The following is a 144,179-nucleotide window of genomic DNA, read 5'->3' on the forward strand; positions in this document are numbered from 1 at the left end:
AAACATGGGGTTAAGAAACCCAGTCTCATAATTAATAATGGAGAAAAGAGATACAGAGTTTAGAGGAGACATTTAATAAATATATTTAACACATTTAATAAATAAAAATTGTAATCTGGGAAGATGAGAAAAATTCCTTATTTAAAACAGGATAGGCTAAAGTCTGGGTTCTTCTAGGAAGGAGATGTAGATTTAGGAAGATGGGATGTGTCCTCTTTATCTTTTTAGCTCTTGCACCTCCTTTATGCTGACTGTAGAGTATATGCTCAATTGACACTTGCTGAATGAAAGGAGGAGAGAAAGTGATGGAGATATTTTAAAGTTGTGCAGAGGAGGTATGGTCAGAGGGCAAGTTGAAGGCAGGGAGTCAAGAGGAACAGGCGTGTCTCTAAAATCTGCCAGGCTGGGGCTATGAGCAAATCTGAGTCTCTAACGCCTCATGGTATTGTACTTTACCTACCTGAAGGGAAGCTGTAGGCCAGGGGACTTGAGGTACTCCATTTCTGAGCATCTGTGATCTCGATTCCTTCTCTGTAGAATGAGAGCATTGAAGGACATAACCTTTAATGGATCTACTCATTCTTAGTATGCTGTGAGTCACTTCTCTAGGCTTTTCAGAGAGGGCGTCGTGGGGAGGCAGGAGGACTGGGCAGTGGGAAAAGCCTAGGTCAGTCTCAGTGGTGAATGTTGGAATAAGCAACCAAAGTAAGGGTTCTGAGTAGCAATTAGGACCCAGCTAGGGTTGTATGAGCACAGCCAGGCCCGGCAACCTGAGACTGTGAATGGAAAAGTCAAGGGCTGGAGAGATCCAGAGAAGGCTGTTGATGCTGGGAGGCCTACAGAGTCGGACCCTGGGGTCCAGCCTCTGCACGGGACGAAGTGAATCCAGAAGGAGGTCAGTGTTCCTAAAAAATGGAAGGGGAGGGGTATTGCCATGTGGGAATCTGGTTCAAGGTTAGCTTGAAGAAGCAGAATTCCAACAGTCAATTCAAAGGAGGAGACTCGAAGTTTAAGGTCTTGGACTTGAAAAGTTGCAGACTGGGAAAATTGCACTCGGAAGGAAGTAAAAAAAATCTGAGCTCCAGACACAGTCAGTTAATAAGCTATGCAACCGTAGAAAAAGGATTTCACCCCTTGGAGTCCTGTCCGTGGAACAAAGTGCAATTTTAAGGTTCTCTTTGTGTTTCATCTTCCATGGTAATGGGACAGAGGTGGTACAGCTCGTGGTACTGTTGTGCCGGGGAAATTCTATATAGGAATAAAGAGGCAGCTGTCCACAGAAAATCTTGATTTTACCCTGCTAGAGGGGACATCAGATGCATTATGTGCTCCTGACGGTCCCTCCAGCAGAAGCAGGAGACAGATGGTGGGGATAGAGAGGAAGTGAGAGACTTCGCAGAACACTGACCTGCAAGAGACCATCCTTTCCACATCCTTACTTCATGAGCTCACGGGGTGTGGCTTCCAGGGCTCTACCAGTGTCCTAAAGTCACGTCTGTCCTCCTTTTCCTGCCCCACCCCTGCATGCCCTGGCAACAGAGTGAAAGATGAACGGCCCATCGCCCAACTGCCCAACTGGACTGCCCTGAGCCACTGCAACAGGCCTCCACCAATGGCATCAGTAGGAGGGGGACCAGCTACTCCCTTCATGATGAGGGACCTGGAAGAAAGGCTTGGAAGTGGCCAGGAACACCAACCCTGTGGGCATCTGGGCCCTTCCTGCAGTATGGCAAGGGGGACCAGGCCCTTCATCCACATGCCTCTGAACCACAGATTTTTATATTTTGAATATTCCTTTCTCTGGACTCTCTGCATTTGAATATTTGGAAGCCTGTTGCATCTCAAGTTTTTAGCTTTTTTTTTTTAACCAAAAAGGATGAAAGACTTAAGATAGTCTAAGGAGGAAGATTGTCTTGCTGGTGTTGCATCAGATTCTTTTCTCTGGGGGAGGCCTGCTGTTGAGGCAGCCTGGGGTGGGTTGAAAAGATTGTAACATGTTCTGGCTTGGGGCCCAACATTGTTGAAAAATGCTCAGAGGAGACTCAGAGCACTTAGATTTTTGGCTTTAAAACTGCCTTTGTTTAGATGTTCAAATTTGTTTAAATATTTTCTCAAACAGAGACAACAAAAGAACTTGAATAGAAATTTTTTTCCATAAAACAAAGCCTTTCCTAACCTAGGCTGACAGACTCTTTACAACAATAATAACAACCACTCTTATCTATTTTTTGATGTATATTGTTTGCTAGGTCTTAGGTCCTGTTCTAAGTGCTTCACATACTTTATCTCATTTAATTTTTTCAACAGGCTCCAAACTTAGTACTATTATGCCCATCTCAAAGGTGAGGAAGCAGAGATTCAGATGGCTTGAGTCTACTATATACCAGGGTGAACTAGTAAACTTCAGAGTTTAGGTTTGGCTACAAAGTCAATTTCTTTGACTTAAAAGCCTGGTCTCTATCTGTGGTATGCTGGCGAATGTCCAACAGCCGGCTCTCTGGGAGGGGAGGGGAGGTCTGCTTTATAGTGCTTGCCAGTTTCCTGGAGTGTAAATACCCCCAACCATGGCTGATTTCAAGCTACCTACTTGACCTCACCAAACATGGAGTTGGGAAGAAATACATAAAATTGACTCTTGCTCGTATCAGCTGCCTCCAGCACACCACAGCTTACTTTGTGTGTTATATTGTCATCAAACACGTTTTGGAGCCTGGAGCAAACTTGTATCACCCACGATTTAGTGACAAGGTCCCCAGTCTCTCTACTCTTCATACATTTATTCTTGGAGGGGGCCTTCTTGGGACATTGAGGCAGAGTACTTACCCTGGCCAGACACTGCCCTAAAGGCTTTTCTCACCTAATTTTTCCTACAGCTATTTTGAGGAGACTGCTGTTGTCTTCCTTATTTCACAAAATGAGGAAACAGACACTCAGAGTGCTCAAGGAATTTGGTGAAGGTCACAGCTCACAGGTGAGTGAGGGGTGGCTAGACTAAGGCTGGACCTGAGTCTATGAATCCTGATGAACTTTTAGGGAGGAAAGGGGAAATAAATAAGAGGCTGGAGAGAGTAATGTTTGCCAAGCAAGGTTGGACATAGATGAAGTTTTATATATATAATGGAAAAAAAAAAAGCTATCATTCACTGGTATCTGGGTGATAGCAAACATCAGAATGATTGGCTATATTTTCATTTTTATGATCTGGATAACCTGGGAAAGAGCAATTGTGGTACAGTAAACATATGGAGGAATTGAAGGGTCTTGATTGAGTCCACCTTCAGCCACATCAGCTACATGATCTTGGATGTGTCCCTCGACCCTTCTTAGCTTTAACTGTCTCATTTCTAAAACAGTTGAACGGGCATCAACGGAGACAATGTAAGTGAATGGCATTTATGATCCAAATGTTTACATAATATTAAGTTTGGGGGTTGAACAGACACAGCTGGACAGAAGGAACTTCCTTTTATTCACAGCCTTTGAGCTTTCAGGAAAAATGTTAAAAGTTGAGAATTAGCTCAATTATTGTATAATTTGGGGTTCAGTGATAAAAAGATGGTATATAATTTCTTTAATCTTTAAGGGCTTTAAAAAATAGGTCCAAGATAAGTGTATTTTTTCATGGAATTAAAAAAGTTGTGAACTTATGAATGAATATCCAAAACCAGTCTTCTCCAGGAGAACTGGGTCTAGTTGTGTTATTCTGTTTCTTAGACTGGTTCTTGCTGATTTTAAGTTTAGGTTAGAAAACCACCTGAATCCAAATGGACTAAACAGTTGTTCCTGGTCCCTTAGAGCTGTCACCCTAAATTCACATTGCATGGTAATGGTAGGTATATCTAGCCAAAGGCTTATGAGAATTTTCTCATACATTGATACGTGCAAGTCACAAGCAGTCTTAGGTTAAGACTGATGCTTAAGGAATTAAATCCTGTACATTCTCCTTTGACCAGAAGGAATGTTGAGAAAGAAAAGTATGGCTCTGTTTCCCCACGTATGCGATAAAGTCTGAGACTTGCAAAAGAGCTTAAGTAGTACAACTCGTGTAAGAAGAATTCTTTGGGTGTAGTTAGTATAAACAGAGGGTCCTTGGCATGAACAGAGCCTAGGCAGCTGCAAAAGATTTGCTTAGAAAACCAAAAGATTAAATACTCTTAGAAGAGAGAGAGAGGAAATACCCACTAAGGTCTCTGATATTTCCTTTTTCTTTCCTACTTCTCAATAGCCTTCTAAGATTAAATATGCCCATCTATGGCTATTAAAAAAAACAACAACCAAAAAACCAAAACAAAAAAACCACTTCTACTTAAGAATAATCATATTGTCAGCATTTCCCCCTAATTTCCTTAAATTTAAACAAGCATGGGGGTCTAAGTTTTAGTCACAAGAAATAAATCATTTACATTCCCTTGCCTTCATATCTATTCTTTATGAAATCATTCATAAAGGGACACTGAGAATAATTTAACCCCCATGAGAATATTATGAGTTAATAGGAGTGATTGATGCAGAAAGGAAGTGCCCTTAAGTGAAATAATTAAAAGTACATACCAAAATCAGTTTGTTTAATATGGAAAACTGTGGTGAGCAATAATACAATGTAATAAATTTCTTTGTAGTCTTGCTATTCCCTATGATAGAGCAGCTACCCATATGCCAAGTTTCTTAAGACACATACGTGCAATTAACTGGACCTTGTTTTATATTTCCACATAATTCAACTGGTTACATCTCCTAAAATAGTCCTTATTGCTGCAACAAAGTTCTCAGTTCAAAGCTGGGAAATGTGTAATGTATAATTTCATCAGGAAGTTGGTACAACTTTAAAATTTTACTAGAATATAGTAGAAATACTAATTGCTATTATGTTTAAAAATATGGGATTGTCAAAATGTGACTTTTTGGACTTAAAATCAGAAAAATTTCTATTTTATTAGAAAATATAACACAAGACAATTGAACACCACAATGTGGAAAGCTATCCAGGATTATTATTAAGTGATTAAAAGCAAGTTTTCAAAAAATACGTATAAAATGCCACCATTTTTGCACTTCTATAAATACTATATATGTTAGCATATACATGGAGGAATATACACTAAGGTGTTAACAGTAGCTATGACTAGAAAGTAAAATTATTAAAGGAAACTTTTGTATTCAATATAACATATTTCTGTAACATTTAAATTTTTTATAACAAGCATGTATCACATTTGAAACCAGGTAAAGACTATTTTTAAAATCTGTATATACAGATGGCAAATAAGCATATGAAAAGATGCTCAACATTGTTAATAATTAGAGAAATACAAATTAAAACCACAGTGAGCTACCACAGCACATCTATCACAATGGCTAAAGTAAACAATAGTGGCAACATCAAATGCTGGAAAGGATGAGGAAAACCCGTATCATTTAGACATTGCTGATGGGAATGTAAAATGGTACCACAACTCTGGAAAACAGTCTGACAGTTTGGTATAAAGTTAAACAGACACTTAGCATATGACCCAGAAATTGCACTCCTAGGACAAAAGAATGAAACTTATTTTCACACAAACACCTGTACATGAATGTTTATAGCTGCTTTATTCATAATCAGCGACATCTGGAAACAGCTCAAGGTCCTTCAGCTAGTGAGTGGATAAAGAAACTGCAGTACACCCATAAAATGGACTACTCAGCAGTAAAAAAGAATACTGTACAGGTACATGTACCAACATAAATGAATCTGAAATGCATTATGCTAAGTGAAAGAAGTCCAGCTCAAATAGCTCTGTGATTTCATTTATATGACATTTGGAGAACAGATTAGTGGTGACTAGGGCTGAGAGGTGGGGTGAGGGAGGTGGACGCACTGGGCAATGTTTGAGGGTGATGGAACTTTCTGTCTCTTGATTGTGGTAGTGACCATACAGCTCTAAGCTTTTGTCGAAACTCATAGAACTGTACACCAAAAAAGCAAAATTTACTGTACGTACGTTTTAAAATAACTTTTAAAACAGAAAAATGTTACTGAAAGAAAAAGATCTAATTAGTGTTTTATGAGAAAAATATATATTTCTTCACAAGTCTTTATTCATTCTGTAAATTTTCTGGGTAGAGTTAAGAGAGACTGCTTTTAAATTGGCAAAGGCAGTGGCCAAGTGTGAATGAACTGTGATTCTCTTGCTGCTTGAGGAGGGATTGGGAGTTCAGGGCCATCGCTTGCAAACTCTCTTTATAAACGAAAACTGTATGAAGTGTAGGTCAATGCTTAGTTCTTCCGGAGTGGATGATACAGATGTGGAAGATGTACGTCCATTAAGGCTTTAACCCCCTTCACGCCTGAGCGTTGCCTTTCCCCCACCCACCAATTAGATGCAAAAGGTTGTTTCATCCTACTTGTCTTAAATTCCTATGCTCCTTCTTCCTTTTATTAAAACCATGAGTATAGAAGGCCCTTGAGGGCCACAGTAAGCAAAGTTCTCTCTCCTCTGACAGTTTCATGGACCCTAACTGTGTATATCTGCCTGGGCTCCAAAATGTACAATGGAATGCTTTGGTAGGCGGCGTGAGAATAATCTCTTTAGCAGTTAGCATGGTATTTGCCAAATATAAAGCAATGTTTTCAATTACATTTTTCCTTTAAGTTTGTGTGTATTATGGAAGGGCAATTAAAAAAAAAAAAAAGGAAAAGAAGTAGGAGGAGGAGAAGGAGAAAACAACACAAGAAAATCTGCTGGCCTGAGGCCGGAAGGCTGAATTTTTCTTGGTTGCGTTCATTTCCCAGCTCAGCGTAGAGATGAGGCCTGTCCTATTCACATGGCTTATTAATGAGTCAGGCTTTGAGTTGTAAATAGAAGGGCCAAAACAGATCATTCCATGTAAGTAAGTCTTTAAAATGGCACCCTAAGTAATGGTTAGGATGCACCAGATGTTTTTAGTGAAGTCACCACTTCACAGAACAGCTTACCCAGGAGTCTCAACTAAAGGAAGCACCCTCCCCCAAATGCCTATCATTTCATTTCCCTTCTTGGAATAGAACACCTTTCCCATCCCATTGGAAAATAACATTGGGAAGCTACCATTCTGCTTATGTGATTCTGTTATTCTGTTCACTGTGGCTGCCAGATGCTTCAATTAAGGGCTAAAAGGTGGTCTTTTCAACCGAAACTACCAAGTGAATGCTTCCACGTTGAAGTCAAGGGAACAGGGGTCTATTAAGTCCTTCCCGTATACCTTGTCTTTGAAGAGATCATAGCCAGAGAGCTCAGCAGAGTACATCACCAGCGCTTTGAACTGATCTGAGAGAGGGTGCTTCTTCCCATCATCTCCGTTTATTGCCGGCATCGCGTGGGGCAGAAAGGGCTGGAGCTTTGGCTCCATGGTTGCTAGCCTGGGAACTTGAAACTTGATTCTCTTCCTGCTACGATGTGTGAACGAGAGACTGGAACTTCCTGAGTCAGAGTTTTGTCACACTAAAGCAAGGGGATGCGAGTACAGGATTTCTTGGGCCCCTTCTAGTTCCAAAAGGCTATGAGTCTATGAAATAAGAGGGGAAAAACATATGAAACCCAATGAGATCAAGTCAGTAATGGAGTTCAAGGATACATAATGCTCAGGACTGTTCCTGAATCATGAACTCACCTGTTTATCAGGATACTGCTCATTGAATATATAGAATAAAAATTAAAGAAGTGGCAAAGGACCCTATTAAAGGACAATTTAGAAGGATGGAGATGTTTAAAATTCTAGGACACGTGGTATAATGATGTTAAATACTCAAGCTTTTGAGGTAGCCTGCCCAGGTTTGAATTTTAGCCTCGGTACTTGGTAGCTGTGTATCCTTAGCTAAATCGCTTTTCTGGGCCTCAACAGAATGTAAAAAATTCATCAGATGTAAAAAGAAATAATAATATTTTCCTCAAAGAGTTGCCATGAGGATTAAATGAAGTAATGCATGCTCGCCTGGATCATGAAACATTTGAAGTAGATTGCCAGTACTACTGCTGCTACTACTACATAGAGTATATAGTGAATGATAATACTCCAGAACTACATAGAGCAGTGGATGGTGGTAGTGGGACGGCACTGGTGGAGTGACTAAGGTACCAGCCTTGGCATACAAAGTCTAGGGTTTTAGTTCAAGATAACACAGAAGCAAAGAACGTGCCCACAAACAAATTCCACAGTGTCAGTGCCATTGGGCATGTACTGCCATTTACTAGCTAGGCAAATTTTGGCCATGTCTCCCGACTTCTCCAAGCCTCGGTCTCCCCTGAAGATACTAATGCTTGCCTCTCAGGATGTTGGAAGGAACTGCATGAGACAATGCATGTGAAATCATGCACTGTAAACCACAAACTCCTCTGCTGCTGTAAGGATTGTTATGACCTAGTAAGATAATGAATGAAAACCTATGACAGAAGTCTTTCTAAAATGATACATCCATTTCTCTGACATGTCTTTGCTTTTTTTTTTTTTTTTTTTCATGACATCTACAGGAACATGTATTACTGATAGATAAAACATTAACTGTCTGTGGCGCTTTATCGTTTTTACCTGCTTTACATAACCTCCTTTCATTCCCACAACCTGAAAGGTGCGTAAGCTATCTGTCTTCATCCTGACCGTGTGCTTAGTTCTAATCAGCGTCTTCCTCCCCAGCTGCCGTGGTCTGGCCTCTGCTCCTTCTCCTTTTCACTCATACCATGTAGTTATTATTGCAAGCAGATGTAAGAATAATATCTAGGGCTTCCCTGGTGGCGCAGTGGTTGAGAATCTGCCTGCCAATGCAGGGGACACGGGTTCGAGCCCTGGTCTGGGAGGATCCCACATGCCGCGGAGCAGCTGGCCCCATGAGCCACAGTTGCTGAGCCTGCGCATCTGGAGCCTGTGCTCCGCAACAAGAGAGGCCACGATAGTGAGAGGCCCGCGCACCGCGATGAAGAGTGGCCCCCGCTTGCCGCAACTAGAGAAAGCCCTCGCACAGAAACGAAGACTCAACACAGCCATAAATAAATAAATAGAACTAAAAAAAAAAAAAAAAGAATAATATCCAACGCTCCTCTTGAATGGTAGGTCAAGGGAAGCCTTTGAACAAGGAAGGCGCATATTCAGGTATTTTAGGAAGCTTACTTAACAGCAGCTGAACTCTGATAGACTGGAACTTGTGGGCTAAGACTGGGTAGATTAGAGTGTTGTTTAACGACAAGGAGAGGTGGTAAGTGCCTGGACTTGAGTGACGGCAGGGAGGATTGGAAGGGGGCAAAAGACTGGAGACCAGGAGGCAGGAAGTAAATCTACAGAATTATATTCATTCACTAAATATTTATGAAACGTTTACCGTGTGTCAGGTACTATATTAGGGGCAGGGAACACACCAGTGAGCAAAAAAGACAAAATCTTGATCTCTGTGAATCTGTGGTCTGTGGCATTTGTCAAGTAATTGGATGTACATGAAAAGGGAAAGCGAGAAGTCAAATAGAGGTGGCTGAGGTTTCGGCTTGAGTGTCTGGGGACATGGTGTCACAGTTGACAGCAATGGGAGGCAGGAGAAGGACTGGGTTGGTGTGAAAGGTGACACATTCGTTTTCAGCACAACGAACTTGGAGAATTGCTATAGAATTAAAATGTTTTCCTGAAAGGAAATGAGCTCAGGATTAACTCTTGGGTTCTGTGACTGGCACCATGTGATCTGTGGGGAGGTGTACAGTTTAATCAATGTTTGATTCCCAGAGACACCCAGATTAGACTGGAGATACTTACTTATTCCTGGTCCTGAATTTTAAGAGGCATTTTTCTTGTAAACCTTATATGAGAAAATTCATTAAAATAGTATCATTAAATGTAGCTTTATAAAAAGATACTGAAATGTTTATCAAGTTGATTTTTCTCATAAAGACCTTCCATAAAAGTTGAAAGCATAAAATTAAATCTTAACTCAGTCAAGGTATTTTTTGGAAGCAGTAAGATAACATAACCCTACTGCATTGTCTTCTGATGACATAACTTAGTACAGGGAAGGAATATAGAGAATATATGTCCTGTAGGCTGTGTTTCAAATATCAGATGTATCTGGGAAACTACTGCTGAGGGTGGATTTTGGTTAATTTCGGATCAGATTCTCTGCCTGGAACCTGGCACAGCAATGTTCAGTGTGGCAAATCAAAAAAAGCTCTGGAGGCCACAGATATAAACTAACAGAGTTGGACTGCCTGGGTTTGAATTCTGGTTTCAACCCTTGCTGGCTAAGTTTTTGGTCAAGTTGCTTAATCCCTCTCGCCTCAGTTTCTTTATCTGCAAAATGGGCGTGTACAATGGATTAATGAACTCATTCTTATCCGGTCCTTAACTAGAACCTGGTACATTATAAAGGTTCAATTAAGGCTTGCCATGATTATCTTTGGCTTTATTAGCATTGTTCTGACTCATGCACTAACTTCTAGAGGAAGTGACAATGGCCCGCCGGTCACATGAGGCAGAAACAAGGTGATTCAATTCGGTAAGAAGCACAGGATGTCTAGGAAAGCAGCACAGATGAAGCCAAGGACAACAGCCTCTGGAAACACGGCCACAGCCACTACCCAATGAGACAGCGCACACTGAGATCACTCACGGGCAGTCACTCAACTCATTAGAAGTTGACCAGCCCTTATTTATTCAGCATTGTGTTAGACAGCTGTGGGAGTCTTAAAGGAAGTGAAAAACAGGACCTTTGAGGAACTTACCGTCTGGGTAGGGAGAGAAGTCTTTGTGAAGGAGCTGCATGCTGATGTTATAGTAATTAAATGCTAACTTGTACTTGGGGTAGTCACAGGAGGAAAGGGAGCAGTACTGGCCTTTCTGCACTATTCTTTCTATAGGCATCTGATGCCATCAACCGGAATACCTTCAAATATAATCAGCAGTGGGAATCTTGTCTACCAACATAAAAGCCACACCTTTTAATTTCTACTTTCCCCGCAACAATCCAGAATATAATTAATATGTGAAGAAGCAGGGAGTGGGTTGTTTGGGAAAAAGTACAGGAGTTAAGAAAGATTTCTTTACAACACTTTTTCCCCCTTCAAATCAACAGTGGTTTACTAAACAGCCCAGAGGGTTGTAGCAGGTACTGTGCTAGACCCATGAGATTTAGAATATGAGGAAGATCCCATCCTGCCCTCGAGCGCTGGTTCACATTCTAGTGGCCAGGTGGGACTGTCAAGGCCTATCTCTCTTTCCGTGCTCAGGCTTGTGGGAAAAACAGTCTGAAACAGACATTAGAGTGCATAAGAAAAAAGAACACAGAAGAGTGCCATTACAGGAAAACTACAACTGGGGCCCTTTCAACGGGATGAAGGGACAGACATAAAAATGCCATTTCAGTATTTTTGTTGAGGAGCTAAGACAGGAGTGTGCCCAGGTGTCACAGCCACGCAGAGGAGAGGTTCTCTGCCAGAATTTGGGGAGGCTGCCCATGTGATGTGATGTCTGCCCTGAATCCTGAAGGGAAGGAGAGACCATCAGGAGACGGGCAGGGTGTTCCAGTCCAAGAACAGCGTGACCAGAGGAACACCAGAAGCAAAATACTTGTGTGGACGGGGAACTAGAAACAGTTGGGTGTTGCTAAAGGTGTGAGCAGGAAGGTGCAGGAGATGACAGGTGAGGCCAAGCCATGAGGGCCCTTCCAGCTTAAGATTCACCCTAAAGGTGAGGGAGAGCCACCAGAGGGTCTTAGACAGGAATATGTGATGGTCAGATTTGTGTTTGAGATACACATAGAGGAAGGATTTAGCAAAGTATCTGTTAGGATTAGGTACTGCTGCGTGGAACAGTGCTTAAGCCAACAGGGTTTGTTTTCTAAGTCTGGAAGTAGGCAGTTCCTCACTGGCTAAGACACTCACGTCCTTGTTGTCTTTTTGCTTTGCTATCCTTTTGTCCTCACAGTGTCACCTCATGGTCAGAAGATGGCCCTCTGAGCTCAAAACAACACATTTGTGTTTAAGGAAGCAAGAATAGGGAAAGATGCTACTCTTCCCTTTAATCACCAGTGTAAAAGCCCTCCCAGGGACCACCATACTTTGAGGAAACTACTGGTGGTCAGGTCAGGACTATACTAGCTGGCCACCTCTAACTGTAAGAGAAGCTGGGAAATCAGTGACCTTCTTACTTACGTAGTAGATTTGGGCAAGGGAGGAGGTTGGGAATAAGTGGTAGTTTTCAGGTATGGTATGTAGCTAACCTGTAGTTTCTGCCACAGAAGCTAGCAGGTGGGAAATAGTGAGGACCCAAAACAGGGCAATGGTAATAGAGAGGGAGTGGATACTGCTGCCATTAACTGAAACTGAAAACTCAGAAATTCTGAGTAGTGGATCTCATTCTCTTAGATGTCGGTTTGAAGTATCATCCCAAGAGGATATTCAGCAGGGAGTTGGACATAAATGAAAAACTCAAGTGAAGACTTAGGGCTTGGGATATATTTGGAGGTCATTCAAATGTAGGGCATCCCACCTACATTGTAATGACCTTCAAATATATCCCAAGCACTAGGAATTTCTAAGTAGTGAATGGTTTTTCATAGGCCTAACATAATTTTCAATCAATCCTGAGTCTGTGGAGATGGGCAAATTTGCACAACTCTATTTTCTCTACCTGCTAGAACACCCAGCCTGGAATTTAATGGAGAGTAAAGTCATGTAGGGAATCACTGTGTGCAACAAGATCCAGAACATTTTCTGCCAAGGCCACCTCCAGTACAAACATGTACACACACCAGTCCGTGCTATACATAGAACTTGGCCTTGAATACTAAAATCTATTTGCCATACCATGGAGCAAATGTGTTTTCATTCTCTTGATTAAAATAACAGGAAATGTCATCATTCTTGAAGTCATTGTATTTATAACAGAAATATAACCACAAGTATATATATATATATAAAACTTTGGAGACTCTTGCCGAGGTCTATTGGCAAGGCATCTGGTACCATCTGTGGCTTGGGATAAAAACTCCTGCACTTGAGAATCTTACCTCTCAAGCAATTACTCTGAAGATCCAATCCAAGAGGACTAAAAATGTCTAGAGAAAAGTCCTCTATAACTTCCAGCCTGGAAGGGCCTCTGTCTCTTTAGCTAGTCTGGCAGGTCATGGAAATTCTACTCTGGAGCTGGGGATACAAGAGAAATACTTTTTCAGTATTTACTTTTACCAGTGAAATAGCTATGACAGATTTTTTTCTTTTCACCAAGACCCAAAGTGACATTTTAAAGGAGAAACCACTCTTTGGGTACCATAGAGTCTTTTAAAAACAATATTAGAATAAGAGCTCAAAGGAGTGTCTGCTCAAGCACAGCTGTCCAAAGTCTCATACTTCAAAAAGAATTCGGCCACTTTAATGCAGACAGGAGTCAGGACTGCTCATTTCAGCCTCTTCCCTGTTGGATCTACTTCTTCGTATTCAGATAACATCAGATTCGAACCTAGTGACAGCCTCTCAGTTCAAGGGCATTTTTTGCCCGTTTTGCTGTTAAATGCATGCTACATTGCGGCATTGCTCCTTTTTTTTTTTTTTTTCCATATTTATGCTTTGTTTTTGCAACTGCTTATGAGATCCGTAAGGTCAAGGGTCACATCTTGCGCTCTGTTATTTCTTGCAGAGTTGTGTTTGTCATGGTAAACTCCCAGGAAATAGTTGCTGAATGGATGAATGAATGAAAGAATGACAAAAACTGGAGAGCAGTGGTAGGTGAGTCGCTAGGCAGCCTGGTAAAGAGGATTACAAAACTCAGGTCAGATTAGCAGGAAAGGTGGTAGAGGGATGAGAATGTTTCATCTGAGCTGCAGACATGGATCCTAGGCCTAGGTTGCCTTGCTTGGGTTTACGCTTTCAACAAATATTTCTTTAAGGGTCTTCCAACGAGCCAGGCTGGAGTCGTAGCAGGCCCTGAATGAGACCAAGTCCCTCCCTCCAAGTGTTGTAGTGGTAGGGAGGGGGCTATGAGGAGACCAGGGATGGCAGGAGATATGATAATGACAAGCGCTGGGCACATGGAGCAGAGAAGGGGCTTCTATGTTAGACTGGTTTCCAGGAAAGCTTCCTGAAGAGAAGGGTTTTGATTCAAATCTTTAATAAGTTTTTGGCTAGATGAGATTGATTGGAAAAAACATTACAGGTAGAGGGACTAGCATGTGGGGATGTCCAAACCATATAATAGGAGGTTGCCTTTGAGAACTAAAGTCCCAGCTGAAAGGCCAGTGGTGGCCAGAGCTAAAGTTAGAGAGGTAGTCTTGAGCTGCCTTGCAGAGGGCCTTGTGGCAATGTGATTTAGAACTAAAGATCAGAGGTTTAGAAATCAGACACAACTGAGTTCAAGTCACAGCTCTTGTACTTACTAACCATGTAGCAGTAACTGTTCTTTTTTTTTTACCCAGAAATCAAGTCTTGATTTCTTTAGCACAGTGTCTGTCTAGCTCTATCACTTATCTATTGCTGCATAACAAATTATCCCAAACCATAACAGCTTAAAACAACACGGCTTTGGGCTTCCCTGGTGGCGCAGTGGTTGAGAATCTCCCTGCCAATGCAGGGGACACGGGTTCGAGCCCTGGTCTGGGAAGATCCCACATGCCACGGAGCGACTAGGCCTGTGAGCCATAATTGCTGAGCCTCCGCATCTGGAGCCTGTGCTCCACAACAAGAGAGGCCGTGATAGTGAGAGGCCCGCGCACCGCGATGAAGAGTGGCCCCCACTTGCCGCAACTTGAGAAAGCCCTCGCGCAGAAACGAAGACCCAACACAGCCATAAAATAAATTTAAAAAAAAAAACAAAAAAAAACAACATGGCTTTATTAAATTCTCAAGTATCTGTGGGTCTGGAATCTGAGCCCTGCTTAGTGAGGGTCCTCTGCTTCAGGGTCTCTCACTAGGCTGCAGTCAGAGTGTCAGCCAGAGCTAATGTGCCATCTCAAGACATGACTGGGGAAGGATCCACTTCCAAGCTCACTTACATGATTGTTGGCAGTGCCTTGCAGATGTTGGCCAGAGCCTGCCCTCAGTTCCTTGCTATGTGGGCCTTCCCAGCATAATGGCTTGCTTCATCAAAACCAGGGAGAGAGAGTCTGCTAGCAAGACAGATTTAGCCTAATCATTGAAATGATTTCTTATCCCTATTGCCACATTCTTTGGTTTAGAAGTTACTAGGCCAGCCTACTACTCCAGGGGAAGAAATTATGCAAGGGAGTGAACATCAGGAACTGGGGATCATTGGGGGCCATCTTAGGGTCTGCCTGACCCACTAACTTATGGCTTATCACCACTAAATAAATGTTAACTATTATTCTTCTCAGTTGAGAGATTTGCAAAAGCTACAGAAAGCCAGTGAAGGATTTCATATCAAGGAGTAACTTTAGGTGACCTTGGGCAAGTCAAGTCACCTCATGTCTTTGAGCTTCTAATTCCTCCTCAGTACAATGAAAATATCTGTCTCCAAAAGAAAGGAGAACATGTATGCAAACAAAAATACATTTTTGTAACACCAAATGTACAAAATCTCCACAGTCTAAGGAAGCAAACTGCTTTGGGGCAATTTTCCATTTTGTGTTGATTCTGTGAGTCTCACAGTCTGATCTTTCCAAAGTTTTCAGGGCTTGTCCCTGTGGGCCGGTAAGGATTTGTATAACTGGAATAAACACCCACAAAAAGAAATCTGTTTTTTGAGCATCCCTTAAGGCATTTCCAAAGGTTTGCTTTTCCCTTCTTTTTAAATACCTTTGCTTCCAAGGACCCCATGGGGGTCCCGAGAGAGAAGACAGTCTATCTGGGAAATATCAAGCTCTTGATAATAAAATTGGTAATAAAATCTCGTCCGGCTCCTGGAGCTTCGCAGCGGGGATGTGTATGGCAGATGGGGTTCCCGCACACCCTCGCAGCTGGTTTGGAGGTTGTGCGATTTCCAGTCCCGCGGAGAGCTCGGGTTACCACCTCCGTGGGCGGTGTCAAGGGCAGCTTCCATGCCCGCGGGTAGCGGGCGAGAGACCCGGGGTCCCTCCACCGTGGCTCCTGACTCATTTCTGCTTGGTGTCCAAACCGGATGCCTCATTCCATGCCCCAAACAGAGCCGATCACACACTGTCGCGTTTCATGGCCTTCCCGGGTGCGGTTTTCCCCGGGGAAGGTAAACAACGCTCTTGACCCGAACTGGCAGGCATTTCGGCCCGGTGGCCCTGTCCTCCCGGGCAGTACAGCTCTCCCGGGAGGCGGCCTTCGGGAGGGGGACGGAATTTAGGAGTCAGCCCCCCGGCTTCATACAAAGGCGCGCTTCTCCGCAGCGTCTCTGGGTGGAGCGAAGAGGCCGAGGAAGCTGTGGCTGCGACAGTGCCTTTTGCTTCTCGGCCCGAGAGCCTGACCTCGAGGGCGAGGGGCGCCCGGCACCACAGGGCAGGGCACCATCCTCGCCTTGCCAGCCTGGCGGGGCACTTCGCGCCAGCCAGCAGCTGCACAAGCCGCCGCGAGGTCCCCCTTGGCGCTGAGGTCATCTCCTGCAGCGCTGCTGCCTTCGGACCGTGCGGGCCATTTGGTCCCGGAGGCGGGAGTCGCCGGCACCCCTGGGCAGCCTCGAGAGGAGGGTGAGAGTGCCCCCGCGAGATCTCGGGGAGCGGAGGCAGAGGAGAAGTGGTTCCGACCACCCCTGGCCGGGATGTTTCACCCCGCCAGCCCCGCCGGTCCGGTGACCACTGCCTTAGAAAACTTAAACGAGAACCAGATGTGGTGGCCGCTGTCGAACTTTCTCAGAGCCGGCGATTGGTCCCGGGGCCAGGGCCGCAGCCAATCAGCGCTCTGGGAGGGCCCGGAGTCCCGCCCAGCCCGGGACCCCGCCGGGATCCAGGTTGGAGGCCAGCGCGGCGGGGCTAGTGGGCTGGTTGGCGCGGCCAGGACGCGCTCTGCCGTGGGGCAGCCCAGGGCCGAGAGAGCATGCGGGGGGACCGGGCGGACGAGCGGCCCGCGCTGCCGCCGCCGCCGCCGCCGCCGCTGTTGCTGCTGCTGCTGCTGCTGCTGTCCCGGGCCGCGGCGCTGCACCCGGGCGAGCTCTTCCCCTACGGGCAGTCGCGAGGGGACCAGCTCCTGCAGGAAGGCGACGACGAAAGCTCGGCTGCCGTGAAGCTGGCGCTTCCCCTGCGCTTCTATGAAGCCCAATTCAGCGAACTCTACGTAAGTTTAGCTTCTTCCTGGTGCGGGATTCTGCCGATTTCTTGCAGCTTCTGAACAGGCGTCAGTGTAGTGCGGCTCTCAGCGAGCCCCTGCCTTCCGAAGGGAGGAAATAGTCCGCACAGTCGGCTGTCCCCGAGCGCCCTCAGGGTGGGACCTGGCTTTGCAGCGATGCTGTTGCCGGACCCTCTGCTTTTTCCTGCTTCAGGGGGACGGGGGGAGGGGGGGAGGGGTTCAGAATTGTTCGCAGCCGCATAAGCGTCCCAGGCAGAAAAGAAGGTGGGATTGCCAAGCCGGCCAGTGGGGTTTCCAGTTAGGACAGCGAGGAGGCTGTGCACGTCTGCAGAGCTGGGTGTTCCCTCCTCGGACCCGTAGCTTTTTTCCAGGGTTGTGCGGGACGTGTGAAGATAACGTGAACGAGTTTTAGGGCTCCTGGACCTATTGCACCGCGCTTGTGGGCTAGGGGTGACGGGTGGGACGCCGGCTGAAGTTGCGCTGGTCGCCCTGAACCAGGAATCGGTCTCCCAGCCGATGGGGAAGGGGGAGCTTCATGCCCTGGGCGGTTCCCTTCCCTCTTTACGGAGCCAGGGTGGGCGCTCGCGTCCGGACCTGTGGTGGCCCTCCTTGGGCTTCCTGCAACGTACGCGACCGTCACACTTTTGTCCCCCTCGTCCCCCAGGTGGTCACCAACGGCATCATCTCCACCCAGGACTTCCCCAGGGAGACCCAGTATGTGGACGATGATTTCCCCACAGACTTCCCGGCCATCGCCCCTTTCTTGGCCGACATCGACACGAGTCACGGCAGGGGCCGGGTCCTTTACCGCGAGGACACCTCCCCGGCAGTGCTGGGCCTGGCCGCCCGCTACGTGCGCGCAGGCTTCCCGCGCTCCGGCGCGCACTTCGCCCCCACCCACGCCTTCCTGGCTACCTGGGAGCAGGTGGGCGCCTACGAGGAGGCCACGCGCTGGGCACCGCCCTCGGGAGAGGTAAGCGACCAGGGATGCTTGCTTGGCCTCTGTACCAACCGAGGGATGGGCTTGAATTCTGGGCTGGAACCCAGGGACTGGCTTGAAACTTTTCCTGAGTCTGCTCTCCCGCTAAATCTGATGTATAGTTTGATGGCACCAGGGCTGAAGTGGCTTGGAAGGGAAGAAGGCTGTTTTCTCCAAGCTTTCTCTGAGGGTCTGAGAGGTCAATCTTGCAAGGAGAACTGCTTAAGGGATGTGAGTGCCCCAGTGCAGATGCAGAAGGGGTTTATGGTTTGATTGTTTTTAGAATCACCTCATATATACAAGAATTATTTCTAATTATATGTTCATTGAAGGAAACACATCAGAAAATGCTGGCAATTTTAAAAAGAACAACCACTCATTTTCCTACCACTCAAAGATAACCACTGTTAAAACAGTTTCGTGTGCATCTGCCAGAGCTTTTTCCTATCCATATCTGTATCTATCACTGTCTATTAATGATGAGTTCACATTGCACATACGGTTTTGTAACTTTTTTTTCACGAATTAGTAAACTCTGAATATGTTTAGCTGTCAATAAATATACTTCTACAACATCATTGTTAATGTTTGCATATATTCCATCCAGTGGATTTCTCATTGTGCCCAGTGGTCAGCAAGGTTATTTCCAATTTTTCATCATATATTTGTGAAGCACTTTTTCTTTTTTAAGCTAAATCTTTGTACCATGTCACTAGTTGACATTCCAGGAAGCGGAATTGGTGGGCCAGAGTGATGCATTTTTTATAAGGTTTTAATAGCCTTTGCCAAATTGCCCTCCAGGTACCGGTTCACATGCTTCGTACTTTACAGGAGACTGCCCTTGATTCCTTGAATAGTCTCTACCTGAGAAAGTGAAACAACGTAAGCTCCCGGTCATTAGGCTTGGCAGCAACATTTGAGGTACTCCAAATGGACATCAGGTGGCGCCAGGGTGGCTTGGCAAAAGGTGAGCTGCCTCACTCCTGGGGTAGGTAAGGGCTTCCTCCTATGAAATTAGACCTGGATCTAAAATGTCAACTCTAAAGGCTGAAACTCTTTGAGTTTATCTCTATTTTAACTCATCAAAGTGATTCTTAGCTATAGAAAGATGACACATATCCTCCATAGGTTCAGAGAGATTAACTAGCTTGCCCACTCTCAGTGAGTGATTCAAGATGGTGGCCATTCTTATTCTGTGCTCCCTGAGTAAGAGGAATATTTCCTAAAGGCTTTACTAAGCAAAGAGGATCTAGAAATAAAAATCATTTGAATTGATTTTTGCAGTTCATTTTTTGGGGGGTCAGGCAACATCTAGTTTTGTTTACTGAATGATTTTTTAATGCATAGGTTTGACATTTCAGTTATTCAATTCAACAGAGTACATTCAATTCAAACAAATACACTGAGCACCTTCTTTTTTTAAAAAAAAATTTATTTTATATTGGAGTATAGCTGATTAACAATGTTGTGATAGTTTCAGGTGCACAGCAAAGCAACTCAGCCGTACATATACATGTGTCCATTCTCCCCCCAAACTCCCCTCCCATCCAGGCTGCCACATAACATTGAGCAGAGTTCCCTGTGCTGTACAGTAGGTCCTTGTTGGTTATCCATTTTAAATATAGCAGTGTGTACATGTCAGACTCAAACTCCCTAACTATCCCTTCCCCCCTGGTAACAATAAGTTTGTTCTCTAAGTCATTTATACAATGGAATATTACTCAGCCATTAAAAAGAATGAAATAATGCCATTTGCAGCAACATGGATTGTCATACTGAGTGAAGTAAGTCAGAAAGAGAAAGAGAAATATTGTATGCTATCGCTTATATGTGGAATCTAAAAAAAAAAATGATACAAATGAACTTATTTACAAAACAGGAACAGACTCATAGACTTTGAGCACCTTCTTTGTTCAGGGCATTGGTCTAGGTGGAGGGTTGGAGAAAGATGAATAAGGTATGTTGCATTCATTAATTCACTTTTGTCCATAAGTTTAAAAAACATTTAAAGTTTAACATACCTATAATACAAAGTTTAGAAAATAACGTTTATAATTATACTAACCAGAGGTCACCACTGCTAGTATTTTATTGTGTTTTCTTCCAGTCTTCTTTTCTAAACATATATCTTATATGTGACATATTCATATATGTATGTGTATGTAAGTAATTTATATTTAAACATAGTTGAGATTTATTCATCCAACAAACTTTTTTGCACTTACTGTATGTCAGGACATGTAGAGACCGTGAAAGGACACATTCTTTACTCCTAAGGATGTCATAGTTTAATAGGGATATTGATTATTATTCAGTATGATAAGTGAAGTAGCATCTTGACTTAAAGAGATTAACTCTACCCCTCCCTTGTTAGGGGAACTGATCTGGGAAAGTTTCGGTGAGCAATTGTCTTTGCGTCTGAGTTGAGTAGAGTAGAACATTCCCAATAGAAGAGGTAGCATATGACATATCACCCATGGACTATATTGTATAATGTGTTTGGGGCATTCCATGTGGTATCTTATTACTGAAGAGGAAGGGTGGTGGGACATGAGGCTGGGAAGGCCATGGAGCGGGGGCAGATCATGCTATGCTCGGAGTTTGGACTTGGTTCTTTGGCATTGGGCAGCTTTTGAAGGATTTTAAACAGAAGTTTTTTGTTGTTATTTTATTTTTTAAAGAGAGCTCTTTTTGACTGTATTGAGAAGGTAAGGGTTCAATGGAAAGACTGACTACTTAGACAATTATTATATATGTTGTTTATTCAGGATATCTTGTTAATTCTTATAACAACATTTTATCATGCTGTCTTCCCACAACAATGCTGCATGTTTAAGATAAGTACAGCAAGACTTATTGTTTGCCATACCTAGTAAGTTAAGGAAGTTGTCTAGAATTCTGTACATAGTGAGGCAAAGGCAGGTTTAGAATACAGATTTCTTTTTTTTTTATTTTACTTTATTTATGGCTGTGTTGGGTCCTCATTTCTGCGTGAGGGCTTTCTCTAGTTATGGCAAGTGGCGGCCACTCTTCATCGCGGTGCGCGGGCCTCTCACTATCGCGGCCTCTCTTGTTGCGGAGCACGGGCTCCAGACGCGCAGGCTCAGTAATTGTGGCTCACAGGCCCAGTTGCTCTGCGGCATGTGGGATCTTCCCAGACCAGGGCTCGAACCCGTGTCCCCTGCATTGGCAGGCAGACTCTCAACCACTGCGCCACCAGGGAAGCCCCTAGATTTCTTGATTCTTAGGTTTTTGTTGTTGTTGCTTTTACCCAGACTTTTCATGCAGGACCCATTTCCTTGGCACAAGTGATGTAGGTAGACACAACAATAGTTGTACCTTTTCCAAAGACTTCCAATAAATGAGGTTTTTTTTTTTATTGTCTCGATGTGATCTTTCTACCAGAAGAGTCCTTGGAACCATATTTCATTCAAAGGAAGAATGAATTTGGAATGAAATTTTCCAAGGACACTACCAACACCTTATTACTTCCAAATTAGTATTCCAATGCTCTTAAGTGAATTCAGCTGCATCTATCTAATTTTTTCAACAGAGAAAGACAACGTTGAGCTGAGTGAGAGAAATCGGAGAGTTGAGCAGTTGCACAGGATCTCTGGGGCGATGAAGTCACACTAGAGCTTTAGGATTCCAATTTTATCAGGGCTTATTTGAAACTGAAAATTATAATACAGACAAGGTGACTTTACTTTTCTCAGTTTCATCTGCAGCATGGGAATAATGCTTCTGATGTGAAGATAATGACAATAAAAAACATTTTGAAAGAAGTGGTTTATGAAAGGTTATCCAGTGACTTTGGAAGCAATGCTCCAGCCTCAGTCTTAATTTCCTAATCTGTAAAATGAAGTAGCAACGCCTACCTTACGGGACTGTTGTGAGAATTCACTAAGGTGACATTTTAAAGTAGCCATTATGGTCCCTTAGACTCAGCAAGTGCATATGCTCAGCCAATCTGTGTTCCCCTACATTGAGTTGATGGGACCAGATTCTGGTTCTTTTATTTCTCTATTTCTCTGTCTTGTAAGGATGCTGTGATGTAAGTCCTCTACTTAAGGACTCTTTAAATACAAGCTTTTCTAAATTCCAACTTCTGTCTAGGCCTTTTTATGGTGGGGGCAGAGTGGGAGAAGATTTGTAGAATCCATCTCTTTTCTAATTAAAATCAATCTTCAGATGTTGCCATATGCTGAGTTGGCTTCAGAATTTGTTTCATTTAGAAAGGAGATATTCTGTTTGGAGAGAGGATGTTTCTTTAATTACCCACATTGAAGTTTCTTCTGAATACTTTGAAGAGCTCTGTGACATGAGTTCTCGTTTTAATAGTTCTTTGGAGATAGATTTTGGCAAGCAATAATCTACTTTGCTTGAAGGACTGTGTGAATTCTACATGGCCTTCTTAAACCTTGGCATACTAACTTCATGTTGCAGAGTTACTGGAAACTTGAAGATATCAGAGGAATGGCATCTTTACCATTTAAAACTATTTCAGATGTTGCCCTTTCTCGACATGGATGTTCGTGGTGGGTGTGACAGGATGCGGTACCTGATACTGCAAGAATATCAAGGTGTTACTGCATCTAAAAACATATCACCAAATGGTGTTTATCAACTCACTCAATCTGAGACTCCTTGAACTGTCATAGGTACTTCACAGAGCAAAGTCACGGTATTGACCTTCAAAGAACTTATGGGCAGGAGACATACTGCCCATATGTTTACTTTAGCTGTGTTTTTTTTCCAGAGGTGGGGTAGGTGAGACTGTTGTTTTGTTGTTGGTTGAAGGATGAAGGGGGATAGGGAATTGGGCTACATAGATCTGTGTGGTACAGGGAATGCATTGTTGACCTGTATTAAGTTGGGCTGAAAGAATGGATATTGAGAATGGGGCAGCAGGACAGATTGTTCTGGCCTAGGGTGTGTCCTGGGGGAAGGCCAAGAGAGCTGAGGCTGGAGAAATGGATGAAGGCAGGTGTGGTGCAGTAACATAAGATAAGCAGAAGACTTCCCAATGGAGGCTTCACCATGGGGAGGGAGGCATGCTGACTTGTTTCAAGGAATGATAGTCATTGACAGAGAGGGTTGGATCCAGGGAGAAAATGAGAGGTAAAAGCAGGACACTGTTGTAGCTTTCTGAGCTCTGAAGCTGAGGTCCAGAAGAGGGGAGGTCTACAGTCTACCTGAAAGAGTTTAACCTCTGTCTGAGATATAGCTATGCAGACATAGAGAACAGAGACATATATGGAAATTGGTTAAAGAAATGCTGAAGTTTTGCTAAAGACTAAGTGTCAGGAAGGTTATAATATTAGTGATGTGATAGTACTGAGCATTTATTTTTGAATTTTTGGCAGGATCTGTAGGATTTAGGGAAGAAAGAAATGAACGCGGGAAAATCATGCATATGACAGTGACCTATAGGTAATGGGAGATGGAGAAATATACTAAGGAATGGAGATTACTGTTCACACCAAACACTGGAGGCCAGAAGTCAATGACGCTATGACTGTAGACAGCATGTGACCCTAGAGAAGACAGGGAAGAGAACTTTGTGACGTGTGTCGGAGACACCCTACTTCTTAATTTTCATTGTAGTTTTTGTAAACCACTCTAGGCAAACCCCTTTGGGACATGGATGTCACCGTTGTGATTTTTTGGCCAGATGGCTGAAATTAATTAAATCAGTTGCAAAAATCAGGAGCTCATTGAGGGGCATGTTTCCTATTTATCAGCCTGGCTCTGCCAAGCATCAAGTCAACACTGATTAGCAATGTCCCACACCTGGGAGGGAGAGCCCAGCGCTGCCTGATTTCTGCCGAGGGCTCTGGCTTTTCTCTCTTTCTGATAACAGGATGGCAGACCTTGAAGCTCCGAAGCACTGGCCCTGCTCCTCTTCCTCCCTGGGATCCTGAGGGAGTTGGGAACTGGTGACCCTTTTGTGGGGTTTGGCAGCCCATCTGAGGCTTTCCCTTCAGGGACAGAGCATGTGGGGTTCTTGCGAAGACTTTTCTCCAGGAATGTGAAGACCTTTCCGGTCTGGAAGCCTGTCAAGGAGTGCTCCTGGGGGAGGAGCCCTGCAGGACATCATGAAGAGGGCTCTTTAGCGATTAGATGTAGAATTTTGTGGAACGGAGAGAACTTTAAAAGTGATCATTTGGTATGAGGGTGGTTTTTAAACAGCCAAACTTTTTTGGCCGGTCTCTGGGATCCTATATTCTATTTAAAATTCTTCTATTTGCCTATTTCGGTGGAGACAAGTAGATTAAATAAATGCTTGCCACCTGTAGTAAGTGCTTGTCTCAGGATGGCATATAAAAGACATTGAATAAATTTTCATTGAAATGAACTTGTTGACTGGCTGAAAGAATGAATAAAATAAAGTGCTAAATACCCAGACCCCACAGTAAAAAGCCAGACTCTCCCCTTCACAGCTCTGTTTACTTTTTCCCTCCCCTCCCATCCCCTTCAATTCCTTCACAATCTATGGGACCTCCTTATCTTATAGAATTTCTCTAGACTTAGAACCAGGATTCCTACTATCTGACGTTTATTGTGGGCAATCAATGCCAGGAACTTTGAAAGCTTTGCTTTTTAAAACAGAATCTGTCTCCTTCCTTAATTACCTTTCTTTCTCTAGTTGAACTTTATTTGGACTAATGTAAAACTGAAGTTATTGAATCTCCATTAATCGATGATGTACTGAATAGCATATACTCTGTATAGACATGATACAGGACAGCCTTTGTTTACATTTGGCAGAAGTTATGGCTTCCGAGCTTTGAGAAATTCTAGAAAACATCCCTTGCCTTTTGTTTTTGGAAAAGTCAGGCTTTCCGGATGAAGCAATCAACAACGACAACAGTAACAAATATATGAGCACTGCCCCCTGCCCCCCATCATTAAGTTTCTGAACTTAAAGAAAGAAAGAAAGAAAAGCAAAACCCAAGCCAAGCAAGGTGACCTTTTCTGTGTTGGAGATCTAAAAGAAAGTTTGGATAGTATTTTGGTTTTTTTCTGGAAAAGCATTTTAACACCTGAATTTCTTTGTCTTGTAAGCAAACCCTCAAAACTGTACTTTGAAATTAAACATAAGAAAGAAGAATCAACACTAGGAAAGAGCTTGACCACCGTATGGGGAAGGACCCAGGACAGAACAAAATGCAGGCCCATGCCTCTTGTTTGCTGTTTCATTTAGTAAAATGTGATGTGCTTCTCTCTGCCTAATTTTGTCCGTCTAGCAAAATGGGGAAACCGTGCTACTTATCAGTAAATAACGTTTCTAGGAGCCACATTGTTTAGGAAGTGGTGGTATTTATAAATACCTCCCCTGCTGCCTGCTAAATTGTAAACGGAGTGGGATTTAGTGAGAGAGGTGTTCTCAGAGACCTTAATATAACATCTTTTTTAAGATACTCAAGCACCATTAACTGATTATTTGGGTGGGGGGAGGTAGCTGGATGTAGGTAAAGGCAAAAATGTGTCTTGTTGAAAATACGAGAGTAAGTTGAACTTTAAGGAGTGATTCTACAAGGACCTGGGTGCTGAGTCTGTGGCTAACTCAGGCTCCTGGCCTCTCTTTCTGGTCTGCTTTGGCTTCTGCAGTGTTTATTAATGTTCACAGGCAGCCTCTGCAACGCCTCCCCACCCCAGCCCTTAAGGTGTTGGGTCCACGCCCTCCTCTCTGGCCTCCACTACCTCCTCCAGCAATTCTCCTAGAATCCCAGCCATGGTTGCTTCCCTGTCCTAAGCTCTGAGACTGTCCTGGGCAGCGGCTGCGTCCTTTGTTCCTTGGCCTCTTTGTGCCAAGCATACTGTCGAGTGCTTAGTAGGTACCTGGCTGTTTGAAGTAATGTACAAATGAATTAATGAACTGAGTTTACAAATATGTAAGCAGCTAACTGGGCAAAACGAGGTGAGTGCTAATTTGAAACACTGAGATGCTGCAGAGGGTCAGAGAACAGCAATAAATCTACAGGGAATTGCAAAACCCCTCAGAGGGGCGGCATTAGAAGGTCAGGAGTGTTTCCAGGCACAGGAAAACGTGAGCAAATGTGCGGAAGCATCAAAGTACATGGGACAAATGGACAATATTAAATAATCTGGTGGAGATGCAGGGGATCTGAGCCTGAGAAGAGAGTTTGCAGCTTATAAATCACCTGAGATGGCCGGCCAAGGAGTGGTTGGGACAGCCTGGTGGTGTAGGGCAGGGACCCTGGCCGGCCTGCCACCGCATACTAGTAGCTGACCTTAGGCAGATCTCTTAGCCCCTATGTCTTTGTTTCCTCATCTGAGAAATGAGGGTAGGGTAACTCTGGTGCTGGTGTCAAAAGGTAGATGGGGGCTTCCCTGCTGGTGCAGAGGTTAAGAATCCGCCTACCAATGCAGGGGACATGGGTTTGAGCCCTGGTCCAGGAAGATCCCACATGCCACGGAGCAACTAAGCCCATGCGCCACAACTACTGAGCCCGCGTGCCACAACTACTGAAGCCCATGTGCCTAGAGCCTGTGCTCTGCATGCAACAAGAGAAGCCACTGCAGTGAGAAGCCCGCACAGCACAACAAAGAGTAGTCCCCGCTCGCTGCAACTAGAGAAAGCCTGTGCGCAGCAACGAAGACCCAACACAGCCAAAAATAAATAAATAAAATAAATTTATAAAAAAAAAAAAGTAGATGGAAGAGAATAGAGAGTAAGGCTTTGGGAACAGTAAGGAGGCCTTTTGATCAGCCAGTGCCTCATACCACCCCTGCCCATAATGGGCATTCAATAAATAAGTGAATGAGTGAATGAATGAATGAATGAATGATCCAGATGAGTGCCCAGGGCAGAAAACTAGGGCAGTGGCTGTGGGAATGTACAAGTTAATTTTGCTACTTGCTCTCAGCTCTGAAAGAAGTTTGGATGAAAGAAGTTTGAAACCTTAAAAAATAGCTTTATTTTTTTTAACCAGCGTTTTTTTTGTACCTATGCATATTTCAACTATTAATCTAAATTGACGAAAGATGATTATAACAATAATATAGCTTATGTAATTATGTTTATAACTTGGAGAGGAAATTTAAAAGAATATTATGTGTAAAAACAATTTAGAGAAATCCTGAGAAGGGGGACAACCCTTTGCATTTTATAATGCTTTGCTTGCATTTTGGGGGGGTTTTTTTTGATTTTTGTTTGTTTTATTTAGAGTATTTTCTTTTTTTTTTTCACAGCTGAATACTTTCCAAGCAGTTTTGGCATCTGATAAGTCTGACACCTACGCCCTCTTTCTTTATCCTGCCAATGGCCTTCAATTCTTTGGAACCCGCCCCAAAGAATCTTACAATGTCCAGCTCGAGCTTCCAGCCCGGGTGGGCTTCTGCAGAGGGGAGGTCGATGACCCGAAGAGAGAGGGACCATATTTCAGCTTGACTAGCACTGAACAGTCTGTGAAAAATCTCTACCAGTAAGTAACATAGGGCTTACGCCCTTTCCTGTTGGAATGTAAAGACCCTTAGGAGCTACCTAAACTTGAGTGGCCCTACCCATTAAATATCATCTCCGTGGTTTCTAAGCAAGGGGTCAGATCAAAACCAGGAACTAGGCTAGACCCTGGGAGGAGCACGTTGACCAAAATATAAACAGTCCTTTATTTTTCCTGCCCTATTGGCTATAGATACCGGAAACAGAACTCTGTGTGTGTGTGTGTGTGTGTGTGTGTGTGTGTGAGCACAGCCACTGAGGCTTGCTATGGAAAACATTGCCCTTGGAACCACATAAAAATACCCAGTAATACAACTGCCCAGGTTGAGGTTTTTCCAGGTTAATCGTTTCATAGCTGGAGACGTTGTGAGTTAGTCTTTTGGACGGAGAGGTGTTAAAAGTTAAGAGTAGTGTAATTTGGGAAAAAAAAAAGGAAAACCAAACAAACAGATTGGTAGATTTTTGGAAGTCTCAGGATTTCTCAGTGGCCTCATTATCTGAAATCGTCTGGAGGGTTTTCCATGCAATGTCTGGGACCAGGCACATTCCTTAGTCCCATCACATAGATCACTCTGCTCGTGCACATCGTGCCCAGTATCTGGGTTAGCACCTGTTGATATTTAATAATTTCCAGGCTCTAAAAAAATACCTCTGCGTTTATCCCTTCCCTGAATACTGGTCTAGAAGCCAGACGGAATATATTGGTTACCTGGCCTCCCTTGGCGCCTCTAAGTTTCGTTACATGATTCCTGGGTATTGGAACATCTTACACTTTTGCATGCCATCTGCTTTACTCAGAGACGAGAGAGCGGGCCCTACAACCAAATAGGGTTACTCAGAGCTGACATTTATTGAGAGCTTACTGTATGCCAACCTTGTGCTAAACACTTTCTAGAAGTTCTCTTAATTAAAACTCAACAAGAATCTCAGGGGGTAAGTTCTTCTCTTTTCTCAATGTGACACATGAGCTTAGGGAAGTTAAGTTCCCTATAATCTCAAAGTTATGAAGTGGCAAAGCCAATATTCAACCACAAGTCTGGAGCTCTGAACTACTTATTTTATGCTGAATCCTGGCCTGCTTTCCCCTTCTCATGACTCATGTCGGACATCTTTTGAGCTCCACCAAGGTTGCCTTTTAGTCTTGACTCTGGAGAAAACTTAGCTCCTTGTTTTCTGTCCCCTGGTTCCACCCTCCTCTTCTACTCTGGAGCCCATAGGTTCTCTGCCTCTCAGACATTATCGAGAGCTCACCATGGGCCAAGGGCTGGAAAGAGAAAGATGTCTAAGGCCCAGGCCCTGCACGCAAGCAACCTGCACTCTCCTAGAGCAAACGGACAAACTACAGTTCCAGAGAATGGGAGTAAGTGCTAACACCTCCTCAGGGTACAGGAGGCAGTGAGGGCCGAAAAGCCGGAGGGAAAAAGCAGGCGTGTTCCCCCCACCATAGCCGTAATGGCCTCTAAGAACTCACACAGACACATGCACGCACACACGTACACATATACACCACTTCCACTTACCTCCCTCCACGCCTACCTCATCTTTATCTCTCATGCTTCATAGAAACCTCTGAGTTGCTTGATTGAAAGTGGAAGATATGGGGCCAAAATGACCAGCAGAGGAATTTTTCTTTAGTAGAATCTGTACTTAGTATAAAAACTAAAATAAAGTACAAACAATGCTGAGAAATGTGAAATAAAAGTAAAAATTACCCATTCTCACTACTTCAAGTGATAACCATTATTAACAGTCATTCCAGAATTTTAGGTTTATGCAAAACCTTTTTCAAAACCAAAATGGTTCTTTTGTTATACATATGGCATCTTCCCATTTATCACTGTCTATGGGTGTCTTTCAGTAAGATATCTGTTACATTATTATTTGAACGCTATAAAACATGGCATCATATATAGCCTGTATTATTAAGACAATAACTTATTGATGAACATTTAACTTATTTCTGGTTTTTCCTTTTATAATTATTGTTTCAGTAAACAAAATAATACACATTGCTCAGATGCTCGTCTTAAAGATAAATTCTTGAAAGTAGAATTGCTGAGAAAGGATATATGCAGTATAACATTTTAATGAATGCTAACCAACTGCCCTTCAGAAACCCTGCACCAACTTACGTTCTCACCAGTAAGGAGGGCTGTGATCAACAGTGTCTGTTTCCTACAAGCTTCTAATCTTTCTAGTATTTGTGAATCTGATAGGTGTAAAATGTTCATATTTTCACTCTAATTTCTTTGATTACTAGTAAAACTGAACACCTTTTCATATGGTTAATAGCCATTTCTTTGCTATTTTCTATTGAGGTATTTACAAAGACCTTTAACAAATAAGAAAAAACCTAGTAAAGATATTTCCTCTCAAATGCTGTGAATATTTTTATCTAGTTGTTCATCTTTAAAGTTAGTTATGATCTAGAAGGTATAAGTTTAGGGTTGTCAAAGTTATTGGCCTTTTCCTTTATGATTTCAGGTCTTGGTATTACTCTTAGAAAGGCCTTCTGTACCTCCAAATTATAGAAATGTTCCTCAATTTAATCTTCTATTTTACATTTATTTATTTATTTATTTATCTGGGTGTGTGTGTGTGTGTGTGTGTGTGTGTGTGTGTGTTTTATTGAAGTATAGTTGATTTACAATGTTGTATTAGTTTCAGGTGTACAGCAAAGTGATTCAGATATATATATATATATTTTTCAAATTCTTTTCCATTATAGGGTATTACAAGATACTGAATATAGTTCCCTGTGCCATTCAGTAGGTCCTTATTGGTTATCGATTTTATATATAGTAGTGTGTATATGTTAATCTCAAACTCCTAATTTATCCCTCCCCGCCTTTCCCCTTTGGTAACCATAAGTTTGTTTTCTATGTCTGTGGGTCTGTTTCTGTTTTGTAAATAAGTTTAGTTGTATCTTTTTTCTTTTTAAGATTCCATATATAAGTGATATCATGTGATATTTGTCTTTCTCTGCCTGGCTTACTTCACTCTGTATGATAATCTCTAGGTCCATCCATGTTGCTGCAAATGGCATTATTTCATTCTTTTTTATGGCTGAGTAGTATTCCATTATATATATGTACCACATCTTCTTTATCCATTCATCTGTCAATGGACATTTATGTTGGTTCCATGTCTTGGCTATTGTCAATAGTGCTGCAATGAACATTGGGGTGCATGTATCTTTTTGAATTATAGTTTTCTCCAAATATATGCCCAGGAGTGAGTGGGATTGCAGGATCATATGGTAACTCTATTTTTAGTTTTTTAAGGAACCTCCATACTGTTTCCCATAGTGGCTGTTATCAATTTACATTCCCACCAACAGTATAGGAGGGTTCCTTTTTCTCCACACCCTCTCCAGCATTCATTAGTTAAAATTTCAAAAATATGCAGAAAAGTGGAGGGAGTCATCTAGATTTACAAGCTGTTGACATTTTGCCATCTTCATCATTTTTTTTCTTTTTTGCATAAGTGATTTAAAGTAAGTGACACACAGCATGCCATTCACTCCTCAATGCTTCAGTATGCATCTATAAAAAGTAAAGTTATTCTCCTAGTCAATGGAATTGTTGTCTTCCTCAAACTTGTCTCATAATTATAAGCTCAGAGGTCATAAATTATATAATTCATAGTGTGTTTGTCATAACTCTTCTTCTGCACATTTAAATATGAATGTACACATTTGTATTTTTTGAGATTACACTTTCCTACCTCCTGGAAGACAGTAGTTACTAAGTACTTATTACATGCAGGGCCCCATGCTGAACATTTTATGTGATTTTCTAACTTAATCCTCCTAACAACCCAGGGAGGCAGGCACTGTCATCTCATTTTGTAGCCTTGTTTTCCTTTCTAGGAAATAAATTAAGTTCTTTCTGTCGCTAAGCTTTCCAAATGACCTTGGATTTTAGGATAAACTCAAACTGGCTACTTTCTCATCATGCACAGTGACAAAAGCCAGGGTAGTGATTTATATTTAATTAGAAGATTATTTTATTTAGCTTTTATCTGTCATAATTTGTATTTTCCTACTCTTTTAAGCTTTTATAGTTTTCTGTTTCTGACTTCAAGAAGAAATTTCACAGCTGCAACACCTCTGATGTGATAATAAACTCAACATCCTCAGATCTTCAGAATTCTCTCTTATCGTCTTCAGCGTTCCTTGCTTGCTTGCCAAAAAGCACCGGCATTAATTCTTAGAACCGACCAAGTCTACATAGCATACTGCACAAAGGATCACAGTTTTGCTTTCTATGCTCCTGTTTCCCTGAAGTAATTCCAACAGCAGCAGTGGCAACAACAACAATATACAAGGGGGTGGGGATTGATTGATTGATTCTTGGAATTGTGTTAAAAATATTATTGCTATGGGAATCCACATGAATATGATGAATACCAACCTAAATGAGCAAAAGTCTCTTGTCCCTATATGACTGAATGAATTTCCTGTTGTCTTATTAGTCATTAACTGATTTCTCATGGACTGACTTTTGAGGAAATCCCACAGCATGAGAGACTTAGAGCCTGGTGTTTGGGCCATATGCCAGAGAGTACAGAAATGGGTGTATTCAAGCCAGCCAGACCCTTTGTTCCTTCAGGTTTTTTCTTATTTTTTTTGAAATTGTGTATGGAGTTATCCTCTTTGGAATGTATCACTGACTAAAATAATGGATTGCTGGGATATTTGGAAGGCTGAATGGAACCCATGTTCTTTTCTAGTGGGGGAAACGCGTGAGCTCCCTGGCTGCAGATGTTTCTGGATAACTCTCACCTGTGACCCGTGGCAGTTTGATTAACTTGCTTTCTTATTTTCCCCTTAACTTTGTTCTACATTTGCTCAACATTTTTGAGACTTAGGCATTTCTATTTGAATTTTTTGACATGGCTTCACCAGTCTCTGTGAATTAGTTGATTGATTAATCCACGTGACTAAACCCCAAAATGTCTCTAACATTCTGTAATGTAGAGTAAGATAATTAGGATGTGGATTGACTCTAGTGTATTAGCTTTCTGACGTAATGTGGATGTTCAGAACACGGGCTTTGGTGGTAGTGTTGAATTCAAGTCCAAGCTCTGTCAGTTATTAATTGTGCAACCTTAAGAAGATTAATCTCTCTAAACCTGTTTTCTCCTCTGAAAAATTGGGCATGATCACTTCCCCTACCTTGCAAGTTGTGTTGAAGAATGTTAAACACTTGGCATGTAACTAACTCTCAAATAAAAAATATTGTTTAAGAGTTTGGCAAAAATGTTTAAGCATATGTTTTCTTGAGTTTGTTAAAAGTAGAGGAAGGATAAAATATTCCCACATTCCCTGTTTGTTTTCAAATAGCCATTTAGATAAAACGTGTAGAGCAGAATTCTGATTTGAGGGTCTGGCAGTTCTGATTTGAGGGTCTGGCATAAAACATGTAGAGCAGAATTCTGATTTGAGGGTCTGGCATTGGGTAGACACATGGCCTTTGAAACCCATTGTTAAATAAGAGGTAGTTTACATCAAAATTCCAGTATAATCTTTAGTTACCGTGTAAGTCTGGTTTTATTTGGGTTTCCTGCCAGTGAAAACTCTGAATCTGATCTTAATAGTCTTTCAGTTTTAAAATAAATCGCTCGCCTTTGTGGGAAGGTGGTGGATGGACACTTTTGTGACAATGTCCTGTTTCCTTTTTATTTAGACACAGCAACCTGGGGATTCCTGGAGTGTGGGCCTTTCATATCGGCAGCACCTCCCCGTTGGACAATGTCAGGCCAGCGACAGTTGGAGGAGACCTTTCCAAAGCCCACCCTTCGGCTCCCCTGGGACATTCCTTCAGCCGTGCTGCGGCCCTCGAGGGTGACTACACTGAGGACAATTTGGATTATTATGATGAGAACGAGGAGGACGTCGAATACCCCCCCGGTGAGCCAGAGGAGGCATCGAATGGCCACAGCACAGTCGATGTTTCCTTCCACTCGGAAGCTGATTCGAGGCCGTTAGGAGGTGGGATCTCTCCCCCAGATTCTGAGCTGGCCTCCCCTTTGCCACGTCCAACATCTAGGGATGGGCCTGAAACAGACTCTGCCACCTTGAACCCTCCAACCAAAGAGGGGAGACCTCAGGGGGAGACAGATGCCCCGGATTTAAAAGGCCGAGTTGAGTCTTCTGAACAGCCAGCGACCACAGTCCCTGCTCCAGCAGAGACTGGAGATTCACTGGATCCTTCCCAGCAAGCCCCGCCTCCCTACCCAGATGGACGGGCACAGCCTGCAGACAGAGATGTTCCTCCAGCCCATCCAGGAGGAGAGGCGGTTCTTCCAAATTACCCCGGGCCGGATCACGCTCCACCCCTGGGTCGCAGGAGGCAAGTGGTCGGAGTGGAGGACGACATCAGTTCCAACACTGAGGGTAAGTGGGTTTGAACCCTGGGTACTAAGCATTCATTGAAACAATGCTGGTCTTCCAGAGAGTCGTGAATTTTCTCTCAAGCGAGTTGAGGGAAGAGTTTCGCAAAAAGAAGCTTGGGACTGATTTCTAAAACCCATTGTTTCAGGAGATAGAGTATCTTTCCTTTGCCAAAGAAATCTTGGCAGGCAAATTCTGTTTGGAATCTCTTGACCATTACTAATGTTTTATTTATTTATTTATTTATTTTTAAAATGGGCCTCATGAATCCCATGGGGGAAGAACTGGGGTTGCTCGTGCCAGCTGTGCTCTCACATGGAATGAAGTTATTTCAGTCTGAAAGTTCAGCAAAGGTAAAGCGTTTTGAGGCTTCGCACACATTACGGGAATGGAGGGCTTCAGGCTTTAGTTTCAAGCAGCGGGTTGTGCTGGCTCGGATGAACATTCCGGATTCTTCCTCTGTGATGGGATGACCCCGGTGCTCCCCTCGCTTAGAGACACGGCAGTGGGGTGTGGGAGAGGGGACCCCTGGGGAGAGAAAGCTGCGAACCACCTGTGTCTTGTCAATTCTGGTTCACGGCTGTGCAGCTGTGCTAGTCAGCTCCCCGGAGACTTGCCCTCATTTCATGACTCACTGACCAGAGCGAGGGGCCAGCAGAGAAATGCCCAGGGGAGGTGACGGTTCATTAATACAGACACGGAGCCCATGTCACCTTCTACTGAAGGCGAGACTTGTCATGTCAGCTCTTTCTTCCCCGTCAGGGATGTAAACACCTGAATGGGAAACTGGCCACGGATTCATCCCATTTGTTCCAGGGACTGCTCATCTGACCTCTGACGGGAGGAGAGAGGTCAGAGGTGAAAGCGTTCTTTAGGACCTTTGTTTTTTTCCTTCACCTTTTCTGTTTCCCATACTTTTTATGGTAAAACAGGTTGACCTAGCAGAGGGTCTTCCAGGTGGTTCTGCTGTGGTCCTGATCTGCAAGAATTTGCTTGAAGAAGCCCTTCTTTCAGGAGAGGTGAAACTGTTTTGTGACTGAGGCAGCATTGTGTAATGATTACAGGGAGAACGTTGGTGTAGGTTTGAATCCTGGCTGTCACGCTGGCTGGTTGACACTTTATGTAGTCTCCAAACCTCCAGTTTCTCCTAAATTTGTCGAGAGGATTAAAAGAGATAACGAAGTTCTTAAGCTAGCGTCTGTACTAGTTGGATCTTAATAAATGGTGACTGCTGTTACTAATTATAGAGGATTTAAAGCAGTGGGAATGGGGGTGGGGCGGTAGAGAATGAAGAGCGGGCTTGTTAAATACTTGTGCCTTAATTTGTGCCTAAGGACCACATTTCTCTCAAGTTGAAGATGTGAAGTTTATTGGAAGGCTTCAGAACCTTCACACCCTTCTGATAGTCTCCTGAGTTTTCAGCCTAAGTGCCGTATATCTAAACAAAACGTAAAGCCAAGTATCAAAGACACTTTGATCAAAGAGATTTTGAGGTAAAGATGTGCTCCTATGTGGTCTTTTCATTTGTGGGTTGTGATTTCCTGCCCTGGGAAGAGCTTGGAATATTAGTTGCAGTGAGTTGTTAAAGGGTTAAGAAGAAGGGGCTGCACATCCTGCTTTGAACTGTGAAGGGCTGCAAAAGCTGGAATAGCTGTAGGGGTCTAGGGAACTGGCCGTAGAGAAAAACAGGCAGCAGCCAGAACCCTCGCGGGGCATGAACTATGTATGATATTTATCAGCTTCTGGATGACGTCTACCACTGACATCTTAGAAATGGCAAAATGCCTTCGAAACAGCTGGTTAATACAATGAAACATTTAGGGAAAAAAATCTAACTAGAAGTTTTTGAAACGCGAAGAAAAAAGAAATCAACCACCATATTAGCAGAGAGGGAAAGCTTTAAAACTTGAAAGCAGAAAGGGAAAAATAGGTGAACCTCTGGTTTCACCTCAGGCTTTAGGAAGACTCGGTATCCATGGGGAATTTGTTCCAGGATCCCCCCGCAGATACCAAAATCTTTGGATGCTCAAGCCCCTTAGTCAGCCCTCCGTATCCATGGTTCTGCATCCTCAGGCCCCCCAAAATGCGGGTTCCCCTAACCGCAGATCCTTAACATTGCACAGGATCCGCCGTTCCTTGAATCCGCGGAGATAGCGGGGAGCTGACTGTATAGAACCATGCAATTGTTAATTACTTGGTTTTTCTTGGCAGTGAACTTTGTTTTTTCAAACAAAACGTTGGCATCCCAGAGGTCCATCAGGCAAAAGTGGACTCCCTCTGGGAAAGCCGGTGGGCGGGGTGGCAGAGACTCCCACCAGAGAGCGCCTGCTAACTGTCCAGCCTCAAGCCATCTTGCCCAGCTTTTCCTACTGATGCAGTGGAGGAGTGTGGATTTTGGTGTTTGATGGACTTGAGCTTGACCCCCAGCTCTGCTATGTGGTTTGGAATAAGACATTTTCTCTGTTTGACTCTCATTTTCTTCAGCTATAAAATGGAGATAATGTAGACCTCATCAAAGAGTGGCGAGAATTAAAATTGGGCATGGAAGCACCGTGCCCAATAAATTTTAGTTTCCCCTTGAATCTTCATAGCAGTCAGCTTGGTAAACCAAGAAATTAAAATTTAAAGCCCTCCCCCCAAATATCTCTCCCTTCTCTTTTAAATTTTTTTTTCCCCCTTAGGGACTCTTTTTATAGACTTTTTGTTGAGAAATCTAGATTCTTTTTAGATCATGTCCACACCAGGCAAGAATGTCCCAATTTCACTCTAGTTCTAGCCTCGATCGTATTATTTGCTTTGTTCTGTTTTCATAGACCACAGAACCGGCAGTAAATTGGATGCACAAGCTTTCTCTGTCTCAGGGGTCTTACTTCTCCAAGCAGCTCTGGAAGCTTGTTGTCAAACCAAAAGTTACCTGAGCATCTGCCATGTGCCCTTCTCTGACCGGGGCACTAGTGGAAGTTTTCACTGGTATTTATCAAATGTCCACTCAGACTCTGAGAGGAAACTTTGCTTGGATTGCACTAGCACAGTTAATCCTCAGAATTGCCCTGTGGGGTAGATACTATTATCCTTCTCACAGTACAAAGAAGGAAATTGAAGGCTGAAAATATTGAGTGATTTGTCTGCATAAGAGGCAGACCAGTACTGCAGCGAAGCCGTGAAGATTAGAGCAAGCTGTCAGGTAGCACAGCGCAGGGCAGATTCACCTGTGGTGCCATCAGGGAAGTCTTCGTGGAGGAGGGGGGCTTGAGCCAGGCCATGGGGTCGGAGTCTCGGTTCTGAGAGGGAGAAAGTGGGGCATATTCTGGACAGAGGAGTGATAAGAGTGGAGGTGGTGAGGTGGAAATGGAGAGGGAGGGAGTGAGGGAGTGAGTGAGTTGCGGGCAGGGGATGTGAGAGGCAGCTGCCATCGAGGCTCCAGATGCCTAGGACCAGAGCCTGCCGGTGTTGTGGGCAGCAGGACAAGCTTGATTCACAGGGGTCATAGAGATTTTTAAACCTGCCCAGGTGGTGCAATGGGGAGCTGAATTTGACCTCAGTCTGCATGATGAATTAGAAAGGGGGTGGGACACCTGGCTTTCAGAGACCTCAGGTGTTCTCACTCCACCATGGGATCCTGTTGATTCTACTTAGACGGCATTCACGCAGGGCAGGCCCAGGGTGTGAACAGGGATTTCCCTGTGGCTTTTGGTCCAACTCTACTTCTGGCCTTGGGAGAGGCTTCAGGAATGTGTTGCTCAAGCAGCTTCTACCCTGGGATGAATTCGAACAGGCTCTGCTGCCCAGCCCAGCCTTCCAGGCACAAAAGCCCCTCTCCCGGGTGCACCCCCAGGTTCCTGAGGGACTGTGAACAAGAGGCCCCCCATACCTGTGAAGACACCTGCACGGGAGAACCTGCTAGTCTCACGATGGTGGATGTAACCCTCCCCCCACGGAAAAACAGGGTCCTAATAACTGTTTGCCCAACGAGCTTCACGATGTACCACACACATACCCCCAAAACAGACGAAAACTGGAGGGAAAAGCATACCACTGTTTTTCATTATAAAGTTGGATGTGGTTTTTCTTGTTCATCTATCATTCTGTGAGGTGGGAAACGTAAGAAAAATCTGTCCTGCAGTGAAAATGTAGGTCCTTTTTCTTGAGGTAGCAGGAAGTTAAAAGTAAAAGACAGCTTGGCTGCCAGGGGCAGCCCTGCGCAGGAAGCCCACCGTCCCCGTTGGCATGATGAGCCCGGTCTGCTCCGTGGGGCCTGCTGGCCTTCCACGTGGCCGGGCCAGGGCGGAAGACGAGCGCTTAAGTGTTTCTGGAGAAATGAAGACTGAAGGATGGGTCAGAACAAGTGCAGAGGAGGAGTTTTCCATTTGTGTGAAAAACTCCCAATTAGGACAAGTCTCAAGTACCCTGGCAGCACTTTTGCTTCTTTTCCCTTACATAGCCCCCCTAACCCTACCCCAGTTTTCTTTCTGTTAAGGATAGAAGAGTGAAAAGCATTAACTGGAAAAAAGAAATGAGATTTTAAAAATCCTCACGTGAAGTTTCCTTTAGCAACGGTCTAACCTCAGTTAACAAAGCTGCTGCAAACTGAGCTCATTCAAACCTGGCTGGCCTCTGCCCTCCTGCTGGGCCCGAGCTGCCAGCAGACTTGTCCCTATCGTTTCTGACTCTCTGTGACAGGAGCTGCCAGGCAGAGCGTGGGTCCCCGGAGGGTCTGGAAGACAGCCTGCCCCAGTGGGTAAAATTCAGGAGAGAGGAATCTGTGGAATGAAAACTATATTTCTCAAAGTTCGGCTCTAGTCCACTTGTGGCTCTTTCTCCCGTGGCCCTGGTTTAAAATGCTGATTCCACACCCTTCCTCCACTTTCTGACCCAGAATCTGCCTTTTAATTTATTTTTTTAACATTTATTCATTTAGGCTGTGCCAGGTCTTAGCTGGGGCACACGGGATCTTCAGTTGTGATATGCGGGATCTTTCAGTTGCAGCATGTAAACTCTTAGCTGCAGCACACGTGCGGGATCTAGTTCCCTGAGTGGGGATCGAGCCCAAGCTCCCTGCATTGGGAGGGTGGAGTCTTACCCACTGGGCCACCAGGGAAGTCCCCAGAATCTGCCTTTTTAAACCAGGTCCCCTGGTGATTCTGAAGCCCATCACACTTGAGTACTGCTGGTATAATGGAAGGAGCATGGGATTTAGAGCCAGAAGATCATATAATCTTTGTGGGCCTCAGTGGTGTCATCTGTAAAGAGGGGATACCACCTCCTCACCAGAATAGGAAGAAGTGTGTGAAAACACATTCAAAACTGTGAGGTACAGAGGCATAGAAACGACCACAGAAAAAGAAAAAGTGCCACTTTGTTTTTGCATCTGCTCACTGCACATCTCATCCAGCTGGGATTTCGACACTGATTCCCCACCTTCACGAAATTCAGCATCTTTGAATCTACCTGCAGTTATCATAGAAATTTGAGAAGTCACGTTGGCCAGAAGTCTGGCTTTTCTTCCCTGGATAGAGAGCCACAGGTGGGGTCACATTTCTAGGTCCTGTTCTCCCCCTTCATCAGGGAAGGGAAATGGCTCCCGGGCTCCCGGTTCCCTCCACTAAGGATCTTCACGTGCCCCGCTTGGGGATTTGGCCTAAGTGGGCCATAAGCACAGCATTCCGCTTCTCAGCCAGGCCAGGAATGAATGCTAGAGCATTCCCTGAAATCCCAGCCACCGCAGGAGCTAATTGGTCAGATGAAATTCATTCACTACATTAATCAGCATTCTCTGGCTCAGAAATGGAAAGTTTGCAAATATCCTGAACATTGTAATCACTGGACGTAATAGTCACCCCAGGAGTGGCTAAGGTACAGACTCGTGGGATCTGCCCATCGAGAATCTGAATTGATAGGTCTAAGGTGTGCCCTAGGAATTTGCATTTTTAACTGGCATCCCAGGTGATTCTGATGCAGTGGTTCCCAGAATCCCTAGGGAGGAACGCAGCTGTCCCTCTGAATGGTTGAGTAGTGCCGTGCTGAGGGTATAAGTCCCTGTCAGATCCGGGGTGGGACTTCCCAGATGCCTCAGAGGTGTTGCGAGAACTGATCTGCCACAAACCTGCTCCAGTAAATGGCAGCTCCAGCCTTCCAGTTCCCACGCCAGGAAATGAACATCCCTGTGGACCCCTCTCTTTCTCCTCTTGTCCTCCCCACCCTCCTCTCCTTCCCTCTCTCTGCCCTCCCCCAACTCCTTCTCCTCTTCTCTCCCTCCATCCAATTCATCAGCAAACCCTGGCAGCTCCACCTTCAAAGTACTCCAGATTCGGTCCCTTCTCATCCTCTCCACAAGGACCTCCTACTATCAAGGCACTGGCTCATTCCTGAGGTTCCTGTAAGTCAGACCGTGTCACTCTTCTCCCCAGCAGCGACCCCCCTCACTCAAACTAAAGCCCAAATCCTTCTCTTGACCTGTGAGGCCCGATGGGTGAGAACTGGCCAGGATTACCTCTCCCGCCTTCTCCTGTCTCCCTGCCCCATTCCTCCCACGCGGCCCGCCAGCCTGACGAGAGCTCCTGCCTCCACTCACCCTCTCCTCCTCCAGGCCTCTGCCCAAAGCTCGTCCTCTCCCCAGGCCCTCCGTGGCTGTGTCATTTAAAAGAAGCAAAGCCACCTTCCGTCTCCAGCCCTCTTGTTCCTCTCCGATTTAAGCTTCTGCACGGTTCTTGACACCATCCGCTGTACTGAATAATTGACCTGTCTGTTGACTGCTGCCTAAAGGGGAGAATGTAAGCTCCAGGACAGGAATTTTTGTCTCTTTTGTTCCCAGCTGTATCCCTAATTCCTAGTCCAGTGCAGGGCCCATAGGGAGTGCTCGATAAGTATTTGTCTGAATTACTGAAAGAATGAAAGAAAATTGCAACAGGTGTTTACCTTTCATCTAAGCTGACGTTGTCAGTGTTACACGTGCACGTCTGCATGTGAAGGCAGGCACGGAAAAGGGATCCCGGTGTTCCTCTGACTAGGAGCGCAGCCATCTTTCCCCCGTGTGACTGGCGTGGGCTGGAAGGCTGAGCTTGTGTTCTTCGCTTAGTGACTCCCATCCTGAGCAAGCAGCTTTACACACCCACCCACACCCCACACACACACACACACACTTGAAAAAGATCCCCAAGCCAGCTTACCAATAGTTAATTTAACCCATCGTAATTATAGTTTCAGTTTCGTAAGAGCCTTTCATGGGGCTCTAACCGTTATTTTTTGTTAGGAACTTGTGGTCTGCGTGTCCATGAACTTATAAACTTTGTCACAGTTGGATCTGTAAGTTGCTGGGTGCACTGCTGAGCCTCTCCTTTTACCCATAGAAAAGCCATGCCTCCTCCTAGTGTTTCTGTTCAATTAACCCAACTCAGCACACCTGTGGTCCTCCTCCAGCTCATCTCTCCCTGTTTCATGATCCTCTCTTAGAAGAGGGATCGGGCGGAAGAACAAGGCTTCACAAAACAACAAATAGAGGGAACATAATACAGACCCATCATTTCTTTAATCTGAGGGCAGAACAGTGTTAATGTGGTTTTATTTTTACCTGAATTTCCTGAAAATGACTACCTTTTAGTCCTGCGTCAGATTGCCTTTTTTACCTTGGTGCTCAGAAGTACCCTAAGAAATAATGTGATTTCTGGCAATGAGGTGTGAGAAGGGGTGTCATCCTGATTTTTGGAGAGGAGGAAACAGACACGGTGCATTTCTGTGGTTCCTGCAGAGCCACCTGAGTCAGGCTGCTGTTGAACGTCAGAGCTTGGGACCCTCTGCTGCCCCTGCTTCCCTTGTGTTCTGGAGGGAGAGTCCTGATGGCAGCCGACGCCATGAACACACAACTATGCCAGTCCCTCCAGGGGCCGCTTCTTAATACTTGTGACTTTTCAGAGCTGGAGAAACCCAAGATTTTGACAAGTTACATTCATTTATTTTTTACTCAAACTGGAATTTTTCCCCCTTATTAAACCGATGGTATAGATAATGATACATTGTTTTCTCACAGCAACCTCTTATCTTTTTTATTATCCATTCTGTTTTTCTGCCTTGAGTTTTGTGTCACTTTCCTGTTTTAAAAAGTGTTCATGGTGATGCCTAATTTTCTATTTTTATCAAACTGGAATTTCTCAGCCGTGTAGGCCTGGTACCAAATCTTGAGTCACCGACTTCACTCTCACTCTGTTCCCAGTCAGATATTCCACTTGAGTCAAGATCGTCCGTCCTGCCAACCCCCAGCTCACTTCTTTCTCAAGAATCTGTAAGCAGCAGTCAAATACTGTCCAGAAGTTAACGCTACTGCTGCTACTCAGTTCTCCTACCTGTGCTTTTCTGTCAGCTGTGACAGCCATCTGGACAATCTCTGCTATCTTCTCCCATTAAGCCTGATTTATAAAGTAGGACTCAAACCTGACTGTCCAAAGCCTGTGTTGATTAACCCCAGTCACCTGAGCAGATCCTTTGCCTGGCTCTCATGATCGATGTCCTTGGGCTCTGCCGGAGGGTGGTTGAGTGCAGCTGTTAAGAATCTGGAGCCAGACTTCCTAGGTTCAGATCCCAACTCCACCACCTACTGCCTGTGTGACTTCAGGAGAGTCACCTTAATCTGTGCCCAGCTTGTTTACCTGCAAAACAGAGATTAAAAAAGTCCCTGCTCTTGTGCAAATTAAAAGAGTTAATAAAGTTCATAGAATAGTACCTGGCATATATTAGGCACTATTCCAATGTTCACTTTGTTATATTCTCACTTGCTGATACAAGTCTACGCTGGCCCCATTGTTACTTCTGTGGTGCTACATTCCCACCCTGCCCCAACGTTGGTTTGTTTTCTGTTCTCCCCGGAATACTGGGTAAGTACTGATCTTTCCATTTCTTCTTCCCCTTCCCACTTCCTCCTTTTCAGAGCTAGATGTGGAACACAACTGCCACCCAGTTTTTCCCAGGAGCGGGTTATCTGTCTTCCTCGGGAGCCGGCACCTCACAATAGCACTGGAGTCTAGCACTAGAGTTCTGTGCCATCTTCGCTCAGTCAGCTCCTGGAGTCTCCGCCCAACTCCTGCTCCGGGGGATGCAGACGCAGAGGTGTGCACAGCCACTTTGCCTCCTGGCGGCCGTGCTTGGGATTGGGATCATCCCCTGTGTCCCCGGACAAAGCTTTCGCTTATCTGTCAGCAAGCCCCAGCCACACCCCAATTCCTTGGCCATTCCCTTTAGGGACAATAGCATCTGCTCCAGTCCCTTTGTTTCTTGGTAGCACAAGTGATTCTCTTTCTTTTTTTAATGGGCTAAATAAGTGGGAGCTGGAAGGAACAGCTACTGGAGCACTGAGGTTACCCAGGTACACATGGCTTCCTAGAGAATGGTGACTATGGCCAGGCTCTCCGCTGCTGCCCTGACATCCAGCTCGGGCCACACCCACCACGAGAAACCCTGCAAAGGCACAGACCCTTTCACAGCCGGGCTCCCTGTTTCCTCCCCCTCCATCTCCACCTGCCTCTCATACACTTTCTTTAGGGTGTGTGTGTGTATGTGTGTTCTTTCTTTAATGCCCTTCTTCTCTTTCAGGAAAAAAAAATTTTTCTGGGAAGTAAGACAAGCTATAGGTTATTCTCTTCAAGTTCAGGGTTACCAAAAATAAAAGAATGGTTAGACAGAAGACTGTGTTTGTTAGTTTCTCTCTTTGGTCTTCCTCTCAGGAGCTCATTAATATTAGTTTGAACCGTATAAAAGTGCTGACCTTTGGCCATTTTTGACCCAGAAGATGGCTGTTCCACCTAACACGTTCTTCCTGGTTGGCTTTCCTGTCACTGCACCGAGGGGTGCAGTCCCATCCTCGCTCACCAGCTCTGCAGAGAGACCAGATGGGAGCAGTCAGCAATACTTCTTGCCAGCAGACAAAGCAAGTTAATTCCCCCGAGTTGAATGTTATTTCCGTCTCTTAATCATCAAAACCCCATTTGTTTATTACAATCTAAATGGATTTTATGGAGCAGATGCTGTGTCCGTGATGAACCTTGGCAACCGTGATGCTGGAATCCCTTAGTCCTTTACATGCAAGTTTGTTTTACTTTCCAGTCTTCATGTACAACGCTGCCAACAAAGAGACCTGCGAACACAACCACGAGCGCTGCTCCCGGCACGCCTTCTGCACTGACTACGCCACGGGCTTCTGCTGCCACTGTCGGTCCAGGTTTTACGGGAACGGGAAGCACTGTCTGCCCGAAGGTGAGGGGTGCCGGCTTGATTGGGGCGGGGGCTGCTCTGGGTCTGTTTCTGTCCCTTGCTGTTTCCAGCTGCCAGTGTGAGCTCTGTTTATGGACCTTGTGTCTCTGCTGCTGGAATCAAAGCCTGAGCAACTTGCAGGTGCTCCGTAAACGTTTGAGGAATGAACACGCCTGGGCTGATTTCCCAACTTGATTAAACAGAAATGTTTCCTCCCTTTTGGCTAGCTCCTTAGAGTCCAAGTGGACAGGAGAGAGGGAGGATGGGAGAAGAGAGATCAAAGGCAGGTCTGTTTCGTACCTAGATGGGTAGCGGGTGGGTTAGGGAGTCGTGAAAAGGGCTGAAGGTGGAGTGTGGGGAGCTGTCAGTGGGATAGTTTTATCTGTGCGTGTGGACGACGTTCAAGGCTGACGGGGTTTGCTGTCTCTCAGGGACACCTCATCGAGTCAATGGGAAGGTGAGTGGGCACCTCCGCGTGGGCCACACGCCCGTGCACTTCACCGACGCGGACCTGCACGCTTATGTGGTGGGTGACGACGGCAGAGCCTACCTGGCCATTGGCCACATCCCGCAGCCCGCCGCCCAGGCCCTTCTCCCGCTCACGCCGATCGGAGGCCTGTTCGGCTGGCTATTTGCTTTAGAAAGACCAGGCTGGGAGAACGGCTTCAGCCTCACAGGTGAGGAGGGCCACAGGTCACCATGGCTTTGGCGGCCTGGAGCCTTGGGTTTTCATTCAGTAGTCAGTTGTCCAAAGTTTCAGAGCCACACAGGTGTAGTTTTCCTGCCCCGAGGTAGTTGGGGATGGTTTGGCCTTGCAGGACTGTTTTTTTTTTAAAATTATTTTTGGCTGTGTTGGGTCTTCGTTTCTGTGCGAGGGCTTTCTCTAGTTGCGGCAAGCGGGGGCCACTCTTCATCGCGGTGCGCGGGCCTCTCACTATCGCGGCCTCTCTTGTTGCGGAGCACAGGCTCCAGACGCGCAGGCTCAGTAGTTGTGGCTCACAGGCCTAGTTGCTCCGCGGCATGTGGGATCTTCCCAGACCAGGGCTCGAACCCGTGTCCCCTGCATTGGCAGGCAGATTCTCAACCACTGCGCCACCAGGGAAGCCCCAGGACTGTTTTTAAAAGACAGTGATTTCTTCTAAAGGTTCTCCAGGTTGTTCTGAGAAATAGGATGATCCCATTTAGAGCATTCATGCCCTCTTACCCCAGTTTGTTGAAGCTTCCGTGTAATTCAGGTGTCACTCACAGATCTGCCAAAGAGGGATGCAGGTGGTAGTTCCAGGGCACCTGGAGATGATTTTACTTCATGGGGGAGGGGTGCCTTTCCTCTTTGTCCCCTGATGACTCTGATCTATAATAGTATAGACAGTGCTTCTCAGACTTTAACCCACCTGCACGTCACCTGGGGCCTCGGGAAAGTGCAGGTTCTGATTCAGTAGGCCGGGGGTGGCGGGCCTGGGGTGTCTGTGATCCTGTTTTCCTAGCAAGCTTCCAGGAGATGATAATGCTGGTCTAAGGACCACCCTTTGATAGCAAGGGTGTAGAGAATACTTTCTGGCTTCTCACCTCACTACCCCTTGTTTCCTAGTGGATTTATCTTTATTGCACATGAAGTGTGAGAGAAAAGTTCTTGGCCCACCTCCAGCTGTAGAGCTCAATAGGCATTTGTAGGATCTTGCTCTTAATCAAGTTTTGATAAAACCTTGAGTCAAAAGTAGCTAAATAAAATACAGTATACCTAGTTACATTTGAATTTCAGATAAACAATTAATAATTGAATAATTTAGTATAAGTATGCCCCAAATATTGTATGGGACATACTTATACTAAAAATATTTTTTATTCATCGGATATTCAAATGTAAATGGGTGTCCTGGGGATTTTTGATTGTTTTTGTTAAGTCTGACAGCCATAGAAAGAGAAAGGTCGAGGATGTTCCTAGGGGTTTATTTTTCACAGAAAACAAGTTCCTACAAAGAGAAGCAGTGTGAGATGGGATAGAATGGAACCATGCTCTTTAACAGAAAATTCGGGGAACTGGTGAGATCAACAGCTGATAGTACTTAACCTTGGTTATCAGATCTCCTTAGGCACCATCCCCAACAGTAGCAGAAATTGGGAAGTGGAAGTATGCACTGGTGATTATTGCTGGAAGATACAAGGCCTTCTTTCATCCCTGTGCTGGATGTTTTTCCTCTCCAGGTGCTACCTTTATCCATGACATGGAAGTTACTTTCTACCCAGGAGAGGAAAGGGTTCGAATCACTCAAACTGCTGAGGGGCTGGACCCAGAGAACTATCTGAGCATTCAAACCAACATTCAAGGCCAGGTGCCTTACATCCCAGCAAACTTCACAGCCCACATTGCTCCCTACAAGGAGCTCTACCACTACTCGGACTCAGGTACGTGCAACCAGTTCTCACTCCGTAAAATGGGGATGGTGCGTATCTCACGAGATAGTTGTGAGGATTATGTGAGTGACTACGTGGAATGTCCTTATAGAACAGTGTGTGGCACATGAAATGAGCTCAGTGTTTTTTATTATTCTTGTTATTTTATTAGTGTGAGAAAAGTGCTGGCTGTTGTACACAAGAATATCAACATCCCTACCCAATATTTGCAGATAATAATAACATAATAACAACCTTGTTTATGGGGTGGGGAGGGATGGTATAATTTTGTACAGTTTTTAACCATCCTGCTCTCTGGGCTGTGGAAAAATATTGATTATTGGAATTTATACTTGTTCTGTAACCTTGTTTCAGCCTGCTTTGAACTCAGAGATGCCGTACAGTGTTGTAAAACTACCACTAGATTTGGAGTCAGAAGACAGGAATTCTTATCATGGATGTGTTTAAAATATGTGGGGAATAAGATCACTTACTGTCTGAGAGCTTATTTTCTCATCTTTAGAATGAGAATAATCACCCTTTTCTGTCTCTCTTACATGGTTGATATGTGTAAGGTGTGATGTGTTCTGTAAGACACCCCCTGATTTTGAGACGCTGCCCCAATCTCGGTTGCTTTCCTGCAGCACAGGGGTTTGTTCTGAGTTGTGCCTTTGCTTCTCGTGCGGTGTGAGAGCTGGAAGCCAAGCAAGAGGCACAGGGAAGAGAATGAGCAGCAGAGATCTGGCCTGGGCACAGGGTAGCTGATGTCTAGAAAACTGCCTGGCCTCCCAACTCTGCACCCAGATGGAGATAAAAGACCCCCGCCCCTTTCCCCAGAAGCCTCCAGACTTAAGTGCAAGGTGTTGGAAGTCTTCTCTTCTGTGCACTGATGGATGGATTGGTTGAAAACTTGGGGGGAGCGGGGTAGAGTCAGGCCAACTTAAGTTCCACTTCTGGCTCTGCATACCAGCTTTGCTTCTTAGACTACTTAATTAACTCTTTAACCTCTGTGAGACTCTCCACACAAGATGGCAGGGCCCACCTCAGTGGTTGCTGTGAGGAATAAATGAGGCACTGCTTATAGAGTGCTGGGCATGGCTGGCATATAGTAAAGTTTATTCTTTGTGAATATTGACAGCAGCGATTATACCTCCTCCCTCTCAGTGCTTTGGTTTTACATCTACGTGGGTTCTTGGGATTGCCTTGCAGGTTTCCCCATATAAACTCAAACTTCCCAAGGGGACATGCTCCAGCAACTACATTAAAAACTGTGTAGAGAAACTCACCTCACATAAAAAAACCTCTATATTTAATATTTGTAAATTTCCTCGTTTGACTGAATAATGTCTATTGCAGCTGTGACCTCCACAAGTTCCAGAGCCTACTCTCTCACGTTGGGTGCCGTCAACCAAACACGGTCCTACCGCATCCACCAGAACATCACTTACCAGGCATGCAGGCATGCCCCCAGACACTGGGCCACCCCCACCACCCAGCAGCTGAATGTGGACCGGGTCTTTGCCTTGTACACGGATGAAGAAAAAGTGCTCAGATTCGCTGTGACCAATCAAATTGGCCCTGTTGAAGGTATGGTTTCCCTTTTTTGTTATTGCTGGGCAAAAATTATATCCAACCTTCTTTCTTTCATGCCTTTTGAGTGGCCTCAGAATGATTCACATAGGTTACTAAGGGTAACTGAGTGCCAGGCTCTGTTAGGTGCTGGGTGTAAGGATGAATAAAGCAGGGTCCTGTCCTTGAGAGGTAGAAATGGAACTTTTAGAATAGTGTTCCTGCCAAGATCAGGAATAGAGCATATACATGAGGCTGGTTTGCTGCAACACCCAATTTTGTGTGCCCTCTGTGTTGGTGATACACCTGTGAACAACGTGTGGCCAAGTTAGGAGGGAGATTGATGCTGACAAATATTTGTTATGATTGTGATAAGTGCAGGGTGCTGTGAGCCTAGTTGCAAGGTTCAGGAATGATGTCCCCAATGAAGTGAAATTTTAGCTAAAACTTAAAAGATGAGAAGGATTTCACCAAATCAAGGTGGGACAAAGAGCCAGAGCCTAAAAGAACAAAATGAAATAGAACTTGCATGTATGAAAAAAACCAAGTTAGCATCATACTTAATGAGGACAGACTGGTTGCTTTCCCTCTAAGATCAGAAAGAAGATGCCTGCTCTTGATACTTCACTTCATCACTGTACTAGAAGTTCTAGCCAGGGCAGTTAGGCAAGAAAATGGAAAAAAAAAAAAAAAACCATCTAGATTGGAAAGGAAGAAGTAAAATTATCTCTATTCTCCTCTGACATGATCTTATTGGTAGAAAAACTAAGGAATTCATTAATAAAAAAAACTATTTGAACTAATAAGTTCAGTAAGGTTGCAGGATATAAGATCGGTATACAAAAATTAATTGTATTTCTATAAAGTAGCAATGAGTAAACTGAAAAGGAAATTAAGAAAACGATTCCATTTCCAAAAGAATAAAATATTTAGGAATAAATTTTTAGGAAGAAGTGCAATGCTTTTACATTGACATCTATAAATGTTTCTGAAAGCAAAGATGGCTTAAATAAACGGAAAGACATTCTAAGTTCATGGATCCGAAGACATATTGTGTTTTTTAAATTATTTTTTAATTGAAGTATAGTTGATTTACAATACTGTGTTAATTTCTGCTGTACAGCAAAGTGACTCAGTTATACACATATATATATTCTTCTCTTATTCTTTTCCATTATGGTTTATCCCAGGAGATTCAATATAGTTCCCTGTGCTATACAGTAGGACCTTGTTTATCCATTCTAAATGTAATAGTTTGCATCTCCTAACCCCAAACTCCCAGTTAATCCCTTCCCCTCCCCACCAACCCCCTTGGCAACCACAAGCGGAAGACATAATATTGTTAAGATGGCAGTGCTTTCTAAATTGATCTATAGATTCAACACAATCCTGTCAGCTAGCTTTTTTGCAGAAACTGAAAAGTTGATCCTAAAATTCATATAAAAATTTAAAGAACCTAGAATAGCCAAAACAATCTTGAAAAGGAACAGAGTTGGAGGAATCATACCTCCTGATTTCAAAACTTAAGAGTAATCAATACAGTGCGGTCCTCTAATAAGGATAGATATACAGATCAATGGGAATAGAAGTGAGAATCCAGAAATAAGCACTCACATTTACAGTCAATTGATTTTTGACAAGGATGCCAAAACAACTCAATAAGGAGAAAGAGTACTCTTTTTAACAAATGGTTCTGGGATAACTCTGGATATCCACATGCAAAAGGATGAAGATGGTCACAGCAATAAGACAAGAGAAAGAAAAGACATCCAGATTGGAAGGGAAGAAGTAAAACTGTCACTATTTACAGATGACATGACACTATATAGAGAAAACCCTAAAGTCTCCACCAAAAAATTATTATGACTAATAAATGAATTCAGTATAGTTGCAAGATACAAGATTAATGTGCACAAGTCTGTTGCTCTTCTATACACTAATAATGAACTATCAGAAAGAGAAAGCAAGAAAAAATCCCATTTAGGATCACATCAAAAAGAATAAAATACTTAGGAATAAACTTAGCCAAGGAGGTGAAAGACCCATACTCTGAAAAGTATAAGACATTTATGAAGAAAATTGAATATGATACAAAGAAATGGAAAGATACGCATGTTCATGGACTGGAAGAATTAATATTGTTAAAATGTCCATACTAGTGAAAACAAACTACAAATTTAATGCAATCCCTATCAAAATGCCCAGGACTTTTTTTTTCACAGGAATGAAAACAGATAATCTGAATTAGAACAAATAATCTGAAAATTTATATGGAACCACAGAAGACCCCAAATAGCCACAGCAATCTTGAGAAAAAAGAAGAAAGCTGGAAGTATCATGCCCCTGGACTTCAGACTATACTACAAAACTACAGTAATCAAAACAGTATGGTACTGTTATAAAAACATACCCATAAATCAATGGAACAGAATAGAGATCCCAGAAATAAACCCACACATTTGTAAACAGCTCATAAAACTCAATACCAAAAACTAACCCAATTAAAAATTGGGCAGAAGACCTGAATAGACATTTTTCCAAAATAGGCATACAGATGGCCAACAGGCACATGAAAAGATGCTCAACATATCCAACATGTATATCCAACATATATAAATAGCTCATACAATTCAACATTAAAAAAACCCCAAACAACTCATTGAAAAATGGGCAGAAGAACTGAATAGAAATTTTTCCAAAGAGGAAATGCAGATGGCCAATAGGTACATGAAAAGATGTTCAACATCGCTAATCATCAGGGCAATGCAAATCAAAACCACAATGAGATAGCCATTCTGACAGATGTGAGGTGCTATCATCAAAAAGAACACAAATGTGTTGGCAAGGATGTGGAGAAAATGGAACCCTTGTACACTGTTGGTGGGAATGTAAATCTGTGCAGCCACTGTGGAAAACAGTTTGGAGGTTCCTCAAAAAACTAAAAATAGAACTACCATATGATCCAGCAATTCCATTCCTGGGTATGTATCTGAAGAAAATGAAAAAAAATTCGAGAAGATACATGTGCCCCAACGTTAATAGCACAATTATTTACAATGGCCAAGACATGGAAGGAACCCAAGTGCCAATCAACAGATGAATGGATAAAGAACACTTGGTACACACACACACACACACACACACACACTATTTGGCCATGAAAAAGAGTGAAATTTTGCCATTTGCAACAACACGATGGACTTGAAGGGTTTTATGCTTAGTAAGATAAGTCAGACAGGGAAAGACAAATACTGTATGCTGTAACTTATATGTGGAATCCAAAAAAACGTGAATGAAATGAATATAACAAAATAGAAATAGATATGGAGGACAAACTAGTGGTTACCAGTGGGGAGAGGGACGGAGGGAGGGACAAGATAGGGATAGGGGATTAAGAGATACAAACTACTATATATAAAATAACCTATAAGGATATACTGTACAGCACAGGGAATATAGCTAATAGTTTATAATAACTTTAAATGGAGTATGATTTATAAAAATATTGAATCACTATGTTATACAGCTGAAACTTATATAATATTGTAAATCAACTATACTTCAATTAAAAAATGAAATTGCATATGCAAACGTTGCATATGCAAACCTGTAAGCATTTTGCCTAATTGTAAAGCATTATAAAATATTGAAGTATTGTTAAATCTATTTCTAGACAAACAAGAATTGCAGTAAAATTGAATAATACTCATTAGAAAAAGAATGAAGATGGACCTCTACTTCACATCATATACAAAATTTAACTGAAAATGGGTCAAAGGCCTTAATGTACTTAAATTAAAATTTTAGAGAAAACTTAGGGGTGAACTTTTGTGACCCTGAATTTGGCAATGGCTTCTTCAATATTATGCTAAAAGTACAAGCAACAAAAGAAAAAAATAGATAGACGGGGTGTCATCAAAATTAAAAACCTTGGGGAATTCCCTGGTGGTCCAGTGGGTAGGATTCAGTGCTGCCGTGGCCCGGGTTCAATCCCTGGTTGGGGAACTAAGATCCTGCAAGCCAAGCAGTACGGCCAAAAAAAAAAAAAAAAATTAAAAACATTTGTGCTTCAGAGGGCATTATCAACAAAGTGAAATACAACCTACAGAATAGGACAAAATATTTGCAAATCATATATTTAATAAGAGACTTGTATCTAGAATATATGAAGAACTTTTACAACTCAATGAGACAAATAATCTAATTAAAAGATAGGCAAAAAATTTGGATAGGTATTTCTCCAAAGACATCATCGAATGAGCCCATGAAAAAATGCTCAACATCATTAATCATCAGGAAAATGCAAAAAGCAAAACCATAATGAGATACTACTTTATATGTATGTGAATGGCTATAGTCAAAAAATGGATAATAGCACATGTTGGTGGGCATGTGGAGAAACTGAAACCCTCATATGTTGCTGGTATGCATGTAAAATGGTGTAACTGTGGAAAACAGCAGTTTCTCAAAAAAGTTAAACACAAAGTTACTATTTGACTGAGTAATTCTACTCCTAGTTATATACCAAGAGAAAGAAAGAAAAGCTTATGAAAACTTCATAATAGCCAAAAGGTGGAAACAACCCAAATGCCCATCAATTGATGAATAGATTTTTAGAATGTCATAACTCTCCAATTACAATAGATGGTATGGATAAGGATAGTATTAAATTTAGGTTAATGGATGGTGAAATTTGCTATAATACTAATAAGGGTGCGAGTTTTTTGTCATGTTAATAAGATTAGGCGTGCTATTAATGAAATACCTTATGTAACTTCAGGCACTCAGAAGTGGAATGGAGATAGTCCTAGTTTTATGGTTAGGGCTATTGTTATTACTACTGATACTGTTGGATTAAAGATTTTTGTAATGGTTCATTGGCCGGAATATAATAGGTTAAGGAGAAAAGCTATTATATGTAATATTGATGTGGTAGCTTGTGTTAGAAAATATTTAGTGGACGCTTCTATAGCTCGTGGGTTGAACTTTTTTATCATGATGGGGATAATGGCTAATATTTCTTTCAAATCCGATTCAGATAAGTAGTCAGTGAGAGCTGGTTATTACAGTTATGGTCCCTGAGAGAATTGTTGTTAGGATGATAATAAAGATGATGGATTTTATTAGTACTGGAAGGATATAAACCAACATATTCGGGGTATGGGGCCAATAGCTCATTTAGCTGACCTTAGCATAGAATATAGTGTAATACGGTAGCACGAAGAATTTTGAATTCTTAAGGATAGGTTCAATTCCTGTGATTCTAGAAATAAGAAGGCTTAAACCTCTTTTATTTACTCTATCAAAGTAACTCTTTTATCAGACATATTTCTTATGTTTGTGGAGGGATGCTTGATGTTATAATAGGTAGTGAGACGTGCCATATGCATAGGGCTAGTGTTAGTGGTAAGAAGTTTGTTCACAGTAGATGTATTAACTGAGCATATTGGAATCGAGAGTAGGATGCTCAAAATCATAGGAAAGAAACTGTTAATAATAGTGTTTTTATAATAAAGTTTTGTGTATAGTTCTAATATGCGGGGGTTGTGGAATGCTCCTAGAAAGAGGATTGTTGTGAAAATGTTTATTATAATGGCATATTCTTTTTTTTTTTTTAATTTGTTTATTTATTTATTTATTTATTTATTTTTGGCTGTGTTGGGTCTTCGTTTCTGTGCGAGGGCTTTCTCCAGTTGCGGCGAGCGGGGGCCACTCTTCATCGCGGTGCGCAGGCCTCTCACTATCGTGGCCTCTCTTGCTGCGGAGCACAGGCTCCAGATGCGCAGGCTCAGTAGTTGTGGCTCACGGGCCCAGTTGCCCTGCGGCATGTGGGATCTTCCCAGACCAGGGCTCGAACCCGTGTCCCCTGCATTAGCGGGCAGATTCCTAACTACTGCGCCACCAGGGAAGCCCTATAATGGCATATTCTAAGAAAAATATAATGAATGGGCCTGCTCCATATTCTACATTGAAACCCGATATGAGTTCAGATTCTCCTTCTGTTGTTAGGTCAAAGGGGGCCTGGTTAGTTTCTGCTAGAGAGGAGATAAATCACAGCTAGGGGTCATGATAGGAAGATTATTCATAAATGTTCTTGTGTTGTGATGAGGGTCGAGAAAGTAAAAGTTCCATTTATTTAAAGGGCTGATAGAAGAATAATTGCTAGTATTACTTCATATGAAATTGTTTGTGCTACTGCTCGTAGGGCTGCAATTAATACATATTTTGGGTTGGAAGCCCATCCGGATCATAAGATGGAATATACGGTGAGGCTTGACATAGCTATTATAAATAACACCCCTAGATTTATATTAATGAGGGGATAAGGTATAGGTAGAGGAATTCATACGATTAGGGCTAGGGTTAGGGCTAGGATTGGTGCAATAATAAATATGGAAATGAAGGATGTAGCTGGTCATAATGGTTCTTTAATGAATAATTTGTGTCAGCAATAGGTTGTAATAGGCCATATGGTCCAAAGACATTTGGTCCTTTACAAAGTTGCATATAACCTAGAATTTTTCTTTCAATTAATGTGAGGAATGCCATGGCTAGGAGAATGGGGATAACGAGTATGAAGATGTTAATTATAAACATTTTGTTAGGGAGAGGATTTGAACCTCCAGTTATAAAGGTTTAAGTTTTACGCAATTACTGGGCTCTGCCACCTTAACAAACCCTGTTCTTGGGTAGTATTTTGTATATATTAATTAAATTAAGATTATATCATTAACTGATTTATCAGGTGCTTTTTGAAAGTGGGCCTTATTTCTCTTGTCCTTTTGAACTGAGAGAAATATATAATAGATAGGAACCGACCTGGATTACTCCGGTCTGAACTTAGGTCACGTAGGACTTTAATCATTGAACAAATGAACCTTTAATAGAGGTTACACCATTGGGGTGTCTGGATCCAACATCGAGATCGTAAACCCTATTGTTGATATGAACTCTAGAAGAGGATTGAGCTGTTACCCCTAGGCTAACTTGTTCCATTGATAAATTTTTGGATCAAGAAATGATATGTTTTGACTAGTAAGTCTAGACTTCAATCACTCAGAGCCTTTTTTGTTCTGTGAGCTCACTCCAACCAAAATTGTCAACCCATATAAAAATTTGTTATCCCTTAGTGGTTTAGTTAGTTTTTTGGGGGGTTAATTAAAGCTGCATAGGGTCTTCTCGTCTTATTTTATTATTCCCGCCTCTTCATGGGAAGGTCAGTTTCACTGATTGAAAGTAAGAGACAGTAAAACCCTCATGAGGCCATTCATACAAGTCCTTATTTAGAGAACAAATGATTATGCTACCTTTGCACGGCCAGGATACCATGGCCGTTTAACAGTTGTCACTGGGCCGGCAGTGCCTCTACTGCTAGTTATGCAAGAGGTGAGGTTTTTGGTAAACAGGCAGGGTTTATGTTTGCTGAGTTCCTTTTACTTTTTAAAATCTTTCCTTGAGTGCATGCCTGTGTTGGATTAACAGCTTACTTAATAAATAATTTAATGTTGCGTTGTGTTCATTTGCTGTTAATTATCAGTATAGTATTAGTTACTGATGTAAGCTTATGCAAGGAGAAATATTTCTTGTTACTCATATGAACATTATTGCCTCTATTGGTCAATAGACTAGTCCAGTATAAAGCTAGGAGTTGATTTGCTCATTATTGGTATTTAAGATAAAGTTATTGTTGAGCTTGAACGCTTTCTTAATTGGTGGCTGCTTTTAAGCCAACTATGGTGTTGTTTTTACTCTCTAGATAAGGTTGTATCCATTTCTAAAAAGCTGTACCTTTTTAGATTAACATTTAAAAATACATTAAAATTTATAACTTTTTTGGTAGTTTTTAAAGTTGAACTAAGATTCTTTTCCTGGACAACCAACTATCACCAGGCTCATTAGGCTTGTCACCTCTACTTATAAATCTTCTTATAAATCTTCTTATAATAAATCTACTTATTTTGCTACATAGATGAGTTTGTTCTAATAAACTGTTCATAAGTAGCTCATCTGGTTTCAGGATGTTTAACTTAAGTTCTCTTTGTTAAATGTTTACTAGTTAAATCATTATGCAAAATGTACAAGGGGTTAACTGCTTTTTGTTACTTTTAATGTTTCATCATTCCCTTACGGTAAGTTCTCTGTAGTGCCAGAGGATATTTTAAATTTCTATCCCCTATACTTTAAATGTTGAGTAAATGTTTTATTTAATTTGCTTATATTAGTAAAACTTGTGGGGGGTTGGCTAGATTTAGTTCAAAGTGTTCATAATTATGAAATCTCCTAGGGGTAAACTAGGTGCTTCTATGTAAGCTAGCTTTGATTTATCCAAACACACTTTCCAGTGTGCTTACCTTGTTATGACTTGTCTCCTCTCATATAATTAGTGTTTAGTAATAGATTGTAGGAAGCTATTGTAATACTTGAGGAAGGTGATGGGCAGTGTGTGCTTACTTCATGGCCTTATTCAGTTAAGCACTCTATTCTTAATTTGCTACTAAATCCTCCTTTGGTTTTTAGTTTTCATAAAAACCTACATGTAGTGAGAAATACATTCTTGAGATAGAAAATGTAGCCCGTTTCTTTCCACTCCATAGGTTACACCTTGACCTAATGTTTTTATGTATAATTATGCTTACTTTTGTTCCTTTTTAGGGCTTGCTGAAGACGGCATATAGACTGAATTAGCCAGGGTTGGTGAGGTTTATTGGGGTTTATTGATTATAGAGCAGGCTCCTGTAGAAGCACTGCCAAGCCCTTTGAGTTTTAAGCTGCTGCTGGTAGTACTCTGGCGAATAATTTTGTTATAATAATTATTTGGGTTTAGGGCTAAGCATAGTGGGGTGTCTAATCCCAGTTTGGGTCTTAGCTGTCGTGTAATTAGAAAATACTAAAGTCACTTTCGCAGTCTATTTTTATTTTAGCTATGGCTTTTTACAGCTTAATTAAAATTTAACTTTATGTTACTCTTTAACCCGCTTTCCACTGAATTTCTATTAATTTGGGTTAATCGTTTGATCGTGGTGGCTGGCTCGAAATTTACCAACCCTAGTTAATATAACTTAGTTGAACTTTTGTTTATGACTTAATTTTAATCACTGCTGTTTCCCGTGGGTGTGTGGTTAAGCAAGGTGTTATGAGCTACTAGTATTAGTGGACTTGATGACAGGTCCTTTTAATGATTTAGAGGGCATTCTCACTGGGGCTCAGATGCTTGCATGTGTAATTTTATTAAAAACCAGTAGAAAGGCTAGGACCAAACCTATGTGTTTATGGAGTTGATAAACTCATCTAGGCATTTTCAGTGTCTTGCTTTAGGTTTTAAGCTACATTAACAAGTTGTGTTTATATTGTGAAGTAACATGTATATAGTTGTTTTGTATGATTTGTGCTAGATTTAGTATTAAAATTTTGATAAAAATGGTCCATAGATCTAGGGAGATGCCTGTCTATATAAATGGTAAATATCTAAGTAATTCATTGGTACGATTAGGGTTTATTTTCTAGGTATATCCTATTTTGAGCATTGTTTATGTTTGTTGGATAGATTAACTAAATTCTATGTATTTATATGTTTTTGCCTTGTTTGGGGGGTTTGGCAGGGCATTATAGGCATGTAGAGTATGGGATTTAGTGGGGCGTAAGGAGGGCTTGTTAAACAGGTTATTTACCTGTTCAATGTGTATGTGTATGTATATATGTATGTGTGTGTAATTTCCTTATGTCCTGTAGCCATTGACCGAATAACACCTTATGGTTGATGATGTTGGTAAATAATATTCAATTAAAGTCTGGCTACAGTTTATTTGACTGTGTTAAGACCTCAGATGGCCATAGCTGAGTCACAGCATCCCTATAAAAATTTAAAGATACCAAATGCATAAAACCACAGTTATGTGTGAGCGTGGGCTGATTAGTCATTAGTCCATCGAGATGTCTTATTTAAGAGGAAAGAGTGGGTGATTTTAGGTGAGTAAGAAGTAGGAACCAGATGTCTGATAAAGTTCATTAATAGAAACCCTCACAAGTTATGGGCCCAGAGCAAGAAGAGGGACACCTGCTAAGTGGGGTTGATAGTTTCACACAGCTTGCTGATTGATCTTGTGATCTAGTGGATATGATATGTATGTTGACTAGAATTGATTTGACTTAATGTACTGTGTACAATCAATAATATGTACTATGTATTAATAATGTACATGCTTATAAGTATGGGGTAAATAATGTATGATTATACATATCATGTATTATGTATGGTATGATGTATATGTACTTATTAATGTGGTAATACACATTATGCATGAAGTACATGGTAATTTATGGTAAAAAGAGGTTATTTTAATACTAAGATTGTACTTAGTAATCTTGTAAATGTCCCATAACAAATCTTCAGGGAATAGTTTAAATAGAATTTCAGCTTTGGGTGCTGATGGTGGAGCTGGAGCTTCTTCCTTGAGTCTTAGGGAGATGTGTTATTCTCCTTTTCTGGTTTACAAGACCAGGGTAATAGATATATTGATACTACAAAGACTCTTCATTTTAGGAGATTATTTTCAATGATGCCAGTTACTGGCATTAGTACTAGAATTAAAAAGAAATATAGAATGGATGCTAGTTGTCCGATAATAATGAAGGAGTGCTGTATGGGTTGTCCTCCAATTCATGTTAGTGTTAATACGTCTGCTACTAGTACTCAAAATACGCATTGACTGAGAGGTCGAAATGTTATGCTTCGTTGTTTGGATGTGTGAAGCATTGGGATAAATGCTAGAATTAAGATTGAAAAGATTAGGGCCATTACTCCTCCTAATTTTTTTTTTTTTTTTTTTACTCCTCCTAATTTATTAGGAATTGATTGTAGAATTGCATATGCAAATAGAAAATAATCACTCTGGCTTGGTATGAGGTGGTGTGTTGAGAAGGTTTGCTGGGGTGTAGTTGTCTGGGTTCCTAGTAAGTCGTGTGAAAATAGCACTAATATTAGTATTAGAATTATCAGTAAGGCATCTAGGATATCTTTGATTGTACGGTAGGGGTGAAATGGGATTTTGTCTATATCAGTTGAGATTCCAGTGGGGTTATTAGATCCTGTTTTGTGAAGGAATAGTAAGTGGACAGCTGCTAGTGCTGCAATGATAAATGGGAGAATAAAATGGAAGGTGAAGAATCGTGTAAGAGTTTCTTTATCTACTGAAAAGCCACCTCAGATTCATTTGACAGGGCTTGTGCCAATATATGGAATTGCTGAAAGGAGATTAGTAATAACTGTTGCCCCTCAGAATGATATTTGTCCTCAGGGTAAGACATAGCCTATGAATGCTATAGATATGACTGTAAATAGTAAGATGATTCCAATGTTTCATGTTTGTAAAAAGGTATAGGATCCATAATATAAGCCTTGTCCTACATGAATAAATAAGCAAATAAAAAATGTGGAGGCTCCATTTGCATGTAGATATCAGATAATTCATCCATAGTTTACATCTCGGCAGATATGTGTTACTTATGAAAAAGTAGTTATTGTGTCTGATGTATAATGTATTGCTAGGAATAAACCTGTCAAGATTTGTAGAATTAAACAAATGCCCAGTGGGGAGCCAAAATTTCAACATGATGAAATGTTTGATGGAGCTGGGAGGTCAATAATTGCGTTGTTAATAATTTTTATTAATGGGTGTGATTTTCGGATGTTGGTCATTAGTGTTCTTATAGTTGAATTAAAACGATGATTTTTCATTTCATTGGCCATGGTTAGATTCCATGTAAGAATAATGATAACATACATTGTATTTATTTTAAGTACTATTTTTGTAATTAGTTTTGTGGGCTTTTCTTCAAAACCTTCACCTATTTATGGTGGACTTGAATTGATTGTAGGTGGTGGTGTTGGTTGTGGGATTGTGTTGAATTTTGGTGGTTCACTTGGGGGTTTAATAGTATTTTTTATTTATTTAGGGGGAATATTAGTAGTATTTGGTTATACGACAGCTAATGGCTACTGAGAAGTATCCTGAAGTTTGAGTCTCTAATAAGACTGTTCTAGGTATATTTCTTTCAGGGTTGATGATAGAATTTTCAATAGTATTCTTTGTTTTAAAGGATGAGGAAGTGGAGATTGTATTTAAGTTTAATGGACTAGGGGACTGGGTAATTTATGATACAGGTGATTCTGGGTTTTTTGTGAAGAGCCTATAGGAATTGCAGTGCTGTATAGCTATGGTTCTTAATTGGTAATTGTTACTGGTTGATCATTACTTATTGGTGTTGTGGTTATTATAGAGGTTATCATGGTAATTAAATAGAATTATGCTCAGGGCAAGGGTGATGAGGAATGAAAGAAAATACAGTTTGATTAGGCCTTTTTGGTCTGACACTAGTATAGAAAATTTTGTTTGAATAAGGGAAGTAGTTTTTGGTAAGATACTTTCTAGTCAGATTAAATCTAGGAGACATGATGCTGATTTTTGACTTGTTGATAAATCTAAGTATGGTGGGAAGCGGTGTATAATAATGGGGAAATACCTAAGAGGTTGGAAAATTTGAAGAAGTTTGAGGGATATTTAAATTTTAAGTTTTGTGTAGTGAGGTTGATTTCAAATGCCAGAATAAAACCTAGGATGGTCACAGCAAAAGCAGTTAGTTTCAAGTAATCAGGTATAGTTATTTGTGGGATTGTCATTCGGGGAATTTTGCTGGAGGTAATGAATCCAGCAAAGATACTTATAGCTAATAAACGTTTAACAGAATTGATTAGCAGTGGGTTGTTTTCATTAATTAAAGTTAAAGTAGAAAAGCGAGGTTGTCCTAATAGTGCGAAGAAAATAATGCGAGTGCCATAGACAGCTGTAACGGATGTGGTGACGAGAGTTATTCGCTGGGCTCAGGCGTTGATGTACAACGTGTTAGCAGTGTCGATAATTAGTTCTTTAGAGTAGAAACCTGTGAGGAACGGTATTCCTGTCGGTGAGAGACTTCAGATAATGAGGGCCGCTGTGGTAAAAGGTATTGCTTTAAATAAAACCTCCTATCTTTCGAATGTCTTGTTCATCATGTAGGCTATGAATAATGGATCCAGAGCAAATAAACAGGATGGCCTTGAAAAAGGCGTGTGTGCAAACATGGAGAAATGCTAGATGAGGTTGGTTAATACCGATTATTACTATTATAAGGCCTAACTGGCTTGAAGTAGAGAAGGCAACAATTTTTTTGATGTCATTTTGGGTGAGAGTACATATTGCTGTAAATAATGTAGTTAGGTTTATCCAGGCATAATGTTATTGTTTGGGTAAATTTATTATTCTCTGTTAAAGGGTAAAAGCAGATAAGTAGGAAAATACCTGCTATAACTCTTGTGCTTGAGTGAAGCAGAGCTGAAACGGGAGGAGGGCCTTCTATTGCTGAGGGAATGGCTGGAGGCCAAATTGGGTGGATTTTCCAGCTGCAGCCAACACAAGTCCTATTAGAGGTAGGTTTGAGTGATTTCGGTTAAGTATCAAGATTTGTTGTATGTCTCATGAGTTTCAATTAAATAGAAATCATGCTGTGGATATAATAAGTCCAATGTCTGCAATGCGATTATATAAAATTGCTTGGAGAGCGGCTGTATTTGCATCTGCTTGTCCATATCATCACCTGATAAGTAGAAAAGATATACTTCCGACTCCTCATCCAATGAAAAGTTGTAAAAGATTGTTAGCAGTGATAAGAATTAATATTGTGATAAGAAAAAGGAGTATTTAAAGAATTGATTAATGTTAGGATCTGAGTGCATGTATCATATTGAAAATTCTATAATAGATCATGTGACAAATAATGCTACTGGCACAAATATTGAGAAATAGTCTATTTTGAAGCTAAGTGATAATTTAAGGGTTTGGATAGTAATTCAATGTCAGTTTAAGATAATTATGTCTTGACCTGTATGAATGAATATTATTGTTGGAATTAAGCTGGTGATAAAAGCATATGAGATAGTGGTTTTTTACGAAGGATGGTTATGTGTTACTTTTGTAGATGTTGGTGTTTCTTATTATAATTGGTATCATTAGGATAAATAGTGTAACTAGTGTGAAAGAGGTAAATAAGTTTATTACTTTTATTTGGAGTTGCACCAATTTTTTGGTTCCTAAGACCAATGGATAGCTATCCTTTAAAAGTTTGAAAAAGTCATACTGTTAGATATGGAAGCATGAATTAGCAATTCTTGCATACTTTTTCAGTAAATAAAAATATTTAGTCTTCTGTTACTAGATTCACAATCTAGTGTTTTTTTGAAACTGTATTTACAGTGCAAGGGCCCTGAAATGATTTTGGGGTTTAATGATAGGAGTAAGAGATGTAAAACGTGAAGGGGTTATGAGGGCATTTTCTCATGTGAATGATGGTGGGTATATTTGCCTCATTGTGTTACGATTAATATGTATAGTGAGTATAAGGTGGTAATTACTATGTTAATTCCTATGAGGATAATGGTGATATTTGATCATGAAAAGGATGTTACTACTACAAAGAGTTCTCCAATTAGATTGATAGTTAGGGGGTAGAGCTAGGTTTGTTAGGCTTGCTAGTAGTCATCATGTTGTTATTAATGGGAGGAATGTTTGTAGACCTCGGGCTACAATTATTGTTCTGCTGTAAATTCGTTTGTAATTTGAATTTGCTAGGCAGAATAATATGGATGGTGTGAGGCAGTGGGCAATTATTAGAGCAGTGGCTCCGGTATAACTTCAAGGTGTTTGGATAAGAATAACTACAATAACAAGTGCTATGTGACTGATGGAAGAATACGCGATAGGTGATTTTAGATCTGTTTGGCATAAACAAATTGAACTAGTTATAATCCTCATAGGAGAGTGTGAGAAAAGGGTATTCTATGAAATATATTAGTGGGTTTAGTATTGTTGTAATTCACAATATACCGTAGCCTCTGAGTTTTAGTAGTACAGCTGCAAGGACTATGGATCCTTACATTGGGGCTTCTACATGTGCTTCAGGTAATCAAAGGTGAAGGCCGTTGAGGAGTATTTTTACTATAAAGACTATCATACATGCTAGTCATATGAAAATGTTGGATCAGGAGTTGGCTATTGCTTGTGTTCGATATTGAAGTATTAGAAAATTTAGTGAGCCTGTGACATTTTGAATATGTATTAGTGCTACTAAGAGTGGAAGTGATTCTACTGGTGTATAAAATAAGAAAGTCCTGTGTTAAGACATTCTGTTTGATTTTACCCCATCGGGTAATGATAATAAGTGTTGGAACTAGTATTGCTTCAAATAAAATATAAAATAAGATTAATTCTGTGGCAGTGAATTTTATAATTAGGAATATTTTTAATGTAATTAACATGGTAATATATAATTTTTTTCGAGTTAATGATTCTTTGAGTAGGTGAAATTGGCTGGCTATTAATATTTATGGTAAGAGTCATGTTGTTAAAGTTAATAATGGTGCTGATAAGGAGCTGGAGAAAAAGAATTAGTGAAAAGTTGAGGCTATTGTCATTAAATTGATTAAGAAGAAAAAGGCTATGAGCTAATAAGCTATGGACTGTGGTATTAATTCAGATTATGTTCTTTGATAATTATGTTAGTGGTATTAGTATAATTGTAGGAATAATAACTTTTAACATTGGAGGAGATTAAGATTTTGTACATAATCAGTGCCATATGTGTTTGATACTATTACTAGTAGGGATAGTCCGAGTGTGGCTTCTCAAGCTGAGAATACTAGCAGAACAATTGGTATTATGCTGGCTAGGGCAAAATGTGTATTTAGGATTATTAGTGTTGCTATAATGAATAGTGATAATATTATGCCTTCAAGGCATGATAGTGAAGATATTAGGTGAGATCAATATATTAATAATTCTATGAGATACTGTAAATGTTATAATAATTATATACACTAAAAGCACTTGGCAATTATGAACTTAATCATAATCTAATGAGTTGAAATCATTTATTTTAGTTTAATTACCATATTCAGTTCATTCTAGTCCTTTTTGGGTTCATTCATTAGGCTAGGCTTATTGCTAGTAATAAAATTAGGAATAAAGCTATAATGAGTATTGTTTTTAGATTATTTGTCTGAGATGCTCAGGGTAGGGGGTAAAAGAGCAATTTCTAAATCAAAAAGGAGGAATATAATGGCTACCAGGAAAAATTTTATGGAAAAAAGGTAGACGTGCTGATCCTATAAGGTCAAATCCGCACTCATAAGGACTTGTTTCTTCTGTGTAAATATTTAATTGGGGAAGTCAGAATGTGATAAATACAAGTAGTGAGGCTAGTGCTATGTTTGTAATTAATGTCAATATTAGAGTTATTCTTTTCCGGATTCTGCTGAAGCCAATTGACTGTAAGTCAACTGTACTATTTAATACTAAAAGAATAAGATCCTCATCAATAAGTGGATACATAAAGGAATAGTCATACTCCATCTACAGAATGTCAATATCAGGCAGTGGCTTTGAAGTTGAAATGGTGGTTAGATGTGAAGTGATATTTTAATTGATGTAAGAAGCAGACGATGGGATTTCTCTAGTGGCGCAGTGGTTAAGAATCCGCCTGCCAATGCAGGGGACACGGGTTCGAGCCCTGGTCCGGGAAGATCCCACATGCCGCGGAGCAACTAAGCCTGTGTGCCACAACTACTGAGCCTGCGCTCTAGAGCCTGCAAGCCACAACTACTTAAGCCCGTGTGCCTAGAGCCTGTGCTCCGCAACAAGAGAAGCCACCCCAATGAGAAGCCCACGCACCACAACAAAGAGTAGCCCTCGCTCGCCGCAATTAGAGAAAGCCCGCACACAGCAATGAAGACCCAACGCAGCCAAAAATAAATTAATTAATTAAAAAAAAAAAAAGAAGAAGCAGACAATAAGGAAGAGCCAATAGTTAACATGCAGTCTGTGGAATCCTGTAGCTATGAAGAAAGTTGACCTGTATACCCCATCTGAAATTGTAAAGGATGTTTCATAATATTCTGAGGCCTGTAGAAAAGTAAAATAAACACCTAGGGCGACTGTGATAAAAAAACCTTGCAGTATGTGTTTTCAGTTTCCTTCTATGAGGCTGTGGTGAGGTCAGATAGTGGACACCCCAGAGGCTAATAATACGGAGGTATTAAGAAGTAGTACTTCTAATGGATTTAGAGGACGGATGCCTGTTGGTGGTCGGCATCCCCCTAGTTCAGGTGTAGGGGCAAGGCTTGAGTGGTAGAAGGCTCAAAAAAAAAACTGGTAAAAAAGAGGACTTCTGAAATAATAAATAGAATTATTCCATATCAAAGTCCTTTTTGAACACTTGGTGTATGATGGCCTTGAAAAGTGTTTTCTCAGATGATGTCTTGTCATCACTGATATATTGATAAGGTGTTAGTTAGTAGGCCTAGTGCTAATAATAATGTTGAATTGAAGTGAAATCATATAATTAGGTCTGCTGTTATTAGAAGGACTGAGAGAGCTCCTGTAAGGGGTCGGGGACTGGGATTTACTATGTGATATGCATGAGTTTGGTGGGACATTATGTATTGTCATGTAGGTAAAGATTTGCTAGTAAGGTAAATGCATAAACTAGAATTATTGCAATGGTGAATTTGAGGATAGTAAGTAAGACAAGGATAGGAAATGTAATGAGAGCTGTGGTGGTGCTAATACTCAGCAATGCTAGAGTCGCTCTTCCAATTAAATGAATCAATAGGGGTCCTGCTGTGATGTTAGCTGTTAATAGTATGGCTAAAGCTGTTGGTTGAATGAATAAGCTAATAGTTTTGTTTTTTGTTTTTAAACTTTGTTCTCATAGAATTTTTTTTTTTAATTAATTTATTTTATTTATTTTTGGCTGTGTTGGGTCTTCGTTTCTGTGCGAGGGTTTTCTCCAGTTGCGGCGAGCGGGGGGCCACTCTTCATCGCGGTGCGCGGGCCTCTCATTATCGCGACCTCTCTTGTTGCGGAGCACAGGCTCCAGATGCGCAGGCTCAGTAGTTGTGGCTCACGGGCCTAGTTCTCCGCGGCATGTGGGATCTTCCCAGACCAGGGCTCGAACCCGTGTCCCCTGCATTGACAGGCAGACTCTCAACCACTGCGCCACCAGGGAAGCCCCAAGCTAATAGTTTTGATGACTGCTAGCATAGAAATAAGAGGAACCAGTGTTCCTTGTGGTAGAAAGTGAGCTAAGCATGCTTTTGTTTTCTGATGAAAGCCTGTAATTACTGTTCCTGCCCATAGAGAAACTGCTGTTCCTAATATTATTGTTATAATATTCCTAATATTATAAATTGCTATTAATATTATTGAGAGTTGTGTAGTAGTATAAATGAATGTGGTAATAGTCCTAATAGATTTGTTGATCGAATAAATAAGATAAGTGATGTAAGTATTAGTGCTCAGGTCTGTCCTTTGTGATTGTGAATAGTTATTATTTGTTTCAATGTGAGTTGAACTAATCATTGTTGAATAGAAATTATACAATGGTTAATTAGTTGATTAGGTGTTGGGAATAAAATACCTGGGAATATAATGATTAAGATAACAATAGGAAGTCCTATTATTGTTGGGGCAATGAAAGAGGCAAATAGATTTTCGTTCATTTTGTTTCTCAAGGGGTAGATTGTTTTTGTACTTTGGTAGACATCAATTCTGGATTTGAATAATAAGTATATTTTGAAATTTTTAGTTGGAATATAATAAATAGGACTAGAATTATTAATAGGATAGTAATAAATAATGTTGATGTGTCAAATTGTGGCATATCATGAAAGGGAGTTTTAACTCCCATTCTTTAACTTAAAAAGGTGAATGCTATTTAGCTTCTTAAGGAATTTATAATATTGATGAGGATCATTTTTCAAAGTATTTTAGTGGTACTAGTTCAAGGACAATGGGTATAAAACTATGATTTGATCCACAAATTTCTGAGCATTGTCCGTAATATAGACCTGGTTGTGGTGATATGAGAGTTGTTTGGTTTAGGCATCCTGGAATTGCCTCTGTTTTTACGCCTAGTAAAGGCACAGCTCATGAGTGTAAAATGTCTTCTGAGGAGGTTAGTATTCGGATTGTTATTTCTGTAGGTAAAACTCCTCCGTTGTCTACTTCTACTAGTCGTAATTCTCCTATTTTTAGATCTGATGTTGGAATTATATAGGAGTCAAAATTTAATTCTTCATAGTCTGTATATCATAGCTTCAGTACCATTGGTGTCCTATAGTCTTTACGGTAAGGGAAGGGTTATTTAGTCCAGCATGTAAAGCATTTGTAATGATGGCAGGGCAATTAGAATTAGGATAATGGCTGGTAAGATTGTCCAGACAGCTTCTACTTCTTGTGCATCTATTGTACTTGTATGTGTTAGTTTAGTTGTTAATATGAGTAAAATAATATAGAGGACCAAGGAGCTGATTAAAAATATGATTATTAACATATGATCATGAAAGTGTAGTAGTTCTTCTATAATGGGTGATGTTGCATCTTGAAAATCTAGGTGGAGAGGATACGCCATAGAGACATAAACATAAAACATAAAAAGGAATGAAGCACTGTTACATGGTACAATATGGATGAGCTTTGAAAGCATAATGCTAAGTGAAGGTAATGAGTCATGAAGGACAACATATTACATGATTCCATTTATGCAAAATATCCAGATAGGCAAATCTACGGAGTCAGAGAGTAGATTAGTGGTTGCCTAGGTTGGAGGCATAATAGTGGGATAGGGAGTTGATTGCTAAAAGGTACCAGGTTTCTTTTGGGGGGGATTAAAATTAAAATGTTCTAAAATTAATTGTGGTTGATGGTTAACACAACTCTGTGAATATATTAAAAACTAATCGCGCACTTGATGTTTTTCATTTTTTTCATTTCCATTTGCATGGAATGTGTACTTTAGATGGGCGAATTGCATGGTATGTGAACTATATCTCAATTTGAAAAAACAGTTGTGGAGAAAAAACCAAAACTCTAAAGCAGTGGTTCTTATACTTCAATCATCATCACCTGTGAAGCTTGATTAAAAATCTGGATACAAATGTTCTAGCTCTATCAAGGAACCACAGGACATGAGGAACTTTAAGTGCACATTATTAAGTGAAAGAAGCCAGTCTGAAAAGGCTTTGTACTGTGTGATTCTAGACTTTCTAGAAAAGGTAAAACTGTAGAGACAGTAAGTAGATCAGTGGTTGCCAGGGGCTCAGGGGGAGGAAGAGAGGGATGGATAGGTGGAGTACAGGGTATTTTCAGGGCAGGGAAACTATTCTGTATGATACAATAATGGTGGATACACATCATTATACATTTGTCAAAACCTATAGAACTGGACCACACAAAGGGTGTATGCCAATGTAAACTATGGATTTTAGTTAATAACAATACATCAATATTGGTTTATCAGTTATAACAAATGTACCACACTAATACACGATACTAATAACAGAGGAAACTGTGCAACTTGATGGGAGGTAGCTATGGAAACTGTACTTTCTGCTCAATTTTTTGGTAAACCTAAACCTGTTTAAAAAAAATAAAGTATGTTAATTTTTTAAAAATGTTCTAGGCAAGCCAGAGGATGAGCCTGGGAAGTCAGGGAACTCTACAGATGTGAAATGACCTTGTCAGATCAAGGGAGCATTTTAATTCTGAAAACCAGTAGGTAGTTTTCCCCTAGAAGAGGCACATGAGGAGAAAGAATGTTTCCCTTGTTCAGTTCTGTATTGATACTGCTGAGCCCAGAATCCATACCTCAGAGAGGTGAGTGTGTAACTGGTGAGTCTGTGCTTCACCACTGGAGCTGAGGACCCCTTAAGCCTCCTTGGGCTCATGTGCAGTGGTCACTTCAGCAGTATGATAACAGGAGATTAAGGTAAGAGGACAGGGCTCCTCCCTAGGATGTAGAGGTGATTCAAAATGCGAATGGGTTGGTGGGGGGGGGCGCAGCCATTGACTGTCTGAAGAAGGGATTATACGGTAGTGAATTAATAGTATAAAAATGTCAGCTGACTTTACAGGAACACGTACCTCAGAAGGAAGGAAAAGATCTCATGGAGAAATTTCAACAAAAACACCAGGGGAAAATGACCTTCACCTTTGAATGTCCAGTTCAGCTCTTCGCTGGGTGTAGGCGTCTGATCTGTAAGAAGAGTAGTTTATCAGGAGAGCCTCCCAGCCCTCAAGGTCTCATTCAGACTCTGGAATCATGTAAGGAAAAGACAGATCTCTGGGTGTATCTTTCCTAGAGACATACCCAGAGGGAGAAGTAGCAAAGGGTCAGAAAGCCAGCAAACTGGCCAGGTACCAAGCTGCTAATTTGCCTTTAGAATTGCATGATTTTTCCCTTCTACCCAGGTCAAATAATAATAAGTAGTAGTAGTAGTGCTAGTAGTAGCAAAGGACAGTCTTCTTGATGCCAAGCACTGTTCTAAGTACCTTGCATGAATTAACTCATTTAATCCCCACCACAACCCTACCCAGTAAGGGAATTATGACTCATTTTACAGAGACTGCGGTGTAGACATGAAGTAATCTGCCTGGTCACAGCTAGAAGTGTTGAGCTGGGACTCAAACCCAACGCCGGCTCCAGAGCCCACTCTTTCCCCCCAAAGGCACTGCGGCTCCACATTGACTCCACAGACCCCGGGACTGCCTCGTAATATAGACCAAACTTTAAAAGAAGGAACGTGGGGATTTACCCTTTGCGTTTCAACCCTGCTCATCCACCCCTACAGAAAACAGCCATACTGTTCATTCTACCCGAATAGGAGAAAAATGGGGAAGAAAGAAGAAAATTTATTAAAAGGAAAACAAAACACAACCTATTTTTTCTTTCCCCTCGCAGTGCATGGCAGTATCTTCTCAAGAGCCTTTGCATTTTTCTGGAGGGAGCAGTTATCCGGCTGGAATGCGCGCGAAACAACACAGCTGCCCCACCTGACATGGGAGCCCCTGGTTCAGTGTCCCGGGATTTAGAAGCAGTCTCCAGAACCTCCACAACCCTCCAGTCAGCCCCCTGCCCTCCCCAAGAGTTTGAGCTTCCAGTGCGGCTTGGCTGGTATTGGTGGGTTCACAGGACAGGATCCAGGAACGCTTCCTGCCTTTGCCCCCGCTCAGCTCTCCAGATGAGGAGCCTTTGGGCGGAGGGCCATGCGTTGAAGCTGAACGGACTGTTCCTTTAAGGAAAACCACTCTTTCCCTCTTGATTAAATGAGTAAATTAGTTCCAGATCCTCTGTCAGAGAGTCAAGCTGTTCAGAGGGTAAGGGTGAAATAGAAAATGTCTTAAGAAGGATACAGCTCTTCTTTACTTACTATAATAGGAGAAAAGCTAACTAGCCATAGAGAATGAATAACCAAACATTTTTAGAAATGGGTTTTTAATATAGTGTTGTTGGAAACCAAATTCTGAGCACAGGGCCTCAGGCTCAGAAAGGGTTGACACTTGGTTTAAAGCTGTGCTGTCACCGTCTTGAAACTCTTAATAATTTATGAACATAGAGTCCCACATTTTCGTTTTGCACTGGGCTCAGCAAATGATGTGGCCTTGCTGTCAGTGAAGTCTATTTTAAGTCAGCATGATGTAATTATGCACACTTTCTCCGCAATTTCAGGTACGCTAGTGTGTCCCGTCCAAGTTTGCCAATCAACTTTTGTGCTGCATGTTTTTTCTTTTTAATTTTTATTTATTTATTTATTTATTTATGGCTGTGTTGGGTCTTCGTTTCTGTGCGAGGGCTTTCTCTAGTTGCGGCAAGCGGGGGCCACTCTTCATCGCGATGCGCGGGCCTCTCACTATCGCTGCCTCTCTTGTTGCGGAGCACAGGCTCCAGACGCGCAGGCTCAGTAGTTGTGGCTCACGGGCCTAGTTGCTCCACGGCACGTGGGATCCTCCCGGACCAGGGCTCGAACCCGTGTCCCCTGCATTGGCAGGCAGATTCTCAACCACTGCGCCACCAGCGAAGCCCATTTTTTTTCTTTTAATGCCTCACCGGGTGGTAAACTCCTGACATTACGTATACTCACTAATCTCTGCTGAAGTGTGCCACGGTGAAGTTTTGATACTGGAAAGTACTGAACATGAGGGCTAAGCCACTAGTGTTTGTAAACGAAAACATTTCAAAGCTCACTTCTTCCTTTGACTGGGTACGTCAGGAATTGGTACAAAACCTTCTCCTAAAATGGAGAGGGAATAATGGGGGGCAATCAGGTTCTTGTCTCACGTGGGGCCTTCAGTGAGGATGCAACCCTGTCGTTCTCAACTGCAGCACACAGGGGACTGACTCAGGACCTTGGTCAATACGATCAAGTCAACCCTGCAACTACAACCCCAGTGCTGTGCTCCTGGGCCCGTCTGGCAAGAGAACCAGAGGGGGAGGGATGAGGGACGTCCAAGGATGTCTGCGTGATTTGGGGAGCGAGGCCTCTGCTGGCGTACTTCAGTTCCTCAGGTTTAAAAATGCTAGAGCCACTGTTGGTCCTGTTTTCTTGCAAAGATTCCGTTACTCCAGCCAGTGTCACTGAGGTGAACTGAGGATTAACCCATGGCCCTCCTTATTTTCAGGCCATAATGTGGGAATCAATGATAGGAGAATATTCCACCACGGGACCACACGTGGTGTTTCTTATAAAGCAATGATGGGAGTTTACCAGAAAGTGAAGGCGTCCCATCAGGGACTCGGCCAAGGCATCCCCATTCACAGCAGACTCATAGAGGAAACTGGAAGAGTCGTAACGTGGGCGGTGGGCTAGCACTGGGGAAATGACCAGGCATCCTAAGGACTGGAGGGAAGTCCATCTGTGAGGCAGGTGACAGCAGCAAGCACTTGGGTCTCGACTGGGAATTATGTGGGTGAGGCCCACCCACATGAGGTCAGGGGGTGGGGAGATGTGGGTGAGCTAGAGTGAAAGCAAAGGGAGTCCAGGAGGAGGTGGTACTGCCAAAGTCTATGGATGCCAAGCTGCTGTTTTCTAGGGCAGTGAGACAGCTGTGGAGGGCAAGGTAGGCTTGTGCCCCAAGCTGGCTGTTGAGACAGAAACCCGGGGACAGAAGTCAAGTTATCATGACTTAGATGGAGCCCCATTAGGAGCAGGGATGGCTTGAGGTAGAGCCCGGGAGGTTTGGGTGGGGCTCATGCAATCTTTTGAATCTAAGGTCAGAATTAATTCCCAGGACTGAGACAAAGCTAAAACTTCAAGCGAGAATGAACTCTGCCCGGCTGATGAGGAAGAAGGAACGCAGTCACTGGGGGCTAGGTGGGCTGGCCTGTGGTGGAGTTTCCTTTCACATACATTGAGTTGGGTTTTCTTTATTTTCTTCAGCAGTTCTAGCAGATATAAGCATTATTTTTATTCTCATTTTACACCTGAGGAATCGGAGAAGTAAATGGAAGTGCCCAAAGTTAATGGATTCATCCAGTCTGGGCAACTGGGGCTGTCTCCAGCGCCACCATCTCTGTGCTCTTGGCTTCGATTAGATGACTTCATGAAGTTCCTTTGGTGGTAGTTGTAGCAAAATGATGGAAAGCATGGGTGGGCTCTGCAGCCAGACTGCCCAACTTTTTGATGCATCCACCTCTTCTGGCTGTGTGACCTTGGGCAGGTTACTTGACCTCTCTGTGCTGCGGTAAAATGAAGATGATGATGATACCTTCCTCACGTTATAGACATGAGTATTTAATGGAATGACATATGTATGGGTTTAGAACAGTGCTAGGCACATAAGTGCTTAATACACATTACTGTTACACTCGATCTAGAAGTAAAGGTCTTTAGGGAAGATATCAGATGTTAACAGTCATCACTACCCAGTGGATGGATGGAGTCATGGCAAGGTTAATCCTAAAGAGTAAATACTGTGAAAGCCATTCCTATTTATTTGGTCTTAATAAATCTTTTTTTTAAAAAGCAAGATTTTCTCATTAATTGAATTTTGACCCATGGAATAGTGCACTTGGTGAGAGACTGCTCAATTAGGAGGCAGAAATTTTGGCTATAAGTCCTTGATGTACCACTTCCTGGCTTTGTGAGCTTGGGCAATTTTTCTAATGTCTCTCGCTTATTTTCCTTATCAGTGAAAATTACCAATAAAAGGAATGACAGCCTGCCTCACAGAATTATCTTGAGAAGGTAGAATGAAAGCACTTTTAAATAAAAGGATGCCATGTGTTGGATATTTTTATTCCCTGACACAAACCTGCTGTAAACAAGAAAAGGTTAGTAGTCTGCAGAGTAGGCAAGGGGAAGCCATTCTGGAATCGAAAACTGCTACGCAGATGATCTGCCCTCGCTTTGGATGTTAATAATTTAGTAAGGTCGCCAGGCGGGCCCCAGACAGACAGGTTCACAGACAGTTCCAAGGACTTGCCGATCTTCTTCCTTCTGTGCCGTTCTCTTTATGACAGCCAGATTGTGCTTTTGTTTTTTATTTTCTCTCTACCCATGCAGGGGACTCAGATCCCACCCCAGTGAATCCTTGCTATGACGGGAGTCACACATGTGCCACCACAGCTCGGTGCCATCCGGCGACAGGTGTACACTACACCTGCGAGTGTGCATCCGGGTACCAGGGAGATGGACGGAGTTGCGTGGGTAAGAGCTGTATGCGCTGTGTTCCCTCATGGAGTCCTCCAACATTATGTCCATAGAAGACAAGTGTCTGCTTTGTCATCTCCATGGATCAATGAGTTTAGCAGCTATTCATCTAAATACAGCTATTTAAAAACTAAGCATATTCTGGTTAGGTTTAAGAGGGTAGCTTGGAGGTGGGTATTTTGGGCTGGGACTCTGAAAATGGCTATTGTAATTCCTGAATATTTTACATTCTCAAATGTTGTCATTTTAAGATGGAATCAAGTATTTTTTACATTCATTAAAGAGTACATTTTCTGGTTACCTTCAGATTTCAGACATTCACCTATTTCTTTCACTTACTGTATCTCAAAAACAGTAGTGGAAATTTCTTTACATTTTAAGAGAAAAATCGTTACTTTGTGAGTTTTTCTTCTAAATGTTCAGAATTGTTTAAATGTTTAAAGAATTCTCAGAATATTTGTTCAAAACATATCTCCCTGGGGCTCATACTTGAATGACTTGAAATAAATGTTTATTTTTATGACGATTGGCAACATGCGTCCACATCTGGTGCTTAGCGTGCATTTCAACCCCTGTTGAGTCTACCAACCGTTAGTCCCATTGAAACCTCTTAAGGGTTAGAGAACATTGAGTTTGCAGACCTTGCACTTGTGGGGACTTTGGTTTATGCAGCCTTTTCTGTTCTTATTCCTTCTTAGATGTAAATGAATGTGCAACCAGCTTCCATCGCTGTGGCCCCAATTCTGTGTGTGTCAACTTGCTGGGAAGCTACAGGTGTGAGTGCCGGAGTGGTTATGAGTTTGCAGACGACCGGCACACCTGCGTCTGTGAGTGCCAAAACTGTGCCTCTTTTTAGCCAAAATCATGCTGAACCTTGCTCTTGGACTCATTACTGTTTCCACTTCCGTTATACAGAAGTTCTGTTGCATGGTTTTCTAGAAAACAGACAATTTATATTGAAATTACCCAAAGCTATGGCTCAGTTCAGCCCTGTTTGTTGGGGTTTTGTTTTTGTTTGGGTTTTTTTGTTGTTGTGTTGTTGTTGTTTTTCTCTAAATGGATATTTTTGGTGTAAGTTATGGAAGGATGTTCACCTCTGTCGGGATGGCTGTGTATCTTGGTGTTTGGCCCAATCATGTAACAAGACTATGAACTTTTCTAATACCAACAGGTCTAGATAGAGGTCAAATGTTTCTCAAATTAGAATGAAATGGATTTGTAATTCAAAGAGGCCTGTACCACTTGACTGGTCAAAGAGCTCCGTCTGTAATAAATATACCCTTTCTAGAATTCCAGAAAAATACTTGACCGAAGAGTGGATCCAGGGCTTCCCTGGTGGCGCAGTGGTTGAGAATCTGCCTGCCAATGCAGGGGACACGGGTTCAAGCCCTGGCTTGGGAAGATCCCACATGCTGCGGAACAACTAGGCCCGTGAGCCACAACTACTGAGCCTGCGCGTCTGGAGCCTGTGCTCCGCAACAAGAGAGGCTGCGATAGTGAGAGGCCCGCGCATCGCGATGAAGAGTGGCCCCCACTTGCCGCAACTAGAGAAAGCCCTCGCACAGAAATGAAGACCCAACACAGCCATAAATAAATAAATAAATAAATAAATAAAATTGGAAAAAAAAAAAAAGTGGATCCAAAAGAACTAGGATTCCAAATTCATCCCACTGTTAGAGCTAGATGATATTAGAGCCAACCCACTTTTCAATCCAGTGAGATGAAAAAGTAGCAGCGGTCACAGAGACGGTGTGTGTGTGTGTGTGTGTGTGTGTGTGTGTGTGTGTGTGTACGTGTACGCAGGCATGCAAAGCAGCAGTGCTCTGGGGAGTTATAAACTTTAATCAAGGACAGTTTTTTTTTTAAGCCATCAAGTGCTTGACTTTTTTTTTAAAAATTATTTATTTTTGACTGTGTTGGGTCTTCGTTTCTGTGCGAGGGCTTTCTCTAGTTGCGTCGAGCGGGGGCCACTCTTCATCGCGGTGCGCGGGCCTCTCACTATCGTGGCCTCTCTTGTTGCGGAGCACAGGCTCCAGACGCGCAGGCTCAGTAATTGTGGCTCACGGGCCTAGTTGCTCCGCGGCATGTGGGATCTTCCCAGACCAGGGCTCGAACCCGTGTCCCCTGCATCAGCAGGCAGATTCTCAGCCACTGCGCCACCAGGGAAGCCCCACCAAGGACAGTTTATGATGACTGATCTTCATGCCTAGTGTTAGAGCCACAAACCATGATCAGCACTTCTCAAATTTTAATATGCATACAAACCATCTAGGGATCTTGTTAAAATTCCTATTCTGATTCACTGGCTCCACGCTGGGGCCTGAGGACCTGCATTCCTTATAAGCCCCCAGATGTCTCGATGCTGTTGGTGTGCCGATCACACTGTGGAGAGCAGGGTTCACCCATTCGCAGGTCTGGGCTCTTGGACATCCTTGCCTTCTTCTCTTTTCAGTGATCGCCCCACCTTCCAACCCCTGTGAGGATGGCCGTCACAACTGTGCTCCCGCTGGCCAGGCCCAGTGCATTCACCATGGAGGCAACGCGTTCAGCTGCGCCTGCCTGCCTGGTTACGCTGGCGACGGGCACCAGTGCACCGGTGAGTAACTGTGGGCAGCCTCAGTGACTCTGAACGTTGCTTTGGATGCACATCCCCAGGGCCTCTCAGAAGCCTCTCCCTTCCTTTGACTCACACCTCTGTGGAACTGCCAAAAGAGAAAGAAAAGGTGTCCTTTCAGTCAGAAAGAGAGGCCGAGGGTGATTGCCCTGGGACCAGATTGTTGAGCATGTATGGTTGTCCTTGGAAGAGCCGTGCCTGGAGCAGTGGGGAGACCCTGCCAGCTTGTAGCTTTCTGTTCCCTGGAGCTAGTGTAGCCAGGAGGGATGTGGGGAAAGTCATATATCCTCCTGGGAGGAAGTCTCCATCCTTCAGTCTCTCTGGCTAATGGCTTAATTCAGCGCCTCCAGTCCTGCCTAATTTTTAGTTGCTATTCCCCTGCGTGAAGTGGTAATTTAAGCAATCTCTAAACATACATACAGTTCTTTCTGTGGAATTTATTCCCCTTCTTCTCTCTCTCTGGAAGGGGAGAGGGAGAGAGAGAGAGAAGAAATAAATCCACAGATATAAAAGGATATTAATGCATACCTAAGTACTCAAAGCTTTTCTCCCAGAAATCTAACTATCTTTAAGACTTCATACTGAATTTTATAAAATCACTAAACCAGAAAGCAGGACTAACTGTTCAAATTTAACTTAGAACTGTATGAGGTTGTTACTGAAAAACTAGGCATAACACTGATTATAAATGTTCATGAAACTGGGATTAGTAATACCTTAATATAGAGATCATTCAGTAAATCTACGTAATCACTAAAGATCTTCAAAACATCTGTCAGTAATGCACACAAATAATGGTTAAATGAGACACTGGGAATGAGAGGATGGTGGGAAAAGGGTTGGTTTTAGGAATATAAACCTAAAATGCAGGCTTTCCCTCTCTCATCAAATTGCTTCTTGCCTCTGCCCCCGTATACCTGGGCCCACTGAGCTGATTTGCTAAGAACAGCCTTGTAACTCCTGAGAGCTTCTTTTTTTTTTTTTTAATTTATATATTTAATTTATTTATTTTTGGCTGCGTTGGGTCTTCGTTGCTGTGCGCGGGCTTTCTCTAGTTGTGGCGAGCGGGGGCTACTCTTTGTTGTGGTGCACAGGCTTCTCATTGCGGTGGCTTCTCTTGTTGTGGAGCACAGGCTCTAGGCGCACAGGCTTCAGTAGTTGTGGCATGTGGGTTCAGTAGTTGTGGCTTGTGGACTCTAGAGCACAGGCTCAGTAGTTGTGGCTTGCGGGCTTAGTTGCTCTGTGGCACGTGGGATCTTCCTGGACCAGGGCTTGAACCCCTGTCCCCTGCATTGGCAGGCGGATTCTTAACCACTGCGCCACCAGGGAAGCCCCCTGGGAGCTTGTTAACTGATCGAATAGCTTGGCCCTGCCCTCCTCGCTAGATGTTTGATTCTCCTCCTCCTCCCTTTTCCCTTTGGTTTCAGCAGGACAGGCTGAGTGGACCAGCAGCCTGAAGCCATGCGTTATTGACAGAACAGACATGTCAGGGCAGCAAAGCCCCTCTACTCCTTTCCAGATGTGGGGTTTTTCGGGATTGTCTGAACCTGGCTCTTTAATGTTTCCACTTCTGCTGTACAGAAGCTCAGCTGTATGGTTTACTTTTGAAAACACAGTTTATATTGAAATGACCTAAAGCTATGGCTCAGTTCAACCCTGAGGTTTTTTTTCTTCTCCCTAAAAACACCCCCAGGTTTAGACAGAGCTCAGGTGCTTTTCAAGTTAGGATGAGGTAGATTTGTAAGTCACAGATGCTTGTCCCACTTGACCGGCCAGAGAGCTCCATGTGTAGTAGATACTCTGTACAGACAGAGGTACCCTCTAGGTCTGGAGGGAGGGGTGTCAGGTGACACACATAAACTTCTCATGTTTCTGCTAAGCCCCCGCAGTGGAAATACTGCTCTTTCCACCTCGTGGGACTCATCATTCAGTTCGATTTAACACACTACTGGCTCTCAGAAACGAGAACGCACAGAGGAAAAAATCTTGTCAGTAGAATTTCGTATTTAAACATCCGGCTGCTCAGGTCAGCAGAGATGGTGTTTTGAAAGTATTTCATTCCTTAGGTCTTTGGTTTAAAACAAAGAAGTTGAAATTATTGCAGCTGAGATGTGATGAGTGTTAAAATCAGAATGTTAATGTACGTGAGCTTCTTGTCCTAACCCCTTCTAGAATCATTCTCTCTCCCTTCTTTTAACTTCTGCTTGTCCTGTAGGACTTGGGTTACATTTTGGGGTCATATTAGGATCCTGATATTAGCTACTTTTCCATGCTGGGAGTTTTATAGGGCTGTCATTCTTTGTTATTATTGTCTTCTTGCTGATTTCTGCCATTTTCAGTTGTCCCTGTTTTATCTCTGGTTCTCTATTTTTGAGATTCTCTCTGGAACCCACAAACTTAAAAATAGGCCAAGCCCATCCATTGCTTCCCCAGTGTATTAGTGATCTACTGCAGCATAACCAATTCCCCCAAAACATAGCAGCTTAAAACAGTACACATTATTATTCTCAGTATGGTCTAGTTAGGGGGTCTCTGTCAGACCTGGGGCCTCGTCTGAAGGCCCAGGTGGGGAAAGAGCCTCACGTGGTTATTGGCAGGATTCAGTTCCCCAAGGACTATCGGACTGAGAGCCTCGGGTCCCCGCTGGCTGTTGCCTGGAGGTGAGCTTTAGCTTCTTGCCACGAGGACCTCTCCTACAAAGTAGCTTCCTTCATCAAAGCCAGCAGCAGGAGGTCTGCCAGCAGGTTGGCAGTGATCACAAAAATGACATCCCTTCAATACTGCTTTAGTGTCTTGGTTGGAAGCAAGTTACTCAAAGGAAGGGGATTACATAAGACACTGAATATCAGGAGGAAGGGATCTTGGGGGACCATCTGAGAGGCTGCCTGCCATAGTCAGTTACCCTGTGGTTGCCGTCCAAGCTTCCAGACTGTGGGGTAGTAGAGAATGAATAGTCATTTTCCTAAAGACCTATGCTGTGCATAAATCAGGCTGGGCTAATCATGAAGGAGGCTTGCAGGATAAGTATGTAAATGTGTGTGTGTGTGCATTTTTAAAGGCATGTCACAGTGTGCGTGTGTCCCAGTGACCATAGCGATAGAGAAAAATAGAGATGAAGGCTCTATTTTGTGGAAAGTGTGCACACTTGAAACACACATTTGTTTTCACTCCATCAAACTAGCATTAAAAGGGTGTGTGGGTTTTTCTCTAGCCAGTTTGTTAAAAACCAGGTTCCCCGGGGAGGCCGCACTTGGCTTTGGGTTCTCGACCTAGTCTGAGTCACTAAGAGGAATTACTTTTGTGCAACTGAATGAAATCTTTCCAGCTCCCCTCAGTGGGGATTGATTTCAGCCCTGCATTGGTGTGAGCTGGATATTTCTCAGGCATGTTTGTCCCTGCAGATCTTGATGATCCTGCCGGGTGGAAAAGCAGAGTGTTTTGAACTGGGACCTTTCCTCACGTGTGAGTACTGGGTTACAGATGGCCCGTTACCCAGAGAAGGGCCGTGAGGAGAGGTACTTACACTGTCCTCTCTCGTGGTTCCTATTGGAAGCATGTAGATGCTGGGTAAGGTATAGTAAAGTTGGCGTGGTCACAGCGGAAGCAGAGAAGAAGCTGATTATACTCAGGTCCCAGAGAGCGGGTCACTGCACACCACACAGGATCCAAAGGGCACAGCCAGCAGCAGGGTTCTTGACCGAGTAGGTGGGGAGCAGGAACTCATGGGCCGAAGCCTTTGTTGGGGTCTGGAGGCGGGTCGAGGTGAGTTGGCCGCCAGGAAATTTCACTGGGTGGTTGAAAAGCAAAGCAGGGGAGGTAGAGAGGGGGAAGCTAGAGTCCAGGGGTTGGGTTTGTTTTGAAGGGATTTCAGCTGGTTTTGGGTGTGGGCTCAGAAGTAAGGCAGGGAGAAGAATGTTGAAGCACCAAAGCATGAACTCAAAATAGAGAATTTTTAATACAGTTTCCAAACAGGTTTTCTTAGCAGCTTGGTAGAGGACAGAATGGAGAATTACACTGAGAATAAGCCATCTTGCATTATCTGACCGGTAAGGGGCTCTGCTCTGCCTTGAACCTCGCTGCCTTGACCTCAGTATTCTTCCAATCCTTGAAGACCCCAACAGTGATGGTTAAGCAGCGCCCCCCCACCCCCGTCCCCAGTGGTGTAACAGGAAGCTCCTCCCTTGCCAAGGGGTTGAAAGTCTCTCTGTACTTTCTCTCGACACCTGACCGCCCGTGAAATTGGGAAGACTTCTCCTTTACACAAAAGCTCGGGCTTCCCCCGCACACTCCTCAGGGTTGGCGCTCCTAAGGAGGGGTGTAACCTGCTCTGCACCCAGGCCCTGGGCTGGCTGGCGAGCCTCCAGTTTCCTGTCACGGTGCAAGGTTCTCCAAAGAGGTGTTGGGGACCGTGCTTCAGGGAGTCTTAAACTTCTCCAGCTTTGGGGGACAGGTGTTGCTCACTCGTGATGCTTTCAGTCTCTTCAGAGACTTTCTCCCTGTTGGTGCTTCATCAGTTATCGTCTCCCCGTGACTTTGGTATCTGTGGGAGGATGGCTGCTCTTTCGGGTCCAGTCAGAATTCCTAGGCCATAGGCTTTAAGAACATAACTCGGTACCCCTGGGGAGTCCTCTTTCTCTTAGTTCAAAAATAATCACAAGCAAGTGATCCGTGGTTTCTAGAAATAGGCCCTGTATCTCAGGAATTCCTGCTTCCTGCCATTGCCTGGGGTTCCTGTTACCATGAGAAGTACTTTTAGCATATGCATTATGAATAGCTTTAATTTCCTGCATTTGGCTGGACGTTAAGTTTTACAGCTTTGGTTTTATAGCATCTTCCAGTCCCAAGGATCTGGATGGGCACCAGCTTCACCCAACTGGGCATTTCAGTTGTCCTTCTGAAGAGACAGAGGGCCAACCTCAAAGATAATTAAGTATGACAATATAGAATCCATGATGATTGGATTGGAGATAAGCTTTTTGTTGTTGTAATTATTTTTATTTGGTTTATTTTTGGTTAACTGAGGAGCTAACCAGCAAACCTGGTTTGATTTCTAACCTTGCAAATGAATTTATAACCACTTTCCAGCCTTTGTCAGTGAACGGAAGGTGACTAGACAGGCCCACTGCTCATCTAGGCAGAGCCTCTCTGGGTGGCATTAAACTTGGTCGTGTCGGGCATTCAGGGGTTTTGGACTTCAGTGTAAACTAATTTACGTGCAGTAAACTCCCTGAGCCTGACGATAAGCAGATTAAGTAATTACATTGCTAATTACGATGTCAGAGACTCCTCTCCCCTGAACAGAACGTCTGTGCTCTGTAACCAGCACATCTACTTACTGGTACCTGGGAAAGGCCCTCAGTCATGCGAAGGTGGCTCAGTGCGAGCACGGTCACAGCAAGGGTGGCACTGATCGCCCTAGAAGAGACCTCACCTGGGTCCCGGAGGCTGGGCGAGGAGCCACGTCTGATTGACGTCACATTCAGGGCTGTAAGACTCCGGCTTCCAGGGTGCGATGTGTCTCTGCACGAGCTGTACAGAATTGATGCAGTTCTCTCCTTCTGGGACTCCTGTTCTCTAGGTTTTACACCGATCACCCGGTCCCACATTTTTCCCTGTTCACACATTTTAAAAACATTTCTTGGATGTTACCTCAGATGTGACTACTCCGTTTTATTTTCAGTTGAGCCTTGATCAGATCTACACCCTTTATCCTTCTTTTACTCAGGAAGACTTCCTGTCTCTGAAGATGGCTTATCTCAACCACTGGCCACTGGTTTCAACAGTGATATTTTCAGACTTTTATTTATTTTTTGGCAGCAGGGTGGAGCGGGGGTGGTGTCTTGCTATTGTCAGCCTGTGCTGATTTCAGTAAATAAAAGGAATATAAGTCAGCCTTTGTTTGAAGTTTCAGGATGTTGCAGTTTTGAGAAATGTGAGAATTAATCCTCATGGTACCATATAGAGAATGTTAGGACCCTGAATTGTTTGTACTGATAAGCCAGACAAATTTAGATGTTCTTTTCTATGTGTTGTTTCAAAATCTCTGATAATATTTTTCTTATACTTTTCTATTTCTTCTAAAGGTGGAAAGTAAAGAAAATTTCTGATTAATTGGGCATTCTAGGTAGTAGGACTCTCTGACTATGTAAGACTGAATGTGCTTCTAACTTAGTTGAAGAAGTATTTGGAGCCTCAGTGGGTTCTTTGCACCTGTAAATCAGTGCTATAGGGAGATGGTGCCAATAAGGAAAGGAAAAAAAAAAACTATTGTTATGTGTATTTATTATATGGAATACAATGGAAGGGAATGAATGGTTTACGGACTAAAGGTTAGTTCAAAGGTAAAAACTTCCTGGAATTCACTGTACATGAAAGATGCCAGGATATATTTCTCTGTGAAGTATATGTTTGATTTCTACACTGAACGTGCCCCTCGACTTTGGACTGTTAAGCTTGCCTTTAAGGTGCCGACGTGTTTCTGCTCATGCCCGAGGTCTTCTGAAGTGGAGCCCTCGTGGTTGATCCACGCGCACTAAAGCCATGTGGTGGCACAGATTGTGTGCAGTGAAGGTCATGCTCCTTCCTTCCTTCCCGCCCTCCCTCCCTGACCACTGCAGATGTTGACGAATGCTCGGAAAACAGATGTCACCCCTCGGCCACCTGCTCCAATACTCCTGGCTCCTTCTCCTGCCGTTGCCAACCTGGATATCATGGGGATGGATTTCAGTGCACACCTGGTACGGTCTGGGGGGCCAGATCAGGCACAGAAAACTCCCGGATCCTTCAATGCTGTTTTTCTACAGCACCTCAGCCCACTCTTGACTTATCCGGTCTGAGGCCTGAGTTGGTGGATTTTCCAGGCTCTGGATTTTTTCCTGCATTATTTCTGGCTGCCTAGTTTACTGATAGTTCACTGGTTATTAGCATTCTGGGAGGCCCGACGTATGGCCCATCCATGGTCCTACCTAGTAGCAGTTCTGGTTAACTCTCTTGCTGATCTGCTTTGCCTTGATAAGTGCAATTTAGATGAAGCCTTGAGATCGAGCTGACTGACCAGGAGACACATGCACTAGTGAGCGGGGAGTTAGCCCCCATGGTGACTGTTCTAGTAGAACCTGGCCAACACGGTGCAGTCTAGCAACTGCCCTTGATCTGGAGTTTCTCAGACTCCAGCTCTGGACCTCAGGGGATGAATACAGTTGTAATTGTCTTCTCTGGGGTCTCTTGGAATGTTTGAACAGAAGTCATGGGTTGCTCTTCATTTTACCCAAATGGCAATAGGACCCTGAGGGCTGAGGGGAGGGGCTGTTTCACTGTATAATCAGCCAGGACTTACAGGGTAAACTGCGGGAATTAGGGAGAAATTAGGTAGATAGTGGCAGAGCTAAAATAAGAACCCAGGACTCCAAAATTCCGGCGCCTTGCTATTTTTCCCATGTTATCCTGTCTTCCAGTTATAGAAAAAAAGAAACCCTCAGGAGACTTTGAGGCTGGCTGGTAAAAGTGGATGGGTTGCAATGCCTTTTACTCCTCCTTTGTATCTCCTCTGCTCTGGTCCCGGAAGACCCCACCTCTGGACTGAGACCCTGTGAGCGCCAGCAGCGCGATGCCCAGGCCCAGCGCACTCATCCCGTTGCCCAGCTCCACATCCCGCAGTGCGATGAGCAGGGCCACTTCCTGCCGCTGCAGTGTCACGGCAGCACTGGCTTCTGCTGGTGCGTGGACCCCGATGGTCAGGAAGTCCCTGGCACCCGGACCCCACCCGGCTCCGTCCCACCTCGCTGCGGACCACAAGGTAAGCCAGTCAGGAAAGACACCTGGTCCCAGCACAGGCCTGGGGCAGAGCAGCAGAATGGTGCTTACTGTGGGATAGATTGTAACCCCTGCCCAGACCACGCAGACTCAGGGCTGATCGTCATCCTTGCATAGCCTCCTTCCTCCTAGGAACACCTGAATGGTGGGCACACACCTATGTGCACGTACATCTTACAGGGACACAGAGACCCGTGCATGACATGCATGTTGGACTCCAGCCTCTTAGACAAGTACAAGACTAGAAATTGAGACTGAGTGTGGAGGTCAGGCTGAGGTCACTGCCCAAATGTGTTACTGCAGCTTAGGGAGATCTTAGAGCTTGATAACCTCGCCAGACCAGCCTCTTGTCCAAAAGGAAAACTGTCTTCGCATGGAACTTTGTATCATTTAACTCTGACTTCTGGAGTGCAGGAAACAGTCTGAAGGCTGTTTTAGTATCAGTGGGAAAAATAAGTATGACATGCGTAGGTGGATGCAGCTAGTTTGCTCTAAGCAAGTAACCCCAGCTCTCTCTAGCCAGGCTCACATGTCGACGGGGAATCGCTCTTGCTCCTGCCACCTTTGGAAGAGATGCAGGAACCTGTTTTGTTAGCCTGCGTGATCTGAGATGCAGCGCATGAACCTGTTACCATCTGAGCACTCCCCACCTGTGTGAGGCGTGGTTCCCAAGCGCTCAGTTCACGCCAACCGCAGGTTGCCAAGGCAGGTTTCTATGCCTCGCTGAGTTGTTCAAAGATGGGAAAGAACTTTTTCTTTTAATACAGAAGAACTTTATTATGAAGAACATAGAATTGGTTTGATATCATTTTAGCCAAAATAATTCCTATACATATCCATGAGCTTGCTATTCAAAGATCCATTTTTACTATTGAAAAGGGTTCCATAAGTACTAGTCTTGACTTTTCATGTATGAGAGTAAGAACTGGAGAATTACTACCAGTTTTGATCCTTTCAATAATATGAATTGTGATGGCCAGGACATTAGTGGTTCTAAGATTCATATAAGTAAAAATTGTTAATGCTTGATCTAGATGTATATATACCCTTGCTTTCACAGTGACACTTCTAGTTCCTCTCTGTCCCTATTTTTAGGAAAATATTTTGCAGGTCCAAAAAAAAAGAATACAGAGAAATTCTGTTTTACTCATGCCTAGTCTTTAAAAAGTCTTGGTTCTAACTCCAGCTGGGGTTTGAAGAAATCAGATGGTTGGGAGGCGCCTTAAGGGAATGGTTCAGAATTCTATGAAATTTATTAAGACAGGCATGTGTTAAGAACAGTGATCCAGAAGGGAGCCAAGAGAATGAAAAGTTAATTACTAAAAGAAGAACATGTTCCTTTGTGCAGACTCTTTCCCATGGCCAAGCTTCTCTCTTGGTGCTGGTTTGGCTTCGGCTGCCATTTCTGACCAGTCTCATCTTCATAACGGGGTCAGCTTTGAAGGGAGAGAGAACACTCTGTGCTCAAGATTTAAAAATATTTAAAACCCTGCCAACCAGAAATAGAAATAAATCCATGGTTGGATCGAGAAGTAGCTTGAAATAATAAGGAGTGATTGGGATGCCCACGTGTAGGTGACGTGAGGTGCCCCTTTCCCAGAAGCTGTGCTGTGTGTCGCATTCCAAACAAAGAGATGGGCCTCGTTGGGTGGTCCCCTGAGAATCGATCCTCTGAGTTTGTTATGTGGATCTGGGGCAGTGCTGGGAACTTCTCCAGGGAATCCCACCTCTGGTGATGGATGGTGAGTGTCTGAGGAAGTGGCATTTCCTTCTCTGGGTCGTTTGAGACACATCTGGGTGAGGAGGTCAGTCTCTCCTTCTCCAAGATGTTTTAAAAAGAGCTTTGCTTCTTGTGGGTCATAAGCTATAGAGACAGCCTGAAGGGCATCCGTTTCCCCCAAACGTCGTGAGTCTCGGAGCTGTGATCGTTGGGTTTGAGCTCTGAAGATTTTATTCACCATCCTTTCCTAGAGGGAAGTATAGGTGCTGGAGCCCAAATGTAATGTTTCCAACTGTTCTTTGAAGCCATTGGAGGTTTTGACCAGAGGAGTGACATGAAATGAGTTTTTTTAAAGGGACTCTTTCTGGCTGCTAGTTGAGTTTACAGTGGGGTGGGGGAAGGGGTGAGGTGGGTGGGGCAGGAAAGATGATGGAAGCAGGGAAACCAGTAAGAAGGCTATCGTAGTAATCCTGGCATAAGATGACAGGGGTGGATGTGGTGAGATGTGAAGATATACTGCTGACATTTTTTGACATATCAGATGTGGAGAGTGAGAGAAGGGAGTCAGGGATGACCGGGCCTGAGCAATGGAAAGATGGAGGTGCTGTCTACTGACATGGAAAAGTTTAGGGGAGAGCAGCTTTGATGGGGGAAAGCCCAGTTTTTGTTCTCCTCCAAGATCTCTGTTACACATCCACATGGTGGTATAAGTAGGTACTTGGCTGTATGATTCTACAGACCATAGGCATGAGTTGCGGGAATTAATAAAGGAGAAGTACCTTCTACTTAAGTTCCTTTAGGTAATCCTATCTTAGGAGGCTGTACAAGTGAAACTGCCTGAAGCAGTCCTCTCAGAGAATTGCCGTGTTTGGGACAGAGCCTTGGCAGCCCTGTGGAAGCAGTCTGGGAAAAAAATTGCAGGCAGAGAAACTGCTCTGCAAGGGCAGCTAAGAGGAGTTTAAGCATGGTGGTGAGGAAGGGGGGGGTATGGGCGTGGGGGGGCAGGGGCAAGGATGGGGAAGGAAGCTGGAGAAAGGAGGGGACAGAGCAGCATGGTGGGAAGCTGGAGCCTCCATAAGAAGGTTCAGCTTTGAGATAAGCCCAGAGCAGGGTGGCCAAAGGACTTCAAGGAGCTGGAGTGTCTCACAGTCAGTATCAAATTGTTTGCCACCAACTCTCCTACGCTCACACATACTAATTACAATAGGTTTTACTTTTACTCAATATAGTTTTCCAATGGATAGATACTTAGGGCCACGTAAGTAGGGCATTCGGTAATACTTTCTAAGACACACTGGCCAGTGTCAAGACAGCCCTCTCAGACGCAGGTCCTGGAGTTTGAAACAAGAAAGAATAAATATTGGCTTTAAGCATCATGTAGGCCCTGAGTCCCAAAGGACTGTTAGATGCCCCTTTCCAGGCTGAGCGAGCCTTGCACCCCAGATGTTACCTCCTCTTGTTCTTTCCTGATGTGGCTCGGCCTTGATGACAGTCCTTCTGGCCTAGGGAGACAGGAGCATCAGGACGACCCCTTCTCCTGATTCCTGTGGAGAACTACTTAGAGCACTTTGCTACTCAGGGCCAGCATCCAGGGGCTTGGCTGAGGCGTCGTTAATGGACACGAGGAGGAAGAAGGCCAGGAGGCCAGGAGTGGGGATCTTGAGCCACGTGCTACATTCCGTCCTTGGTTCACAATCAAAGGCCTTTTGTCCCCACCTGCTCAGAGCCCACCCAGAGGCCCCGGACCGTCTGTGAGCGCTGGAGGGAAAGCCTGCTGGAGCACTACGGTGGCACACCAAGGGACGACCAGTACGTGCCCCAGTGCGATGACCTGGGCTACTTCATGCCCCTGCAGTGCCATGGGAAGAGTGACTTCTGCTGGTGTGTGGACCAGGATGGCAGAGAGGTGCCGGGCACCCGCTCCCAGCCAGGCATCACCCCTGCATGTAAGCACCCAGGGGCGGCATCTGAGGTGTCCCTGAAGGAAAGTTGCCAGCTGTGGGTGAAGGTGGGGGGAATGAGGGGTGAACAGGTCCAACAGAAGAAGTCGCTGATAAGCCGTGTTGATTTATAACCTGGTCTGCCCCAGATCCCGATTCAGATTTAACATTTGGTTTTGTCATTAACAGTTTCTGTAATTAGAACATATGGAACTAAATTCAATATGCAGTTCCTCCTCCCTTCCCTACTCTGAGCCCAGGGTGAAAGGGGACACGTGTCACCCTGGGACCCCAGAGAGAAGCTGACACAACACTGCCTCTGGATTTTTTCCCTTAAAAAAAAAAAAAAGAAAAAAAAGAAAAAGAAAACTTTCTCCTTTGTTCTGAGGGGAATGTTTTGTTGTCTTCCTCCCCAGTAATTGGCAGTGATTTACATAATTGATCTTTGGGAAAAAACCCTAGAAATTAGACTTTCTTTTAAGGAACATCTGGAGCACATCTGTCCAGGGTAAAAACTTGTGATGTTTCTGGAGGCTCTGGTATGTGGGAAAGTAACTTCTCTTCCCCTCTCCCCACCCACCCTGTTCCCTTCCCTCTCCGCTCCTGACACCCTCCTCTTCCCCACGGCAGGTATACCCACGCTTGCTCCGCCCACAGCCCGGCCCACGCCCCGGCCCGACGTGAGCCCTCCACCCGTGGGCACCTTCCTGCTCTATGCCCAGGGCCAGCAGATCGGCCACTTGCCCCTCAATGGTACCAGGCTTCAGAAGGACACAGCCAAGACCCTGCTGTCGCTGCATGTAAAGTGGATTTCTCCCCCGGGGGCGGGTCTGCATCGGGTTTCCAGATCTGGGCAAGGTCTGAGGTGGAGGGGGATCCTGGAGGGTTTCTGGACTGCCATCTTTGGGAGCCTGACACACAGAAGAGGAGGGGGCTCTCCTGGCTGGGAGTCACGTCTGACTGACCAAGGCCGCTTTCTCCAGTTGGTTCATGGGGTTTCGGATACGTGGTAAGGGAATTTCAGAGTTGGCAGCGTATTGAGGCAGCATGTGGGGATCCAAGGGAAAATGACAGAAGGTAAACCCAAGTCCCCAGCATTCTCTTTAAGCCATAGACATCTCTGCAGAGATCCTGGAAGCCAACTAGTGATGGCCTCATCGTTGCAGCCCTCTGCCCTCCCATTTGGTTCTGTTGACCAGCCTCTTATCTTCTCTGACTCCGTCACAGATGAAACTTTGGGGAGCGTGTGATCATGGAAGGGAATGGACAGGGCTTTCCCCAGGGGATGCTGGCTGCTTCTGGAGCCAGCAGCCTCCCTATGGTCAAGGCACTCCACTTTGGAGAAGGGATTTCTTCTCTAAAATGGAGAAAAGAGAAGGGAGTTCACCAGAAAGGCACTGACACTTACAATGGGAAATCGCCTAATTCCATTTCTAAACTTAACGCTCCAGGTACTTGCTCATCTATGAGAAAGAATAATACAGCGTCCATGTTTACATTTACTTCTGTTAATGAACAACCTCTTATCTGGTCTAAAAAAGTTTAGAAGTAGCCAGTGTTCAGAAAACAATGTGGGTTTTATTTTTCCAAGATGTGAGTTGTGTATGCGTTTCCAAATACTCGCTGCTGTTTTGTAAAGTTTCTCTAAAAGAGAAAATTGTCATCACCTCAAGCTAACTGTTTATTCTAGCCAAGTCAGGTGGCTTCACTGCATTTCTGAACTTGCCTCTGATGAGGGCAGGGTGGTTGATGGTAATGGTGGTGGAACTGAAAGAGAAATGGAATATGGATTCTAAGCACATCTTGTGGAAACTTACTTAAACCGGGACTTTTTCCTCCAAGAAACCTTGAAATCATTACATGAGTTAATGGATCCCATGATTCCCTGGGTCAGTGGAGGCCCGTGCACCCGTGCCCGAGACAGATGACTTTAAATTTTAAAACTGTACTTGACCTTCAGATCCTCCCATATAAACTGCCCACTCTTCCACAGGAGCCTAATCCTGCTTTGTAGTTTCTTGTACTGACTCCTCTCCCAGAGGCATAAGTTCAGGACAGCCCCAGGAGGCTGTTAGTCAAGCAGGGAGCTTGCATGACCTCAGGGACAGCTGGGTGGCCCCTGCATGTTGGCTCTGCACATCTGCCAGGCTTCTCAGAGCAGGACTCTGGGTTGGAAATTGAATGAAGCAACTTCTGTGCAGAGTTTTGGAAAGGAATATCACAGACTCAGCATTTAAAAAAAGACTGCATCATTTATTTAGCAATAAGGAAGGAGGGGAGAGCTCCCTAGCCAGAGGTCAGGTGACCACCATTCCCCAGTTCCTTAACCCATCAAGTTGTAAACTTTCTTTTACACAAGAGTACAACTAAATGATTGCCTTGGAGGAAGAGGCAGAGATGTGGGGGTAAGGGTGACTGCACCTCAGATAGCAGAAAGATCTCACTCACAGGGGAGGGGAGGGTAGATTTTGTTATATATTGGCAAATTTTAGAAAGGCTTTTTGAAAAAGTGCTGATAACATTTGAAAGAGTCAGTTTTTGTCCAGTGAAATATTAAAGACTTACTTCGCTGACACTAGCATTTGTCCTCTAATCACTGAAGGGGCTAATCTTTTCATGAAATCACTTCTGTTTTTACCACCAATAGTAATAGTGCTTATTGAGAGCTTACAGTATATTAAGTGCTGATTAGGATACTTTATAAGCACTTACGGTATTAATGTTTATAGCAGCCACGTGAAGTAGGTATTGTTATCTTCATTTGGCAAATGAGGAGACAAAGGCATATAGAAGTTCAGTACCGGAGTCACACAGCTAGCACGTGGCCAAGCCTGGCTCTGCCCCGGGAAGTTGGCCTCCATCACCCACACATCTGACCACTGTGCTCGGCTGCCATAAAACCACGCGATGCAGGGTTGTCTGCTGCAGCCACGCGTGAGTGAGGCCGCCGAGCATGAAGTCGGGGGAAATGCAAGGAATCCTAATTCTTCCAATTCTGTGTCTTGGTCACAAAGGGCTCCATAGTCGTGGGAATTGATTACGACTGCCGGGAGAGGATGGTGTACTGGACAGACGTTGCTGGACGGACAATTAGCCGCGCCCGTCTGGAATCGGGAGCAGAGCCCGAGACCATCATTAACTCAGGTCAGCAGCTTCACCCAGAAGACAACTCCCATTCCATTTCATTCTACCGAGTCCAAGTTATTTGCCTCTTTTATGCCAAAGTTTCCCCTCTACCTTCTTGATAGGACTCTGAATAGAAAGGGCTTGCAGTAAGAATTCAAGGTGCGGCTACAGTTGATGCCGCCTGGCCCCAGCCCTGGGGATGCCTAGTGCCATCAGGCTGGGAGGTCTTGTTAGGCTAGAGGGTACTAGAGGTGGTAGAAAAACTAACGCAGGATCTGTTCCTCTATTGACTCTGTCTGTTTTGACTCAGAAACTCTCAAGACTTTTTTTTCCCCCAACTATTCAAACGTAGTAGGCAGAGCTCTGCTTCAGGTTCACCTTTCATAGCTGCAGTCGCTCCAGCCCTGCCTTTGTTTTATTCCAGGTCTGATAAGCCCCGAAGGACTTGCCATCGACCACTTTCGTAGAACGATGTACTGGACAGACAGCGGCCTGGATAAGATAGAGAGGGCCAGGCTGGACGGCTCTGAGCGCAGGGCCCTCTTCCACACGGACCTGGTGAACCCCCGCGCCATCGCTGTGGATCCAATCCGAGGGTCAGCCGGGCTTCCCTAATTCTCCTGTTACCTGTAGATCCTCATTTGAAGCCCTTGGGCTCTAAGTACAGTTGTAGGGGAGGGTCAGAACATGGGCATGAAAGTTCAAAATATATTAAGTTAATAGTATTCACTGAGGATCTACTAGGTGTCAGGTACTGTTTAGGCAAAGACAAGGTCTGTCCTTTCATGGAGTTTATGTTCTACTAGGAAGAAATAAGACAGTAAACTAATGAATAACAAGGAAATTATTAAGCCTGTGATGTGATACATAGAGAATTCAGAGTATGTGAGAGAGACTGGGGGCTACTTTGGATCAGATGATCAGGCCAAGCCTGAGACAGCACTTCAACCGGAATGAAGTCAGTCTCCTCCAGCAACACATTAGGAAATCCCAGTGTTAAACCTGCAGGGGGGTTACCTGCATTAGTTGGTGAGTAAGCAAAACTCAGACACCAGGCATGTTATTTCTCTGACCTCATTTTCACAGTGGCAACAGTCAAAAGAACAATGTTTCCTGTCTATGATAATTGCTAAGGTCATCAGCTGGGACATATAACTTGGTCCGTGTTTCAGTGGGACTTGTTAGAATCAGGGAGGATTTCTATACCTTGAGAAACTCTTGCCATATTTAATGGGGCTTCTACCAAATGAAATTCCAGAGAAACCTTCAAATCAGTCAAGATAACCTTTAGCTTTCACTTTCAGCGAAGTGTTTTTGACTCAGAAATGCTTAGTGAAAAGCCTCAAAGATCGTTCTGAAATTTGGGTTCTATACATTGGGGAAGGTTTATCTTTCTCCATTTAATTTATCCACAGCAACTTGTACTGGACAGATTGGAATCGAGAAGCTCCTAAAATTGAATCGTCGTCTTTAGATGGAGAAAATAGAAGAATTCTGGTGAATAAAGACATTGGACTACCCAATGGTTTAACCTTTGACCCCTTCTCCAAATTGCTCTGCTGGGCAGATGCAGGTACTACCACTCATGGAATGCAAATACAGAACACCACAATGTTCAGTAAGCGTGAGCACTCTAACAGATTTTACAGTAAAACCCAATCCCACCATTGGGACTTCTGGCTTACGTTTATAACAGTACAGCAAATGATCTACTCCTTTTAAAGGACACTTTGTAATGACTCCTGTGATGAATTTCCTGAGGTCCTGGATGTATGTGTTTGAATTAGGCGGTAGGTTTGAGGGCTAGTACTATGTCCAACCTACTTTTGTCCTGCTTGCCCTTCCTCCACATGAGCACTTGGCACACTTTTTAGGTTAAAAAATAAATATTACCCACTGTTGGAATCGACAGGCTTAGATAAATGAACAGGGGTCATTTTCATTTTTTGCCAGTATTATAACATTTATAAATATCTGTTACTTTCACAGTCAGTATGCTATTGTGCTGAGGACATTCTGTGAAAAGTGATGTGGCAGGATGGCTTCCTTCAGTAATAAATTTGGGTTGCCTATTCCCAGGTTCTCTCTTTCTGTTGTGTGATTTCATTATTAGCACAACTGAAAAGATGCTATTTCATTATATTGCATTTATATTTTTAATAAGTATTTGAAATCAGGGTTCCATGAGAAATGTGAAACTTGGAAATTCTTGCCTCGTTTAGCTATTTAAAAATTTACATTGAAAAATGGCACTTTTTATTCCTAACTAGAAAATAATACAGTCTTTAAAAAAAAAAATTAAGGATTTTAGTTGAAAGGCAGCCTTGGCTATTACTATACATTGCTTACAAAGGGCAAGTATTAATATTTATCCAAATGTTATGTTTACAACAATTTAAGAGCTAACACAAACTTTTTTAACACTGATATAATTTCATCTCTAATGTCCTACTTTGGGAGAAACTTAGCCAGATTTCTGTAAATGCAATCCTTTCTTCCAAAAAAGGATTAAGAGTTTAAATTCCACTAAAAACTAGAATGCTCTTAAACAAACTGAAGACACTGGTAATAGAATAGGAAAATTTTACAGTTTTTAATTTGTATTATTGCAATGGGGATAGAATACTCTAGTTCTACCTTTGTTTCCTTTGAGAATGAACTTACCTGCCACTATTTTTGGTAAAGGATTTTTTTTTTCCCCATCGCGTGAAAGGATCTCTTTTCCCTCTTTGATGTTTTAAAAGGAACTAAAAAACTAGAGTGTACACTACCTGATGGAACTGGACGGCGTGTTATTCAAAACAACCTCAACTACCCCTTCAGCATTGTGAGCTATGCAGATCACTTCTACCACACCGACTGGAGAAGGTGAGCCTGACACACTCTGGACAAGCCTGAAAAGGCAAACTGTTTTGGAAGACACACCACTTATACCAAATGTTAGTAAGCGACTTTAGTTATTAAGCCCTCCTGCTAAAGTTTTCATTTCATTCTCTCTTCATCAGCAGACATCATTCAAGTGTTAACTGCTTTTAAAAGCATACTTTTACATCACCCAGAAATTTAATGGTATTGCTCACATGTAGCTTAAAAATGGCAGAGCTATTTGGTAATAAACTATCCAAAAAGGAAGCACATTACTCTGAATCTGATCTTCAGAGAATAAAAGACTACCTTTAAATGGTACCATGAGGTATCTTATTTAGTTATGTGATTTAAATTGACTTTTAAAAATGTATTCTAGAAGTCTGGCAGAGATTTCTCTTCCTGATAAACTGGCTTTTTCTATCCAACCTTAAATCCTGTGAATTCACTCTTCCTTTCTGTTACCAGGGATGGTGTTATATCAGTAAATAGAGACAGTGGCCAGTTTACTGATGAGTATCTCCCAGAGCAGCGATCTCATCTCTACGGGATAACTGCAGTCTACCCCTACTGCCCAACAGGTAAACGGACATGCTCAGGTGGCTCCTTTGGATCAGCCAGGTAGAGAAAGATAGATCTGGTAACTGACCACACTTGGCCTGCTGCTGCCACCAGTGAGAGCCACTCTGACCTAGAAAAGCTAATGGCCAACACATAGGGGTGACCATTCTACTACCTTAAGTCTACCTAGCTTAACTATACACAAAAAAAAGGTCAGTCTATTAGGATATTTCCCCTTTAAAAGACTTGCTGTGGCAAACTGGATATAAAAATACTCACATGCTGTCCCCTCCCTCCACAGGAAGAAAGTAAATATGGTATTATAAAGGACTTGGAGTTTACAATCGGAATCAGGACCCTAAAGAACATTTACTGCGAACAAAGGTGAAGAAAGTGAAAAAGCAATTGGCCATTAGAAGTTCTGGACATATAAGATGAACATTTTCAGTGCAAAAAGACTAAGTATATTTTGTGAAAAGTTTATACCTCAATCTTTACTACTGTATTTTTAAAAACAAAAGTTATTTCAAGTTTAAAAAGGTAACAATTTTAATTGTTGCTTATTAAAGCAACTTTTAATAAACATTTATGTCATATTTAAAAGGTCAAATTAATTGAACTAAGAACCAATTAGAGCAGGTTAAGACCCTAAATCTGACTATTGCTACAGATTCTTTCTGGCCAAGAAATTAAAGTACATGTGATCAGTATAAAAATATGATCCTAAAGATCATAAACCTTGATGTAGAGAAGGCTATGCAGAACTGATGGGAAAGAACCAACTTCTTATTCTATTTTTTTTTTTTTTTACCTCTGCATAAGTGCATTTCTATTTATATTAAAAGGTGCTACAATGTTTCAGTTTGTATTTCTGATCCTGAATCCCTCTACAGAATTACCCACAGAAATTACTACATTTATATATAAATACCAAAGATGTAACAGTTCTCAAATTTTCTAGATTACTCCAATAAAATATTTTAAGTTTTCCTATGACTTACTTAAGGATCTGTATTTTCTATACGTGTAATGAAGTCGGGGGGTGGCATGTACCTAAACCACCAGGGAGGAAGCAGATTAATTAATTATACAAATACATAAACATAACACATGGTCAAAAAACAAAAAACATCACCTTCCCAACTTTATTGAAGAAAATGCAGTGATGGTAAATCTCTAGAACATGGTCAATTTTCTGGAATTCTTCCCTTGAAGACATGACATTTCCAAACACATGCCAAAGCGTACATGGTTCCCAACTGTACTAAGTAGGTGAGAAGCTGAAATCCTAAAATGTTCATCTTCCAACTTTCCCCAGTCTGTGGTCTGTCTTTGGATCAGCAATAATCGCCTGAACAGCTACTATGGCTTCATTAATCTTTGTCTGTAGCTCTCTGAGCTCTTCTATATGCAGCAGTCGCAGAATTTGAGCAGCTTCATTAAGAACTGCATCTGTTTCATAAGAAACGCTGCATTAATCAATAACGTTTGCATTTATTCACTCATTTCCCCCAAATATTCACTAAGTAAGTCTCTAAAAACAGTTTGAATCAAAACAAAAATCACTTACCTCCTGTGTCAAAACCAAGAATATGCTTGTCTAAAGCAACAGGCAAGCCCTTTAGAAAAAAAAGGACAAAAATCAGACTATAGTTATACGTTCACATTTTCTCACCTCAAATTGAAAAGCAGCTAGCTATTGTTATTTTAACCCTTTTAGCTGCAGTGGCAAGGTGCCTGAGAATTTTCTCTTTAAATTTGCCTTTTTATGAGTTTTTTCCTACTACAACTAGTTAGGAAAGAATGGCCTTTACATGTAGTGGGCAGCTAGTCCCATAACACATCCAATCCTTTAAGACCAGGCATATACAATAATAGCTCCTTTTTGCAGAAGTGCTGTCACTACTGCTATGGAAGGAAGGTTGGAGCAGGGCTGCTACTGTCCCGTTTTAGTTATAGTAAGCAGCAGTGTACCGGGCAAATAGGACTACTGTTAAGATGACTTTTCTCAAGCAAGTTTACTTTTGGAGCACATTAATTTGTCTTTATGAACTGCACAAATCTAAAATATACATAACATTTTTCTGCAAGCATGATGTTTACCAGATTATCTATATATTAACTTTCAACAGTTCATTTAAAAGTTACTTTGAAGTCGTCTAGGAAAATGAACAGAATCTAAACCATTTAGCTAACCAGTCAGCACCTGCATACAGATATACCAGAGATGGTGCCTATGGTGGCGCCAACCTGTATAAAGTTCACAATAACTATCAAATAAAAACAAGGACAGGCAGTCTAGACTTTCTGCTGATTATACTGTATAAAATCATTACCAGTTTTTTTAAAAAGTCACTATACTTTCAACATTACAAATGCTAAGCTGTCACTACTCACTTCTTGCCTAATTATTAATGCAAATCTACCCAGACTCAAAATGCTTTAAAATCACTAGTAATACATTATATACAGGAAGAAACAAATGGGTATGAAAATTCTGTGAGCAAAAAACTAGAGTAGAATTGTACTTGATCAGCTTTCTGTGTCAGTCTGGTACCAGAGGTTCTGTTCTCCCTTCATCTGCCAACAGACCACCTAGGAACAGGCACCCCTGAAGATGACCACACGCCCCAAATGCTAGTTATGAACAATTGCAAACAGGAACACTCAACTATAGAACTCTTCCACTGTATTATTATAGCATAGTATCTTTTGAGATGACATTAAAGTTCAGATTTATTTGGAGCATTGAAAATAAACTGAATTTTACTTTGCAATCAAGAGCAAAGAGATTTGGCTATGGCCTTACTTGCACTGCCTTCCAAACCAAAGGCCTAATTTTGCTGAATGATGAATGATTTTATTATGCCAGAACAATTTACTGTCTGTTCTATAGTGTGGGTGAAATAAGCTGATCTTTAATACAATTTCCAGTGGCCTGATTCATACATAATTAATAAGCCAATAAGAACCTTTAAAAGAAACTGAGCGTCTTTCAGAGGAGACTACACTGCCCCAGCATTAATAACCTTAATGCTGTTGGGCTTCGATAAAGATGGGATCAGAGGACAAAAGACATTGGGGAATTGGAGGGTGAGGGAGGCACAATAAAAGGCCCAGGGTCCAGAATGTGGACTGTACCCAAGACATTCATCTGTGTAGCAGGAAGGGGCGTTATCAGACACCTGCAGCTGCTAACCCCTGAGGACATTCTCTGCACTGACCCATAGTCAAGAGGACTTCAGGGACATTTGGGTTTCTTGGACAGTTCATCTAAAAATATCCTAGATTTATTAACAAGTTACTTTTTTATGATTTATGCTAGGAAATAGAATAAACTGAGATTTCTCTGAAGAAATAAAAGGGTGAAGATAAAGACTTAGGTAGAAAAGAAAATGAATTACTAAAAAAGAGAAGGTGTGTCCTGTTTTCTAGCAGTTAGTCAAAATAACCCAGTAAATTTCACAAGTGAAAGTTCTTTTAAATAAACTTGAACTGGGCACATGCGGTAGTTTTGAACTGGTAGACTGTGGATATGCTATTGGAGGCTTCTTAAAAGTAATGAAGTGAGATAAACATGAAGTTCACTTTTCACTCAAAAATGACTGGATACAGTTTGCTTCAGAATCAAATTCAATCCCACTGAAGTAAGCTATTCTTTCCCTAGGCAGTTCTAACACAGAATAGATATCTTAAGCATTCTCAGGCAAAGTTCAAACTCATGACAACCAAAAGAAACTTTCAGTAATAATTAATTTAGAATTTATTTAAATTAAAAAAACAGCATACCTCTTTCGTTTGATTTGCTTTAGCAACTGCATCCTGTGTCAGGCGCTCCTGGACCAAAATGCGAATTGCCTAAGAAATCCCAAAATAGTATTTTTACTTTTTATCAGCTGTTTGTTATCTTTTCTTCTCTGAGAATACAGAATAAGGATGCCCAATTTGATGAAATTAGAAATACCTAATTCATTAACTAACTCCCCAGCAAATTAAAAATAAAAATAATAGCTACTGTAATGAAAGTTTTCACTTCTAGTATTTAATAATGTGGAATGATGTTCATAACAATTAACGTTTTTTGAATAGGTAATTTGTGGGTGCTAAAAAATTTTTTTAAATAAAGAAGGATACATGGCGAAAAAGTATGTCTCCTTTCTACCCAAGCCTCAGCCATACTTTCAGAAAACAATTATTGCTACCAGATCCTTGTGTATACTCACAAGGCCTCTATCAAATTACAAGCATGCTCAGGGATATATGCAAGTGCACACACGCACACACACACACAAACATGCACCTTTGACACAAAGGGTAGCATATCATGCACACTGTCCCTGCTTTCTTCACTTTATTACAGTAAAATGTTTTCAGATCTTTCAAAGGACACATTGTTTTTTTTTCATTAGCAAGGCATTTTACCACTGCAGACACAAATGCATGCACGTACCTGCACACACTTAAAAAGTAAGATTTTTTTAATGGAATTTTAATTAGTGGATGACAGTTACAACCCCAAGATAAGTGTGAAAATTTGAAAAATTATTTTTAATAAAAACAAACCAAATGCTACATTTGAAAAAGAATTAAACCAATCTAACAGTGATTGCAAATGTATTTACACAGTCCAGTTGCCAAACAGTTAATGTACTGATTCTCACAGCTGCAATATGGATGTTTTCCATATTGTCATGTATTGTTTGAATGCTTCTTAAAATAACTCAAAAGGACAAACATGCTAGGATTAGAATTTTATAAAGCTTTTGATTATAACTGACTTATATTGTACTTTAGCACCCCAAATATGCTAGCATTGTCTGTTCTCCTCTCACTCAGTTTATGATTAAAGCTGACATAACCACTGTAGAACTGTTCCAAAGCAATTTCTATAATTGCCTGAGTAAGGAACAAGCCTTTCAAAGAGCTAAATTTCACTAAAAACAACTTTTGTCTCTTGGCGTCCAATCTGAGTTGAGAAAATCTGAGTTAACATTCAGATTCAGTATAGAGAATTATAGTAATCTAGGAATAGAACAGTCTTCCCATATTACAACTGTCATTTAATAAATACAATTCTAAAAAGGAGAATAAATTATGATCTCTTGTGGGTAGAGTGAAATTATTCAATTTCCTGCAAAGTAGTTTAAAGTAATTTAAAGTAATTTAAAGCTTTTTAATTTCTCATAAAATCAATAATAATTTCTAAAATAACTTCCAAGTCTGGTATCTTAAGTACCACTCCCCTGCCCCTCCCCTTCACCCCACTAGACTATCATAATTACTCGACATAAATCTTCTGAAGCATGAGTATGTTTTTCCACTCAGAAATAAGAGGCCTCTTTTAGGCCATCAGGTTCCCTGCTGTAAGGGGCTTGGAGGACAGAAACATTCATTCCTCAAAGAGATTTGGGGGTATGTTTTTGACCAAATTCACCACTACTAGTTTGGCATTTTCCACAATCTTAATGAATACAGATGATGAATATTTAAAAGGACTGATTAAACAGAAGTGGGGTGATATAGGAAAAAAAATGGACCAGGACGTCCTTGGCGGTCCAGTGATTAGGACTCTGTGCTTCCAATGCAGGGGGCGTGGGTCCGATCCCTGGTCAGGGAACTAAGATCCCAGATGCCATGCGGCCAAAAAAAAAAAGAAGAAAAAGAATGGACCATAAGGTCGAGTGCCTAGATTAAAATCCTGACTATCATTTTCAATGTCAGCTTGAACATTATTTATCTATTATCTTTAAGTCTCAGTTTCTTCATATACATATTTTAAAAAGACACTAACATCCACCTCTAGGATTGTTGGCAGGACTGAGTGAGTCATCTGTGCACAGGATTTAGCACAGTGGCAGGCACACAGTAAACACTCTTTGATATTAGTTGTTAGGTAATCTAAAACCAATGAATTCAAGAAATCTGCTTTATGTCCCACATTCCTCCAACATTTTACTCATTCTACCATAGATTTAGATATCAAACACAGTTATTTTTAGAAAACGAAGTTTTTAAAATTATATACAGAGTTTTTGTCAAGAATCAAGAATATGAAGCTGACCTTAAGCATTACCAGGTAATCGTCATGACGCTGAATCTGAAGAAGGTTAGCCAAAGCCATTACACCAGCCTTAAAATCAGGATTATTTACTATAAAAGATTAAAAATGGAAACTTAAAGCTCTGCAAGCATGTAATTACAAACATATATGCAAACATATAAACTTAAAAAAATACTTTTATTTTCTAGTAACAACAAATCTCTTTAATTTCTAAAATTGCTGCTGACAAAAGCAGTATGGGGTAAATTAGGTAAATTGATGAGATCAATGGTTTTCCTAATAATCAACCAAAGTGAACAATCCAATAACTGACTAAATTAACTCACATGAGGTTTGTTCTGTAACTTTCTCTGCAAGGCCCATTTATGTAACACTATTAATTAACCTTTCTTCCCAAAGCTATTAATTTTAATACACAGGTTCCCTTCAATGGACAGTTTTCCCAAAACCTTTTCTCCAAGCAGCAGCTCTAGAGCATCCAAGCAGCTTATTAATTCATAAGGGTAACTCATAAATTACAGGTCACAATCAGTCAGTGAAAGAATATTTAACATATTATAATCTAAGTAATTAGAATCTTAATACTTTTAAAAGGAGAAAGAATTACTTAAAGACATCTGGGACTTAAAACAATGAAAAATTTTAACACTTGTCTCATACTGTCATTAGATTAGAAAATATATTTTCTGCACCCAGGAAGGCAAACAATCACCACCATGATTAAATAAAATCAAAACCCCCAAGTTACTATGAGCAGATGAAAGAAGAGCATTTTCAGATATTTAGCAGTTTCAGATATTCAGCTACAAGAGGAGGGAGAAAGCACACTATAACTGACAGTAAAAAAACAGCATAGAGAATAAAATATCAACACAAATGTTGTCTGCATGAAACATTCTTAATCTACTAAAACCAAATAAACCCAGACTTCATTCTAGGAAGTAAAAAACATTCACGAAACCAAAAACGTTGATGATCATTTTTATGCATTTATAAACTTACCATCCAAATTGATCAATGGCTCTGCATTTTTAGCTGCATTGTCAGCGTTTTTTGTATTATCAGGTACCAAGTCCTTGTATTTTTCAGCTGTAAAAATAGGCAAAAATACAATTTGTAGAGCTTCAACTTAAGGTAAAACAAACGTTGCTTATTTACTGAATTTAACTGAGCCAAACTGGTTATAAGCATAAGACCACTCAAGCATTCAAAAAAAAAAAATGCTATAATAAAAAAATCTACTAGAAGAGAATGTGACTAGCTTTTTAATTAAGCTGAAATGATTATCAGACACAAATATCTTTTCAGTAACATTTCTTAAAGTAAAACATTTCAAACACTATCTAAATTTTAGAAGAGAAAGTCTGCTTTTCAGCTTCCTCTCAAACTTGGTAGGGGTAGAAGAATGGGAGAAGGGTAAGTATAGGTCACATGAGGTTAAATACAAACACACTAAGAAGTTTCTTTGCAAATCTTGTGAATGCTGTATACAAAACCAAAAACCTTACTTTCTAAAAAAATCACTTCAAATACACCATCATATACAAACCTAAACTTATTTTATGGAGACTTAAAATGCAGAATTCCAAAAGGAGATTTTATTACTTTTACCTGAAAAATACTAAATAATAATATTTTAAAAGACTTTACAAATAGAAATATTTAATAGTAATTCACCAAACTTAATGCCCAAAATGCCATCTTTGGCTATAGTGCTTATATGATTTGCTAATGGAAAAAAAAAGGGGAAAATAAAAGCATTAAAATTTAAATCAGACAGGAGTTAGCTTAAAGGAGCTACTGGCCAAACCTGGAACAATGTAAACATCAAAATACACGATGACAAAAAAGGATTAAGACCCACTGAGTAAAATAAGAATCCACACATCTACACTGATATGAATAAACAAACAAACATAAACTGGTGAGAAGGGAAAGCTCTTCCTTATAGTGGGAAGACACAAAATAAATGTAGAGGAATGATGGAATTAGAAAAACATCTTCTAGTCATCATAATCAACGTAATAACTGACTCAGGCAAAAATCATCAAATGTATACTAAAGCTAAGGTTTGAAGAGGAGAAGAATATAGAAATCATCTCATATCTCTCCACAAGATATGTAATTTTTACACTGAAGAAAGCTTAACCAAGTGATCAGAATAACATGACCAGTATTCAGGCATATCACCAACACATGCCTCCTGATATGATGCACTTAAAAGAACACAACATCACTTCTGTGTTACCCTTAACAAAACTACAAACCCTGAATCTAATCATGAGGAAACATCAGACTCACTCAAACTGAAGGACATTCTACAAAATAAATGTCTATGTCCTGAAGCATGACGACTGAGTAACTATTCCAGACTGTAGGAGACTAAAGAGACTAAGGAGAATGAATGCAACACGTGATCCAGGACTGCTTTGAAGGTTTTTGTTTGCTTGTTTATGCCATAAAGAACATTGAGACAAATGGTGAAATGTGAATCTCATCTATAGATAACAGTAAAGAATCAAAGTTAATTTCCTGATTTTGATAAATGTACTGTAGCTATGTAAGACAATGACTTTTTTTAGGAAATGCGCATAAGGGTAAAAGAGAAATCATTTACAACTTAGTGTCAAATGGTTTAGAAAAAAATTAGGAGTATGTATATATATAGAGAGAGAGAAGGATAAGGCAAATGAAGTAAAATGTTAATAATATCTGCAGAATCTGAATATGAAAAAATTCTTTTTACTATTCTTGCAACCTTTCTGTAAATCTAAAATTATGTCAAAAAAGTTAAAAGAATTTAAGTCAGATTTTAATCACCTTAACTGACAAGCTAGCAAAAGGCTTTAAAAAACGTTAAGGCACAAACAATAAAAATTCACAATGGTTTTATCAAAGAATAAAAATTTGAAATAACTGAAAAGTCAAGAAGAATGCAACTTATTAATGTAAAACCATAAAAGCACAGCAGTGCCTCCTACCGATAAGGGGCAATGTTTCTCATACAAACTCAGTTTTTTTAATACATTAAAAAAAGACCATGCTATCACTGAGAAAAAACTGTACTTTACAGTCAACTACAAGGATACACAATCATATGGCATCTACTGTTCTTGGTACAACCTAGGTAACCTAAGTTGAAGTATTATAAAAATGGGAGAAATGGACTAAATAAGGGTAAAACAGAAATAAATTGAGATGTGACTATAATTTTATGTGGGAATAGCTGAAAAACACTTGAAAAGCTGGAAAATACTTTGTTGCAAATTAACTAACAGAGTTCCTACCAACTCAGACCAGAACAGGTAGATTTTGCTAAAGGCTCCATAGTAAAGAAAAAGTCTTTGAGCTTTCCTTAAGATTTCTGCCATAAGGCATCTGAAACTTAAGTTTGAAGAACCAGCAAAAAAACAGCTGGTTGATGCTCCACACCAGTATGTATAAACATTCATATATTGAATTTACCAAGCATTTATAGTTGATAAGCACATCTACTGTACACAAGAAACTATGTCAGGTACTGTGGCAGAGAGAATCATGACTGCTCCCCCCCCCAAAATGTCCATATTCCAATCCCTGGAACTTATGAATATGGTATCTTACATGGCAAAAAGGACTTTGTGGATGTGATTAAATTAAGGACCTTGAAATTGGGGGTATGGGGGTTATCCTGGATTACCTAGGTGGGCCCAATGTAATCAAAGCATCCTTATAAGAGGGAGGCAGGAAGGTCAGAGAAGATGTGACAATGAAAGCAGAATCACAGAGAGCTTAGAAGATGATATGCTGCTAGATTTGAAGATAAAGGGGCCAGAGTCACAGAATGCAGGCAGCCTCTAGAAGATGGAAAAGACAAAGAAATGGATCTTCCCCTAGAGCCTCCAAAAGGAACCCACCCAGTCGACAAATTGACTTCAGTCCTAATACAGATGTTGGACTTCTGACCTCCAAAACTATAAGATAATAAACAGTCTTTTAAGTCACTGAGTTTGTGGTAATTTGTTACAGCAGCAACAGGAAACTAATAGAGGTACCAAGTAGGAAACAAAGCTGAGTATCAGCTTACAATTTAGTGGGGCAAGTAAGATATAAGCAAAATGGAAAGTGGCGAATGACTTAAAAAGCTATAGAGTTAAATGGGAAAGCAATGGTTTCTGAATATATAAAAGGAAATATCGTTTGGAAACAAAGTGTAGCATTCTAAAACATTTATGTTTCAAAAAATTAGCTTGGTGGGCCATGTGGATGAGACTAGAGGGTGACATAGATGGGAGACTAGTATGAAAGACATTCCAATAATCTCAGGAAAAAGTGGCAAGAGCTTGAATTAGGGCGACAGCAGTGAGGATGGAGAAGGAAAGATACGACAAGGGAAAAATGGATGGAACAGAATGAGAGGAAAAGGGAGAGGCCAAAGACATTAAAAAGGCTTCAAACGTAAATGATTAAGAGGACCGGAACTGACAGTCCCATGAAAGAGAACAACATAAATGCAGAGGATGGAGGTAAAGTAAGATAATCAGATATTACATTCAGATGTTAGCAGGCCTTTCAAAATGAAATGGCCTGAGAGAAAACAGTTTATTGGAAAGCTATTTTTACTATAGGTACTAACATTTAAAACCTTCCAATGATACAAGTATCTGTAATAAAATAACACTAAACATTAATAATAAATATATTTTGGCCTATAGTTCACCTTTGCATTAGATGTATATTTCAGTCTCTTGTGAAATTACCTGCTGCAACCAACACTTGAAATCCTATCAATTCTGGGACAGCAGCAACAAGTGAACTTGAAAGGTTAAGGTACAGACTGAAAGATGGCAAATTCACCAAAGTAATGTGACATTGTGAGAAGACATTCAATTAGCCTTCTTCTTCAGAAGACATGATCTTCAAATTCTAAAAGAAAAATCTAAATACCAATGGAAACCAGTGCTTTTAATATCTTATGATAGTAAGGAGACTCTCTCATTTTGGAAAAGAAAATTCTTTCCTAGACAATTTGGGAGGTGGATACAGGAGAATAATTACAAAAAGTAAATTTTTAAACAGATGCTGTAAAGTGAGATGAGGAGGTACAAAACTTAAAATGAACCAAAGGTAAAACAATGTAAGACAAACTGGCAAGTTCCCTACATTTTTACACTCCTTTCCCACCTTTCCTCTCTCTCTCTTTAAAACACACATTCCCCACAAAACATACCATTATCTCCATATTCAAGTCTAACAGCTAAACCAAGAAGCCAGTCGATTGCTTCTGGTCGATCTTGAATCTTGAAAGGACAGTTAACATCTCTGAGATACTGTGAGGGGAACAAAAAGTCTGGTTTCATTATTACTATAAAGTCACAAAATAAAAAAATGGTAGAGTTGAAAGAGACCTTAGTTTGGATCTCTAAGAATTTCTTATAACCATTTACATTACTAAACCTTTGATGCAATTATATAACCCAAAGGAAGGAAACACTTAGGTGTACCACTCAGGGAAAAATAATGAAGTAGGCCCATCATGCTTTTTGAAATTTTTACTTTTACAGATTCCAGATAGGGCACCACTGATGTAGAATAACTTCATTTCGTAGATGAGAAAACCGACGCCTAGAGGTCAACACTTGCTGACAGTTACACGACTTAAATTGGGGAGCTGAATCTATACTTTCTGATTCCAGGTCTCAATACACAGAGCAGGTAAATAAAAAGGACTTTAAAAAGTCTAAATAAAAAGGACTTTTGTTTCTCCCAAACAAAACAAAACAAAACCAATTATTATCTAAACCTTAGCTTTCATATCGTGGAAATGCTTCTGAAGAGAGTAAGCCATGTGACATACAAGCGTTTTTAATAAATGTCAGAAGCTGCATATTCAAATGAGTATGTCCTTAAAATAAGTCTCTTAGGAACTTAAAATCTAATTCCACCAACAATGATGTTACTCAAAACTTCCGGAACTCCTTTTTGGAAATCCTTTGGGGGATAATTAATGAATCAGCACTTTTTAGCCATAACTTTTCTAACCAAAAATTTTATTCCCCTGCTTTAAAAAAAAGCACCTCATTCACAAGATTTAGTCATGATGCAAAAAGCAAATCCATGTTCAAAGTATAAAAAAACTGTCAATATTAAGGATATTCAAAAGATGTCTCCTGATCTAAAAGTAATTGCAAAAGAAGTTCCAAATATGCTTTAGGCAATGACATCATCATTCCAAAGAAACCACCTTGAAAGATAATATCTGTGTAAGTTCCAATACATTTATCTTTAGGTTGTACTACTTTACTGTCATTTCTGGGTGTTCTTCATCAGAAAGTTTTTTATATTCTTCAATACCCTTCCACATGTGGAACTCTATATTGTCTTGTACACGTGAGTGGGCCATCATAAGACGTAATATAAGGAAATATAAAATCCTAACAATATATTTCAAAGTCTTAAGAATCCTATCAAAATTTTCAAAAACACTCTTGAAGGGCAAAGGAAAATAATCCAGTAGTAGCAATAATAGTAGTAGAGGCAGGGAAATTAATAAACATATAGCACTTGCTATGGGCAAGGCACCTCTGTGAAAAGGTACATAGGTATATTTCAATAACAAACATACCACTGCTATGAGATAGATACCACTGTTATCCCCATTTATTGATAACAATATTGAGCCACAGAATGGTTAATAAACTTGCCCATTGTCAGAGGCAGTATGTAACTTACACAATCCTCTAATTCATAAAACTAGAAATTTAGGTACCTAAACACCAGTAAATGAAAATTTAGTCAATTTTCATATTCTTTTTTTTATTTAACATCTTTATTGGAGTATAATTGCTTTACAATGTTGTGTTAGTTTCTGCTGTACAACAAAGTGAATCAGCTCTATGTATACATATATCCCCATATCCCCTCCCTCTTGCATCTCCCTCCCACCCTCCCTATCCCACCCCTCTAGGTGGTCACAAAGCACCGAGCCGATCTCCCAGTGCTATGCAGCTGCCTCCCACTAGCTATCTATTTTACATTTGGTAGTGTATATATGTCAATGCTACTCTCTCACTTCGTCCCAGCTTCCCCTTCCCCCTCCCCGGGTCCTCAAGTCAATTCTCTACATCTGCGTCTTTATTCCTGTCCTGTCCCTAGGTTCATCAGAACCTTTTTTTTTTTTTTTTTTAAGATTCCATATATATGTGTTAGCATATGGTATTTGTTTTTCCCTTTCTGACCTACTTCACTATGTATGACAGACTCTAGGTCCATCCACCTCACTACAAATAACTCAATTAAAAATATGGAACACTCCACGAATTTGCGTGTCATCCTTGCGCAGTGGCCATGCTAATCCTCTCTATATCGTTGTTCCAATTTTAGTAGATGTGCTGCCAAAGTGAGCATTACTTTTCATATTCTTAAAGGAAGAGATCTCATCAAAGTAACAGAGCCAATAAAAATGTTTAATGTAAATAATGATGCTGTAAAATGTAATTTTTATTCTAATTTGAAAACAACTGTTTTCTGCAAAAACATTACTAAAATTAAACTAGGTCAACAGGAAAGTTATTCCAGGCACAAAAATAAGATAATACACACAGATCTTTTTAGGATTATTTCTATTGTACATAACAAGGGACAACTGTGTATGTTAAATATAGGCAAAAACAAGACATAATCTTAGTTTTCAAGTGTGTCAATAATGTCTTATTTTAATATAATACTCTAACTGTATCTCTGCTTTATTTTTAATGTAATGTAAAAATTCTGATTTTTGTCATTTTTACTATTTAGAGAATATGTGTCACTGTTTATTTAAGAAGTCTCAGTGTTTCTGGACAAAACTATTTCTTCTTTTTTTGAGTGTCTACTTGTGCCATTACCTTTATTAGTTAATAGTCTATAAAGTTAGTTTTCAATGGCAGCGAGCTAGTCAGGTACAGGGCCCTAAAGGATGTGAATACACAATAAGTTTTGCTATAGAGAAAATGCAGAAATGAATATTGATATATCATTCATTTACATACATACACATATATGTATACAAATAAACACACACAAATATATAAATTCATGAAACAAACAGGTCTCTCTATTGTATGTCAGGCACACATCTAAGTACTGGGGATAAGCACCTCCTCTCCAGCTACATAACCTTAAAGCTGACAGTTCTGAAAAACCAGGGATTGGTTGGGAAAGGTGAGGGGTGGGAAGACTAGTCCAGTCACATCACCTAAAACTGTGACAACTCCCCAGTTGGGTCAAGTTCAAACTCTTTATGGCACATGAGCTTACCTCTCTCCTCAGCCTACTCTATACTCCCCTCCACCCTCATGCCTAATGATTCACCATACTATTTCTATCTAATACTGAATGCTTGGTAGGAAGAGATAATATAATCTGCTTTAAAAACAAAAAAATATGGTAAGAAAAAAGTTAAATCCCTGAAGTCTAGCTTTTCTAACACTGATCATTATTAGTTTTATTTATTTTAAAAGAACACAGTAATTTTAAGCTTGCCTGTCTTCATATAATTTTTAGACAAGCTCCCTGTATGTTTTACTTTAATTTCTAATTCATTACCTTTTCAAAGAACTTGGGCCAGTCACTGCTGTGGATGTTTCTTAAATTACCTCTGTCTTCAATCTTGTAGTGTCTGATTTTCTGGTCTTCGAGCCAAACAATAAAGTTTCTAAATTCTGTTTCATCTGCAATAAAAACACCGTATAAATCACGAGAAGCACCAGGTTAACAGGTAAAACACTTCCTTCTTCACAAACAGTCCTGTGGAATTTTTTTTTTTAACTCCAAAATTATAAGTTACTTGAGCTGCTTGAAGTAGGAGTTGAAAGTGCAGACTTTGGAGAGCCTCCCATCAAGCCTCTTAGATAGCCTCAACCACCAGAGGGCAGACAGCAGAAGCAAGAAAAACTACAATCCTGAAGCCTGTGGAACAAAAACCACATTCACAGAAAGACAGACAAGATGAAAAGGCAGAGGGCTATATACCAGATGAAGGAACAAGATAAAACCCCAGAAAAACAACTAAGTGAAGTGGAGATAGGCAACCTTCCAGAAAAAGAATTCAGAATAATGATAGTGAAGATGATCCAGGACCTCAGAATAAGAATGGAGGCAAAGATCGAGAAGATGCAAGAAATGTTTAACAAAGACCTAGAAGAATTAAAGAACAAACAAACAGAGATGAACAATACAATAACTGCAATGAAAACTACACTAGAAGGAATCAATAGCAGAATAACTGAGGCAGAAGAACGGATAAGTGACCTGGAAGACAGAATGGTGGAATTCACTGCTGCGGAACAGACTAAAGAAAAAAGAATGAAAAGAAATGAAGACAGCCTAAGAGACCTCTGGGACAACATTAAACGCAAAAAAAAAAAAAAAAAAGAAGAGAGAGAGAAAAGACCAGAGAAAATATTTGAAGAGATTATAGTCAAAAACTTTCCTAACATGGGAAAGGAAATAGCCACCCAAGTTCAGGAAGCACAGAGAGTCCCATACAGGATAAACCCAAGGAGAAACACGCTGAGACACATAGTAATCAAATTGGCAAAAATTAAAGACAAAGAAAAATTATTGAAAGCAGCAAGGGAAGAACGACAAATAACATACAAGGGAACTCCCATAAGGTTAACAGCTGATTTCTCAGCAGAAACTCTAAAAGCCAGAAGGGAGTGACATGATATACTCAAAGTGATGAAAGGGAAGAACCTACAACCAAGATTACTCTACCCGGCGAGGATCTCATTCAGATTCGATGGAGAAATCAAAAGCTTTCCAGACAAGCAAAAGTTAAGAGAATTCAGCACCACCAAACCAGCTCTACAACAAATGCTAAAGGAACTTCTCTAAGTGGGAAACAAAAGAGAAGAAAAGGACCTACAAAAACAAACCCAAAACAATTAAGAAAATGGTCATAGGAACATACATATCGATAATTACCTCAAACGTGAATGGATTAAATGCTCCAACCAAAAGACAAAGGCTTGCAGAAGGGACACAAAAACAAGACCCATATACATGCTGTCTACAAGAGACCCACTTCAGACCTAGGGACACATACAGACTGAAAGTGAGGGGATGGAAAAAGATATTCCATGCAAATGGAAATCAAAAGAAAGCTGGAGTAGCTATACTCATATCAGATAAAATAGACTTTAAAATAAAGAATGTTACAAGAGACAAGGAAGGACACTACATAATGATCAAGGGATCAATCCAAGAAGAAGATATAACAATCATAAATATACATGCACCCAACATAGGAGCATCTCAATACATAAGGCAACTGCTAACAGCTATAAAAGAGGAAATCGACAGTAACACAGTAATAGTGGGGGACTTTAACACCTCACTTACACCAACGGACAGATCATCCAAAATGAAAATAAATAAGGAAACAGAAGCTTTAAATGACACAATAGACCAGATAGATTTAATTGATATTTATATGACATTCCATCCAAAAACAGCAGATTACACTTTCTTCTCAAGTGCACACAGAACATTCTACAAGATAGGTCACATCTTGGGTCACAAATCAACCCTCAGTCAATTTAAGAAAATTGAAATCATATCAAGCATCTTTTCTGACCACAACGCTATGAGATTAGAAATTAATTACTGGGAAATAAACGTAAAAAACACAAACACATAGAGGCTAAACAATACATTACTAAATAACCAAGAGATCACTGAAGAAATCAAAGAGGAAATCAAAAAATACCTAGAGACAAATGACAATGAAAACACGACGATCCAAAACCTATGGGATGCAGCAAAAGCAGTTCTAAGAGGGAAGTTTACAGCTATACAAGCCTACCTAAAGAAACAAGAAAAATCTCAAGTAAACAATCTAACCTTACACCTAAAGGAACTAGAGAAAGAAGAACAAACAAAACCCAAAGTTAGCAGAAGGAAAGAAATCATAAAGATCAGAGTGGAAATAAATGAAATAGAAACAAAGAAAACAATAGCAAAGATCAATAAAACTAAAAGTTGGTTCTTTGAGAAGATAAACAAAATTGATAAGCCATTAGCCAGACTCATGAAAAAAAGAGGGCGAGGACTCAAATCAGTAAAATTAGAAATGAAAAAGGAGAAGTTACAACAGACACCGTAGAAATACAAAGCATCCTAAGAGACTACTACAAGCAACTCTATGCCAATAAAATGGACAACCTGGAAGAAATGGACAAATTCTTGGAAAGGTATAACCTTCCAAGACTGAACCAGGAAGAAACAGAAAATATGAACAGACCAATCACAAGTAATGAAATTGAAACTGTGATTAAAAATCTTCCAACAAACAAAAGTCCAGGACCAGATGGCGTCACAGGTGAATTCTATCAAACATTTAGAGAAGAGCTAACACCCATCCTTCTCAAACACTTCCAAAAAATTGCAGAGGAAGGAACACTCCCAAACTCATTCTATGAGGCCACCATCACCCTGACACCAAAACCAGACAAAGATACTACAAAAAAAGAAAATTACAGACCAATATCACTGATGAATATAAATGCAAAAATCCTCAACAAAATACTAGCAAACAGAATCCAACAACACATTAAAAGGATCATACACCATGATCAAGTGGGATTTATCCCAGGGATGCAAGGATTCTTCAATATATGCAAATCAATCAATGTGATACACCATATCAACAAACTGAAGGATAAAAACCATATGATCATCTCAATAGATGCAGAAAAAGCTTCTGACAAAATTCAACACCCATTTATGATAAAAACTCTCCTGGAAGAAAGTGGGCATAGAGGGAACCTACCTCAACATAATAAAGGCCATATACAACAAACCCACAGAAACATCATTCTCAATGGTGAAAAACTGAAAGCATATCCTCTAAGATCAGGAACGAGACAAGGATGTCCACTCTCACCACTATTATTCAACATAGTTTTGGAAGTCCTAGCCACGGCAATCAGAGAAGAAAAAGAATTAAAAGGAATCCAAATCGGAAAAGAAGAAGTAAAACTGTCACTGTTTGCAGATGACATGATACTATACATAGAGAATGCTAAAAATGACACCAGAAAACTACTAGAGTTAATCAATGAATTTGGTAAAGTTGCAGGATACAAAATTAATGCACAGAAATCTCTTGCATTCCTATACACTAATGATGAAAAATCTGAAAGAGAAATTATGGAAACACTCCCATTTACCATTGCAACAAAAAGAATAAAATACCTAGGAATAAACCTACCTAGGGAGACAAAAGACCTGTATGCAGAAAACTATAAGACACTGATGACAGAAATTAAAGATGATACCAACAGATGGAGAGATATACCATGTTCTTGGATTGGAAGAATCAATACTGTGAAAATGACTATACTACCCAAAGCAATCTACAGATTCAATGCAATCCCTATCAACCAATGGCAAATTACTAATGGCATTTTTTACAGAATTAGAACAAATCATCTTAAAATTTGTATGGAGACACAAAAGACCCTGAATAGCCAAAGCAGTCTTGAGGGAAAAAAACGGAGCTGGAGGAATCAGACTCCCTGACTTCAGACTATACTACAAAGCTACAGTAATCAAGACAACATGGTACTGGCACAAAAACAGAAACATAGATCAATGGAACAAGATAGAAAGCCCAGAGATACCCCATGCACCTATGGTCAACTAATCTATGACAAAGGAGGCAAGGATATACAATGGAGAAAAGACAGTCTCTTCAATAAGTGGTCCTGGGAAAACTGGACAGCTACATGTAAAAGAATGAAATTAGAACACTCCCTAACACCATACACAAAAATAAACTTAAAATGGATTCAAGACCTAAATGTAAGACCGGACACTATAAAACTCTTAGAGGAAAACATAGGAAGAACACTCTTTGACATAAATCACAGCAAGATCTTTTTTGATCCACCTCCTAGAGTAATGGAAATAAAAACAAAAATAAACAAATGGGACCTAATGAAACTTCAAAGCTTTTGCACAGCAAAGGAAACCATAAACAAGACGAAAAGACAACCTTCAGAATGGGAGAAAATATTTGCAAACGAATCAACGGACAAAGGATTAATCTCTAAAATATATAAACAGCTCCTTCAGCTCAATATTAAAGAAACAAACAACCCAATCAAAAAATGGGCAGAAGACCCAGACATTTCTCCAAAGAAGACATACAGATGGCCAAGAAGCACATGAAAAGATGCTCAACATCACTAATTATTAGAGAAATGCAAATCAAAACTACAATGAGGTATCACCTCATACCAGTTAGAATGGGCATCATCAGAAAATCTACAAACAGGGCTTCCCTGGTGGCACAGTGGTTGAGAATCTGCCTGCCCATGCAGGGGACACGGGTTCGAGCCCTGGTCTGGGAAGATCCCACATGCCTCGGAGCAACTAGGCCCGTGAGCCACAACTACTGAGCCTGCGCATCTGGAGTCTGTGCTCCACAACGAGAGGCCGCGACAGTGAGAGGCCCGCGCACTGCGATGAAGAGTGGCCCCCGCTTGCCGCAACTAGAGGAAGCCCTCACACAGAAACGAAGACCCAACACAGCCAAAAATAAATAAATAAATAAATAAATTTATAATTAAAAAAAAAAAAGAAAATCTACAAACAACAAATGCTGGAGAGGTTGTGGAGAAAAGGGAACCCTCTTGCACTGTTGGTGGGAATGTAAATTGATACAGCCACTATGGAGAACAATATGGAGGTTCCTTAAAAAACTAAAAATAGAATTACCATATGATCCAGCAATCCCACTACTGGGCATATACCCAGAGAAAACCGTAATTCAAAAAGACACATGCACCCCAATGTTCATTGCAGCACTATTTACAATAGCCAGGTCATGGAAGCAACCTAAATGCCCATCGACAGATGAATGGATAAAGAAGACGTGGTACATATATACAATGGAATATTACTCAGCCATAAAAAGGAACGGAATTGAGTCATTTGTTGAGATGTGGATGGATCTAGAGACTGTCATACAGAGTGAAGTAAGTCAGAAAGAGAAAAACAAATACCATATATTAACGCATATATGTGGAACCTAGAAAAATGGTACAGATGAACCAGTTTGCAGGGCAGAAGTTGAGACACAGATGTAGAGAACAAACGTATGGACACCAAGGGGGGAAAACCATGGTGGGGTGGGGATGGTTGTGTGCTGAATTGGGCGATTGGGATTGACATGTATACACTGATGTGTATAAAATTGATGACTGATTAAAAAAAAAAAAAAAGTGCTGACTTTGGATTAACTTATGTTCATATCCTGGCCTGAATTCAAATTGACTCCAGACATTTAGTGGTTGTGTGAACTTGGGCTAATTACCTAAATTTTCCGGGCCTCAGATTCTTGAGTTACAAAATGGGGAGTAATAGTAAGACTTACCTCATAGGGTTGTTATGAAGATTAAATAAAATATTTAAGGATAAAAACAGTGTCTGGCACACAGTTTTGCTATTTAAGTGTCAGTTATTATTCCAGTTCCTATGGGAAAGAGGAGGAGGAAGGACTGGGCCAGGTTAAATTTACAGCAATCATAATGTACAAGAAATTAAATGGCAAACAGAAAGAAGATACTGACTACCATTGTCATTTACTGTTATGGCACATTAAACGCATTCATGAAAAAGTACAGATGTTGTTTCATTTAATCCTCCCACATCATTTCGAGGCAGGTAATATCCCGATTTTACCAGTGAAAAAACCTGAGGCTCAAAGATTCAAATTCAGATCTAAGCTCTACTACCACTGAACCTTTTTTGTTACATAAAAGGCAAAGCAGAAAAACAAGATTCTATAAATTGACATGCTTCTACAGGAGATGAACAAAACACCGCTATCCTGCTTGGAAATTATTTTCAATTACAAAATTCAAGCTTGAATTCAAATTCAGGCCTCCCTTATTAAGTCTTGAGACTTATAAAATGGTCTGAACATCCCAGGCTGTGCTTGATCACTTTCAAACTTATTAGTCTACCACACGCCAAAACCTCTGGAAGAAAATGAATAGTGGGTAGTAGGTGAGTAGCAGTGGGTAGCAATGTTAATACTTTTTACAATTTTAATGCTGTGAAATCCCAAATACCTTTGTATTTACTATTCAACCGCCCCGCTCGTGTGCTATTAACTTTTTTTGCACGACTCGCACACTGTCACTAGCTCGTTCCTATACGCGCTTGCCCCGACACCGTCAGTCCTGGACTTCGTTCTATCTCGAGCTCAAACTGCCGGATGGGCTCCCACTGCCCCCACCCCACCCCTTAGTTCCCGAGGGGCAGTGAACGAGTCTTCAAGTTACTCAGCATCTTCCTCAGATTCCAGCACTGTGCTGGGCCCCCAGCAGGTGCTCAAGGTATCGCCCAATCACCCGGGAACCACGGGGCTGAAAGGCTACGTTAAAAAGCGAAGACTTTCCCTCTAGAGCGCTGAGAGTGCGGGCGAGGGGGGTGGGCGTGGGGTCTGGAGTTCAGCAAGTGCAGAAAGTGGCGATGCCAAGGCAAGAGCTGGTGACGGGGCTCCGAAGCCGGGGAAGGAAGGCGGAAAGCAGAGGTGTTTGGCGGCCGGGAGGAGAGGAGTCCGGGGGAGACAAGGCCGCGGACGGTCCGGGTGGGGAGCCCAGGTGCCGGCGCTGAGAGAGCGGCGGCCGGGCGGCGGGGAGTGGGGGGGGGGGGGTCACGGACGCGCGGCGGGCCCGGGACCGCCTCCTCACCTTTGCAGTTGAAGCCGGCAGGGTTGTGGTAGTCGAGAGCCGTCAGCTTGCGTCGGAACATGGTGCCCGCTGCTCGCTCCGGTCCCCCGGGCTGCGGCCGGGAGAGGAGAGGCGAGGAGGAGCGGGGTGCACAGACACCGGCGACGCGGCGAGAGGGCGGGCGGGCGCCGGGCGCTCCGAAATGACGGCGGCCTTAGCCAATCGTGGCTTAGGAACGGCCGCCGCTGGCCAATGCCCACCAATCGCGGCTCCGGCTGGGAAGGCGGGGCCACGTCGGGGCACGTCGACGCTCAAATAAACTTTATTGTCAGCCTCCTAGTAGTACAATAGGCAGAAAGCAAGTGAGAAGCCAGTTACCTCTTGCTTTCCTCGCTGTCTTGATCATACAAACTGTTTAGTATTTTCAGTGTATTCATTCATTCATTTAGTTACTATATGCCTCCTACATAATAGGTGCTCTTCTAACACTGCTAATGCAAAGACTTTTAGCAAGGTCCCTTTACGACTCGTTGGGAGTGATCCACAGGTAAACATACAACGGTAATACTGTGTGATGGTTCCAGACATCACCAGCAGCCACGGAATCTTGAAGCCAGAAACCTGGACTTATCCTTTACTCCCTCTCACTGAAGTTACAACATCCAGTAGTTCATTGATTCCTGCTGTTCTCTCTCATGTCTCTCTCAAATCCCTCATCTTCTCCCAACCCCACTGATGCTGCCTCAAATCAGGCCCTCATCATTTTTGCTTACTCTAATTGTCTGATTTCTTAGGTCCAGTCTTGCCTTCTCCAATCCATTCCCCCACACAGCAATGATACTGATTTTCTAAAACAAAAACCTGTCCATAACAGTTTAATGCTTAGTATCTTTTAGTGGGTCCTCGTTGCCTTCTAGTAATAATCAAAACTTTTATTTAACACCCTTTCGGATCCAGTCCCATCTGCTTTCAGACACTGGAGAGACAACAGTGAGCAAGACAGACCAAGCTTCTACTTTCATGAAGCTTAAAAGGCCCTTGAGGGAAAACAAGCAATAAACAGACATACAAGTATGAACTATGGCTTGAAGATGGTGAGGAATTCACCATGCAGTCAAAAGGGTAACTTGTTTTGAGGGAAGAGGACGTACAAAGGCAAGGAGTGAGCAGCAGCACGGCCCAGAGGGGCTAGAGCTTATGGGAGCTGGAGGGTAGGAGAGAATGACAGCTGATGAGACTTGGACAGAGGCAAGGACCCGATCGAGAAAGACCTTTCATGCCACACTAAGGTAAAAAGCGGGGGAAAGCAGCTTTTCAGTTTTATTTTCTGGAATTGACTCTTGAGTGCAAAAAACTAAGTTGTTTGCTCCTAACCATGTCTATTTCAGGCCCAAAGTTATCAGCCACTTGAAACTCTGGTCATCATCGCCAGGTGTGAGAAGATTGGAAGAGGATTCAGACACAGAGAAGGCTACAGGGACCACCAGACGCAAGCAGGGGTTAAAGCTAATTTTGGAAAAGACGTATAGCAGATTATAAGCATTCAACTTCTTTTTTATTTACAAACCATTTTGTCTTTTTTTCCTGCATTTGAAGGAGTCCTTTGGCCTATCTTGAATGAAGTGTCCAACAAGAAGTGAATCTTAGACCATCCCATTTCTGAAGACTGAGCCCTCTATGTATTTACATCAAGAAGGGGAAGTCGACTTTTATTATCAAACGACCTGAACTCCAATCTAATAATTGACCAGGGGGTTGACAGGTCATTAATCCATCTGTTTAATTATTCAACAAAGTTGTTCAATATTGTCTGTGTGCCAGGCAGTCTTCTAGGTATTTTGGATGCACCTGTGAACTTTACACAGAAACCTCTGCCCTTGGAGAGCTTGCCATCTGGCAAGGGAAGATGAGCAATATAATTATAAATAAGTAAATTATTTCATATTTTAGAAGGCAGTAAGTCCTATGGGAAAGTCATAAGATAAGAGGAATAGGAGGGGAGGTGGGGACAGTGGGGGCACTGGGAAACGATGCAGCTTGCAGTTTTCAACAGGATGGTCAGGTTAGGCCTCGTTGAGAAGGTAAATGTAGAGATGTAAGGAGGTAAGGGAGTTAGCCACATGAATAAATGGGGGAAGACAGTTCTAGTACAGTACTCAGTGCAAACGAGAGATGGGGAAGGTTTATATATTTTTAAATAATTGAAAAATCAAAAGAAGACTATTTCATGACACATGACAATTATATGAAATTCAAATTTTGTGTCCCTAAATAAAGTGGTATTGGAACACAGCCACACCCATTTGCTTACTGGCTGCTCTGGTGCTATAAGCGTAGAGCTGAATGGTTATGACAGAGACACATGGCTCATAGAGCCTAGAATATTTGCAAGAGTTCATATGGTTTCAGAAATGCGGAGGTGGCAATGTCAACATTATTACCAGGCCAACGCATTATCAAGTCAGACAACAAATCAGAGATACAGGTTGCTCTTTGAAGGTTATTTTCACAACTTGCAACATGTGTTTAAAGTCTTAGCAGTTTTTACTAGACCCCTTTTTTCCAATTATTCTTCCGAAGACAATGAACAGAACAAGTTGGTAACACATGGGTATATCTACAGAAGTCTCTATCGCATAGAAAGACAAGTTGGATATTCTAATGAATGCTATCAATTTAATGCCCCGTTTGATCAGATCTTTTTTAACAAGTTGTAAATACAGAGAGGTCTTTATTCTTCCTTGGGAGAGAACATCTCCTTCATCTCTTTCTGAGACTCTTCTGTTAATTATGAAGACTTGTGCTTTTTTTTTTTTTAGGTCAGGCTCTGGAATTTCATGATTTAATGTTAAAATCAAAAAGCAGGCCAGTGAAGCTCAATTTTAATGGTAGAAATGGAATAGGAATGAATAGGAATTTCCTTAGTCCTATACAGGGAGCACGAAGCATTCACCTTCCATACTTGATACTCAGGAGAAAAGCTTGCCTGACAATGAAAGCAACACAAAGAAAACAGAGCCAAGAGGTAGAAAAAGACAATTCCTGAAAAAGTCTTGCTTTTCAGATATGTGAGCCCATAAATTCCTTTGGGTGCTTGATCCAGGTTGGGTTAGGGTTTTGTCACTTATGATTGAAATAGTCTTAACATGAGGCCAGAGGCCAGAGAGAGTTAAAAGAAACAATCCAGAGCTGGTGGGACTCAGCATGGGTTAAGCTGGGGATGGCTTAAAGGTGACCTCGGGAATGTCACACATCAGAGAATTGAAGAATGGTGGATGCAGGCATAGAAACAGGAGCGCTGGTACAAATGACCCAGCTGGGGAACATGAGGAATCAAGTTCAGGACCTACTGAGTTTGAGGTGATGGTTGATGTAAATGAGGTGATGGTTGATGTAAATGTGAAGGAAACCAGAATATGTCACCACAAAATAGGTGTACCTCTTTGACATAAAAATTATTTTGAGCTGAAGGCAATTGAGAAGCAGCAAACCCAGAAAAAGCTCCCCTTTTTTTGCCTAAAGGCGGGTTATAAATTCTCCTTTTACTAGAGATAGACTCTCATCAGCCCAGAGATGCAACAGAGAAATCTGCAAACAAACCTTACTCCATTAGTTTCCTCCCATGTATTTATCTTCCCTCCTTAGTTGGCCGCCCTTGGAAGACTAAAACTGCTCTGTCCTGTTATTTCTCTACAAATGTACTGTTCTCTGTCGAAAAATGCTCTGTAAGCTGGAATTCTAAGCTGCCATTTTGAGTTACTTTTGGTTTAGGTTCCTCCTGCATGTTACGTGCTGCACGTGTTAATAACTGGATTGGTTTTCTCTGGTTAATCTGTTTTTGTTGTTGTTGTTGTTACAGGGGTTTCAGCCAAGAACTCAGAGGGTAGAGGGAGAATTATTGTGTGTCTTCGCTTACACCCGTGAACACTCCTGAGATTCAGGAGTGAGCTTGAGTGAGTGGTCCAGGCTAGAGATGTCAGCTGAGGAGCCGTCAGTATAAAGCTGTAGTTGAACCATGAGGATAGGCTCCCTGAGAAACCACGGAAAGAAAAGAGGGTGCTGGTGACTGCATCCTAGGAAAACCCGGTATTCATAGTTAAGTGGGAGTAAGAGGAAAAGTCACGGAAAAGTGACTTTCATGAGAAAAATGGTTGGAAGGAGAAAGAAAACCAGGAATATGTCACGTTCCAAAAGGCAGCGAGGAAAGGGTTTGGAGAAGCAGGGTTTGGAGAGGCAACGTTGGGAGCAGGGCAATGGAGACCAACGTTTGCGTGACAGAATTTTGACGAAGCTTCCCCTAAACATTATAGAAGAGCCAATTCTGAATGCTTGAAAGCAGGTAATGAATAAGGCAGAGCTTATGATCTCATATATTAACATATAAATTTAAATAATCTGCTTTCCAGATCTCCTGTGGATACTGTTATTCCCTCTTTCCTCTCCTCGACACCCCAGTGAACCCTCAGGTAGATTTGCTAACTCTCTGAATCACCCACAAAGGCTTAGTCATTTCCCTTTTTTCTAATATATTTAATTATTATTATTTTATTGAGGTGTAGTTGAACTACAATATTGTATGCTTCAGATGTATGACATAGTGATTCACAATTTTTAAAGATTATACTCCATTTATAGTTATTATTTAATATAGGCTATATTCTCTGTGATGTACACTATATCCTTGTAGCTTATTTATTTTATACATAGTAGTTCGTACCTTTTAATCCCCTACCCCTATCTTGCCTTTCCCTTCTTCCCTCTCCCCCCTGGTAACCACTGGTTTGTTCCCTATGAGTCTGTTTCTGTTTTGTTATATTCACAGTTTGTTTTATTTTTTTAGATTCCACATCTAAGTGATATCACACAGTATTTGTCTTTCTCTGTCTGACTTATTTCACTAAGCATAGTACTGGCTAAATCCTCCTTTTTTCAAATTTCTGAGAACTGGTCTCTCTCCAGGATACTAGGAGTTGGGCAGGGGTCCCTATAGTGTTGTGAAGTCAGGTTTCTCAAAGGCCCTTTGATCATCTTGTAAAGGGCATTGTCCTGACAAGTGGGCTCCAAATGCAGGCTTCACGTTGGAGCCAGACTTTGCAGGGTTCCTCTCTGCAAACCACAGCACTGGAGCTCAGCCTGCAAGCTGTAAAGAAGGGAGGAGATGGGGAACTCCTCCAGACTTGCCCTAATCCTACACTGGCTCTCAGATACGAGGACATTTTATGTAAAATTTTATTCTGATGCAGGAACACAAGATTCTCTACCTTGTACTTCAAAGTCTCACAGAACTATTCTGTGCTCAAATGACATGTAAACCCCAAGTAACTCACAGTGGGTCAATCTAGGAGGAAGTCAGACCTGGGTGAGGGTGGAGAGCATTCATTCATTCATTCATTCAGCAGATATTTATTGAGCATCTGTTCTGTACCATGCTAGATACTTGAGATATACTGATGATAAAGACAGACCTGACCTTTATCTTCATGGAACTTATAGCCCAACAGGGAGACAGAAAACAGCAACAAGGCAAAGGAGATAGAGACAAACAGAAAGGTCTCTGATTTAGACAGGGTAGTCAGAAGAGACCTCTTGAAGGTGGTGACCTTCGGGCTGAGTCATAAAATATGAGCTATTACTGGATGTCCAAATGAGAAAAAAGGCAGATAAAATAGCATGAGCCAAAAATCCCTTTGGCAGGAAGGACATGATACTGTGGAACCGAAGGCAGAGCAGGGTGGAGGAGGGCATGAGCAAGGTGGGTGGTGGGTATGTTTGTCTTAAGTGGGGAGGGAGTGATGGTAGGGAAAGGACAGGTGATAAAGATTCTCTTCTCAGCCTAACTTCAGCCAGTGCTCCTTGGAGCCCTCTCCTCGACTAGGTCTTAAGCTTGATCTATAAAGACTTGAACAAACACTAACATATTTTCTAACAGCTCAAGGCCACATCCCTAAGATAACCCTAGCCCCCCGCCCCACCCCACCCTGCTTAAAGTACCTACTTAAGAAAACTCAAGGCTGTCAAAAAATTTGCTGTCTGTTCTGGCCATGACTTGAGGATAAGGCCTCTGTCTCTCAGTCTCTACTGGAAGATAGTATCCTAACTTCCATAGTTGCCAGCCGGCAGACACAGCTAGTCTAATTGCACTTATACTGACTAGCGCTTTGTAATCTTGCACTTCCTTGGCAAATCCAGGTTGAGTTCCGTTCATGGTGGACTCTTTCTTGTTGCAAAATGTATTGCTGATTAAAATCTGTCCTTACGGGCTTCCCTGGTGGCGCAGTGGTTGGGAGTCCGCCTGCTAATGCAGGGGACACGGGTTCGAGTCCTGGTCTGGGAGGATCCCACATGCCGCGGAGCGGCTGGGCCCGTGAGCCACAGCTACTGAGCCTGCGCGTCTGGAGCCTGTGCCCCGCGACGGGGGGGGCCGCGATAGTGAGGGGCCCGCGCACCGCGATGAAGAGCGGTCCCCGCACCGCGATGAAGAGTGGCCCCCACTTGCCTCAACTAGAGAAAGCCCTCGCATGAACCGAAGACCCAACACAGCCAAAAATAAAATAAAATAAATAAATAAAGTAGCTATAAAAAAGAAAAGTGCTTTAAAAAAAAAAAAAAAAAAAAAAGAGGGGAAAAAAAAATCTGTCCTTACCACTTTAACTAGCGTCTGACTTTGTTTATCTTTGACACAGGTCAGCAGGGCCTTGGAGGCCAAGAAATCTGGGTTTTCTTCTAAGTGCAAAGGAAAGCCACTGATGGTATTAAACAGAGGGTGACAAGCTGCGACTTGGGCTTTATGATCCTCCTGGCTGCTGGGTGGGTGGAGAACAGAATGTAGCTGGTAAAGCATAAGAAACTGGGAGGCCAGTTCGGAGGCTGCTGCAGCGGTTAGGGAGCAGGGGGTGAATTTCAGAGCAGGCCGTCTGGTGTATTTTCATGTATATGAGAGGGGGTTAGCTATTGCAAATTACCCTTTGCCCTCTTTTCAGCCATGTTTATGGATGATGGAGCGTCATCCCTATAAACTATTCACCCTCATACCTCCTGTTTATTACTCAGCGTTGCTGGAAGAGCTGGAGAGCCATTTGGATAATTTTTCCATTATAGTAAAATATATTCTAATGAGCAAGAGCACATTGGATAGAAAAGGAGAAATACAGCCCCTGTCAGTCAAGACATTATTTCTCAGCTCTCCCATTTTGACTCTTAATTCAAACAGATTTTCCTATTTTCCAGCGAGATGCAGGCCCCAATTCCTCTCCTCGCCTCAGGAAAAGCTTTTTCTTTTAAAAAGCTCCCTGGAAAATATGGTAAATGTGCTACTACATTGGGGTTTAATAATCAAGAGGAAGAATTTTGCTTTTCACTCTCATCCCCACTTGAACACTTTGTTTCTCTTTATTTTTCATGTTTGCTGCCTCATTCTTACTGAGCTTTGGCCAATGAGAGCAGCGGCAGAAGCCTCCGGGAAATTCCATGTTCGGTGCCTAACATCCCATGCTGGGCGCGGGTGTTAGCCTCGGGAACCGGCATTCTCTCTCACCCTTTCCTCTCCAGCTGTCACCACGAAATCTCCCCAACGGTGGTGTTGGAACCTGAGACCTGACCTCACTGGTCCCACTAATGACTATGCAGGAATAAATCATTCAGGTTGTTAATGAGGGTTTGAGCTATTTCCACAATGAACCCAACTTTCTGGCAGCCCTAGTCTTCAGAGTTCAGCAGAGTGTGTGTTTTTAAAAGTGCTGCCTTTTTCACACTCTTTCCTCATGGTCAGGAAGTATTTGGAATTTTTGTTTGTTTGTTTTTATAAATTTTATTTATTTATTTTTGGCTCTGTTGGGTCTTCGTTGCTGTGCGAGGGCTTTCTCCAGTTGCGGTGAGCCGGAGCTACTCTTGGTTGCGGTGCGCGGGCTTCTCATTGCGGTGGCGTCTCTTGTTGCGGAGCACGGGCTCTAGAGCGCAGACTCAGTAGTTGTGGCGCACGGGTTTAGCTGCTCCGTGGCATGTGGGATCTTCCTGGACCAGGGCCCAAACCTGTGTCCCCTGCATTGGCAGGCCGATTCTTAACCACTGCGCCACCAGGGAAGCCCTGGAATTTGTTTTTTTTTTTTTAAAAGTACAGATCTGCTTCTGACAATGGGCCTCTGATAGCGCTCATGGGAAATCAAGTACCTGCCAGCCTGTCCAATCCAAGCATTGCTGGAGAAAATGAAATAAAACAGTTCCCAAATGTGAACCGAATTTCTGCTTGAACCTCCTTTCCGCTTGTGGTAGAAGCTCAATCACAGTCAACTTACGATACGATGAGTCCATTATGATCTCGTTTCCAAGGGTTATGCCTGAATTTGGGGGACATTCAGAAACGCCAAGGAGTGGGTGTTGGATCAGTGTCCTCACAGACCACCTCCTCCACCCCTGGTACCCCAGGATGTTCTCATTTCTGCCCAGTCTTTGGTTGTTGGTGCACAAGTCACTGCTGGCCCCCTTCATGCCCACAGCCGAGTCTCTAGGTTCTCTGTGCTGTACTGCCCTCAGTTGTTCTGGAACATCTCACTGCTCTTGCACCATCTAAGTGACAGAACTCCACTTCCATGGCCTCTGGGACCCGGGGGACTGCAGTGCTGATCCTCTGCTTTTGCCTGTTTAACTGAGTAACTCAGCCCCATCTGCCTATGTCAGACCGCAAACCAGTGGCCCACACGTGGTCCTCAGATATGTTTTGTTTCATCTGAACTACTAAAAAATTAAAATTAGATCCAACACTTAGAAGTCAGAAGATTTCACATGTTTCAGATCCTCCTCCCATCCTTTCCTGTCTCCTTGCCTTCTCTGAGCCCACCGATAGACTTATATCACCTTTAAAAAGCCATCCCAGGGCTTCCCTGGTGGCGCAGTGGTTGAGAATCTGCCTGCCAATGCAGGGGACACGGGTTCGAGCCCTGGTCTGGGAAGATCCCACATGCTGCGGAGCAACTGGGCCCGTGACCCACAACTACTGAGCCTGCGCGTCTGGAGCCTGTGCTCCACAACAAGAGAGGCCGCGATAGTGAGAGGCCCGCGCACGGCGATGAAGAGTGGCTCCCGCTTGCCGCAACTAGAGAAAGCCCTCGCACAGAAACGAAGACCCAACACAGCCATAACTAACTAACTAACTAACTAAATAAATAAATAAATAAATAAAATTAAAAAAAAAAAAAGCAGAGCCACTATCAGGGTTGACTTGGGAAAGGAGAACTTAAATAAAATAAAATAAAAAAGCCATCCCCTGCAGTATGCCTCAAAATACCACTTCAAGCTTATTTTTTCCAGTTCTGCTTCACATTCGACACTTATGGAGCTAGAGACTTGACATTCCCTGAACCCCAGTGCTTCTTAAACTATTCGTGGTGAAGGACCAATTTAAAAATTTCCAATTGATTGCAATTGTAAAAAACAAAAGAGTTTAACAGTAAATGAAAAATGAAATAAAAGGACATAAACACAAGCTCAATTTTTAAAAAAGTATTACTTTGAACAGAAAATTACTCCTTCAAATTACTATATAAATTTTTTAAATGCTTACTCTCAGCTTCTCTACTGAACTCACTGTGGATCAGTAGCAGTTGTAAGCACGGCCCTGAACAACTCTCAGATTTCTCTGCTTCTGTGCCTTTGCTTATGCTGTTCCTCCACCTTGAATGCTGTGCCCATTGCTGTCCACCCTCCCTGCCTCCCCTGGCCTTCAGTACCATGCTCATCTTCTCAAGACCTCCTGATCTTTCAAGGTCCTTTCAAATGCCACCTCTGCTGGGTGGCATCTTTCCTGCTCTTTGAGGCCCCATGGAACACAGATTGACTGTCATCCTTTGGGCTTTGTATTATGATCATGGTGTACTGGTGTCATTATACCCTCGCCTGATATTCCACTTCCTGAGCTTGACGACTTTCTTTCCCATGGTACTAACACAGAGCCTTGTATCTAGTAAGCTGTCAACACATACTTGCTGATTTGATACTTCAGTTAAAAAAATAAAGATACCAGGACTTCCCTGGTGGCTCAGTGGTTAAAAATCTGCCTGCCAAAGCAGGGGACATGGGTTCGATCCCTGGTCCGGGAAGATCCCACATGCCGTGGAGCAACTAAGCCCATGCGCCACAACTACTGAGCCTGCGCTCTAGAGCCTGCGAGCCACAACTACTGAGCCCATGCACCTAGAGCCTGTGCTCCGCAACAAGAGAAGCCACCGCAATGAGAAGCCCGCGCACCGCAACGAAGAGTAGCCCCCGCTTGCCGCAACTAGAGAAAGCCTGCGCGCAGCAACGAAGACCCAATGCAGCCAAAAATAAATAAAATAAAATAAATTAATTTAAAAACAAAAGACGACAACAAAAAAAAACCCAAAAAACAAAGATGCCACTGGGTTGCTTGCATAGCATTAGTGGCAGAGGTGGGAACAAAACTCAGGCTCTTAGTTTCATTCTCAAGAATTCTCAAAAATATAGCCTTAAAACTTGAGATCTCTATTATAGAGCATCACAGAAAAATCTGATTAACAGAAGAAAACCACAGGTCTATTTATTATTGCCAAATGAAATTTGGCAACCTGAATGTCTTACTGAATTTGAATGAAGGCTCAGGCACCTTGAGGAAGCACATGAAAAGGCTCTGGAATTAAAATCCACATGTTCTTTGACCTTGGTTCACGTTCACCCAAGATTTGGTCATTCCTGATTCTCTTTCCAGCTTAAAAAAGGGGGCGGGGGAAGGACTCCAGAGGACTGAGAAATCCAAAAGGGACATTACTAAGGGGGCTGCTGGCAGGAGTTCATCCAACCTCAGAGAGACTGTTCTTGGAAAAGAACACCCTGGAGAGCTGGAACAATGAAGGAACCAAACAGCTTGGGAGGGATAGCGAGGACGTGGAAAACCCTGCCTGCCCTTTCAGGGCCTCTTTGAAGTTGAGGGAGGTCAGACTATTTCTAGTTTTTGAAGTTTTAGGTGTGTTTTTAAAATCAAGGACCACCAAACCTTGTAAAAATTGTGGTATACGTTAAATGTTTAATGTACAGCAAATTAACTTTTTGCACATGTGCACACACACACACACACACACACACACACACACACACTGTCTCTCTCACAGATAAGAAGATTGCATATGTAGCCTCATGTGGAAATTTAGCTCAAAGTCTGTATGTAAGGCTGTTTGTGAGTATGAGGCCTGGGATGGGGGTTGAGGTTGGTGGTAGGAAGACCCACTTCTGATGGTTTATGGCTGATTTCCCCTCCTTTCTGCCCCAAAGAGTTCAGATATTTGCCTCCTATTCTACCTTGGGAACCATTTGCAGCCATTTTCTCTGTCTATTCAAACATTCCCTGACAATCTCATTCATTCTTAGGGTTCGAATTGCCACGTCTGCCGACTGTCAGATCTATACCCTCAGGTCTGGCCTCTCTCCTGAAGCCCAGAGCCTTGTATCCGATCTTTGTACCCAATGCCCACTGGACATTTCCATCCCTCTTGACACCTCAAACTCAATGTTTCCAAAAATAAAGCCCACTCTCTCTTCCTTTTCCTTTCATATTCCCCAATTTCTGATTCTGTGCTCCAGATCCAGTTGACCATGACAAGGCCCAGCCTGGAACTCCCTCTCACCTTTCCCCGCCATTTCCCTTTGCCCAGTTCCTGCCTACGCAGCCCTAAGATGGCATTTCCCTTACTCCGGAAAGCTGCCACTAATTCCCTGGAACAGGCTGGGCCCCTGGCCACACACTTTCATCCAACTGACCTGCTATTCTGTTTACTTACCACCATGGTCAGAAGTTAATTAATTGTGGACTTTTTCTTTTTATGACTGTTCCCACTGCTAGCAGATAAGCCCCCTGACTGTATGGGTCGTTTCTACCTTGTTCGCTGCTCTATTGCCAGGGTCTGGTATATGGTACCCAGAATGCTGTAGGCACTAAATAATTATGTATTGACCGACTGACTGAATAAATGAATCCTGTCTCTCCTCTGCTTAAAACCCTTCAAGCTGGCAGTCTTAAAGTCCCATCCGTTCAGCATGGGGTCTGAGGCCCTATATGTCTGAAGCCTGCCTACATTCCTTCCCACCCTCATTCTATTGGTCCTGTATAGTCTAGTGGGTAAGAGTTCAAGTTTTATAATCTGATGGCCTGAGTTCAGGAATCCCAGCTGTGCCACTTACTAATAATTTTCCTTGGAATATTACTAATAATTTTACTACTAATATTTTTTCTACTTACTAATAATTTTCCTTGGAATATTACTAATAACTTTACTACTAATATTTTTTCTACTTACTAATAATTTTCCCTGGGAAAATTATTAAAGCTTTCTGTGCCTCAGTCTCCTGTCTTTTTAAAATTAATTAATTAATTTAAATTTATTTATTTATTTTTGGCTGTGTTGGGCCTTTGTTGCTGTGCGCGGGCTTTCTCTAACTGCAGTGAGCAGGGGCTACTCTTTGTTGTGGTGTGCGGGCTTCTCATTGCAGTGGCTTCTCCTGTTGCAGAGCACAGTCTCTAGGCACACGGGCTTCAGTAGTTGTGGCACAAGGGCTCAGTAGCTGTAGCTCGCAGGCTCTAGAGTGCATGCTCACTAGTTGTGGCGCACGGGCTGAGTTGCTCCGCGGCATGTGGGATCTTCCTGAACCAGGGCTCGAACCCGTGTCCCCTGCATTGGCAGGTGGGTTCTTAACCACTGCGCCACCAGGGAAGTCCCAGTTTCCTGTCCTTTAAATGGGAATAGTAATAGTACTTACCTGGTAGGCTGTGAAGATTCAAATTATCTTTATTCATCAACATATTACATATATGATACACATATACACGTGTATATGAATTTATATGTATCAACATATAATGCACATATATCGCATATATGTGTATGATATGTGCATATGTTAATAATATGTATACATGTATATTAATTCATTTGTGCAGGTATGTGTATATATGAATTGATATGCAAAGAGCGTGTGTGTGTGTGTGTGTGTGTGTGTGTGTGTACACAGTGCTTGCAGCAGTGCCTGGCACATAGCACACTTTGTGCTATTTTCCTATCATGCCCTCCCACACTCAGTGCTTGAACCACGCTGAACCAATGTTGGTTCCGCAGTGCACCATGACCTCTCTTCTCTGCCCCTTTGCACTTGCTCCCCTCTCAGCCTGGAATAGCCTCGTATCCTCCCTCTACTTGGGGAAGTCCTCCTGGCCTTCAGGTCAGGTCACCACCTTTGGGGTGCCTTGGACCACCCTCTTTCCACCTGGTGGTGTGCAACTTCCCTCAGCGCATCATGACTCCGTGTAATCATTTCTAGTCTGCTGCCATCAGTGACTGTGAGCTCCTTGAGGGTAGGGTTTGTGTTTCATTGTTTTGTATCCTGCATCTAGCACAGTGTCCTGGCTCCAGCAGTGCTCTAGAAATATTTGTTGAACAAGTGTAAACAATCAAAATGACTTATAGGCAGGACTTGTATATACATATGTACCCATGGGCCAGTGACCCCTGTGGAGGGCCTGGGTCATCCATAGGAGAGGAAGGAGGACCCAGTGTAGGGCCATGGCACGAAGGAAGAAGCCCTTCTATTTCTGGGGTTAGAGGTTGTGTGGAAGGAACAGCGTGAACAGAGGAGTAGGTCCAGCTTTGCATGTGAATATCCTGGGCACATTCTGCTGTTCTTACCTCTGCAGTGCTCTATATGTTCTGGTTGTAGCTTTGCTCCTAATTTGACTGTGATCTTGGGAAACAAATTCTTACAACTTCAGTTCTCTCATCTATAAAACAGAGACCCAATCAACTGCCCTGACTGGGTTGATATTTATCTGCATTCCCTTCTACGGCAGAACTGACTGCTTTTGACCGTGTCTGTTCTGACTGTGCAGTGTCCATGCCTTTCTATTTGTTAATTTTTGAACATCACCCTGACCCCTAACTACATAGTAAGTATAAATGTAGGGTCACTTCCTTTTGAAGTTCATATTTACTAAATATTAGTCATTTTCATACCACTTTCTGATTTACCCTGTATTCTCATTTTACCTACACTACTTTTATGGCTAAGTATTTTTATTTAAATTTGACTCACTTTTTGCTTATACCCACTTTAGCCTTGTTCTAAACCAGAATATTCTTAAAATCATGAATTTTATAGGCATAATACACACGAAAATATATACACAACTGTTTCAGTGTGTAACATTCCCCTATATACCGTCTACCATCATCCTGGGTAAAGGTATGCACACTACCCTTTGGGGATCTCATAGACCAGTGGTTCTCAAAGATCCCTGGACCAGTACCGTCAGCGTCCCCTGGGAACTCATTAGAAATGCACATTCTCCAGCCCCACCCCAGACCTACTGAATCCGAGTCTCTGAGGGTGAGGCTAGCAATCTGTGTTTTGACAAGCCCTCCAGGTGATGTGCTCAAGATTGAGAACAGCTGTTGGAGACCTTTCTGGGCTCTCATGAGCTGATCGCTTCTACACAAGAGTCCCTAACTTAGACCCGTTCCTAAGCCTTGGCTCAGCCCTGCCTCCTTCAGGGCTATTCATCTGTCCTTGTTCAACCACTGAGACTGGAACAACCATGAGAGCACACACCTGCTTTTCCTGCAGCTCACTCAGCTGGATCCCCACAGAGGCAGCTCCTTTTGGTACAATTTCCTTCCCACTTCTATTGTTTCCCAACCTTTCAAGCATTGAGTTGATCAACTTCAGAGGAAGAAATAGGTCAAATCCTCTGTTCCATAAAAACTAATTACCTTCACTGTCCTCCTCGTTCTGTCCTGTGAGATGCGGGAGTCCTTGTTCCTCTTTGACCCAGCTTGGTCCTCCATGTGGTTGATGGCCTTCTCATCACTGGGCAGGTGGCAGGAGGCCCCAGATGTCCACAGATGCTCTAAGACACTTTCTTGTCCTTTGACAAGAGCCTCCATCCCTGGAGGGAGAAGCATAGGACCTTGTAAGGATCTGGCTTTGCTCAGCTCCTGACACTACAGCAGAGGTACCACTGTTTCCTTCAGGGATTTTTCACTTCTGTTCTCCACTTGCACTCTCTTCTTTGCTGACTTCAGCTATTTTGTAGCTTCAGCTGTGAAGCCTAAACCTGTCTGTCCAATCCCCACCTCTCAGAGAAGCTCTAATTCTGCATTTCCCAGGCTAGCCCCATCCTCTGTACCCCATAGCCAGCAACTGCAAAGCTGAACATGTCACCTTTGCGGGGAAGGAGAAAACCTCTTCCCTCTAGCCTTCTAAATTCTCAGCTGGGGCCCTGTTACAAAAGAGATTGATTAATGAGAGAAACACAAACAAGTTTATTCACAGGTATACCTTGTGTATACGTATATGCGAGACACCCAGGAAAAAATGAGTAGCTCTCCAAGAGGTGGCTTAGAATTCAGGCTGAAATACCATCTTCACTAAAAGCAAAAAACCGGCGTGGGGAAGGCCAGTCATGGGGGCAATGACCAGGAAAAGCACGGTGGTTTGTTACGCAGATTTAAGTCCCTGCCTTCTCCATGGGTAAGAGTGTCTTGTGATTTAGGGTCACCCTTCTCTTCCTGGTACAGAGAGGGAGACACCCTTACAAATGGAGAGTTCCTTTATAAATATAAATTTCCCATACGAAAGGGTAACCTGTACTCTACTTTCAGAGCTTATCTGCTGTCTGCTGTTTTAAAAAACAATCAGCTCAAAATAATCCTTATACCAAAGGGGTACTGTCTGTGATGAATCCACCTGTTCTCTTGCATTTCCCATCTCAGCTTATGCAACCAAAGTCTACTGTATCATCCAAGCTAGAAAACCTTCTCTCTTCCTCACTCCCACATTTAAGGGGTCTTCAAGGCACGGTGATTCTACCTCTTCATCCTGAATCTTTCCTCCTCTCCATCCTGAAGCCACTTTCTTAGTTAGTGAAGGCCCTCAATCTGTTATTGTTATTACAGCTTCCGGGCTGGAGTGGAATTCTAAATAACAAGTAAAATCATTAGCACATTTAGCACTTTGCTGCTAAAGCTTTTTCAGGGGCTCCGTACCACCTCCAGGATCAAGTTCAACACCTCTGCAAATAAGGCCCTCAAGCACCCGGCCCCAGACTTCTTTTCCTGCCTTGATCCCAAAGCACACTGGACATGCTGGGAGCTTTCTGGCCTCCCGGTCTGGGAGGACTTCCCGAAGCCTCTCCTTTCTCACCATCCCTGGAATCCCAGCTCTCATGTCAACCCTGTGCAGGTTCCTTGACTTTTCCCTGCATCCAGCCAAGCCTGGGCCCTGTCCTCGGCACCATCAGGATCTCTTCAGTGAGGGCAGGGCTTCTGCAGAGGAGGATGGGGTGGTCTCTCACTCACCCTGGCCCCCTCAGGGCCCAATGCATATACTCCTGTGAAACCAGCACTCAGCAGCCTACAGAGATCAACCCTCTTCCTGACAGGTGCTGGGAAGGAGAAAGCTTTCCTTGACCCTCTTAGGGTCCCTGCATGGGTCTAAAAATTAAACTGACAAAGGCAGATTAACAGGAGAAAAGCATATGAATTAAAAAAAATTTTTTACATGTACGTGAGATTCCTCACAAGAGAATGAAGACTCAAAGAAATGACCAGAGCAGGAAGATTTTATATTTTTTAGACAAAGAAACAATACATTTGTGAAGAATTGACAAGACAAAGGAGTTTGGGCTAGGGATGGTTTAACTAGGCCAAGGTAGTCCTTATCTTCCTTAACCCTTATCTTCCTTAACAAGGATAAGTGTTAGTTTAACAAGGTTTGTTTACAGATTCCTCTGGTGCCATCTCTGGGCTGATAAGAGTCTATCTCCAGTAAAAGGAGAATTTATTTCCTGCCTTTAGGCAAAAAAAAAGGGAGAGCTTTTCCTGGGTTTGCTGCTGCTTAATTGCCTTCAGCTCAAAATAATTTCTATGTCAGAGAGGCATATTTTGGGGTGACATAGTCTGGTTTCTCTCACCGTCTCCCCTATAGCTGCAGAGTGCCCACATCCAAACACAAAGAGTTATTGACACAGTTCCATTCACCCCAAACAAATCTGGAAGTCCAGAGCAGGCCCAACATTTTGTCTGAAGTCACCAGGGCCCTAAGCAAGCATGCCCACCTCCCATCCACACTAGACCTCTTAGACAACACTGGCCATCTTAAGAAGTGTGAATGAAAAATGCCACCCGCCGTATCAGTAAATGAAGGATGTTGCAGCCATCAAGCCAATACAGCCGCCCCAAAAGTGATCCCTGAGGGGACTCAGGATGGGAAAGAGCACGATAGTGGCCCTACATAGCTAAGGTGCATATCAAAGGAATGAATTCAATGAGCCCAGACTCTCACATGTTCCCATACATAGAAAAGTGCTAAATTCATTAACTTGAGATATCTGGTTGTTTTTATATTAACAGTAATCTTTTGAAGTTCCAACTTCCTGGTCTTTGTTGCAAAAAATTATCCTGGCTTCTCCCTGACCTCTTTGGAGCGGTCCCTCAGAGCTATCTGAGAGGCTGCGACCCGGGCTTAAGTCCTCAGTTTTGTCCGCCAAATAAAACATAATTTTCAACTTTTAGGTTATGCATTTTTTTCAGTCGACAGAACCTAGAACCCAAACTAGCGTCCCTCCTAACCTCCACAGCTTCCTGTCTACATTATGTCACTTTAATTAGCATAACTTGACTAGTTCAGAGACTCTTACCTTGGAAAAGCAGGTTGCAAATCTTTGTTTCATTGTAGAAATTTCTGGCAGGTCTCAAGTCATCAGTAGACAGTTTGCATTCCTCGACTCATCTTACCCTGTTGTATCTGCCAATCCTAACCTGTTATACCACAATCCTCTCTCAGTCCTAATCAGGCCTCTCTGATCTGCCTGTTTACCAGACCTCAAAGTCTTAATAAATCAGACCTTGCCCTTCCCTTATCAAGACACTATCAGCCTTCCTTAGGGTGGCAAACAATGAACACAGCTTTGCCATAGTAACGGGTGGTTTGAAAGCCAGCATTCATTCAACAAGGCTGTGTGTACTCTCCTGCCTAACTAGGGGATTGTTAGTTTGCATTCAACGCGAGTTTTGTTCCCTCACCAAGTTCAACGATGAATAAGTTCTATATCTTCAGATGCTAATGCCCATGTACTGTGAAAAACTTGGCCAGGCATGGAGACAGTAACCAAAATGCTTTTGTCTCTAGATCAAAACCCGCCTCTGGCTTCTTCCTGGCATCAAAACCCACCTGCAGCTGTAAATGTGATGATAAGGTGCCTTCTGAGAACTGACCAGCAGAGGGTGCTCTTGAGAAAGAAGAATCCTTTGGAAGCTTCTTCCTGTCAGGGATTGGAAAATTCACACACAGGAGGCACCACTTAATTTTAATTATTGTAATTAATGGTGAATGCAAGCAGAGCTTCCTCAGGACATAAACCAGAACAGCCACGGAGTGATAGAGGTGCCAAAGGTGGGAAACCCAGAAGAAGAACCTACCCAAAGTGGTACTCAGATGAGAATTTGAAGCCTCCAGTAGGGTTTTGCCTTCTTAAAGATTCCTGCAATAACAGGATTTCCTCCCCAGTACTTCTGAAACCTGCCACATTTAGGTCATGCCACGCTGAAGTCCTTCGGAACTGCTTACTCTGGGTTCCTGAGAAATTATTCTCAATATTCAAGCAGAAAGTCACTCTAAGCCAAGAGTTGGCAAACTTTTTCTGGTACTAATAGGCATTTTCACTTTTGTAGGTCATATAGTTTCTGTCACAACTTCTCAAATCTGCTGTTGTAGCTCAAAAGCCGGTACAGAAAATACAAAATGAGTCGGCGTGGCTGTATTCTAATGAAACCTAATTTAGGGACCCTGAAATTTGGATTTTATATAATTTTCACAGGTCACAATTTTTCTTTCGTTTTTTTCAACCATTTAAAAATGCAAAAATTATTTTTAGCTTATAGGCCATACAAAACCCAGCCGGGTTTATCCCATGGACTGTGGTTTGCCAACTCCCACTCTAAGCCATCTCTCGACACAAACTTTTAACTCCATCTGTAATTTCTATATCTGTTTGAGAGACTACCCTTGTAAAGTTTTCTCCCTGGGACCATCTAGAAATATTCAGCCTCCAAGAAAGATGAAGGAACCAAACATCTCTTTGAGGTCCTGCTATGTCTGTTACTGAGCAAAGAGCTGTTGAAAATTCAGAAGTTATTAAAAACACATGATTCTCACCACAACTACTTTTTCTGGTGTGAAATGGATTGTAAGAGCCTTTTGAGAGCAGGGTACACACCAAGTTCATCTCTTTCTTACTCAGTTTAGCTCAGTGCTTGGCATCCAAGGGGACCTCAGTTGTAGGGAAAAACCTGTGTTTCAGTGGAAAGTACACTCCTTTGAGTTATTCAGTTCTGGTTCCCAGGGGCTCTGTCCCTTTCCTTGCCTTTGAGCTATTGTATGACTCTGTGAGTTGTAGATAACTGATAGCAATGGGAAATAGCTCTTGGTTAGACAAGCAACTATGCTCTGTCTAGTGAAGGTTCAATTCGCTTCTCTCCCTCTTTGTGAAAGAGGCTAGTTTTACATCCATTTGCAAATCCACTTCAGTATTCCTGATCTGTAAATGTCTCTGCTGTTTGACTTTTCCTTTGTACCTATTTTAACACCTGCCTGGTTTCCTTATCAGCAATGAGTTAAATCAAATCTTTGACATGTGTTTATTTTACACCTGTGTGAGTCATGATTCTTTTTTTTTTTTTTTTTTTTGGTGGAAAATTATCTCCTAACACGCTGTTTAATTGTGAAATTGAATTCAGGAATGTTTTCCTAGAAGACATTTGAACAGCACCCAAGGGGACAACCTAAAACACTCCTATCTCCCTCTTTTGAATCAAATCATCTTCTCTCCTCAAATTCTACTCACGACTCTGCCACAAGATAGCTGCATGATTTTAAATGACGCTTAAATTTTCCCACCTGCCAAAGAAGGGGTTGGACTAGAAAACTATTGATAAGGGAGCATTTCTCAAACTTTATGGTCTAAGGACTCCTTTTCACTTTTAAAAATTATTGATAACCTCCTTGAATTATGAAGACTTTGGTTTAGGTGGATTGTATCTATTCTATTTACCATATTAGGAATTAAAACTGAAAATTTTTCTTAACATATGCATCTATTAATTCATGGAAAATAACAATAACAAACCCATTACACGTTAACATACATAACTATGTTGTCCAAAACAAAAAATGTATATAATGAGAAGAGTGGCTTTGTTTTACAATTTTGCAAATCTTTTTAGTGATCAGCTTAATAGAAGAGTGCTGAATTCTCATGTGTGTTTGCATTCAATGTGTTGTGACATCGATATCATTGTAGCCTCTCAAATCTCCACTCTACATTCATGAATGAAAGTAGAAGAGGCAACATCCTAGTATTATGATAAAAATAATTTTGACCTAGCGGATCCCCTGAAAGGATCTCAGGGACCCTTAGGAGTTCCCGGAACACTCTTTGAGACCCGCTGTTGTAAAGTAAATGGAGATAACCTGCAGGTGGGAGTCGTGATTTTTTTGGTGATGGGATGTACCTGTACCTCATGCTGACCCCTTTCTTAGGGTGCCAGTTTGCTTTTGCAGGCGTTCTGGAGCAGTAAGCTTTTCCTCCCGTGTGCGTGCGGATACCAGTGCAGCAACATCTGTTGGCTCTGTGCTGGGATTCTGCATTCCGAGCTTGAGTGGGATACTGCATATTCTTGGAGTAGAGACAGGAAATCGGTTGGGGGTGGGGGAAGGAAATGAGCACCATTCTCATCCTTTCCCAAAGATGGACTGGGTGAGACCTTGAAGCTACATTTGCAAGAGCCTTTTTCCTGGGCTTCTTCCCTGACCCTTTCTCCAGTGAAACCCCTGGAAGCCTCCACTGCCACTCAGACCCTGCTTCTGACCCTTGGAGGGTTACTGGGCTCTGAGATCACAGGGCAGCAGTTGCTAGAAAGGGAAGGGATTTTCCCCTCCCGAAAGTCCTGAAGGAAAAGAAACACTCCGACCTTCCCTGTTAAAATCACCCTTCTTGGTTTTCCTTGCGCAGGCTTCTCGATACCAGGATATATTTTCTGTGCCAGGTGAATACTTCCTAGGTACCAAATGACTACAGTGAAGAAAAGCTAAGTATTGACAAGAAAGAATTCATTGATTTCTTCATTCCAGAGAAGTGATTCAGAGGCTTGACGTTTACAAACAATCTGCTTGTTCTATAGATAAGAGCAGATTCAGAATTTTTTTAATCACCTCCCTCTGATGCACTTGCATTCTAATTTATATTATAAGATAGAAATTGGGAGTTAAGTTTTTGGAATCAAGGCAGATTTAGGTTCATGTCCTCCATCTCCCGCTTAATAGCTGTGGGAACTTGGGGAAATGTCAGCCGTTCTAAGTTTCAAATTCCTCGTCTATAAAATGGGGGTGAATTCGTTTGAGTCCCCTAATGCAGAGCCTGAATCAAGGACTTGGATGCAGGTAATTCATTGGGGTTGGTGGTGAGAGTGATCTCAGAAAGCAGAAATGTAGGAGGAAAGAAAATGAAACAGATAAGGAGGAAAAAACCAATATGATGTGTTATTGGGCTGGTTTCTATTCTGGTCAATTAAGACTCAGACCTGCCAGAGACCATCCGAGAAATCCTACAAAACGTACCCTTAAATTAGCCTCTGCAAGGTGGGCACCTCATCCCTCATTGGTTGAGGATTGCCCCTGAGGGTATTCATTCTCCCCTCCCCCCCACCCCCTCCGGGCAAGAATGAGTCTCCGCTGCAGCTATGGCTGAAATCACAAGTGGGTCACCAGACGTGACATGAGGCAACAAAGATGTTTGCTACGCGAGAGCAGTAATATCCATGTCATAGACTTATTGTGAGAATTAAATGCAATGACGTCTATGCAATGTCTAGCATCATGCTTGGCACATAGTTAAGTGCTTAATAAGTGTTCACTTTACTGCTGCTGCTGCTGCTGTTATTATTATTATCATCATCATCATGATTATTATCACTGCACTTTCTTGAATGAGAGAGACAGGGGTAAGTTTATGGTTTAGAGGACTCTAGGAATGATCCTAATCTACAGCCTATCTATTTCATACCATGATTTACCATGACCTATGGCCAGTTGTTATGATTATTGTGGATTATTACAGTATTTTTACTTTCTCCCTTTGTGTGTGTATGTGTGTGTGTGTTGTCGAAATTTGGGTACAAGGAGAAGGCATATTCTGTCAGTTGTGTGGGGTGGAAAAAAGTTGCTAACCATTGCTCTGGAGCAGCGCTTGCCAATAGAACTTCCTGAATGATGGGAATGCCCTATGTCCCTGCCGTCCAGTACACTAGTCACTAGCTGCACATGGCTACTGGACACTTGAACTATGGTTAGTGTGGCAGAGGAACTGAAGTTTTAATTTTATTCAATACTAGTTAATTTGAATCTAAATTTAAAAAGCCACATGGAAACAACAAGGACCTAATGTGTATCACAGGGAACCATACTCAGTATCTTGTAATAACCTACAATGGAAAAGAAACTGAAAAAGAATATATATATATATATGTATGTATAACCAAATCACTTTGCTCTACACTTAAAACTAACACAACATTGTAAATCAACTATACTTCAATTTTTTAAAAAAGTCACGTGTAGACACAGTGGAGGGCAATTAGAGAAAGTGTTCTCAGGGGAGAGTGGAATGGACCCCTCCCTGGGGCTAAAATTAAGGTGACGCAGTTAGCAGTGTTTCCTCTGGCCCCTGGGCCCACAGGGGCCCCCAAATCTCACTTCCAGGTTGGAAAGTGGTGGTATCTTCTAGGTCAAGGGGCTACTAGCTAAAGAGAATGCAGTCGTGGGGACATGGAGCTGGCACCAGCTAGAGAGGAGAGGCCACAGGCACCCTGCGACTTGGTCCATCACTCTGTGCACAGAGCCGACTGCTGACCATCGGGGGTGGGGGGCAGTTGGGGGTGGAGCTTCATTCTCAGGCTCACAAGACGGCTTTTATAGTTATGCCTCTGCCTTGTCCCATTTCTCTGCAGGCATTTGCCCTGTGCTCAATCCATCAATGATCATTGCTGAGTACCTCCTGTGTCCTCAAGTGCTGTGCTACACACCGAGGAGGATTAAAGAGAGGCCTGCTCAGCTGGTGTTCTCTGCTCCCTAGAAAATGACAGTTTACCCTGGGAGACAAGATTCTCATATAAGAAGCCATCAACTCCAACGTCACCTCCTCTGGCTGGCGATCCACCTCTGCCCTTCTCCCCTCGGCTTCCTGTGTCCTAGAACTTCTCACCGTGACTGATAATTACTTTTTACTTGCATATTTCCTCCACTAAACCAGGAGCTCCACAAAGGCAGGGCCCATGGTGTCTACCTTAGCACAATGCCTCAGACTCAGTCAAACACTAGATTTTTTGGTGCCGACGACAAGGGCAACAGCAGTTGAGCGAGGAAAGAGATGAGTAGTCCCTGAAGTCATTCACAGACAGCGTGGAATTCAGACTTGGCTTGAAACCGAGCGAGATTTGTTTACTTGAGGAGCTGAGTAATGGCATTCCTGAGGGGGTAACATCATAGGCAAAGGCATGGAGGTAGGGTTGAAGATCTTACATTTACAGGAGACAGGATGAATCAGAGGAGAGTTTAGAAAACAAAGTAGGAATAGTCGGGTGGATTTGACTCCCCAGGGCCTTGCCAGCCAGGCAGCTGCGTGTGGACCTGATGGGTTGATAAGAGCTCCATGAGCCAGATTACTCTGGGTGGCTGCATGTGGGGAGGCCTGAGTTACATCAATGAGTCAGGCAAGATGTGGTTGGCACCAGTTATTTTTGCCTTTAACCTTCAATCTCTGATCTCTTCAATACTGATCCTCTAGTACAAGTACTTTTGTACAAATACTAGTACAAGTACTTTTGCCTTTAACCTTTAATCTCTGATCTCTTCAATACTGATCCTCTAGTACAAGTACTTCAATTTCCTTGGAACCACTGTTCTGCCTGTGTGGCAGAGGGATCTCTATGCCCAGGTTCAGGGATGGGTGGGCACATGAACCAGATCCAGCCAATAAGAGTCTTAGGAAGTGTTTCAGGGATACAGCCAGGGACTTTTGCTGGAGCTGCCACTATCTTTCTTCTGTGATGGCTAAACTGGTGGGATGTAAGCCTGGAGCTGCAGACACCATCCTGTTGCTGCAGGGGAAGAGTCTGTCTGAGAATTAAACCAGCACAAAAGAAAGTAGAGCCAAGGAAATGAGAGAAACATCTGATGACATCATCTGAGCACCTGGATCCAGCCGAGGCTGAATTGGGATCTGTTTCTGAGCTCTTAGGTTATTAGCCAGTTTCAGCTAGATTTCTGCCACTTGCGTGCAGAGGGCTCCTGATTAATGAATGCTCAGGGGTAAGTGGGATGACTTAGAGTGGAAGGAGATGAGAGAGTGGCTACACCAGTGGGTGGACATGAGGCATTGAGGGTCTGAACCACAGAACCCTGGGGTAGAGAGAAAAGGCAGTGAGTCAAAAGGCAAGAAGGAATGATCTAGACTTTTCCTCTCTTCGAAAGTTGTGCAAGCAGGGTCTAGTGATTCTTTATCACCTCTTCCTTCACGATGCCCTTTATCTGCTCTCTTTCATTTGGCTTAGACAACTGTGTGAGGAAAGTGAATCAGGTACACTGTCCCCATTTTATAGCATGGAGAGGTTAAAGGACTTGGCCAAGGTCACATGGAACTCTGGGGCCTTGTTCCTGTTCTCCAGCTCATGCTGGCTGGGCTCTTGCTTGCCTACAGTATGAACTGAGGTCACCAGGCACCATCTTTCTGTCACCCTGGTGTGGAGGTACACCCCGCCTCTGGGCTTCTTTTATTACGGACATGGAGAAGCAGTAGGAGTTCTTACTGAGGAAGGCCCGGGAGCCCGTGACCCTCTTCATTAAAAATAAATTCTGCCTGAGTCTCCTGGTTCTAAATAGAAGAGAATGTAGATTTGGGGCAGAACCGAAGGGAAAGGGATTTCCCTTGGCAAATTATTTGCAATTTGTGGATTGGAGCTGACCCAGCTCCAATTCCCACGTCATTGTGCTGTGTAAAATGTGAGCAGCTTATTAAAGAACCAGAGCTGGAAGCAATCCTCCCCCGGGGGCACAACAGAACAGGAGCAGAGTTAAAACCCACCAGCTTCCTCCTCTCTGCGTCTCACGTCTGGGAGCTGCCGAGATTCTCAGTCGCGGGTCACGTGTTCACTCCAGAGCAGCCACTTCCTGCAGCTGTGGGAATAAGAGCCAGCATGTTGACAATTAGTTTGTGCCTTTCGTGAGGCGTGATGAAAAGCCAGCTGTCGTAAGTACTTAAATTAGTGGTCCTCAATAACATGCAACGGAGTGCACGGTCTTAAGCACCATTGCTAGCAATTCTGAGTTAGTGGGGGGCCCAGTGTCTGCCTTTTACATCGGCATTCCAGGTGATTCTGAAACAGGTGATCCAGGGATCACAGTCTGAGAAACAATGATGTAAGTGGACAAATGCACAAACTCCAAGTGGCCCCTTCACTGGAAGTTTAAAGATGCTTTTGTCGCAGGCACGAATCCTGAGAGATCCAGCATCTCCTTCTTACAAACAGGCTCTGTTACTCACTGGCATAATTTGAAGGACATACAGAAGGGTACCTTGACTGAGAAATCTCCAAGAAGCTGTGAATCTAGAGTTCTAAGCCTTTGTCTTCTCTAGTACTCCTTTTAAATCACTAGCAGCTTATGGAGAACAGCATGTTTTCTGTTCAATTTTTTTTTTTTTTTTTTTGTAAAGGAGAAATCCCCATGTGGTATACCCATAACATGTTCAAGTGTAAATGCATCTCGTGTATCTTCACGGTCCAGCCTGCCAGAGCCTGGACTCTTCCCCATCACCTTTCTCTGTCCCCAGGCACTGTACCAGGGAGAAAGGCTTTTAAAGAGCCTCATGTGAGTTTTTCCCTCCTTAGGTGCCTCTATTAACAAACCCCTAAAGAAAATTCATGAATTCCTATTTCCTCATCCATCTTGTTATGTGTCATCATCCTTCTCAAATTAACCATAGAATCGATGGGCGAGGTGGTCCATGGGCTTTCACAATAAAATCGACTGCATAGGAAATGAATCTGAAAATTCCATTTATTAAAACAAATACATTGTCCATGGGGGATGAAAATGTACACATCACATTCAGGTTTTTCTGCTTTAACATTTCTGTATTTCCCTCTCTTTGAAAGATACACTCCATAGATCTTATATAGGAAAAATGTGAACAATTCGAGGGCTGGGAAAACATTAATGTATACGCAACAATTCACCATTGCCAGGAGCAGCTAGAAGCAAATATTAAAAAAAAAAAAAAAGTACAAAAATCCCTTAAGACAGCATGCTTCTCAAAATTCCTTTTGTAAATATGAGTACATGGAGAAATGGTTTAAAACTTTTCCTTGGTGAGCAATCTCTTTCAAATATTATTAGCAAAATTAGCCTCAGTTCAAAGTACTTATTCACATGCTCTGACTTAAATAGCACTTGGTTTAAAATGGAAAGAAAAAAAAAGAAAACAGATTTAATATTGAGGATGAGGCAAGATTGGTTTTTTTCTTAATAGAGTTTGCATTCTAAATATGAGCGTTATTATTACTGTTTAAAGAATTCCATGGCAGATTTTCATTACTACCCAATATATTATATATGTAAATTAGGGCCTTGAATAATTAAGCTAAGTTTTCCTATTAGTTACCCCTTAAGGTAAAATTATGCTGGTGAAAATGATTGTTAAATTTCTAAAAGAATTAAAACTCTTTAGAGGTATAAGTAATCAAAAGATAATTTCCCCCTTAACAAGTAAAAATACCAATAAATCAAAACTCATAGAAAAACTCTGGGATTATAATTCCCTTCTGTAGCACATGAAGTTATGAAAAAGCCGAACATTTTTCTTAAATTTAATTTCAGATGGGCTGTGTATTTTCTGCCTTCTTTCTCCTTTGATAAACAAGGGCACATGCAGTTTGGAACTTCCTTAACTTTTAATTAACAGAGCTGTATTCCTAAAAGTTTTAATTCCATTTTAATTTCTCCAAAGACCTAGCTTTACATGAAAATATAGAGTCCTTCTGAGAAAAGTAAATGGTGTGGATTATGAAAAGCATCAGGGTTTTATAATGACGCCTTAATCACCACCAAAGAGTGCTTTATTCAGTTGTTTTTATGTGACCACATATTCAATTCGTATTTCCGCACATTTTAAAAATATGGTTGGGTTTTAGCTGATTCCACAGTATTACTAAGCCAATGGTACAATACTGTAGTTTAATAAATACTCTGCCAGGGTTTTTCTCCTCTAAATCTTCTTCAGTGTCCCACTGACTGTAGCAAAATCCCAAGGTTTGAACAGAAGTATCTGGTTATAGGAGTGCATTCATACGTTTAACAATGTCTTAATATTCTCTTCCCCCTCCCCAGGCATGAGTTTTAGTTGGATGTATTTATTCTTTTACCATCATACCCATACAAGGAGCTAAGGAGAAAGTTTATCAAGTCTGTTTCAAGATCTGTCCTTGGCATATTACATCTTTTTATCTTCTTTTTTTCCTTCCTTTCTATCTTTTTTTTTTTTTTAGTGGGAGGAAGAGAATGGAAAGAGAATAAAATTAATTCAGAAATGGTCTTTCAGGATTTCAAAGCAAACAAGGAATTGTAAGAGAGCCCACACCTGCCTGGGAATGACACAGAAAAAAGTGAGACAGACTTCCAGACCTGCAATTACTGGTGGAGGCTGGAGCCACAAAGAAAAATCACTTTCAATATCATTTCTTGGGAAGAGAGAGCTCAAGCTGCAAGGAAGTTTGTAAATAAGACTCTAACAAACAAAGCAGAGAACAAAAACAAAGAAAGGATTCTATTGAAAATTTTGGTGGGTAAAAAACAAAGGTCATTTCAGGGGCAA

General features: G+C 42.1%; 3 protein-coding genes across 4 annotated transcripts in view; 1 reads left to right on the plus strand and 2 right to left on the minus strand.

Annotated features, from left to right (window-relative positions):
* The first annotated feature begins 14,801 nt into the window (after window positions 1–14,801).
* Window positions 14,802–95,434, plus strand: NID2 (nidogen 2). The gene is given in 22 exon segments (XM_082384800.1): window positions 14,802–16,924; window positions 16,927–17,174; window positions 17,851–18,159; window positions 27,385–27,617; window positions 33,325–34,034; window positions 44,121–44,270; window positions 44,699–44,944; window positions 46,470–46,670; window positions 48,015–48,245; window positions 73,654–73,797; window positions 74,499–74,627; window positions 76,253–76,396; window positions 83,032–83,151; window positions 83,979–84,209; window positions 87,671–87,892; window positions 88,517–88,686; window positions 90,901–91,030; window positions 91,437–91,608; window positions 92,428–92,585; window positions 93,757–93,880; window positions 94,346–94,458; window positions 94,740–95,434. Coding segments are annotated over 22 exon segments (4,458 nt in total). The 5' UTR covers window positions 14,802–16,662; the 3' UTR covers window positions 94,751–95,434.
* Window positions 95,435–95,569: 135 nt separating this feature from the next.
* Window positions 95,570–116,398, minus strand: RTRAF (RNA transcription, translation and transport factor). The gene is made up of 8 exons (XM_082384869.1): window positions 116,228–116,398; window positions 109,065–109,189; window positions 105,709–105,808; window positions 101,502–101,588; window positions 100,500–100,588; window positions 98,228–98,296; window positions 96,009–96,057; window positions 95,570–95,890 (listed from the first exon to the last, which is right to left on the minus strand). The coding sequence occupies exons 1-8, from the start codon at window positions 116,286–116,288 to the stop codon at window positions 95,736–95,738; spliced, it is 735 nt and encodes a 244-aa protein (XP_082240995.1). The 5' UTR covers window positions 116,289–116,398; the 3' UTR covers window positions 95,570–95,735.
* Window positions 116,399–142,348: 25,950 nt separating this feature from the next.
* GNG2 (G protein subunit gamma 2) overlaps window positions 142,349–144,179 on the minus strand; it is a 129,459-nt gene continuing 127,628 nt past the window's right edge. For both annotated transcript variants that reach the window (XM_082384873.1, XM_082384874.1), the window contains one exon: window positions 142,349–144,179. This exon is cut by the window's right edge and continues 1,417 nt beyond it. The gene's annotated coding sequence lies outside the window, so the exon portion shown is untranslated.

Source organism: Balaenoptera borealis (genome assembly GCF_965194805.1).
Source record: "Balaenoptera borealis genome assembly, chromosome: 3".
Lineage (NCBI taxonomy): Eukaryota > Metazoa > Chordata > Mammalia > Artiodactyla > Balaenopteridae > Balaenoptera > Balaenoptera borealis.

Bases quoted from the DNA above. Each gene is read 5' to 3' on its own strand.
- RTRAF (XM_082384869.1), bottom strand. From the start codon at position 116,288: ATGTTCCGACGCAAGCTGACGGCTCTCGACTACCACAACCCTGCCGGC. The intron at 105,809-109,064 runs GTAATGAATTAG...TTCCCCTCACAG, and splicing joins GGCCCAAGTTCTTTGAAAAG to TATCTCAGAGATGTTAACTG. The intron at 96,058-98,227 runs GTATGCTGTTTT...TTTTTTCTAAAG, and splicing joins AAGCAAATCAAACGAAAGAG to GGCTTGCCTGTTGCTTTAGA.